The following is a 139,490-nucleotide window of genomic DNA, read 5'->3' on the forward strand; positions in this document are numbered from 1 at the left end:
CATAAGTCACCACTATGTTTTAGCACTCAACACATTGCAGTCGTTCGTCCAACGCAATAATACAGGCTAAAGGCTGAAAGCAATGTCGGTCACACGCCAACTGCTCCAAAAACACGTTAGCTCTCGTCACGAACGCCGTTCATTCAATATTCACGGAGCGTCTCGGGCTCTGTGTCGCAGCTGTAGTCCCCGACCACCCTACGCCGCCCACGCGCCAAGTCAAGATCCCACCTTTAGGCTTTGCGCTGCGGGCGAAACGCGGGACCCGCCCAGCGCCGGGACTACAGGTCCCAGAAGGCTGCGCGGCGGCGTCGCCGGGGGCCCGCACGCGCGCATGCGCAACGTCGTGACGCCGCGGCGGCGAGCGGGCGCTAGTGGCTGAGGCGGCGGGCCGCGGGCGGGGCGGGCCGCGGGCGGGGCGGGCCGGCGGGCGGCGGCCTTTAGGGCGGAGCCGGCGCCCGCTCCCCTCAGTCGGCCGCGGTTAGCGGACGGTCGACTTTGGGCGCCCGTTTCTCTTCGTTCGTCCGCTCGGCGCTCGCTCTCGTGCGGAGCCGCGGCCGCCTGCCCAGCGCTCCCTGCGGGTCCCGAGCGCGGCGCCATGTCGGAGCCGGGCGGCGGCGGCGGCGAGGACGGCTCGGCCGGCCTGGAGGTGTCGGCCGTCCAGAACGTGGCCGACGTGTCGGTCCTGCAGAAGCACCTGCGCAAGCTGGTGCCGCTGCTGCTGGAGGATGGCGGCGAGGCGCCGGCTGCGCTCGAGGCGGCGCTGGAGGAGAAGAGCGCGCTGGAGCAGATGCGCAAGTTCCTGTCGGACCCCCAGGTCCACACGGTCCTGGTGGAGCGCTCCACGCTCAAAGGTGCGGGGCCGGGGCCGGGGCCGGGGGAACGGGACGCCGGACGCCGGACGCCGGGACGCCGGGACGGGAGCGGCCTCCGCGCTGCGGGCGCCCTGCGGGGTGGGTCCCCGCGGCCGCCGGGCGAGGCCGGCGCCACACCCCCTGCCAGGCGGGAGTCCCGGGGGTGCCCCCTTCCGGGTCGCGGGGAACGGACAGCGGGTGCCCCCGTCTTGCCGTCACGCAACACAATGGGATCGCTTTGTCTGCTCGGGCCTCAAGATGGCCGAGTTGGGTGGAGACAGCGTCTCCCGGGCTGAGCGCGGGCGGAGGCCGCATCCCGGCCTCCAATGTCACATGAGCTTTTCGGTTTCGATTTGGGGCCGGGCCGGGCCGTCCTCGCGAGGGATGGGTCAGGGGCAGACCCGCGGAGCCGTGCGCGGCCTGGGTGTGGGGGTCGGAGCTGACGGGGGCCCTGGCCGGCTCCCGAGCGTCCTGGCACTGCCCTGTGCGGACCCGGATGGGAGGCCCGGGGAGGGACAGACAGGGCCGACCAGGGCCGCGAGCAGAGCATCCCCGTTCCGGGGGGATGTGCGCTCCCAGGTCGGCCTCTAGGTCCTCACGGCGTCCTTGCCGTCTGGGTGTATCTCTCTCCGTCGGTCGCAGACAGGCTCGGCGGAGAGGGCTCGCCCAAAGTCAGCAGCTCATTGCGCTCCCTGGACTGGAATCAGCGTGTCCGTGTCCAGTACACTGCGGGGTTTCGCTAACCATACCTTTGTGTTTGTGTAATGCCTAGATGATCCTAATAGTGACCCTGTGATGTTTGAATTTCGTTTATGGAGTTTTTATTGTTTTATCATTACTATTACTATTAAGATTTTATTTTTCTGTCAGAGCGGGCACAAGCAGGGGGAGCAGCCGGCAGGAGGAGAAGCAGATTCCCCGCTGAGGAGGGACCCCAATGCGGAGCTCGGTCCCAGGACCCTGGGATCATGACCTGAACAGAGGACAGACACTTAGCCGACTGAGCCACCCAGGCACCCCTAGCTGACAGATATTTTAAAGAGGGAGACTCTGGTTAGGCACCTACATGGGGAGAGGAGGCAAAAGATTTGCGCATTCCAGCAGTCTCCTCTAATAGTGACCTTCCCAAAGCAAGGCTACATCCCTCTTGAGAATTGAGCTTGTCTTCAGGGAGAGTTCCTGGACTCCGCAGTACCACTTGGTAGTTGATGATGAGTGTATTTGACAGCACAGAATGGGTGTGGCACTGGCCTGGGAACCCAGGGGGTGATGTTCAAGTAAATTTTACCCTTAGAACTAAGGGATTGGCCATGGTCCGAAGATGTTTGCCGTTGAGCTTCTGATAATCTCAAAACAAAACAGAACTGTAAAGTTCTGCCAATAAGGGGATTTATACTGTCTTACCCTCCTCACACACACACTTAATTTCTTTCTGATAGTTTGTTTCTTTCAAAGGCTATTTCAGAAGATGCTTCATTGTAGCCTCTTGTTTCTTTGAGAGGGTGAGAAGGTCAGAGTGTCTGAAAGATTCACATGGAATGTTAAAAGCAGATGAGCCATTCAGACATATTTACACTATTAATGTTGTTTATGGTTTTCTGTTATGCTTGGGGTCATGTTTTCCAGCACGGAAACCATTAGTGTTAAAAAATATATATATTTTTTAACCCACCTACTCTTTCAGAAAGAGTATGTATTTAGTCGTGACAGAAAATTTAAAAGTATGTAGATAAAGAAAAAATCACTTGGAATCCTTTGACCCAGATATAACCAGTGTCAGCATTTTGGAATCTTTCTGGTTATTTTTCAATGAATATGCATTGTTTTATTAAAATATATTTTAATTTGTATGAAGTTGCTGTATTTTTAGTAGTTTGACCTTGGCTAATTCTTGATCATGTTTTCATTGCATAGTTTATATGTTAAAATCAGTGATTTCTACCTTGGGACTCAGTTTCTTTTTATGGAAAAAAAATTGTAACTTTTGTTTTTGCTTCTTGACTGCTCATCAATGATGGGCTTTTCTCAAACATTAGAACTGAACTTTGCTAAAATTATTGGGTGGAAGCCCTGTTTCTGTAGTATGTAATTTAGCAAAGCAAATGTCCAGCCATCCATGTCTTGGCTCCGTAATGACTTGCACTTTTGAACATTGAATAAGGAATGAGAGTGTCTAAAATTGAAATCTTACCTCATTCCTGTATTTATAAAAATTTTTAAAAAAGTATTTTTAGTAACTCAACCTGTCTGTAATTTATTTTTCACCTGAAAACTTTAAGGAAAGACTATATGGTTGCATCAGTCTTATTAGCATCCGGACTAAACTAGCATGATTTAGACAGAAGTACAGACCCAGGTCACTTGACTGGAGGGCTTTCCTCCAGGTGGTTTTTGAGTTAGCATTGGCTTTTGAACATTTAATCAAATGTGAGCAGCCATTAGCTAGTTACAGTAAAAATGTTTGCTTTATAATGTGGAAAACAAATCTAAATTCTTTAAAGTGAGTAAAGACTGTCAAGAATGAAGTGGCTCAGTGGGTTAAAGCCTCTGCCTTCGACTCAGGTCATGATCCCAGGGTCCTGGGATGGAGCCCCGAGCCCTGCATCAGGCTCCCAGCTCAGCAGGGAGCCTGCTTCTCCCCCTCCCCTCTCTCTGCCTGCCTGTCTGCCTACTTGTGATCTCTGTCAAATAAATAAAAATAAAAATATTTTTTAAAAAAATGAATGAAGTCATAAGGAGCACCTAGGTGGCTCAGTCGTTAAGCATCTGCCTTCGGCTCAGGTCATGATCCTGGGGTCCTGGGATAGAGCCCCATGTCGGGCTCCCTACTCAGTGGGAAGCCTGCTTCTTCCTCCCCACTCCCCCTGCTTGTGTCTCCTTTCCCGTGCTCTGTCAAATAAACAAATAAAATATTTTTTTAAAAAGGATGAAGTTATAATTAGTGAACAGAGAAAATTACTTTTATTTTATCCTCCCTACACTTTTTTTTTTAAGATTTTATTTATTTATTTGACAGATAGAGACCACAAGTAGGCAGAGAGGCAGGCAGAAAGAGAAGGGGGGAAGCGGGCTCCCCACTGAGCAGAGAGCCCGATGTGGGGCTCGATCCCAGGACCCTGGGATCATGACCCGAGCCGAAGGCAGAGGCTTCAACCCACTGAGCCACCCAGGCGCCCCATCCCTACACTTTTTATGGAAAGAATTTTCCAAACACTTGTCATTGAACATAAAGCATTTTTACATGAAGCTATATATATATTTAACCACCCCAGCTAACTGTAAAGTTTTCTGTTGAAGTACAGTATTTCTTAAAATGTAGAATAAAGATTGCGAATTTAATTTTATTTTGATAATAAAGCATTGGAGAGTAGGTGGGAAGTGGAGTGTTAAATGATAGCTCCTCTGATTTGAAAAATTGAAATCTTTTTTCTGTAATTCCTGGCCTGTAGAAAGTTGTTTTTTCATGGTGTACTTCTAAAATTACAACCAAAGAGAAGCTTATTACTTAATACGCGCCTTACAATTTTAATGATGTTCTGGAGCAGTTTTTACCTGGCGTGCATTTCCGGTTGGGTGGTAAAGGTTGGGGGCCGGGAAGAGATGCTGCAGCTTGCGGCTGGTTCCAGGAGGCTCCAGCTTGTTGGGGGCTTTTGTTTTTGTTTACATTTGGGTGTCTTAGGCTTGGTACTTTGTCCTTAAAGACTGAAAATAATGGCTGCCTTTAGTCAGTATTTATCCTAAGCTTGGATTCTAGTTTTTCCCAACAGACATAATTCAGGGGGTTTTACCTCCTCTTCAATAGTGCAGAGATGGCTAGGGACTAGAACGTGAAAGAAAGGTAGAACTTCTTACAGTCCTCAACTTCATAGAGATCCAGCAGTGTGGAAGGTTTAATGGGGAATATTTTTGTGGATTTTAAAAATTATTTTTCTGAGGACTTGTTTTCTCTAAAGGATGAAGAAATGATGACTACAAAGTATGCATTTCTGGCCTTTGCTTTGTCCCCAAAATGGTTAGTGAAATGGTTAGCACATTCGCGGGAAGATTTTTCTGTGGCACCACACTGCCTTGAAGCCCAAGGCCAGGAGTCCCTGAGCCTGGGTTCCTACTGTCCTGTGCTGTCACACTGCGGGCAGGGGGCCCTGTACCCTTCATAGGACAAGTCAGTCTGCAGCTCACTAGGTTTGAATGTGTAGGGTAGCATAACAAATGGCGTTTATGGGCAGCAAAGGGAAAACCGTCATCACTTGTTTTAGAAAAGTAGAAAAGTAACATTGGAGGGGAACTGTTTGCCAGTGTTGTCGCGCATTATGTGGTCTTTAACCCTCCGTTCCCCTTGCTAATGGTGCTGTGAACGGAAGTCTTCAGGTTGAAGAGAAAACTCAGACTTTCTCACCATGCCCTGAGCCTCGTGCCAGAGCAGGGAGTGGTTGTGGCAAAGAAGTCACAGCCCCTCAGAGGGAGGACAAAGGGGTGATGGGTGTCCAGGTGACAGGAAAAAGCACCAGATGCAGGAAAGGGGGACGCTAAAGCAAACCTGTGAGAGAAAAGGGAGAGAGCATCTATGATGGCGATCAACCAAAATAATGTGGCCTTCGTAGGTTTTGGATTTTAAGAGGAAAAGAAGATGAAAGATAAGGAGAACCCGGAATGTGTAACGAGGTATTTGGTAGTTTGTGTGGGCCTAAGAGAGCGGCTGGCTGCCTTTGCTGGGTGGAGAAGACACTTGCCTCAAGGCTGGGAGGAAGGAGGGGGCAGTTGAGGGAATGACCAAGGACTGGGAGCTGCGCTCCTCTTCCCTTGTGTGCTCAGTACCTTTTGTGAAACCTGCCCTGCCTGGGGGAGGAAGTCCAGTCTTCAGGTAATTGAATGCACATCTTTTTATGTTTCACTAAGCAAGATGTAACGCTCGCCTAATTCACAGGGTAATGATGGAAATCACTCTTAGTTTGAAATACATTAAACTGACCATTCAGAAATTTACACAGATTCATGCTAACTGACATTGTGAACATCTCTAGAAATACAACTCTCAGAAGTTAACCAAAGAAATGTCCACAGGTCACTAAATGTATATTAGTGTGGCTCTTAGCAAAGGACCTGGTGAGGCAGCTCCGTGCTTTCTGTCCCAGTACTTTGACTGCCGGCATGTACTCATGGACAGGACGCCACTAGGCTGTTAAGTATCGACCAGTAACGTTAGCAGCGGTAGCGAACAGATTCAGACTTTACTGAAAGCAGGATTGCCTGATGAAATATGCAGATTGTGTTAGCTATAAGATTCTAAATATAGCAGGATTAGCAGCTTCTTTGTTACTAAGAATTAACTATCATGTGTCTTTCCCCTTCTGAACAGTTAAAAAAATGTTTCTGCAGAAGTAGAATGTTACACTATTATTATTTGGAAGATGTAATCATTTATAGGGAGGCAAAAGGTTAAATTATTTGATGGCAGTTTATAAAACAATGAGGTTTTTTTCTGCTAGGAATCAGACATATTCAGACTTCATTTGATCTCTTTTTATGGAAAATATGCATTAAAAAACTAATGCAGAATATATTCTGTGACTTTCATAAATTATTATCATCAAAAGAAATTAGGGTCTTAACCAAGCAGTAGAGGACCCCTGTTGGATATCCTTGTCTGAGGACTGTGTTTGGGTGTGCCCTCCCGAGCTCTGGCAGAGTGCTGCTGCATTGCGGTATTCCCAGCACGGAGCTGGGAGCTGGGCGTTCCCAGCCGGCAGAGATGGAGCAGAGCCGTGACTCATCTCCTGGCCTGCCGCCCAGTTCCTTTAACCCTGTTTGCATTAGGAAGTGCCGGCAGCAAGGTTAGATGCTGCATCCAGTTGGCACGTTTTCTGTGAGGTTTTATTGATTTAGATGGTGGATTTTTGTCTTGGAGGAAGAAATGGTTCAAAGTTACGTCGTTAATTTCCTTTAATGGTTACAAAATGTTACTTTGCTGGATACTGTTTGGATGCTATTTTGATGATGCATATTTTATATAAAATTCATAGGATAGGGTTTGGAAAATTGAGGGAGAAAATATTTCATAATCCTACCACCCTGACAACTGTTTTAGTTTGGGAGTGTTTCTTTATGCTCCTTCATGTGCTTGCATTTTAGAAATTGCAGCCATCATGTGTGGTTGGCTACAGGCAGTGTGATCGGTCTTATGGTATATCCATATTTTGGTAGTTAGAAAACCCGATTGGTTTTGTTTAATTGTTTTTTGTTTGTTTTTTTTTTTTTGTAGTTAGTCATTTTTTAAGAACAGCTAGGAAGTACCTGGCATACTAGAATAGTTGACCACCTCCTCTACTTCCTAAAATTATACTAAAAACAGTATTTTGGAGGAGTTATTGTCTTTTTCTTTTTTAAGATTTTATTTGACAGAGATCGCAAGTAGGCAGAGAGGCAGGCAGAGAGAGAGGAGGAAGCAGACTCCCTGCTGAGCAGAGAGCCTGACGCTATGCGATGTGATGTGGGGCTCAATCCCAGGACCCTGAGACTGTCATCTGAGCCAAAGGCCAGAGGCTTAACCCGCTGAACCACCCAGGTGCCCCGGAAGAGTTATTGTCTTAAAAGATATACTAATATTTTTTTGTCTTAAAAGATATACTAATATTTTTTTATCTTTCAGTGTAAACTTTGTATTTGTTTCATCTTAAAGCTAATGAAGTAAATAGCTTTTGCTCAGACTTTATATACCCAGATTTTCATATTTGTTTGTGCTTAAAGAAACATTTTTTTTTAATTTTTTTTTAAAGATTTTATTTATTTATTTGACAGAGAGAAATCACAAGTAGTTGGAGAGGCAGGCAGAGAGAGAGAGAGAGAGGGAAGCAGGCTCCCTGCTGAGCAGAGAGCCCCCGATGCGGGACTTGATCCCAGCACCCTGAGATCATGACCTGAGCCGAAGGCAGCGGCTTAACCCACTGAGCCACCCAGGCGCCCCTTAAAGAAACTTTTTATAGACCACCTAATTTAATATCCCACCCCCTCCTCTGCTGCCCATTGTATTCAGTTTTTACTTTTTTTATCTTAATCCTAGTATAGTTAACATACACCATTACGACTAGTGTCAGGTACAGTATAGTGAGGCGTCACTTCTGGGCGTCGCTCAGTGTTCACCGTGAGCGCACTCTTCACCTTTCGCCTGTTTCACCACCACCCCCCGCCCCACTCCGCTGCCCGTTTTCCAGAGGAAGAAAAATGACTAAGATCACGAAGTCTCTGCCTTGCTGACATCATGACGTAAAAGTGAAGGTGAAGCACACGTATCGCGTTACTCCTCGGGTAGAAATTTTTGCAGATGATTGCTTAGCAGTGCATGATTGCTGAGACGGTTCAGCTGGGGCATCAGTGCTAGAGCTGGAGGTTCGGATTACTTCCCGTTCTGACAGATTTTAATTTTTCAGTTACGGTTTTTAATTATTTAAAAATTTTGTTCAGGGGCATATAGGCGGCTCCATCAGTTAAGTGTCTGACTGTTGATCTCAGCTCAGGTCTTGATCTCAGGGTCATGATTTCAAGTCCTGCATTGGGTTCCATGCTTAGCCTGGAGCCTACTTTATTTTTATTTTTTTTATTTTTATTTTTTAAAGATTATTTATTTATTTATTTATTTGACAGAAATCACAAGTAGGCAGAGAGGCAGGCAGAGAGAGAGAGAGAGGAGGAAGCAGGCTCCCCGCTGAGCAGAGAGCCCAATGCGGGACTCGATCCCAGGACTCCGAGATCACGACCCGAGCCAAAGGCAGCGGCCCAACCACTGAGCCACCCAGGTGCCCCATGGAGCCTACTTTAAAAAAAGAAAGAGGGATGCCTGGGTGGCTCAGTTGGTTAAGCAGCTGCCTTCGGCTCAGGTCATGATCCCAGCGTCCTGGGATCGAGTCCCACATTGGGCTCCTTGCTCCGCAGGGAGCCTGCTTCTCCCTCTGACTCTGCCTGCCACTCTGCCTGTGCTCGCTCTTGCTCTCTCTCTCTCTCTCTCTGACAAATAAATAAAATCTTAAAAAAAAATAAAAAAAGAAAGAAAGAAATTTTGTTCACATGCATCTTGAGCTATCTTACTATTGAATTCCAGTAAGCCTTTTTTTTCTCCTAAGATTTTATTTGACACAGAGAGACACAGGGAGAGAGCAGACACAAGCAGGGGGAGTGGGAGAGGGAGAAGCAGGCTTCCTGCCAACCAGGGAGCCCGATCCCAGGATCCTGGGATCATGACCTGAGCTGAAGGCAGATGTTTAATGACCCAGCACCCAGGCGCCCCCTTAATTAAAAAGTTCGATTTTTAAAATGACTAGTGTGCATGCTGTTCACTGCATGGAACGCACCATGGTCCCTGCCCTGCAGGAGCTCACGTTCGGGGAGGAAGATGCATTCACAAATCGATCCCAGAGCGGGTCCTGAAGCTTGAAGAGTGGTGTGACAGCGGAGGGGAAGGCTCAGTGAATGCCTCTCCGTGACCCTGGAGATGTTCGTTGATAATGATTTTCTTGATGGTTGTGTGCACTTTGTGGGGTGCTTGACGAGGCGCTGTGCTGGGAAGGACCCTGGGTTTGGAATCACAGACTTCTGAATTCTCACTTTGTCCTTTTCCAGACACGTTTTTGGGGGCTGTTGACTTACATTTCTTACTTGGACATGGGTAGAAGGAATCATGCCAAGCCCCACAGTGCTGTCATGAATGTTACATGCGTGACAGACCTGCAGTCCTTGGGAAATAAAGTGTCTGTCCCTCGTGAGCGTTGAGCAAACACCTGACCAGAATACCCGGAGTGGGAAGTGGAGAGTGCCTTCTGTGCTGGGAGCCCGAGGGAGGAGACTGCCCCGAGCGGGCGGTGAGCAGTGGCACAAGGGCACCACCTCTCACTCCAGGGGGCCAGACCCTGCTCGGGTGCCTCCCACACCCCCGGGCAGGCCAGTGCCTCCCGACTTCCCGGAAAAGGAATGGAGGTGCAGAGAAGTTAACTCCCTTGCCCAGGATCACACAACAAAGTGCCTGGGCCAGGAGTCAGGGGAAAAAGTGGGAAAAATAGGTAGAGCCGAGTCATATGGGGGTTTAAATGTTGGGGGTTGGGTGAGGAGTTGATACTGACATGAATTTGATATCCTATTTATTACAATTTGTAGAGGATGTTGGTGATGAAGGAGAAGAGGAAAAAGAATTCATTTCCTATAATATCAACATAGATATTCATTACGGAGTTAAGTCCAATAGGTGAGTAGTGTGGATATACTGTTACCTTGGATTATAAGCTTGTAAGAATTGAATGTAGATCTTAATTGACTCAGACGAAGACATTAAGAAAACACTCAAGAATTTAGATTAATTCATGTATTGAATCACCTTTGATTTTCATATGCTGAAATTCAGAGGATTTCCAAGTCAATATAAATTCTGAAAGATTTTTATTTTAATTGCTATGTCATGGCATCCATTTTAGGTTTGAGCCAAAATGTACTTAACATGTGTAATAATAATTCTAAGATTATATATGAATTTTCTTTTTTGTAAGTAACTAGTAAAAACCTAATAAAGGTTGTTAGGTAGAGGTCTCATTCTTTTTGGTATCAATCCCTAAAGAAAGCATTACTGGTTCAGATGCGGTATGTCACTGAAGTCTTTAATGCATGACTAGAGTTCTCCACCTTCTAGAAAACTGGTGTCAATTTACATTCCAGTAGACAGATCCAAATTTAAATATGTAAATGTTTAATTGTACTGCTTCAGCTTTTTTTTTTTTTTTAAAGATTTTATTTATTTATTTGACAGAGAGAGATCACAAGCAGGCAGAGAGGCAGGCAGAGAGAGAGGAGGAAGCAGGCTCCCTGCTGAGCAGAGAGCCCGATGCAGGGCTCGATCCCAGGACCCTGGGATCATGACCTGAGCCGAAGGCAGCGGCTTAACCCACTGAGCCACCCAGGCGCCCCTGCTTCAGCTTTTTAAAACGTTTTATTTTGAATAATTTCAAGCCTACTAAAGAGTTGCATGAATTCTCTACAATTGATATCAGATGTCGGTTGTTAACAAAGTCACATTTGCATCATCACTCTTTTTCTTGAACCATTTGAGAGTTGGTTATAGGCAACCTGCCCCATTACCCCTAAATACTTCAGTGTATTTCCTAAGAACAAGAACACTTCTATTCATAGCCTTGATACAATTTTTAAGTTCAGGAAATACTGGTATAGTACTAGGCACCATGTGCACGCACATACTGTTTCAGTAACATCCCTGACAGTAATTCTCCCTTGACCCAGAATCTCATTCTATGACTTTCATGATACTGACATTTTTGAGAAGTACAGACCAGGGATGATTAGATTTGTTTGTGCATTTTTGGCAGGGGTACTGTTACGACTTTTTCCTTCTCAGTGTGTCATGTCGGGAGGTTTCAATGACTTTTTAGAATAAAAAAGTATTATGTGTAAAGTACTGGCCTGGAAATGGGAAATTTAAATAATTTTTTTTTAACTCTTCATTTAACCATGTTTGAGCGCCTAATGTTATGTGTAAGATGTGGCAGTAGGTATGCAGAGAAATAAAACCTGGTTCCCAAAAAGCTTGTGGTCTTTGGAGAGAATGCTCAGCACATACACAACTGACTGTACCACTTGGCGGAATCTTAGGGGCACAGAATGGCATGAAGCACAGAGATTGGAAAGAGGTTCTGTTCAGGGGAGGCCGCGTGGAAGAGCTTATGCCAGAATTGGGTTTTGAAGGTTATTTGGAATTTCAGCAGATGAATGTAGATTTCTTAAACAAAGACACAGTGGCATGTCACGGTTAGAGAATGGGACATCATTTTAAGCTTTGTCTTGGGTGGGGAAGAGGATGCATAGCAGGAGGTAAAACTGGAAGAGTTTATTTAGGCCAGGCTGTGTGGGGGGGGAGGGCTGCAGTGCCCTCTTGCCACTTTAACCTGTGGGTGACTATTGTTTACTAAAGCCTATATGTCACTTAGTGCCATAAAGAAATGGTACAAACTAGCATATGATCAGATTTAAGTATACCATGGCTTGTAACTTGCAGTTATTAGGGAGGGTCATTTGAGTGAGGCCGAGATCATGAACTCAACCTATATATTAGACGAATTAACTTTGCCTGGTTTCGTGGTCATACGCCAAAACCTTAAGCTTGATTCAGTTGCTCTCACCTGAGTAAAGAAAGATAAGCAGTGCGTTTCCCTATTAGCAAAGCAACTCTTAAACATGCTCTTGATGTGACTTTTAAAGTATGACACTCTAATGAATTTTTAATTCGTGTGCTACACACAGTTAATAAAACTGATTAGGAATGAGACTCTTTGTCCTAATTTCTTCTTTTGCTTTCTTCTAGCTTGGCATTCATTAAACGTACTCCAGTAATCGATGCAGACAAACCGGTGTCTTCTCAGCTCCGAGTCCTCACGCTCAGTGAAGACTCGCCGTACGAAACCTTGCATTCGTTCATCAGCAATGCGGTGGCTCCTTTCTTTAAGTCCTATATCAGAGAGTCTGGCAAGGCAGACAGGTAAACACCATTTTTCCTCTGTCGGTTTGAAGACACCATGAAAGATAATGTGAAATTTGGGAACTGGGAGGGCAAAGCTAGTGAACCCAGAGGATATAAGTCAGTTGCATTAATAAAATATATATTACTAATGTTTGACAGACGTAGAATAATAGGATCTTTTGGAGACCAGCAGCACACTGAAGTTTGAAGTGTTTATTAACCTTTTTAGGGATGGTGATAAAATGGCTCCTTCTGTTGAAAAAAAGATCGCAGAACTTGAAATGGGGCTCCTTCACTTGCAGCAGAATATTGAAATTCCAGAGATCAGCCTTCCAATTCATCCCATTATTACAAATGTTGCAAAACAGTGTTACGAACGTGGAGAAAAGCCAAAAGTTACAGACTTTGGAGATAAAGTTGAAGACCCAACTTTTCTCAATCAGTTACAATCGGGAGTTAACCGCTGGATCCGAGAAATTCAAAAAGTAAGAGCATTGTATTGAGTGTGTTGTATAAGGTGCTTTGCTTTTTACTGTCTCTGGAAAACTGGATTGAGTTTTTGTCAATGAGGTGAAGAGTCCGGTGACGTTAGCAGTGCTCTCCAGGGTCCGGACAGTGCGCGGGTGTTTAAATATTAACCCTGAGAGAGTGTTGATCCCAGCGGTCTCATACCTCTGCCCTCACTTACTCAACCACTTACAATTGACAGGGAAGGAAATCTACTTGAAATATAAAGATTACATTGTAATGCATTGTCTAGTTAATGATACTTCTCTACCTTTATATAGTGAATGCTCTTAAATATTATCTATCCTTAAAGGTGACCAAACTTGATCGAGACCCTGCCTCAGGAACAGCCTTGCAGGAAATTAGCTTTTGGTTAAACTTGGAACGTGCATTGTACCGCATACAGGAGAAACGAGAGAGCCCAGAAGTTCTCCTTACTCTGGATATCTTGAAACACGGCAAGCGTTTCCATGCCACTGTCAGTTTTGACACTGACACAGGTAAAAACTGGAAGTAGTAATGTGATTGGTAAATTACAGATCTGGCTTTCGTGAGATCTTATGGAGAATGTCAGTGAAAGTTAACATATGGACCACCAGATGACTTTCCCACATGCCTTTCTTCTTCTTCCGACTTTTGAGAACATAAGCCTATTTCTGGGTCCGAGTAGTGAGCCCCAGGAGTGTCCGTCCTGTTTCTCAGTTACTTGGCTCCTCGAGTAGATCGTACTTCTTAATACGAAGTCAAGTGTACTTTTGACAATCCAGACAGGAAGACGGTTGACATTAAGCAGAAGTTATTTGCCCACAGGACTGTAGAAGGAGAGCTGGACGTGCTTTCTCTTCCTCTTGCACCCGCCCGCTTCTCCCCATTCTCTGTCTTCCCCCCTGTGCTGAAAGTGGTCAAGATAGATTCAGTTTTCTGTATGCACAGCAGTGTGCAGTATTAGCACACACTGGGCGCTCCAAGGTTTGGATGACCAGGCATGGTTAGGCATTTCTCTACAGCTCTGCTGGAGCAAGGAACTGGGGCTGCAGTACTCGTCATGTTCTTTTCCTACCCCTCCAAAAAAGGCGTGCTGCCCACATTTTAAATGTCAGTGGAGGTGCCGGGTAGAAATCCTCTAGTTGTGTGGATCACATGATCTGTTACCTGGGCATTCACTAATGCCAGAAGGTAATGCCTTGAAATTTTGTTTCTAAATACCTCTGAAACTTCTATTTCTTTCCTAATACTCTTTTTTTTCTTTCTTTCTTTCTCTCTCTCTTTCTTTCTTTCTTTCTCTTTCTTTCTTTTAATCTTCTGCTGGAGGTGTCAGAAGGTAGACTAGACCCAGGTGCTTCTGGGATTCTCTGTCCATAACACACTCCGTTCACACGAGCCATGGGTGTACCACTTACATTTTAGTGTTCCTAAGGATGATAATGTTGTAGTTTTTCTAAACTTAATGTTACTTAAAGAACATTTAGATGATAGAGAAAGCAATGAAATCCTTGGGGCCATCACCCACAGCTTTGGAGTATGTGTGAGTTGACTGATACTCTTTAAAAAGGAACAAGACCGTCCATTAATTAATAGAGGATCATCCTGTTAATGACATGTTCCTTTTTGTCAAATATCGTAGATAGTTTCTGTGTCACTGACTCTTCTGCAACAACAGAATGTTCCGTGGTGAGGCTGTATTTCAGTTTACTTACCCAGGGTTAAGCTGTAAGCAGTATCCTCTTGGTTGTATTCCTTTTTCCTAATGAAGGTGTGGTAGACCTCTAGCATTATACCTGTGTTACCTCCTATGAAAACCATTAACCGTTTCTCTGTTAACCTAGGTCTAAAACAGGCTTTGGAAACAGTGAATGACTACAATCCTCTGATGAAAGATTTTCCTCTGAATGATTTGCTATCTGCCACTGAGCTGGACAAAATAAGGCAGGCCCTTGTTGCAATCTTCACCCATTTGAGAAAGATCCGAAACACAAAATATCCCATTCAGAGGGCTCTGCGTTTGGTGGAGGCAATTTCAAGAGACTTGAGTTCTCAGTTACTCAAAGTACTGGGCACCAGAAAATTGATGCATGTTGCTTATGAAGAATTTGAAAAAGTAAGTTTTAATATATCTGAAAACCCACCTCAGGGCACGGAGATGAAAACATGCTGTAATAATAAGCTTCCTTTTGTAAATTATATCCTAGGTTATGGTCGCATGCTTTGAAGTCTTTCAGACTTGGGATGATGAATATGAGAAGCTTCAGGTGTTACTGAGAGACATTGTCAAAAGAAAAAGGGAAGAAAATCTGAAGATGGTTTGGCGAATCAACCCAGCTCACAGGAAGCTCCAGGCCCGCCTTGACCAGATGAGAAAGTTTCGACGCCAGCACGAGCAGCTGAGGGCTGTCATTGTCAGGGTCCTGAGGCCACAGGTATGTATCACATTTGTAAAATACGTTCATGGGTTGTTTTTATAACCTGCTTTCTTTTTCTTAGAATGCACACTTCTGTTCTGCGGCAGATGCCTCTCGAGTTCCGTTTGCACCCTTTCACTGTCCCCTTGACAATATGGTGACTCTGTATTTTCACAGTAGATCTTCTCCATCCATTCATCCCTCCTCCAAAAATGCATGGACCCTAGAGCCAGACTTCCTGGGTTTTAATTTAAGATAAATTCCACTGTTTAATGAGCTGTGTGACTTGGACGTGTTTCTTAACCTTTTTCCCAGATGCCTCATTCATAATCGCATATGTCAGAGATTTATATAAAAGAATTAAATGACTCCTTTTCTTTGTACATGCTTTTGCTTTTTTTTGTTCTTAATTCACCTTTTGTCTTCATCAGTGATTTTCTTTAAAAAATCCAGTCCAGGGGCGCCTGGGTGGCTCAGTGGGTTAAAGCCTCTGCCTTCGGCTCAGGTCATGATCTCAGGGTCCTGGGATCGAACCCCACATCGGGCTCTCTGCTTGACAGGGAGCCTGCTTCCGCCTCCCTCTCTGCCTGCTGCTTTGCCTTCTTGTGATCTCTCTGTCAAATAAATAACATCTTTAAAATAAAATAAATATATATACTTTTATTTTTATTTTTATTTTTTTTTTTAAAGATTTTATTTATTTATTTGACAGAGAGAAATCACAAGTAGATGGAGAGGCAGGTAGAGAGAGAGGAAGGGAAGCAGGCTCCCTGCTGAGCAGAGAGCCCGATGCGGGACTCGATCCCAGGACCCTGAGATCATGACCTGAGCCGAAGGCAGCGGCTTAACCCACTGAGCCACCCAGGCGCCCAATATATATACTTTTAAACGTACAATTATAATGTGATGAGGAAGTATTTATTGGTGACAAGGCTGTGGAACCTCCAACTCTGGGTGACTGTTGTGTGTGTTGATAATTGTAGGAAATTCTAGATTTTAGTTAGGGGTTTAGTGAAAGTAATAATGATGATCTCTGCCAAACAAGTTCCCAAGACATCTGGGAACCCAGATCAAGGCCCCTGCCCAGCTTTGTAATCCTGCGGGAGTGTGGGCAGGAGACATGTGGGGAAGTCTGACACTTCCTGAGCCAATGCCCGTGCCCTGCGCTGCTCCCCAGTGCTTCAGGGAGCCGAAGGGGGGAGTTCTTCCCTGTTGCTGTAGCCTTTCTCTGTCCCTCCGCTGTGGGACTTACCCACGGATTATAATTCAAGTTTTAAACATCGAAAAGGAAGGCTATTTACATTGGATGCTGTTTATATGTGGCGCTCTCGTGACTTACTGAGCTTTCCAATGCATTTTAATTGTAGACAAAACTTTGAAGAGGCAAGTACCCAAAACCCAGGTTTTAACATGTTATTTTAGCTTAAGAACTGAAACTGCATTGTCAGAAGAGCTTTACACAGGAAGTTAGAACATACTGTGTCATACTCCTCACAGCTCTGTTGCACTCTGGTTATAAAACACTTGGCCAAAAGTTAGGAACACACAGCCAGGACCGGCTGTGTTGTGTGGTGTGTGCTCCTGGTGTACAGTCAACAACAGTCTTTGTGCGATCAACTTTGTCACAAATCCTCCTCTTTCAGGTCACAGCAGTTGCCCAGCAGAACCAGGGAGAAGTCCCCGAGCCTCAGGACATGAAAGTAGCAGAGGTCCTCTTCGACGCGGCCGATGCTAATGCGATTGAGGAGGTCAACCTTGCGTACGAGAACGTCAAGGAAGTGGACGGTCTGGATGTCTCCAAAGAAGGCACGGAAGCTTGGGAGGCTGCCATGAAGAGATACGATGAGCGAATCGACAGGGTAGAGACCCGGATCACTGCTCGCCTTAGGGATCAGCTCGGCACAGCCAAGAATGCAAACGAGATGTTCAGGATTTTCTCCAGGTTCAACGCGCTCTTCGTCAGGCCTCACATCCGTGGGGCCATCCGTGAGTACCAGACCCAGCTCATCCAGCGTGTGAAAGATGACATCGAGTCTCTCCATGACAAGTTCAAGGTCCAGTACCCACAGAGTCAGGCGTGTAAGATGAGCCACGTGCGCGACCTGCCCCCCGTGTCGGGCTCCATCATCTGGGCCAAGCAGATCGACCGCCAGCTGAGCGCCTACATGAAGCGTGTGGAAGACGTTCTGGGCAAGGGCTGGGAGAACCACGTGGAGGGCCAGAAGCTGAAGCAGGACGGGGACAGCTTCCGCATGAAGCTCAACACTCAGGAGATCTTCGACGACTGGGCCCGGAAGGTGCAGCAGCGCAACCTCGGCGTCTCGGGGCGCATCTTCACCATCGAGAGCACTCGCGTCCGAGGCCGAACCGGAAACGTCCTGAAGCTGAAAGTTAACTTCCTTCCAGAGATCATCACGCTTTCCAAAGAAGTTCGAAACCTCAAGTGGCTTGGTTTCCGAGTCCCACTGGCGATCGTGAACAAGGCTCACCAAGCAAACCAGCTGTACCCGTTTGCCATCTCGCTGATCGAGAGCGTGCGCACCTATGAGCGGACCTGTGAGAAGGTGGAGGAGCGGAACACCATTTCCCTTCTGGTGGCCGGCTTGAAAAAGGAGGTGCAGGCTCTGATCGCGGAGGGCATTGCACTGGTGTGGGAATCCTACAAACTCGACCCGTACGTGCAGCGCTTAGCGGAGACTGTCTTCAACTTCCAAGAAAAGGTGTGTTGTAATTTACTGCCCCCCCGCCCCGCAGGGTCCCGGGAATGAACTAAATGCAGTAACGTCACTCCCATGAACGCAGTAGTTCTCCCGTGGGAGCCTTCCTCATGGGGAGAGCACTGGGCCATGTGAGCTGAAGGGGAGAAGCAGCCCTTTTACTTGCTGGGCTGTGTGATGGTGGTGGGGCTCTGGGAAGACCATTAAGTAACAGCCTGAGTTTAGAAACCAGTGGGGAGGGGAAGGACGTGGGAGTCTGACCAAGTGACATGAGAGCTTTATTACTGATGCAGCTGCACGGACGACAGGGCTCTGCAGTCGTGGCCCTTGCTGTCGGTCCACTCCAGACCCACTCCTTTCCCAGACCCTAGTGCGCCTGGGCAGTTGTAAGCCTCCTGGCTCTGAGCCTGCTGCTGGGAGGCAGGTCCGAGCCAGGGTGTGCATCTAGTGCTCATGCCAGTGCTTAGCGAGAGAAGGCACGGAGCAGGCCCGTCAGATTCCTGTACCCAGACTGCTCAGAGGTCCCCCTTCCCTCCTGAGAATATAGGAGTGAGGACCCCTGGGTAAATGGGATTGGCTATTCCTGGAAGAACTCCTTTGCCTTAAATATATATCAATTGAGAAATACACATAAAAGTAAAGGGATATGTGAATGGAATTTTAAATATTCGATGCGCCTTCCCTTAGGTGGATGACCTGCTGATCATTGAAGAAAAAATAGACCTGGAGGTCCGCTCGCTGGAGACTTGCCTGTACGACCACAAGACCTTCTCCGAGATCTTGAACAGAGTCCAGAAGGCCGTGGATGACTTGAATCTGCACTCCTACTCCAACTTGCCCATCTGGGTCAACAAGCTTGACATGGAGGTGCGGGATGGCTGGTTACGGCACTTTTTGGTCGTTTACTTTCAGCCCGATTTTATATGCTTACTAGTTTTTCCCTGAAAAGCATTTTCCCATAGAAGTTGCCAGCAGTAGTCCCGTTCCTTCTCAGGAAATCCCGTTTAGCTAAGGGTGGTGCTGAGCTGTGGAACTAGCAACGCTCCTGTCCGATCCAGGTTGGAGGTGGTCAGGTGGGGGGGTCTCTTCATCTTCTGAATACATGACAGCCTCCGGCCTGCCTTCCCTGCACACCCAGTAACGTAGGGGTTCTCCCCGGGCCCTCGTCTCCAGGCATCCTTCTCTGACACGCTGCCCCTTCTCCACCACCCAGTTTAAAAAGAAATGCCTAGGGGTGCCTGGCTGGCTCAGTTGGTAGTCCACGAGACTTTAGACCTCTGGGTCATGAGTTCAGGGCCCATGTTGGGCCAAGAGCTTAATTAAAAAAGAAAAGAAATGCCTTCCTTAATTAAAAAAAAGAAATGCCTAGCAACCAGATATGTCTTACTCCTGGTGTAGAGGAGCGGGGCTCCCCCTTACAGAAGTATGTGGAGAGAGGGAAGTACTTGTGTGCAGCTGTGCATGTGTTTAAAACATATTTACCATCCACGTGGCTTTCTCGTTGGCGGGTGTCAGCATCTGCGGAGAGCTACTCAGTGGGCAGCTCTGAAGTACCTTAGTTATCCATTTAGGGAGAAAGGAAGAGAAAACCTGTGACCCACAAAGGTACAGCGTATCCACACACAGAGCACTCCCAGGGAAATTTCACAAAGCCCACTCTCCGAATCTACTGGAAGTCCCGTGCTTTGCCACTGCAGCCTTGACAGCATTCCCAGGAGGGACAGACTGCACAAAGACACACAGATGTCCCCTTCATGGAACGTTCACTTGTATCATTCCATATCAGAAGACTTTCTTCTTTACTTGTTAAAAGAGAATGGGCGCCTGTGTCTGCTGACAGATGTTACTTGGTCTTACCTGGTCATGGTTCTGCAGTACGTACAAACACAGAACCACCATGTCGCATACCTCAAGCTAATGTTATACATCAGGCTTATTCTTCAGACTGTAGATTATTAATTTTATCTCTGAGACTACCAGGACAACACTTTTTTTTTTTTTTTTTTTTTAAAGATTTTATTTATTTATTTGACAGAGAGAGATAACAAGTAGGCAGAGAGGCAGGCAGAGAGACAGAGAGGAGGAAGCAGGCTCCCTGCTGAGCAGAGAGCCCGATGCGGGACTCGATCCCAGGACCCTGAGATCATGACCTGAGCCGAAGGCAGAGGCTTAACCCACTGAGCCACCCAGGCGCCCCAGGACAACACTTTTGTTTTGTAAATTTTCTAGTGAGTTGAGCAAACAGCAAGACCTTGACTGCATCTAGGTTCATCTCCTTGTCCCTTACAAGTCAGAGGGTTGGTGATTGGGTTAGCACCCAGATGGAGGTCGTGTTCTCTGAGGCTGGGAGAGAGACCTAGTGAGGTGGGGATCCAGAGTAAGATGAAGGGTGGGGTTGTTGTGCTTGGCCTGAAGCATTAGCTTCCTACCTGACGTGCTCGTTAAGCTACCTTTTGGAAGAACACTGGTCTTTCATCCTGCTTTCTCTGTAGATTGAAAGAATATTGGGCGTGCGCCTACAAGCTGGCCTGAGAGCTTGGACCCAGGTGCTGCTCGGACAAGCTGAAGATAAGGCAGAAGTTGACATGGACACAGACGCGCCTCAAGTTAGTCACAAGCCTGGCGGAGAGCCGAAGATTAAAGTGAGTATTTCCCGTAGCATCCAGTTTGCTGGTCAATCAAACAAAGGGTGCTTCCCTGGAAAAGTACCAATGAGAAAGTCACTTAACAGTGAAGAAACCTAACAGACACCCCTCAGCCAGGGGACCAAAGTTGGCGTCACCAGAGCTGTCTCGTGCTCATTGTTTTACCCCAGCAGTGTGTGCGACGTGGTGACATGGCCGCTTTCCCCTTGGTCTTTGTCCTCACAGCTCCCAGACTTATTCTGACCGTGAGAAAAGAGTGTCAGGGTCCTGACAGACCAGGAGAAACTGAGAACATGTCAGAGGTTGGAAGGGATTAAGGAACTGTGACTACTGTGCATGCTGTGGGGGACCTGGGAAATCTGATTGAAGTCAGTATTTTAGTTAGTAGTGTTGTGTCAGTGTCGACTTGTTTGGTAGTTGTACTATGGTAGATGGCAACATTAACAGGAGCTGGTAAAGGGTATATAAAATCTCTTCGTATTTTCTTTGCAACTTTTCTGTAAGTCTAAAATAATTAGAAAATTGGAAGTTTTTTAAAAGTGGGAAATCGTATTTTTATTTATTTTTTTATTTTTAGATTTTATTTTATTTATTTGAGAGAGAGAGAAAGAGAGAGCACAAGAGGAGCACAGAGGGAGAAGCAAACTCCACGGAACTGGGAGCCCATGCTGGACTTGATCCCGGGACTCTGGGATCATGACCTGAGCCAAAGGCAGTCACTTAACTGACTGAGCCACCCAGGTGCCCCATGAGAGTGGGAAATTTTAGAAAAAATCTACACGGGATAAAACAGTCTCTGCTTTCTAAGCATACGTGCAAGAAATCATTTCAAGAACCCAGTATAATCTGTACAAGGAGAAGTTTAGACCGATACTAAAATGTCACTTTTCACAAAATCTCAGCATCTCGTGGAAGAATGACTAGCACAGTGGTCACCACTCTGGACAGCAGTCCTTGTCTCCAAGCCACCAATTTCCCATTTGAGTGAAGAGACCAGCTGAGGCCAGCAGGCCTTCTAGAAAATTGTGTTAGTTCAGGCTGTGCAAATAGATCGTGTCTGCTAGTGTGGGCGTTGGTTACAAACGTGTCTGCCGCATAGTAGTTCAGTAAGCCATGCATTTGCCTTACATAGTTCGTGTTAAATTTACCCCCAAAAGTCTCAGAAAACAGAAGCCTAAAAGAACAGAAGGTAGAAACTTTGATGTAGGAGAAACAATTGGCTGTTTTTTGTTTCCCCAGATGTTACCTTCTCGTTTTTTTCTCTTAATGCTTGAAAAGTGTTTTCACTGTGAAATAATACATATATTTATCCTGAGAGCCTACTTTTTAAAATACAGAGATGCAAAAAAGCAAATGAGTATGTCTAAGCTAGAGCAGTTATCTCATGGAAATGGGGTCGGAATTCCTGCTTAGCTTAAAGCAGACACTGGCAGGCGGCATGGCCTCACCTTGGCCTATAAACCTGCCTCCGGGCAGTGCGTGTCTGACAGCTCGTGCCAGCCTCGGTCCCGGCATCGGTGGCACAGGGTTCTCGGATCCCGGGGTCGCTGTGTCGGAGATCAGCCAGCACATTCAGTCAGACGGTGCTCCATTCCGCGGTGTTACATATTCACCGAGGTACAGGGGACCCAGGAGGAGCCTTAGCAGTGCCTGCCCCCTGACTCTTTATGGTCCTCTAGAGAGGTGCGAAATACACAAGGCCACGTTCTCTAATCAGGTAACACATTCATGGTTCAGACTGGAGTAGGTTAATAAAATTTAGAGTGTGAAAGTGTTGTGTGTCAAAACTATTTTTTTCTACTTAAAAAGCATTTATATCAAGAACATTTCTCTGAAATGATTCTAATGCCTTGTACAATCAGAAAAAAAAAGCTATAATTTGTATACTTTATACCCACTTTCAAATTTCAGGATTCGTAGCACCTGATTTTCCTTGAGGTGATTACTGAGCGACAGCGACACACACATGTGTTCAGTACCATTTAATTGAAAATGGCTCCTGGAGACATTCACCAGTTTATTAGTATGTTAGAATCACACCTGCGTAATAGGTTTTTAACCACAAAACGATCACATACCTCACTAATACTGACTCTGACATCACAAATGCATAAAAGCCAGTTTATTGAAACCGATTGCTGAGTGAGAAATGAAATCTTTGTCTTACAGAATGTTGTTCACGAGCTAAGAATAACCAATCAGGTCATCTACTTGAATCCGCCGATCGAAGAGTGCAGGTACAAGCTGTATCAGGAAATGTTTGCCTGGAAGATGGTTGTGCTGTCTCTTCCCCGGATCCAGAGTCAGAGGTACCAGGTGAGCCTTCCCGGCACCCTCACCATGACCCCTCGGACCGGGCCCCCCCAGGGCTCTGTGGCACCACCGCTCTGTCATGCCTCTTTAAATTCTGCTGCTGTCTGTCTTCTCAGTCTGCACACTTGGGGTCCAGCACTCCAAGGGAAAGCAGAGGAGGCTTGTGTGAGCTGACAGTTTTCCTGGGCTGCCTTTCCGAATAGTTGCCTCTGCAATTCCGATCTCGGTAGTCTCGTAGAAGTTCCCTCCATGAACTTCTCTGGGAATTTTAATTCTGGTTCCTCCCCACCCCCACTTACTATAGAGGTTTTCAGATACACGTGAAACTAGGAGTCTCGTGAACTCACACCAGCCTGCTTTGTCTATTATCATGTGGTCAATTTAAATTTTGATCCCTCTCCGTCCATCAGATTATTTCAAAACAGATCCTAGATACACTCTTAATAATGTGCTTCTGGAGCAAAAGGAAAACCCAAAAGACTAGGTAGTCCTTGGTCTCTAAGTAGTATTACTTCACATAAGCAGATCTCCACAGCCTGTGACTCCAGCTCTTCTAGAAACTGTTAGCTTTGGACCAGACACAACATGGGCTGAGTCCTTAGAATTTTTTGCTGTAGCAACCACCTATAGACTCACAGTCCTGACAGTGATGAGCCCAAACTTGGCAGTGACCAGCTAATCGGGACCCAACTGTGAATACTGGTTCCTTCTGCTCTGGGCAGTCTGTACAGACTGCAGGATATTTCTTGTCACGTCCTGTTTTTAGCCAGCCATGCTGTTCGTCTCCACATGTGACGGAAGTGAAACCCCCCCCTCTTCCGCTGGGTCCCATGCCCTTGTCTGTGGCTCAGTCTCCTGAATAAGCCTGACCCCTGTCACCCTCTAGCCATCTTACTTCTTGGTTCTCTTGGTAAAAACATAGAGGACTTGTCTACACACCTGCTCCAGGTCCCTCCTGCTCAGACATGAGGGTCCCCGGTCTTTCCCTGTCACTGTGGCCGGCTTCTCAGCCCGGAGAAGTGGCAGTGGCAGGCCGTGACGGGTGCACACCCCCTCCTGCCGGGTATGCTTGTTCCTCTGTCCTGCTTTTCCTCCCACTCACGGGCCAGTCTCCTCTGCTGGCTCCTCTTTGGCTCTCCTCCTTCCAGCCTCTACCTCTCTCTGTGTGCTGCCCACCCCAGAACTCTGTCCCACACAGTCCACTCACTGAGTGCTGGCCATGCGTAACAACTCCGTTCTCACATCTCTAGCCCAGCCTTTGTCTTGACCTCCAAACCCATCTCTCCTGCTGGCTCCCGGGCGTTCCCACCAGACTGATGGGTGCCACACACTGAGCGCACCTCCGACCCCTCCCTCAGACTTGCCCCCACGCCCAGTCTTTCCTTTCCCCGCCTTCAGCCCACTCAGGCCCAAGTCAGGGTGTCACCCTGGCCGCTCACTGTTTCTGTCTTCAAAATCAATCTTGATCGTTTTTGCCCACATCCACTGATACCACCAGTCCAAGGTACTGTCCCCCCTCCCTGGGGTTCTTCAGGTTCCCCCTGACAGATCTTTGTGTTTGCTTTTGCCGCCCTAAAACCTATTTTCAACACAGCAGCAGTGTAAGACTTAGATTTCATGTCAGTCCTGACACTGGTCTTCCCAGTGCCCCCGATGGCTTCCCGTGCCACCCCACATGAAAGCCACGTCCCATGGCAGAGCTCTGGGCCCCACCTAATAGGCTGCTTGCGGCCTCTCTGACTTGAGCGCCTGCATCCCACTCACTGACACTGCCCCGGCCACATTGGCCTCTCACTCTCCTCAGACAGGCTCTTGCCCCTAGACCTTTGCACTTGCTGACCTCTGCTTGGAACCAATGGTAGCGACGTGCGGACATAGCACACTCCCTCCCCCAGTCCTGTTCTGTGGGGCCTTCCCTGACCTCCCCCACCCCATACTCCAAGCCTTCCTCTCTCCTGCTTTGTCTCCAGAGCGCTGCTCACCCGCTAATGTTCTGTATAGTTTGCTTTTCCCTGTCTCTCCTCCACGGAGTACAAGTCTGTGTGAGCAGAGATTTTTGTCTGGCTCTTTCTCGTGCCTGGAACAGTGCCTGGCACATAGCCAGGGCTCTGTTCATTGAAGCGATGGCTGGTCATCACTTCCATCATCCAGGCTGCTGTAACTGTGCAGTCATGGTCATCTTAGTCCTTAGACCTCACCTTTGGTGTTCCACTGCCACGGAGAGGCTCTGCTCCCAGGGCTCGGAGAGCTCTGGAACTGCTTTTACGTAGTGACGCCGCATACTCTAGCTTGTGGTTGGTCTGATGTTCCCTTTATTGGCTGATGAGTGAAGTACAAGTAGGCCTCTGATTTCTTGTGGCTGGGGTAAAGGGACATTAAATGCCAGTTTTGTAGCAGGCTATTCCCTGCAGTTCATTTGAATTCAGTGAAAGGGGCTCTGAGACGAGCATTTTGTATATGCTGTTTGTGCTCCTTCCGCCTCTGCTTCCTTAGGTGGGCGTACATTATGAGCTGACTGAAGAAGAGAAATTCTACCGGAATGCTCTAACACGGATGCCTGATGGCCCTGTTGCCTTAGAGGAGTCCTACTCTGCGGTCATGGGTATCGTGACTGAGGTCGAGCAGTACGTCAAGGTGAGAAGCTCCCAGTGTCGTTCATATCTTGCTGTAGAGTCTTTCTTAATGTAGTGCGTATGCTGTCTAATAAAGGTGGGAGCTAAAATCTGTGCACTGTGTATACCATGTGATACACTAGATAACACTCACTTTAAGCAGTCAGCAGTAGAGCAAATCTTACAGTCTATTAACTTGCATTTCAGAGAACAGTGAATTTTATTCTCTTTTAATATGAAAATTCTGAGAGCTTGAAGTGAATTTTTCTAGCAGTGTTGAAAGTGAGTCTTTTTAGTGAAATATGAACATCCTATGCACGAGTGGCCTACACAGTGAGAGGCCGGCTGTGGGCTTGACCGTGCCCTTCGTCTGCAGGTCTGGCTTCAGTATCAGTGCCTGTGGGACATGCAGGCTGAGAACATCTACAACAGACTTGGGGAAGATCTCAACAAATGGCAGGCTCTCCTGGTTCAGATAAGGAAGGCCAGAGGCACTTTCGACAACGCAGAAACCAAGAAAGAGTTTGGACCAGTGGTTATAGATTATGGCAAGGTGAGCTCTGCTGTCTTGTCACAAGGGGTGGAGGTGGCTGGCTCTCAAGGCAGCGTCTGGTGTGGGATGGGGATGCAGCGGAAGCCTGAAGGAGCTGATGGCCTGTTGTTGGGGGCTCATTCACCTGCAGGTTCAATCTAAGGTGAACTTGAAGTACGACTCTTGGCATAAGGAGGTTCTCAGCAAATTTGGGCAGATGCTTGGATCAAACATGACGGAATTCCACTCCCAGATCTCCAAGGTGAGGAAGCAAGATTCTGGCAGCAGGACGAGTCTGCTGGTGACCTGGGCCCCGCATTAACCTTCTGTGTTCTCTCCAAACAGTCACGCCAGGAGCTGGAGCAGCACTCGGTGGACACGGCCAGCACCTCCGACGCAGTGACCTTCATCACCTACGTGCAGTCTTTGAAACGGAAGATCAAACAGTTTGAGAAACAAGTTGAGGTGAGCTCTGGAAACAGTTCAGAGTCTCAGCATCGGCCCGGGAGGTGCTTGGCGTTAGGTCCGCACAGTCCGCAAGCCACCAGCTTGACCCTCCTGCTGAGCTGGTTTAAACGCGGATCCTGGCGTCCCAGGGTCTGCATTTTAAACAGCTCTGCAGGTGACTTCGAAGCACGTGGAGGTTTGCGAACCACTCTGTCTTGCCTTTTAAATCTTGGACGTTAGTTGTTGATCTTTGAGTCACACACGCATTGGTTTTTCTACCTCGGAAGGAGGGGGGGATGCGCCTCAGCAGCACGCCTTCTGTCCTCTCAGGGCCACTTGGGCGCAGCAGGCGTGGGGTGTCCCAGCTGCCACGGGCCTGGGCCGTGCTGCTTCCTGGGTGCCGCACTCCCCGGGCAGGTTTCTGGACAAGAGCGAACATACTGATGTTCTGTATTCTAGAGCGGCAGGGTGTCTTCCTTTTACATGGGAATCTGATGACGGTTTCTATTGTGAAAGAAAAAAAAACCTGTGTTTTTCACCTCAAAGCTCTACCGCAATGGCCAACGCTTGCTGGAAAAGCAAAGGTTCCAGTTCCCACCCTCCTGGCTCTACATCGACAACATTGAGGGCGAGTGGGGGGCCTTTAACGACATCATGCGGCGGAAGGACTCTGCCATCCAGCAGCAGGTGGCGAACCTGCAGATGAAGATTGTGCAGGAGGACCGGGCGGTGGAGAGCCGCACCACAGACCTGCTGGCTGACTGGGAGAAAACCAAGCCCGTCACGGTGAGCCCCGCCTGCCATGCCCTAGCCCCAAGGCGACCCCCACTGCGAATCCCTGTCCTTTCTCCCACGCCGAAGGCTTTGCTCTGACTTAGCAGTCCCGGGATGAGGACTTAACCTTTTTAATATATATATTTTTTAATCTTACTTATTTATTTGGTAGACAGAGATCACAAGTAGGCAGAGAGAGGAAGGGAAGCAGGCTCCCTGCTGAGCAGAGAGCCCGATGCGGGGCTTGATCCCAGGACCCTGAGATCATGACCTGTGCCGAAGGCAGAGGCTTAACCCACTGAGCCCCCCAAGGCGCCCCAAGGACTTACCTTTTTGTAACTTAAACAGCACTTACCAACTTAGAGCTCTTTTTACGTAGAAGCCCTTGTGACGATCATTTAAGTCAGCAGGTGGTTTTAAAAATTTAAGGTTTTCTGTTCTAAGTTATTCTCTTACTTAGGCACACTCAGAAATTAGAATTGAATTTCTCGCAGGCACAGGCCGAGCCTCACGTTGGCATGTGCTGTGGGAGGCAGGTCCTGCCATCCTTGTTGTCATCGTTGCTTCTGTACCGGGACCTGCCCCTTCAGTCCTCTTGGTTCATTCAGATATTTACTGAGCACCAAGTGTGTTCAGGTGCTGGGGATAGAGCAGTGACCAGGAGGGGCACAGCAGTGGGAGAGGCAGGTGAAAACGAGCACGGAAGACGTGTATTTGAGTCAGATGGGGATTGGTGCCATGGGGAGGGGCCCAGGCGGACGAGGAGTGTCGGTGGTATGCTGCCTTACAGGGATGGTGGTGTTTGCGGGGAGACCTGCGGGAGGAAGGGGGGCTGGCAAGTCGTGCAGTGGCGGGGGCGGTCCTTAGAGGCGACGGTGTGTGCAGGGCTCAAGCAAGTACAGAACCGCGTACCTGGTTTCCTGGGGGAGTTCAGTCTGATTTGTTTGGACATGAAAGCAGGAGCATGGACGGGAGGAGAGGGGGTGGACAGGTAGGACACTCCAAGTGTTAACCTGGTGCTCTGGTTTGGGGTGTAGCAGTTCCGCAGCAGGCCTGGCAACAGATCTGGCCTCCCACCTACTCAGCAGAGCTCCGTCCTGCCTCAGCCCTGCCTGTGCTCTTGGACCCGGAGGTCCTACTTTGTGCTTAATTCTGGTTCGAGGGCTGCTGTTCTAAGAAGCCCTTTGCTTTCACAAATGCCAGAACTGTAACTTTGCAGAATGCTGGCTCTAGCGGGGGAGTGAGTATTTCTCAGTAGGCAAGATTCTGATCACCAGAATTTGAATATTGTTTATTGCTATTTTTTGCTAGTAATGTGTTACAGTTTAATTTTTTTATGTTTTATCTAGTCATTTTCAAGTTATTGAGGAGTCAGCAAATCATAGTTTAAATTCTCAACTAGAGGCCATTTCACTGAGGACCACTTGATTTCTTGTCCTTCTCTTGGTAACTGATGCAGTGGCTGTGTGCCCCGGGGAGAGCATGGCTGGCAGCCTTCCCCGCCTCCCCGAGAGCCCCGTACCCTCAGATCAGGAGAGGCCTGCTCCTGGCCCCAGTCTGTTTTGACTCTTCTCTTCCTGCCTTCCCAGGCGCTTAGTGAGATGGTGGCTAAATGGAGTGGTACTCCACCTTCTTGTTTCTTGTTTCTTTTATTTTTTCTTTTTGTAAGACTTTTTTTTTTCTTATTTGACTGAGAGATCATAAGTAGGCAGAGAGGCAGGCAGAGGGGTGGTGGGGAAGCAGGGTCCCTGCTGAGCAGAGAGCCTGACTCGGGGCTCAATCCCAGGATCCTGAGACCATGACCCAAGCCGAAGGCAGTGGCTTAACCCACTGAGTCACTCAGGTGCCCCCTTTTTTCTTTTTTTTTAAATGCATGTTGATTCAAGTCATCTCTGGACCCATCACAGGGCTCGAACTCACGACCCGGAAATCAAGCATCACATGCTCTTCCAACTGAGCCAGTGAGGCACATCAGTGCTCTACCTTTCTTATTCATGCTTTGTTTATGTCAAATAGGAGTAAAAGTTACATTCGTTAACATAGACGGATCATAAGCATATATCTTGCTGAAGAGGTACATACACAGAGACATGTTTAAGGAACCACAAGTTTCCAGACTCACCGCAGGCTCTCCCCACCGTTTCAGAGCCCAAGTAGGCATCTGTCTTGAGACTTAGCTCTGCAATTCTGCACTTTGCTTGCAGGGCAATCTTCGCCCGGAGGAGGCGCTTCAGGCTCTTACCATATATGAAGGAAAGTTCGGCAGGCTGAAGGATGACCGGGAGAAGTGCGCCAAGGCCAAGGAGGCGCTAGAACTGACAGATACGGGACTTCTCAGCGGCAGTGAAGAGCGCGTCCAGGTACGGACCGCAGGCGGTAGGGGTGGGGCTCCTCATCCTCGCTCTGCCCTTGACCGGGACCTTCTCAAGGGCCCTGCCAGATCTGCAGTGGTTCCTACATCCAGAGGCTCACTGCTGCGCTGTCGCCATCACAGGTGGCCTTAGAGGAACTACAGGATCTCAAAGGCGTTTGGTCAGAACTTTCCAAGGTCTGGGAGCAGATTGATCAGATGAAGGAGCAGCCGTGGGTCTCCGTCCAGCCTCGAAAGGTATACCTAGTCCTAGCCGCTGTGGTGTGCCCTTGTGTGTGGTGAGTTGTAGGCTTGGCTTAGAAGCTTTGCCCACCTGTCGTGAGTTTACAAAGTGTCACAGGGTGGTCGTTTACAGATTTCGTCTGGATCGATGGAAAATGTGCTTCGAAACCAGGAGGTTTTTTTTTTAATTACTTAATTTATTTGAGATGGAGCAGGGGAGGGGCAGAGGGAAAGGGAGAAGGAGAGAAGCAGACTCCCTGCTCAGTGCAGAGCCTGGCGCGGGGCTCTATCTCCTAACCCTGACACACTGACCTGAGCCAAAGTCAAGAGTTAGACGCTTAACCAACTACTGCACCCAGCACCCCTTAAAAGCATTTTATAAGATACTCGCCGTTTAAAGAACGTGCTGGCAAACTAAATACCACCTTTTCTCTCCACAGCTTCGACAAAATTTAGACGGCCTCCTGAACCAGCTGAAAAACTTCCCCGCACGATTACGGCAGTACGCATCCTATGAGTTTGTCCAGAGGCTTCTGAAGGGTTACTTGAAGGTAGTGAGTCAGGGCTGGGGTCCCGGGCGTCCACTAGGAGCACGGCCGCACAGGTGATCCACTGACTCTCTCCGCAGATAAACATGCTGGTGATTGAGCTGAAATCCGAGGCACTCAAAGATCGCCATTGGAAGCAGCTGATGAAAAGGCTTCATGTTAATTGGGTTGTTTCTGAGCTAACCCTTGGCCAGATCTGGGATGTTGACTTGCAGAAAAATGAAGCTATTGTCAAGGACGTGCTGCTTGTGGCACAAGGGGAGATGGCTTTGGAAGAATTTTTGAAGCAGGTAAATAACAGACCGGTAGCCATTTTTATGTCACGTTTCTAGCTGTGATGTAGGTTTGGGCTGTGTAAGAACAGCTGCCTCTGTGGTCTGTTTGTCCCCCTGACACCTGCTTGCTTGTGCGGCTGGTGAATGCCCACTTATCAATAACATCCCTTCTTTTGGTTTTAATTCAGATAAGAGAGGTATGGAACACTTACGAGCTAGACTTGGTTAACTATCAGAACAAGTGTCGCTTGATCCGAGGCTGGGATGACCTCTTCAACAAGGTCAAAGAGCACATCAACAGCGTCTCGGCCATGAAGCTGTCTCCGTATTACAAGGTACCGTTGCTGGGGAAGCCTTCCCTCTCTCACTGAGCGTTCTCCTGCACTTTCTCTGTAATATCTTTTGACTGGTTTTTGAAGTGTAAGTCAAATAAGTTGACTTCATTGGCATTTTTTTAGTAAGCTTTGGCATATCTATGAAAGGTTTAGCAGCTGGGATCTGCTTTCCATCTATCCACTAGGTTTTTGAGGAAGATGCCCTGAGCTGGGAAGACAAGCTGAACCGGATCATGGCTCTCTTTGACGTGTGGATCGACGTGCAGAGACGGTGGGTCTATCTGGAAGGCATCTTCACGGGCAGTGCGGATATCAAGCACCTGCTGCCAGTGGAAACACAGCGGTTCCAGAGGTACGACCTCCAGCCAGGGAGCAAGAGAGCCGAGTCGTAGATGTGTCTGCTAACCGCTCTTCATGTAAAAGCTAACAACGGTTTCAATTTGATTTGTAGTATCAGCACGGAGTTTTTGGCTCTGATGAAAAAAGTATCCAAGTCCCCCCTTGTTATGGATGTCCTGAACATCCAGGGGGTACAGAGGTCTCTGGAGAGATTGGCAGACCTGTTAGGAAAGATCCAGAAAGCATTGGGAGAATACCTAGAAAGGGAGCGATCGTCTTTTCCCAGGTAAGATGCTTGCTTTGACTTGCGCAGAAGTGAAGTTCAGTTTCAAGAGCCGTCTGCTCTCCCTTCTGGGGCTGTGTGTTGATTGTTTTCGCATCAGGAGTTGTGTTACCAATAATCCATTCAATGAATATTACTCTGGTTTTGTGCATGTATTCCTAATATAATAAATAATCCCTTATTTTTTCCCTTGCATTTGTTTATGAAGCTTCACTGAAACTGTTATCCACCCTTCCAGGCACCTCATAACTCTTAAAAATTCAGCTCTGGTTATTTTCCAAGTGGTATTTCTTCCTTTCTGCATAGTTTGCTTTCTATAAATTGAATAGGCTTTTAACAAATAAGACCACGTAAAAGGTAAAATAAGTAAATAAAAAGTAAGTCCATGACGTAAGGCAAATGACATGAAATCTGTGGAGTTCCTTTTTAGTAACTTCTTAGATAAATATGTGTCTCCTGGGGGGCTCAGTGGGTTCAGCCTCTGCCTTCTGCTCAGGTCGTGATCTCAGGAGTCCTGGGATCAAGTCCCACCTCATGCTCTCTGCTCAGCAGGGAGCCTGCTTCCCCCTCTCCCTCTGCCTGCCTCTCTGCCTACTTGTGATCTCTCTCTTTCTGTCAGATAAATAAATAAATAATAAAATCTTTTTTAAAAAAATGGGGGCCTTTGGGTGGCTCAGTGGGCTAAGCCTCCGCCTTCCGCCTAGGTCGTGATTTCAGTGTCCTGGGATCGAGCCCCACATCAGGCTCTCTGCTCAGCAGGGAGCCTGCTACCCCCACCCCCACCCCCGCCTGCCTCTCTGCCTACTTGTGATCTCTCTTTCTCTCTCTCTGTCAAATAAATAAAATCTTTTAAAAATGTATATTCTGCTGAGGGCTGGAAGAAGTTTAATGTGATCTCTGTTCAGACTTGAAGATTGACCACCACCATCCAAATCCAGTTTCCCTTCCCATAGTTTGATGTTACATTTTTGGGGGGTGCCTGGGTGGCTTAGTGAGTTAAAGCCTCTGCCTTTGGCTTGGGTCATGATCTCAGGGTCCTGGGATCGAGCCCCACATCAGACTCTCTGCTCAATGGGGGCCTGCTTCCCCTCCACCTCTGCCTGCCTCTCTGCCTACTTGTGATCTCTCTCTGTCAAATAAATAAAATCTTCGAATAAATAAATAAAATCTTTGGAAAACATTTTTTTAAGATTTTATTTATTTATTTGACAGAGATCACAAGTAGACAGAGAGGCAGGCAGAGAGAGAGAGAGGAGGAAGTAGGCTCTGCGCTGAGCAGAGAACCCAACGCGGGACTCAATCCCAGGACCCTGAGATCATGACTTGAGCCAAAGGGAGAGACTTAACCCACTGAACCACCCAGGCGTCCCTTGAAGTTACATTTTGATCAACTACTTATGTAACATTTTAGCAACTTGAATGCTATTTTAATTTTAGGTTCTATTTCGTGGGTGATGAAGATTTGCTTGAAATTATTGGAAACAGTAAGAATGTAGCTAAGTTACAGAAACATTTCAAGAAGATGTTTGCTGGAGTTTCGAGCATCATCCTGAACGAGGATAACTCTGTCGTCTTGGGCATTTCATCCCGTGAAGGAGAGGAGGTAGTTGAATGTGTGATTGTAACTAAGAATGCTTCTCTCCTGTCTTTGCACAATCTTCATTCTTAAATTGAATTTATTTCAGGTTATGTTTAAAACTCCTGTGTCGATTACCGAGCATCCCAAAATCAACGAGTGGCTCACGCTGGTAGAAAAGGAGATGAGAGTCACACTGGCTAAACTTCTTGCTGAGTCTGTTACAGAAGTTGAGATTTTTGGTAAAGCAACTTCAATTGACCCGAATACATACATCACTTGGATTGATAAGTATCAGGTAAATGCAGCAGAAGTGGGTCAGCATAAAGGTGGGTGCACGGGCTGGTGTCCGAAATGGTCCTTTGGTTCTTGTGTCTTGTGTCATTCAGGCCCAGCTCGTGGTTCTGTCAGCCCAGATCGCCTGGTCTGAAAATGTGGAGACCGCGCTGAGCAGCATCGGGGGCAGTGGGGACGCGGCACCCCTGCACTCCGTGCTGAGCAACGTGGAGGTCACTCTCAACGTGTTGGCCGACTCCGTCCTCATGGAGCAGCCGCCACTCCGGAGACGGAAGCTGGAGCACTTGGTGAGTCCCGTGTCTGACTCGTTCCTCACTGGTCAGGCGCTTGTGCCTGCAAAGTCCTCTGATGGGTGTTAGGGAGAAAAGGAGGTGGCAAGTTTATGAGTCTGGGGTGGGTATTTGCTGTCTGGTCCTGTCGGCAGGTGACCATGTCGGAGCGGGGAGTTTCGTGTACACATCCTGGTAAACAGCAGGTGATAAGCTTGGATCAGGGCTTTCCGCTCTTGCTCCGCATCCCTTCCCAGAGCAGCGCAGGGGCCAGACTGAGGTTGGAGATGGGTGTTCTGTCCGTTGCAGAGTTTGCACTTAAAATAGTTTTGTTGGTTGTTTGGTTTTGCTGCAGCTCTTGATTCTGCCCAATTCCAGTGTGTAAATAACAGTTCTGTTGGGTTTTGTTTTTTTTTAAGATATTCTTTCTTTATTTGACAGAGATCACAAATAGGCAGAGAGGCAGGCAGAGTGGGGGTGGGAAGCAGGCTCCCCGCTGAGCAGAAGCCCCATGCGGGGCTCGATCCCAGGACCCTGGGACCATGACCTGAGCCGAAGGCAGAGGCTTAACCCACTGAGCCACCCAGGCACCCAGCTCTGTTTGTTTTAAGAATGAATTCACATTTTGGAATATTTACTAAAAGCCACTGTAACTGAGTCTTACATCTCAAGTTGAAGGTGTTCAAGGATCGCATCCCCAGGAAAGGCACTGGACTTCTCCAGTCCCTGATGAATTCTCAGACAGACTCTCTGCTCAGATTACAGAGCTGGTTCACCAGAGGGATGTGACGCGGTCCTTGATCAAAAGCAAGATTGACAACGCCAAATCATTCGAATGGCTCAGCCAGATGCGCTTTTACTTCGACCCTAAGCAAACTGATGTGCTCCAGCAGCTGTCGATCCAAATGGCAAATGCCAAATTTAACTATGGCTTTGAGTACCTCGGTGTCCAGGACAAGCTGGTGCAGACCCCACTCACTGACCGCTGCTATTTGACCATGACTCAAGCCTTAGAGGCGAGGCTGGGAGGGTCCCCGTTCGGTAAGTTACTCCACAGACCTAGACGGACGGAGTATGAAGAGTAAGCATACTTTGTAAAGAGTAAACCAGTGACTTTAAACCTAGTTCTTAATTCTGTAGGTGGAACATTCTAGAATTTTAGATTTGTTTGTAGTTATTAAATCTTTGGTTTTGTAAATTGTGTAAAGTCAAGATCCCTCCCCATGGACTCAAGTGCTTCATCCTGCTCTTTAAATGACAGGGCCGGCTGGGACCGGGAAGACAGAGTCGGTCAAAGCTCTTGGCCATCAGCTTGGACGCTTTGTTTTAGTCTTCAACTGCGATGAAACCTTTGATTTCCAGGTGAGAAGCTTTCTGAATCCACCTAAAGTCTAGTGGTTGAGAGGCCAGCTGGGGAGTGCCACCCTGGGCTCCTCTCCAGGCTGCTGGCCTTACAGCTCGGCGTGCCTCATCCGCCCTGCTGGGGACTGGGGGTGCTGTGACTCTGAGTGGGGCTCCAGTGTAGGTGCTCGGGGACTGACTTGAGCTGCATGTTCTTGGAAGAAATCATTAGTGCCTGTGTCTGGGAATACATTTTTTTTTCTTTTTTTTTTTTTTTTAAGATTTTATTTATTTATTTGAGAGAGACACAATGAGAGAGAACATGAGCGAGGAGAAGGTCAGAGAGAAGCAGACTCCCTGTGGAGCTGGGAGCCGGATGCGGGACTCGATCCCGGGACTCCGGGATCATGACCTGAGCCGAAGGCAGTCGTCCAACCAACTGAGCCACCCAGGCGTCCCTTTTTTTTCTTTTAAGATTTTATTTTTTTGACAGAGGCACAGCGAGAAGGGGAACACATGCAGGGGGAGTGAGAGAGGGAGGAGCAGGCTTCCTGCTGAGCAGGGAGCCTGACCCGGGGCTCGATCCCAGGAGCCGGGATCGTGAATCCTGAGCTGAAGGCAGATGCTTAATGACTGAGCCACCCAGGTGCCCCGAGAATAAGTTTTCTTAACCAACTCAAGGTGATAGAATGAGAAGAGCTTTCTCATTAGGATTTTACTGGCACCGGAGGAGGAGAGGTGCAGTGCACTGAAGTGTACGCTGACAGTCGCTGCTGTCAGCAACGGGCCTGCTCCGTGCGGGCCCCGGGACCACGCACATCCCTTGTTGGCCTCGTGTCCCTCCACAGCCAGCTGGGAGGGCGGCAGATGGAGGGCCCGGTCTAGCACCGGGACCACCGATCCAGCACCGAGACCCTCTCTCCGCTCCGGTTTCAGGCGATGGGACGAATCTTCGTGGGGCTGTGCCAGGTGGGCGCGTGGGGCTGCTTTGACGAATTCAACCGCCTGGAGGAGCGGATGCTGTCGGCCGTGTCACAGCAGGTGCAGTGCATTCAGGAGGCACTGCGGGAGCACTCCAACCCCAACTGTGATAAGAGTGAGACTTCTTTTTCTTTACAAGTTACTTAGCGACTGTGGAGGGAAAGCCCATGCGGGCTGGGTTCCGTGTGGCCACCTTAACGTGGCATTGCACTTCGCCTCCAGGACTCAGTGCTGCAGGTGGGGTGGCAAGACCTGAGATGAGGCTGCATGGGCAGTCTACACTGCTCAGACCAGAGCAGCCCACACCGTGGCTGCCCTGCCCCGGTGGACGAGAATCTCTGTGCTCCCTCCCAGAGTACCTGCCCACAGCACGTGTTGGGCCCGTGTGGGCCCTCCCTCCTCCCTGCGCGCCCCTGGAGCCAGCCTTCCTGGCCGCCTGCTGGCAGTGTTCTTCCAGGGGCCTCAGGGACATGCCCTCTGTCACTGTAGGAGAACCCGTGCTGAGAGGCTCTGGTCCCCTGCCTCGTTCCCACAGAGCCAGGCACACCGGTGGGGGCAGGGTGGGTGCCGGAGGGGTGACGGCAGCAGCGGCCGCCGTGCGCCCTGCAGCAGTAGGAACTTGGCTTAGCGAAGGACTGGCGGAGCTCTCGCTGAAACAAAGGGGTGTTAGAGAAAGCAGTGCTCGGGGTTCAGGTATGGGTTCAGGTGTGGGTGGTGGCAGTCGATCCCAGGAAAAGGCGGTCCTTGGCATCTGAGCCAGTCAGTTGTGTCACATGGATTGATTTTTATTTTTGCAACTGCTGTTGGGTTGCGTTTCTATCCTTCCATTGACCTTGTGACACCCAGCAGTGCGCAGCGTGTGCGTTTTCCGCCCTTGGTGACTTTGCTCCACGTGCGGGTGGCTCTCACATAGGTGGTGTGTGCATAGCTATGTCTGCCCAGGTAGGGTGACATGCGTGGAGGAGCGCCAGAGAGCAGCTCCCCCGCAGCCCTGGGCTTTGAGCTTTAGAGGCTGGCTGATGGGGAGATGAGTGCTTTTAGGGAGAATTTTAGCCTGGTTTTGAACATTTCAAGTCTTAACACCATTCTCTGATTTTCAGCCTCTGCCCCCATTACTTGTGAGCTGCTCAACAAGCAAGTGAAGGTGAGCCCAGACATGGCCATCTTCATCACCATGAACCCCGGCTATGCAGGCCGGTCCAACCTTCCCGACAACCTCAAGAAGCTGTTCCGGAGCTTGGCCATGACCAAGCCTGACCGGCAGCTCATCGCCCAGGTCATGCTGTACTCACAGGGCTTCCGCACTGCTGAGGTCCTCGCCAACAAAATCGTCCCGTTCTTCAAGTGAGTGCCCAGAGTTACCCTGACCATGTGCTAGCGTGTGTGAGATGTGCCGCTGCGGTTCATCTCTGACCCTGGCACAGCTTTCCAAGTGTCCGTGTCTGGTTTCTTGACTCTGTGGCTGCTTAGAGTGTGTTCTTCTAAGGTAAACGTTTTCTCTTTCAGACTGTGTGATGAGCAGCTCTCTTCCCAAAGCCATTATGACTTTGGTCTTCGAGCTTTGAAGAGTGTGCTGGTAAGTGCAGGAAATGTGAAGAGAGAGAGAATCCAGAAGATAAAGAGGGAGAAAGAAGAACGCGGGGAAGCAGTTGATGAAGGAGAAATTGCAGAAAATCTACCTGAACAAGAGGTTCGTACGTATGTTCTTCTAATCACTCACACCTTAAACACTAACTTTTTAAAAAAAGATTTATTTATTTGAGAGAGAGTGTGTACGAGCAGGGGGAGGGGTGGAGGGAAGGGCACAGAAGCAGACTCTCCCCTGAGTGCCGAGCCTGACTTGGGGCTCCAATCCCAGGGTCCCAAGATCATGACCTGAGCGAAAACCAAGAGTCAGAGGCTTTAACTGACTGAGCCACCCAGGCGCCCCAGACACTAATATTTAAATTTGTCTTTTCAACATCTAAGCCGCAGCTTGAGAGTCCCCGTGGTGATCCCCCGGCCTGGGAAGGATGTATTTGCATAGTGAACTGAGTCGCTAACGGCCACATCTTTCTGACGTACCTTCTGGGGACACAGCAGTGGCTGTTCAAGCCGGGCTACCCCTGGGCCCCAACACCCCTGCTCAGAGCTCGTCTGTCTTCTCGCCATTAGATTCTGATCCAGAGCGTCTGTGAGACCATGGTACCCAAGCTGGTGGCAGAAGATATCCCGCTGCTCTTCAGCCTCCTGTCGGACGTGTTCCCCGGGGTGCAGTACCACCGGGGCGAGATGACTGCACTGCGAGAGGAGCTGAAGAAGGTGTGCCAGGAGATGTACCTGACGTACGGAGACGGAGAAGAAGTCGGCGGGATGTGGGTTGAGAAGGTAACGGGTTGACCCCGCTGGCTGCGCCGTGCGGTCACGGCCCCGGGCCCCAGGAAAGAGCCACGTTTGAGAGAACTAGACCGTGAGGGCCAGGGGGCAGCTGCTTTATCAAGATGGAACCCAAGGCTTTTTTCTTAAATACAGACCTAATGGTTTCCGTGAAAATTTCACGTACATGGTGGAGTTCATTCTCTAGAAACACTGACACTTATGGAAATACTTACAGAAAGTATTTACTCCAGTGTAAGTTCTACCACCAGACTCGCCAGCATCGTAGGGTTAACGATGCTAACCCGTCGGGGTGGATGGTCTGCGTGGGCTTCTTTTCTCTCCTTGCTCTGGCAGACTGAGCAGCATCCGGTCACACGGCTGCATGCTGACCAGACCGGCGCCGGATGGGGTCACGCAGGTGGCTCAGCCATGGAGCCTCCACCCTCTCTAAAGGGGCTCTTTTGAGGCAGCTGGTTGGCGTCCCCTGTTCCTCTGGCTCCCAGCCAAAGAGTGCCCCTAGTTTAGTGAAAAGCCCTATTGAAATATTTTTTGCAGATGTGGCCCATGAACCGTTAACTTTAAAAGTTCCGCTGTAGTGCTTGCCTTTAGGGATTCAGAGCACGTGTCTCATGTCTGCTGCCATGAGGGGGGGCTGGTTCTTCTCTGGAGTGGTTATGATGTGGTCTCTTTGGCCCGGCAGGTCCTCCAGCTCTATCAGATCACACAGATCAACCATGGCCTGATGATGGTGGGGCCTTCAGGAAGTGGGAAGAGCATGGCTTGGCGTGTGCTCCTCAAGGCTCTGGAGAGGCTCGAGGGTGTGGAGGGCGTGGCTCACATCATTGACCCCAAGGCCATCAGCAAAGACCACCTTTACGGAACCCTGGACCCCAACACCAGGGAGTGGACGGATGGGCTGTTCACACATGTCCTGAGAAAGTGAGTTCACCATGATTCCCGCAAGTGGGACCTGGGTACTCCGTCCTTACGTTAGCGGCAGGTGTTACTTTTCTAACCAAAACTGAATGGGCTAAATCGTCACTGCAGAAACCATGTAGGTGAGCATCTCTGATCTCCGAATCTCAAGTTGGTCAACAGCTGTTTCAAAACCTTTCCAAACCAGGATCATAGACAACGTGAGGGGTGAGCTGCAGAAGCGCCAGTGGATCGTCTTCGACGGCGACGTGGACCCTGAGTGGGTGGAGAACTTGAACTCGGTGCTGGACGACAACAAGCTCCTGACTCTGCCGAATGGCGAGCGCCTCAGCCTTCCGCCCAACGTAAGTGGCCTTCTTCGGGGTGTCAAGCCAGGCGACCCGTGTGCTAGCAGAGTGCCACTCTGGAGTTGAGGCTCCAGGGTCTGTAGCAGTGGCCAGCCAGGTGAGTAGTTTTCAGGGTTGACGGAGTCTCCTGGTGCTAGATTTTTCCAGTCCTTTGACTGGCGAGAAATAGTTCCATTGGACTAATACCTTTCTGCCATCTGCTAAATGTTAAGCGTACTCCGTAATTCCCGATTCACACTCCTAACCAAACATTAGGATTTCTGATGTTACCTTATATCTGGGAAGTGGCAAAGAGGAGTAATTTAGATATGGAAGCTGTCAAAGCTGTCCCTTGGAAATGAGCTTTTGGTCCAGGCCCTGGACGCACCACCAGATAGATAAGGAAACGTTCGTGGGCCTGCAGAGGATTTGCTTCCTACTGAAGGTCCAGGAGGAGAAAAGCAGACCAAACCCCTGTCGTCCTCGGACACACAGTCTGATGTGATGACAGGAAACCAAGGGAAACAGTGTTAGGTGGTAAGGGGATAACAAGCCGGAAGAGAGTGGTGGGTGTTGGCGAGATTTGGAGGGTGCCCTGTCGGGAAGGGTGACCTGGAAGCATCCCCGGGAAGCGTCTGTTGAGATCGAGGCAGGTGGAAGAGCCAGTCTGTGGGCCTCTGGGTGTGCCGGTTCCAGCTGAAGGGGCCGATAGCAGGGGCCTTGGTCAGAGATGCGAGGAGCAAGGGGAGAGAGGGTGGATGAGACCGGGGAAGGGGGCCGCTGGATCAGGTTCGGCGGAGGTCGCTGTGAGGACTGGCACGTGCCCGCTGGGGGCGTCAGGAGCCTCGGGAGAGTCTGGGTCGGATTCCTCTGGCTGCCGGCTGCAGCGCATCTGCAGGGAGCAGGGTGGGAGCAAGGGGACTGTCCGGGATGTGGGCCAGAGGAGTTGGCAGTGCGGGAGCTGCTGAGTTCTGCTGTAATTTAAAATTCCTGCTGGTGGGACTGGCTAAGGGGCCAGAGGTGGGCGTGAGACAAAGGGGGAACCGTTTTGGAAGAGCAGCTGGTGCATGTGAACCTTTGGACCAGCAGTGGTGGCTGTCGTCACGTCAGAAACTGAGCCAGGGATGCCTGGTGCCGCTCAGGAAATGTGCACTTGGACTTTTGTCTTGATTGACACGTCAGGTCTTTCTGACTTGTTATCCAGTAGATCCTAACCATTGCTCTCCTGTGGGGCGGGGTAGCCCCGAGGTTAAGGTTCGAAAATCAGACCATCTGGTTTGACTCTCAACCCCATTTACAGCACTGGTACCCAGGTGGGGTACCCGTCCCCATCTGCAAAACAGAGACACTGACTGACTTGCCTGCCTCATGGATCAGGGTGAAGGTTGCTGGCTTCGGGCAGGGAATACGGCAGCCATACTGGCCTGGGCTAAGGCTGGTGCACCTCTGCCACTGACACCCCCTCCAAGGGAGCTGTTCTCTCCTCCAAGAGTGCGTCTCCAGGGCTCACCTGCTCTTCTCCCAGCACACACATTTCTGACCCACATTCTTCTATTTTTTTCTTTAAAATTGATGTATGTAGGGGTGCCTGCGTAGCTCAGTCGTTATGCATCTGCCTTCATCTCAGGTCATGATCTCAGGGTCCTAGGTTCAAGTCCCTGCATTGGGCTCCCTGCTCAGCAGGGAGTCTGCTCCTCCCTGTCCTACTCCCCCTGCTGGTGTTCCCTCTCTAGTTGTATCTGTCAAATAAAATCTTAGGAAGGAAAAAGATTTATGTATTTATTTTAGAGAGTGCACAAGTGCTCGTGTGTGCAAGCAGAGAGGAGGGGCAGGGACGGGGGGACAGAATCCTCGAGCAGACTCTGCTGAGTGTGGAGTCCAGCAGGGCACTGGATCCCACAACCCCGAGATCATGACCTGCACAGAGGCCAGGAGTCGAACACTTGGCTGACCGAGACCCCCAGGCGCCCGCCCTTCCCAGATTATCGCGGAGAGCAGCTCGTGGTTGGTGCAGTGGTGGCATAGACGTTTTCACTTTCAAACAAAGTGAACTAAGTGCAAAAAGATTCTAATTGTTCTTTCAGTGTGTGCGTAGGTAAAAGAATTTTAATGTCTGAGTTTCTGCTGGACCCACATCGTTAATAATGCTGTTTTCTCTCCAGGTGCGCATCATGTTTGAAGTGCAGGACCTGAAGTACGCCACGCTGGCCACGGTGTCGCGCTGCGGCATGGTCTGGTTCAGTGAGGACGTGCTTAGCACGGACATGATCTTCAACAACTTCCTGGCCCGGCTGCGTAGCATCCCCCTGGATGAAGGGGAGGACGAGGCCCAGCGCCGGCGCAAGGGCAAAGAGGACGAGGGGGAGGAGGCCGCGTCCCCAATGCTGCAGGTGCGAGGCCGTCAGCGCTCTGCCCGGCGCAGCCACAGCTCTGCCCGGAGAGGGCAGGGACGTTCTGGGCGGCGAGCTGGCTGTTCTGCCCCCGGAGGGCCGGGGAGCCGGGGAACCGTGGTACTCTTCGCGGGTAGTCTCTGCTCGTCTGTTGAACCAGGGCTCTTGAGGGAGGTTCGCGTAGTCAGTGCTGTCTCGTACCCAAGGAAGGAGTCTCCTCTGCCAGAGGGAAGACGTGTTTCGGAAAATTTAAAGAATTCTTTCGGTTATCTGACTTTTTTTTGCAAATTGATGAAATACTGCATTTTCCCATTTCAGTGGTGAAAGCCCGTGTTTCTAGGAAATGTGGCCGAGGACCACCAAGATAAAGGAGTAAGGGTTGGTCCTTGAAGGTTATCCAAAACAAATTGTTTGCAGGTCACATGATCCTCCCCTGGGCTTAAGTGAGAATATATATGAAAGTCTCTGGGCTTTCTAAACTATTAGTTCCATATCATTTACTGCCTCTTGCAGATCCAGAGGGACGCAGCCACAATCATGCAGCCGTATTTTACCTCTAATGGCCTGGTCACCAAGGCCCTCGAGCATGCCTTCAAGCTGGAGCATATCATGGACCTGACGCGCCTCCGCTGCCTGGGCTCGCTCTTCTCCATGCTGCACCAGGCCTGCCGGAACGTGGCCCAGTACAACGCCAACCACCCCGACTTCCCCATGCAGATTGAGCAGCTGGAGCGCTACATTCAGGTTGGGGGGCACGTGCCTCGAGGGGGAGCAGGGCTTCACCAGAGCCGGGCATGCATGAGCTCTGTGCGCCTCCCTAAACTAGGGGCCCATTGGGAGGTGTTCTCTCTCCTGGGCACAGGGTCAGTGTTTCCTGGGGGCCAAGAAAGGTGCCCCGTGTGTCCATGAGCCAAGGACGCTGGGAACCACTTTCTTCAAGGTTATTGTTGCTGAAAGTGTCTTTATTGTTGTAACTGTATTTAAAAATGGGTTTTATTTTCTCTTTCAATAGCGGTATCTGGTTTATGCCATACTCTGGTCCTTGTCTGGAGACAGTCGGCTGAAAATGAGAGCAGAGCTGGGTGAATACATCCGAAGAATCACAACGGTGCCGCTGCCTGCCGCACCCAACATACCAATCATCGATTACGAGGTGCGGGCTCGGAGGGCGTGGCCTTCTTCCCCTTGATCTTGCCACGTTGGCTTGATTCCTCCCAGAGCCACCTCACCCTGGGCTTGGCTTACTCTTTCCATTTCATAAAAAGGTTCCGACCTTTGTTTTATGTGGTACAAAAGGAAAGCAGATGAATATGCAAGTTGTGTTTTTGTGGGAAAACAAGCGAGTCTGTAAGTGAGGTAGTGTGGGTCCCAGAGTGACCTGCTCCCATTCTCTGAGTGTAGGTGTCCATCAGCGGAGAGTGGTCGCCGTGGCAGGCCAAGGTGCCTCAGATTGAAGTGGAGACGCACAAGGTGGCGGCCCCCGACGTCGTCGTGCCGACTCTGGACACTGTCCGCCACGAAGCCCTCTTGTACACCTGGCTGGCTGAGCACAAGCCACTGGTCCTTTGTGGTCCTCCGGGCTCTGGAAAAACCATGACGCTCTTTAGCGCCCTCCGGGCCTTGCCTGACATGGAGGTAAAGAGGCCGGGACGTGGGCAGCAAGCCTTCTGGTGCTCAAATGCGGGATGGGGCTTACGGGCCTTCATTTGGTTCTTCCCGTCCAAAGGTTGTGGGTCTTAACTTCTCGAGTGCGACCACCCCCGAGCTGCTGCTGAAGACATTCGACCACTACTGCGAGTACAGACGCACACCGAACGGGGTCGTCCTGGCTCCTGTTCAACTTGGGAAGTGGCTGGTTCTATTCTGTGATGAGATCAACTTGCCGGACATGGATAAATACGGGACCCAGAGGGTCATATCCTTCATCAGACAGGTGTGCGCGCCCCCGAGGCCCCGCTGCCCTTGCTCGTGTTTGCTTCTGCCGAGCTAACGCTCCTGCTTGCCCTCAGATGGTGGAGCACGGAGGCTTCTACCGAACCTCAGACCAAACGTGGGTGAAGCTGGAGAGAATCCAGTTTGTCGGGGCTTGTAATCCACCCACCGATCCTGGAAGAAAGCCCCTGTCTCACAGGTAACACCGCTCTGTAGTCCACACTCGCCTCACAACGTACCTATTCCACGATTGCTTTAGATGTAGCACAGTGAAAATCTGGTTTTAATTATTAAAAGGAAACAAAATACTGCTTATCATAGGTTGGCCCCTGGGCTCCTTTCTCTGTGCTGCGATCCCAGGAAAACACACTTGAAAACAAAAGTTCCAACTCTCTGGGGGTAATGGGCTAACTGCCACAGACCCGTGGGGCCAAGATGGGGCAGAAGCCAGAATCACTTTCCCACCTTTGCTTGGCTCTTTTTCAAGTGTTTTGTATCTGCGTGTCAGGCACGGGCATGAGTGTGTCGCTCACGTGTCGCTGTGTGAACTGTGACATGAAGCCTGTGTGGCTCGATTAGGAAGGCACTTGGGGCTGGGCGACTCAGGCGCACTGCTCCGTCACTGGAGTGGCTGAGCCGGCTGTCCTCACACAGATTCTTGCGGCATGTGCCTGTTGTGTATGTGGATTACCCAGGACCCGCCTCCCTGACACAGATCTACGGCACCTTCAACCGGGCCATGCTGAGGCTCATTCCGTCTCTGCGCACGTACGCTGAACCGCTCACGGCCGCCATGGTGGAGTTCTATACCATGTCTCAGGTACTCAGGGCTCCTCTGCTCCTCTGGGGGCTAAAGAACGCTGTTACAAGTTTGGGCTTTAGTGAGGGGCACCTGGGTGGCATCTGCCTTTGGCTCGGGTCACGATCCCCAGAGTCCTGGGATTGAGCCCCCACATCAGGCTCTCTGCACGGCAGGAAGCCTGCTTCTCTCTCTCCCACTCCCCTGCTTGTGTTCCCTCTCTCACTGTGTGTCTCTTTGTGTCAAATAAATAAATAAAATCTTTAAAAAAAAAAAAAGGTGGGCTTTAGTGAAAAAAAGATGGGGTTCTTGTGACTTGCCTGTTTCGGGGAAGACTTCCAAGAGCACTTCGAGTGCTGCCCATCGGCCCATGGGGACAGTGTTGCGCTCCTAATGCTTTATGAGCGCTTCCTGTTCCGTGTTGCAAATGTTTCCTGGTATTTAGTTTGCTTTTAATTTTGTAGAACTGCAACTTTTCTCTGCAGAAATTTTAATATAATTTTTTGTCTTTATTTCTGCTTTTCAAATCATGCTTTTCCTGAACTTAAGGATTACGTTTTTATTTTTTTTTTTTAGATTTTATTTATTTGACAGAGAGAGATCATAAGTAAGCAGAGAGGCAGGTAGAAAGAGAGGAGAAGCAGGCTCCCTGCAGAGCAGAGAGCCTGACGTAGGACTCGATCCCAGGACCCTGAGATCAGGACCTGAGGCAAAGGCAGAGGCTTAACCCACTGAGCCACCCAGGTGTCCCAAGGAATTACCTTTTTTAAAGTATTTTTGGAAGAATTTTTTGTAGTTTCTTTCAAAATATAATTAATTTCAATATCAAAGTGAGCAGCTTGCATCAAGCTTTGTTCTGGATAGTTGTCCAGTTGTTCCAACACTACTAATTCGTCCTACAATATTCCAGGGCTTAGGAGGTTCATTTTCAATATAAAAATGTCATACAGCATTTGCTCTTTTATTCATTTTTCATGCTTTAAGATATTTACATGCACCTCCACTTTTCTGAACTGCAGGAGAGATTCACTCAGGACACACAGCCCCACTACATCTACTCCCCCCGTGAGATGACGAGGTGGGTGCGAGGGATCTTCGAGGCCCTGAGACCTCTGGAGACTCTGCCCGTGGAAGGCCTTATCCGGATTTGGGCACATGAAGCCCTGCGTCTCTTCCAAGACAGGTAAAGCCGAGGATGCAGTTAGCTCCATGCTTCCCTGCTCCCTCTCTTACCCACCCTCCAAGGTAGGGTCTCTGCAAGGCTGGGCTGGCCAGATTTGAGCCAGGCTCTGCTGATGGTGGAAGGGAGCGGACAAGGTCAGCCATGTGTCTCGGCACTGAGCACAGCCACCCCCGGCGTTGATGCATCTCTGGGAGCGGGGACTGCCCTGGGCTGCTTACCGAGGGGCATGGGGCGAGGCACTTCCATTAGCCTCTGCAACCGTCAAGTGGGCATCGCCTAATCGGTCAAAGCCAGAGGTCTCAAGAATTCGAATGCCTTCCAGGGGCATCTGGCTGGCATGTGACTCTTGACCTGGAGTCATGAGTGCGACTCCCACATTGGATATAGAGATCACTTAAACACAAAACCAGAAACCCACGATTGAATGCCTTCTAACGACTACCTCACAGGGTTTCCAGGACCACCAACTCCTTACCCTCCATCCTTTTATCAGAGGGTTTGCGGCTCTGTCCCTGGGACTTCAGTTTTCTCTTCCTGTCAGCTGCTTGTCTCAGGAGTTACTTTGCAGCTTCTGAGTTTTTCTAGGGATGTCCCCAGTACTTAGTGGATCACGGAAACTTGTGGTTTGAGTCGCAGGAAATGCCAAAGTGAAAAGTTGAGTTTTTACCTCTTGAGGAATCTCGTCAATTATTTTTCTTTAGCCAGAAGCAAATTTTTACATTCTTTATACTTGAGTAAGATCTTTATTTGACAATAAATTCTTAATTTTCCTAGTCCTGTCTTGTAATTTTTTTTCTTGTATTTTTAATTTTTTATTTTATGTATGTTAGTGTACATGGACTTGTAGGCTCAGTTTAGACTGGTGAGGAAAAGTTAAACTTATTGCTAAGCAGTAAATCTTAATTGATTTACTATTTAATGTGGTACCACAGTTTCCTGCCCAAATTATTTGGGGAAATGTTCTGCCTGTGAACTGGGTTACTCAGAACAGTGTAGGAGGGCAGGCCTCTGATGGCAGGCCAGGTCCCCTTACTCCCAGCCTGAGGGTGAGACAGCCCGTCCCTCTGACCACTGACCATCCCAGGTGTACATGGTTGGTAGCAATTAGTGGTTCTTCCCCGGGAGAACCCAAGGTAAATGGCTCCCTCCAGACTGAGAAGTACCTGTCCATTTGGCAACTGCACCACTAGACCGATGAGCCCTGCCTCCAGCTGGCTTTTCTCATCTGTACTTTCAAGGAGTCCCAGAATGTTGCTTTATTATAGATTTCCGGCTTTCACATCAGGCTCCTTGGAGTCCTTGAGTTCCACACAGCTGCCCTGACCAAGAGCCCAGTGTCCCCGATGGGTGGAGTAAGGGGGAGCAAGGAACATGCTAGCTTTTTTTTTTTTTTTTAAGATTTTATTTATTTATTTGACAGAGATCATAAGTAGGCAGAGGCAGGAAGAGAAAGAGGAGGAGCAAGCAGGCTCCCTGCTGAGCAGAGAGCCCAATGCGGGACTTGATCCCAAGACCCTGAAATCATGACCTGAGCCCAAGGCAGAGGCTTAACCCACTGAGCCACCCAGGTGCCCTAAGCTTTTTTTTTTTTTAATTAAAAAACAAAACACTCTAACACTCTCTTTTTTAATAATGAAAAAATTTGAGCTATAATACAGTTTTACTAGATTTCCCAAAATACCAGAGACAAAATTTTGTTTTTATTAAAATGTAGCACTGGCAGTGGTGCTTGTAAATTCCGATTGGCTGCAGTAACCACAGGCCCTGCCTCCACTAGACCGGCCCGTCGTGGCCCACTAAGCGGATCACAGAGTCAGCTTCTCAGAAAGGGTTTGCCCTCATCCCCCTCCACAAGGATAGGTCCGGTCTCACCTGCTTGCTCTGTGGTTCTCATCATAAGCCCTGTGTCTCCAGCAGTGTGCGGGGTCAGTCCCCTGTTCCTGTTCTCTTATTGCCCCCATGATATTGGGAACTTTATATTAGGCAAGCTTAGAAGTTAGAATCATATTGTCATTTTATCTTTTTTTTTTCTTTTTTAAGATTTTATTTATTTATTTGTCAGAGAGAGAGAGAGCGAGCGAGCACAGGCAGACAGAATGGCAGGCAGAGGCAGAGGGAGAAACAGGCTCCCCGCCGAGCAAGGAGCCCGATGTGCTCGATCCCAGGACGCCGGGATCATGACCTGAGCTGAAGGCAGCTGCTTAACTAACTGAGCCACCCAGGCGTCCCTATTTTATTTTATTTTTTTAAGGTTTTACTTATTTGAGAGAGAGGGCGGGAAACAGAGCACGAGCTGGGGCAGAGGCAGAGGGAAATGCAGACTCCCTACTGAGCATGGAGCCTGAAGTGGGGCTCGATCCCAGGACTCTGGGATCATGACCTGAGCCAAAGGCAGACAGACGGTTGACCGACCAGCCACCCAGTCACCCCACCTGTTGCTGTTTTAAAAATCAGTGTGATTAGACATTATTAAAGGAGGTTTTTTTACTTTACTTTTGCTTTTTGTTTTTTAAATAATCTCTACACCTGAGGCACCTGGGTGGCTCAGTGGGTTAAGCCTCTGCCTTCTCTGCTCTGCAGGGAGCCTGCTTCCCCCCCTCCTCCCCGCCTGCCTCTCTGCCTGCTTGTGATCTCTGTCTGTCAAATAAATAAATAATATCTACACCCAACATGGGCCTTACACTCATGACCCCAAGATCAAGAGCGTCACGCTCTGCCGACTAAGCCAGCCTGGTGCCCCAAGGGAATTTTTTTAGATGTAGTGATTCCATAGCTTTGAGGGGTTTTACATTGTCATTACATTACAATGTCAGAATTTTGGATAGTTTAAGCTGTCTGGAATTCAGATTCATAGGTTTTTCCATTTGTGGAAAATGAAAATTTCTGCAAAGGCTAATTCTGGTTCTTGCAGTCGCTCTCAGCACCGACAAAACCTGGTGTTTTCTCAGCACGGCTTCTGTTTGGACTGAAAGGCATCCTCTCTGCTTCCCACAGGCTCGTGGAAGACGAGGAAAGGCGCTGGACAGATGAGAACATTGACATGGTTGCTCTGAAGCACTTCCCCAACATAGACAAAGAGAAGGCGATGAGCCGGCCCATCCTGTACAGCAACTGGTTGTCAAAGGTAACAAATAGGTCATTTCAGAAACACTTCTTCTGTCTTCTTAGTCAGAGTCATTTTCTAACCAAAAATACCTTTTTCCTGAAGCACCTGTAAGTGAGTGGGTGTAGGCTCGGTACACTGCGTATTTGCCGGTACCGTGGGACTGATGATCCAGGAGTGTGGCTGGGGCCAGCTGGCCTGCTGGGTGTGTCCTCTTCCCATGAGGTGGTCACTACGAGAGCCACACCACTCCAGCCAGCAGGGGTCACGACTTCCACGTGTTTGCAGCGAAAGGGGCTTTCCCTTTGCTTTCTCTTTCCTCACACTATAAAAATGAGCTAATTGTGAATAAGTTGGGTAAAAATATTTCATATAGTTTGTACTAAACAAAGTTGACGTTCCCAGAATAGCTATGAGCTGTCCTTTTTCCAGAAGAGTAGGATGTTCTAGTAAGTTGTAGTAAGTTGTACGCATTTCATTCAGTAGGAAAGGCAGACAGACGCAGGGCTTCCTGTAGGGAGCTCCCAGTCCAACATGGTAGAAATAGCTCCGTCTGGGGAGAGCTCTCAGGAGAGCAGACCCTGGCTCTGGGTCTTAAAGAGGGCCACACAGAAGCAAGAGATAGCAAGAGAGGTTTGTTTGGTGTTGCTAGAATTTTCTGCTTATTTCTGGACTCTAGATCCTAACCCTGCTCATTTATAGGCACTGTCTTCTCCCAGTGGTTCATCCGTCGCCGTTTCTATGGTGTCTTTTAAAGAGCAAATGTTAAAGCTCCGTCATTTAACACATAACCCGTCTATAATTGTGTGTGTGTGTGTGTGTGTGTGTGTGTGTAGCTCCAGGTCTGTTTTGTTTTTCCTGAGGGGTGTCTGTTGTCCGGACACCTGACCCAGCGCTGTTGGTAGGATAATCCCTCACTTGGCAGCATCTCTCTGCTGCGGGCTCCCCGAGTGCAGGGGTCTATTTCGGAGGTTCAGGCCTGCTCTACTGCTTAGTTGTTGCTTCCTGCACTCAGGAGGGTGGTATAGTCCAGTGGCAGAGGCCTTCACACTTGGTTCATCTTTAGGGACCTCTTGACCATTCCTCTTCCAAATGAAATTTAGAACTGACTTGTCAGTTTGTGCTAAAACCACCAGTGCTGCCCACCCTTGGAATTGAGGCCAGGACTACATTGACTTTCTCTGTCAGTTTGGATGGAAATGACGTTCTTAACCATAGTGTGCTTTTCCCTGTGTGGTCGTGGTCTCTGTCTTCATTTATTTAGGTCCTTCTGTGAGGTCTTTTTTAGTGAAGATCCATTTACTCTACAAAAATTCTCGATTAGATCCAGTCCTAGTTAACTTACACTTTTGTTTTTATGCTGTAAATGATACCTTTTTGCCATTTTTTAAAAGATTTTATTTATTTATTATTTATTTATTGAAGATTTTATTTATTTATTTGACAGAGAGAGATCACAGTAGACAGAGAGGCAGGCAGAGAGAGAGAGAGGGAAGCAGGCTCCCTGCTGAGCAGAGAGCCCGTTGTGGGACTCGATCCCAGGACCCTGAGATCAAGACCTGAGCCGAAGGCAGCAGCTTAATCCACTGAGCCACCCAGGTGCCCCTAAAGATTTTATTTTTAAATAATGTGTACACCCAATGTGGGGCTTGAACCCAAAACTCTAAGGTCAAGAGTCTCATGCTGGGGGTGCCTAGGTGGCTCAGTGGGTTAAGCCTCTGCCTTCGGCTCAGGTCATGATCCCAGGGTCCTGGGATGGAGCTCTACATCAGGCTCTCTGTTTAGCAGGAAGCCTGCTTCCCTCTCTCTCTGCCTGCCTCTCTGCCTGCTTGTGATCTCTGTCTGTCAAATAAATAAACAAAATCTTAAAAAAAAAAAAAAAAAGAGTCTCATGCTGTACCAAATGAGCCAGCCAGGTGCCCCAAGTATATGAAAATACAATTGGCTAATAACGAAGATGATTTCTTAGTAATTTGGGTCTTACCTGTTTTCCTACAGGATTACATCCCAGTTGACCAGGAAGAATTGAGAGACTACGTCAAAGCTCGGCTGAAAGTCTTCTATGAAGAAGAACTTGATGTCCCTCTGGTCCTGTTTAATGAAGTGTTAGACCATGTGCTCAGGATCGACCGGTGGGCTTTCTGTTGTGACAGGTCACCCCTGGCCTTAGCTGCTCTTAACGTAGTGTTGGGAGATCCTGCCAGGCCTCCCGACCGACCGACCTTCCCCCACCTCGCCTCCACCCTTGTCTTGTCCCCCCTTCCCCTGCCCTTCTCAGTCCAGCTTCTCTGTCACATACGTGCCTGCTGCTTGGCACTTACTGTGCTCCTGCCAGCGGTCTGTGCTAACCGAGACCGAAAGCTCCGCTAGAATCGGGTCTGTCCGCCTCCTGCCATCTGAGTATCTGAGGACAGGACCATGTCCTGTGGGTCTTTGCGGCCCCCAGTCCTGGCAGATAGCGATTGCTTAACAACTGTTCAACATACAGATTTAAGTGGAAACACATTAAAACTGTTGTATATTAATTCCTGAGAAAGTTTAGGACCTAAGTGTTAAAAGGGGACCAGATCATAAAAGCCTCGAATTTTATCTTTTTCTGATAATGTTTCAGAATATTCCGCCAGCCTCAAGGCCACTTGCTTCTAATTGGTGTCAGCGGAGCGGGAAAAACCACCCTGTCCCGTTTTGTGGCCTGGATGAATGGTTTGAGCGTGTACCAGATTAAGGTAGGTGTGCTCGGCATTTGTGCGCCCCAACAACGGATTCCTGCTGCACGCACAAGGCTCCTCGAACGAAAACAGACCTGACCCGGCGACTGCTTCCGCAGGTGCATAGGAAGTACACGGGGGAAGACTTCGATGAGGATCTTCGGACCGTGTTGAGGCGTTCCGGCTGTAAGAATGAAAAGATCGCGTTCATCATGGATGAGTCCAACGTGTTAGATTCCGGGTTCCTGGAGCGCATGAACACGCTGCTGGCCAACGGGGAGGTGAGCGCCCCGTGTGTGGTGCTGCCTGCGCGCCGTTCCGGGACACCAGGACCAGTCGGTAGTCGTGCTCTCTTGCTTGCCAGGTTCCCGGCCTCTTCGAAGGGGACGAGTATGCCACCCTGATGACCCAGTGCAAAGAGGGGGCCCAGAAGGAGGGCTTGATGCTGGACTCGCATGAGGAGCTGTACAAGTGGTTCACCAGCCAGGTCATCCGCAACCTCCACGTTGTCTTCACCATGAACCCATCCTCAGAGGGGCTCAAGGACCGCGCGGCCACCTCCCCGGCGCTTTTCAACAGGTGATGCTGGTGTCCGCCCGGCTCTGGGTCACGGGCAGCCCCGCTCTGGGGAGCTGTGGGAGACGTGGCCGTCTCTTTCAGGTGTGTGTTGAACTGGTTTGGGGACTGGTCCACGGAAGCCCTGTATCAAGTGGGCAAGGAATTCACAAGCAAAATGGACCTGGAGAAGCCAAATTACATCGTGCCCGATTACATGCCGGTCGTGTACGACAAACTGCCACAACCGCCGTCACACCGCGAAGCTATCGTGAACAGCTGTGTGTTTGTTCACCAGACTCTGCACCAGGTGAGCTCCGTGTCCGGACAGAGGGGAGCGCGGAGGCTCCCCAGTAGTAGACACAACACCATGGCCTCTTGGTGCCTCTCTGGAGCACTTCCTCCCCATGTTACCAGGCTGCACCCCCGGGGCTCACTGACCTTCGTTGCCCTCTGGCCGTGGCCTCTGTGAAGCGCTCTTCTCTGCTTTGCTTGTCTCACTGCCGGGGGGGTGTGTGTGTGTCCTAGCTGTCCATTCCCAACCAGGGGTCAGCATGCTTTCCCTGTAAAAGGCCAGATAGTGAATGTCTTGCACTTTGTGGACTAGGAGGATTTTTTAGCTACTCGGCCCTGCCCCAGTACGCAGCCTCCACAGCCCACGTGTGAGCAGGTGGGTAGGGCTGTGCCCTCCAGCGCTGTGTTGGCAGAAACAGGCAGTGGTGGGATTTGGCCCACTGGCTGGGGTTTGCTCACTCCTTATCATGGAAGGGTCCCGTTCGCTCCCCCCTGTAAGGCTTTGTAAAACCCACTCTAAGCCTGCAGGTGCCCTGAGGACCGCTTCTCTGCCGCACCTACAGGCCAGCCCCACTGCCTCTGGGATGTGGCCTGGCCCTGGCTTCCCTTGCTGGTCTCATGTTCTGTTGCCCTGCACTAGCCTGAGGGGCCAGAGCAGCTGGTCACACAGAGCTGTGCCCTCTTGCCCTCCTCCTGCTGCCATCTCTTACTTTGGTGTCCGTGGAAGATCGGCAGGAATCGGGGCAGAACGTGCGGGACTCCAGTCATAGAACCTGTTCTTACGGAGTACACGTCTGGGTCACCAAGGTCACCTCTGGGTTGTAGAGACGTTTGAAGAGAAAATGTAGGGGTCTGAGGGGCTCCCTGGGATCTCCCAGGAGGCTGAGCTGAGACCCCAGCTCAAGCGTGACTCCTGAGGGCCGAGTCCGTGCCGCCACGTCACCTGGCAGAACAGTTAGCTTTCTGAGGTGAAATCACAGAGGATGTCCTGAAGAGCGATAAGATCGAACTGTTTTCTAAAAGGCTAACGCTCGGCTGGCAAAGCGCGGCGGCAGAACGATGGCCATCACGCCTCGCCACTACCTGGACTTCATCAACCACTACGCCAACCTGTTCCACGAGAAGCGGAGCGAGCTGGAGGAGCAGCAGATGCACTTGAACGTCGGGCTCAGGAAAATCAAAGAGACGGTTGACCAGGTACATCCTAGGGGTTCGCCTCCCTTACGGGCAGGGGGCTAGCATAGGCCCCTTTCCCGGTCATTTCCGCATCGTTCCGTTTTCCTCACGTGGTGTCTGTCCCTCAGGTGGAGGAGCTGCGGCGCGACTTGAGGATAAAGAGCCAAGAGCTGGAGGTCAAGAACGCGGCCGCCAACGACAAGCTGAAGAAGATGGTGAAGGACCAGCAGGAGGCGGAGAAGAAGAAGGTGAGTGAGTGCCTCAGGAGCCCCAGCCGGCCGGGTCCGCGCCGGCCGTCTCCGGGAACATAGCAAGTCTGGTCTGAGTGGGCTTCGGGGTCTAACGGGTTGGGGTTGTGGGTGTCTGGGCAGGGCAAGGAGTGTTCAGGAACCGCTCAGCAAAGTAGCCAAGACCCATCACCGAGCCTTCCTTGCTGTCTAGGTGATGAGCCAGGAAATCCAGGAGCAGCTGCACAAGCAGCAGGAAGTGATTGCCGACAAACAGATGAGCGTCAAGGAGGACCTGGACAAGGTGGAGCCCGCGGTCATCGAGGCCCAGAATGGTACGTCCGCGCCGTCGGGTCTGGCTCTGTCCGCGCTGCTATGCAGTGTGGGGACTGAGCCTGATCCATAGCTCACGGCTTCCCGAAACGCTGGAGACTGCCTGCATCTCGGGAAGCAACGGTTTTTTGTTTGGGTGGTTGGTTGGTTGTTTTTTTTTTAAGATTTTATTTATTTGACAGACAGAGATCACAAGTAGGCAGAGAGGCAGGCAGAGAGAGGAGGAAGCAGGCTCCCTGCTGAGCAGAGAACCTGATGCGGGATTTGATCCCAGGACCCTGAGATCATGACCTCAACAAAAGGCAGAGGCTTAACTCACTGAGCCACCCAGGAGCCCCAGAAAGTGAAGCTCTTGTAACACTGCTTCCACCAGAGTGGAGCCCTGCTCATGAGAGATGGTTGACAAAACAAGGTTTATGTGAATACGTGGGTTTTTTTTTTTTTTTCAAAATCTGGTGATAATTACATGAATGTGCGTTTACAAATCCCTGACTTGAACATCAGCAGAAATGCCGTGAAGCGCACGGTGTCGCCACCTCGTGGTTTTCCGAGCGCGCTCCGGCCGGGCCAGCAACTGCAGACCTAGGTGCCCTAGCGGCCGCTCTCTGTCCCCGCCTCCAGCGGTACCCACCTGTGGACGCTGTGCCCACCCCTGCGGCCTCCCCTGCCCCAAGGTCCCTTCTGGCCCCATGGTGTTTGCTCCAAAAGCAAGGGCTTTCTCTTCTACCTCAGGAGGAATTTACAGCGTCCAAACCTTAGATTTTCCTTGAGAGTTGGATTAAATGAGAACTTAATGTGGTTTTCACTGCCGAGAAACCACTGAGAAAGCGTTTTCATCAAAGTTCAGGCTGGACGACTGTTTTAGCTTGTGGAAGGCACCGACCGTCCTTTTAGAACTGGATTCACCCAGCCAGGCCAGTGGTTTGTGAATTCTGGCAGATTGAAAACATCTTTGCTTAAGTTGTGGAAGACACACGTGATGAAAATGTCTTTCTGGAGCTGGAGCTAGTGGGGCTGGGAGACCTCGCTGAAGGCAGCGGCCTGCTATTTATGGACCGTTCGCTGTGGGTTTGCTAGTACAGTGAGAACCTCCTATTTCAAAGGTCGGTCCCTCCTACCATTTTGTTTAAGTTTAAAGACGCAAAGTCTTGCTTGCTCAGACCTTCTGGGCGGAGGGCCCCTCCTCGCTGGGAGCCATGGCTCTGCTGTGCGGCCGCCCCTCACACCACCCTCCCTCTGTCGCCCCCCCGCCCCGCCTCTCCTGCTGCTGCTGTGCTCAGCCGTGAAGTCGATCAAGAAGCAGCACCTGGTGGAGGTGCGGTCCATGGCCAACCCCCCCGCGGCCGTGAAGCTGGCGCTCGAGTCCATCTGCCTGCTGCTGGGGGAGAGCACCACGGACTGGAAGCAGATCCGCTCCATCATCATGAGGGAGAACTTCATCCCCACCATCGTCAACTTCTCTGCAGAGGAGATCAGGTGAGCACTGCCTCGGAGCAGAAGACAGTGCCCCGATGCTGGGAGGTTTCCCTGCTGTGACATTCTGTCGCCGTGCAGGGTTATATTCCAGAAGGCAGCGTCCATTATGTTAGCACGCATGCCTCCCAGGCTGGTTCCTTCAGAGTGGTTGCCCGGTTTCTCCCTCCCGTTCCTGGCACTAGCTCTCCGGTTCCTTGACCTGTGAGCCGAACGCCCGTCAGCACAAGTAGTTGTGAGGGCCTTGCCCCAGAGCCCGTGGCAGACACTGCCTCCCGTCGGGGGGGCGGGGCAGGGCTCCGAGGCCTTCCCCGCGGCAGGGCCACTGTCACGCAGAACACGGGGGCAGCCGATGGGAGCCGGCCTTTCCACTGCGGTTTCCTAGAAACTCTGCATTCAGCCGACACCTGCTTGGAACTCCGTGTCCTCTCTTGCAGCGACGCCATCCGGGAGAAGATGAAGAAAAACTACATGTCCAACCCCAGCTACAACTACGAGATCGTAAACCGGGCGTCCCTGGCCTGCGGGCCTATGGTGAAGTGGGCGATCGCGCAGGTAGGCGGCGCGGCCCGGAGCTCCTGGTGGGAAGAGCCGCGCCCCGTCCCCGGCTGGTGGCTCCTGCGAAAGAACCGCTGTGTGTGTGTCTGTCTCCTCAGCTTAACTACGCCGACATGCTGAAGCGGGTGGAGCCCCTGCGCAACGAGCTGCAGAAGCTGGAGGACGATGCCAAGGACAACCAGCAGAAGGCCAACGAGGTGGAGCAGATGATCCGGGACCTGGAGGCCAGCATCGCCCGCTACAAGGAGGAGTACGCCGTCCTCATCTCGGAGGCCCAGGCCATCAAAGCAGACCTGGCCGCCGTGGAAGCGAAAGTGAGACCCTCCGCAGGCTGCGCCGTCTTCCCGCCCGCTCCCCTTCGCTGGCTTCGGGACGTGGAACGGCTGTGTGCCTGCCCCCCCTCGTCTGGCCGGCTCTCTTGTCGGAGACATCCTGCCGGCTTCCCCGAGGAGTCACTGAGTGGCGTTAATCATGCCAGGGGGTGGTCTGAAGCTGGGAGCCCCTTCCCCACGCCAGCCCCCAACCTGTGCGTTCGCCCACCTCCGTTTCAGTGGGGTCACCCGCGGCTGGGTGTCTGTCCGGGTCTCATGTCCATTGCCGTGTACTTCGCCGTACCGGTCCTCCCCCTGAGCTCCCCGATACTCTCCTCCCCCGCCAGCAGCGCTGCCTTCCTCCCCCGGCCCTCCCCAGCCCTCTGCCCCTGCGCTCTTCCGGCCCAGGCCCTGCTCCTACCACCCACGCCTCAAGGCTGACCCCTGCTTCTCCGCGCCCCCTCGCGCCCCCTCACGCCCCTCGTATTGTTGTCCTCCGGTGTTGTCCTCCGCCGTGGGGGAGCTGGATCGCTCCGGAGACTGAGCAGCTGGAGCACGTTTCCGCCTCTGGCCCGCCCAGAGCCCTGCAGGGGGACAGGTTTTCCCTTTTCAGCATAAATCCTGCTCCTCTTCCCGGTAGGTGAACCGGAGCACTGCCCTTCTGAAGAGTCTGTCCGCCGAACGCGAGCGGTGGGAAAAAACAAGTGAGACTTTCAAAAACCAGATGTCCACCATCGCCGGGGACTGCCTCTTGTCAGCCGCGTTTATCGCCTACGCGGGTTACTTTGACCAGCAGATGCGCCAGAACCTGTTCACCACCTGGTCCCACCACTTGCAGCAGGCCAACATCCAGGTACCGGGCGGGGGGCTGCGCCGGCCGGAAGCGCGGGAGCCACCCTGCTGTCCGTTCGGCGGGTCCCGGGAGGAGGAGTGACCGCTGTCCCCTTTTAGTTCCGCACGGACATCGCACGCACGGAGTATCTCTCCAACGCCGACGAGCGCCTCCGCTGGCAAGCCAGCTCCCTGCCTGCGGACGACCTGTGCACGGAGAACGCCATCATGCTGAAGCGGTTCAACAGGTACGAGCCGGCGCAGAGCAACTCGCGGGTCCTTGTGTGCGGCGCGCCCAGGTCTGAGGAGCTGAGTAGAAACTTGGCAGCGGGCGAGCAGCGCCGGCAGGCATAGTGCCCATCTCTGCCGGGGGGTACGTGCGGGCCTCATCCTCGCTTCCTGCCCGTCTGACTCGTCCTGCCGTGAGCCTCTCTCATGTGGGCGTTCGGGGCGGATTGGCAGGGCTGTGCTGAGGCAGACGATGGAACAGACCCTCTCAGCATATCGTGACGACTGCAGATACTTAGCTGAGAAGAGGGGCATCTGGTGTACCTGGTTCCTAGCCTAAGAAGCTCGAATAAGTTCCCTTGACCGCAGGCAGGGCGGCTGGACACTGGCTCCAGGGTCCGCAGCACGCCCACCCCATACAGGGCCCCTGGCCCTCTCTGTGGCAGCTCCCTATCCAGACACCCTGGGTGTTTCTGGCTTCATCTCAGTATCTTGAAATCCTGGAGCCCGTGAAGTGTGTCACTGTCCCACAGACACAAAGGATGAAGACTTCTAGCCCCTCAGGCCCCGCCTGCGGCTCCGCGTCTTGCCCCGTGGTGCTGGTGGGAGTGTCGATCCGTCCTTGCGGTCTGCGCTGGGCGGGCTCCTCTGAGCGAGCGTACAGGCACTCCTCCGTGCTGCTCCGGCACTAGCCTGGCCCACAGGACAAATGATAAACCTAAGGACGGTGTGTGACAGACAGCAGACTGACAGCACCTCAGGGGACCTCATCGGGAGCCAGTTAGCAGCTCATTGTGCAGCTCCAGGGCAGGCGGCTGGGGTCGTTACAGACCCGGCCGCGTATGCGCTGTGTCCACAGAGGCTGTCCGGCAGGCGGCGAGCGAGGAGGACACGTGTCACATGAGAGGGCAGGTGTGCTCCCCATGGATACACGTACCCACGTGCACACGTGTGTCTGTAAACGCCTGGAGCTTCTCCGAGCAGAAAACCAGAAACCCGTGACCAAAATTAGGGGAAGGGGGATCTTCCCACCGTATGCCCTTTCATGGCTTCTGAATTTTGTGCACACACATGTAAGTGCAGTACATTTTTAAAAAAGTGTTTTAGTTGGCCCCATGACCCTGGACCCATCACTCTTAGTGCCCCGTCTTGCTCATTCATAAAAGAGACGAGCTGATGGTACCTTCTCCCAGGTTTCTTGTGAGGACTAAGCTGTGTCTGCCATTCGTCAGAGTCCCTGGGGGTCTAAAGCCGCCCTGCCCTGCTCCAGGGAATCTGTGACTTGGTTAGCTCCCTACAGAAGCGCTTCAGAAAGACGGCTTTAGCGGCAAGCCTTTGTGACGCTTGTCTTCATGGGACTCTGGAGACCACGCTGGAGTGGTGGGGACAGCTTCCCGTCATCTTTGTCGAGGCTCCCTGAACCTGCTCTAATGTCGCCTCCCCCTCAGGTACCCGCTGATCATCGACCCCTCTGGCCAGGCCACAGAGTTCATCATGAACGAGTACAAGGACCGCAAGATCACGCGCACCAGCTTCCTGGACGACGCCTTCCGGAAGAACCTGGAGAGTGCGCTGAGGTTTGGGAACCCCCTTCTGGTGCAGGTGTGTGCAGCAAACACTTGATGGGGTACAAAACTGGAGTCTGTGCCTGTGACAGTAACGGCACTTGTTTGATGTCAAAGGATAAAGGTTTGCGATTGTTCTGTGAAAAGTTGGGCCAACAGAACAGTGTTTATTTAGTCTCAGTCATCACAGTCCACTGGAACTTTCTGCACTGATGGTAATGTTCTCTGATCCGTGCTGCCTGCTGTGGTGGACGTGTGTGTGGCTGGGGTGACTGAGGAGCTGAATGTTTTAATGACGTGGCCGCCAATGGCTCATGGCCACCGTACCAGACGGGGAAGGTCTCCGTGGCTCGGTGGCTCCTGAGTTGTGTTTGGAACAGGAGCTCAGGGTCAATGCCATGTTATTTGGGTGAAAATAAATACTGTGGAGCCCTGACCATTTGTTTGTGTGCGCGTCCGTAGGATGTGGAGAGCTACGATCCAGTGTTGAATCCAGTACTGAACCGGGAAGTGCGGCGAACAGGGGGCAGAGTGCTGATCACCCTCGGTGACCAGGACATAGACTTGTCACCATCGTTTGTCATCTTCCTGTCCACCCGAGACCCAACTGTAAGGAACTAGGCACCTCAGATACGCAGCAGTGACAGCACTTGGTGTCACAGCTTGGGTGACGAAGCAGGCGGTTCTGTTACTCGTTTTGGCAGGTGGAGTTCCCACCAGACTTGTGTTCCCGGGTCACATTCGTCAACTTCACGGTCACCCGTAGCAGTCTACAGAGCCAGTGTCTGAATGAAGTCCTGAAAGCAGAAAGGCCGGACGTGGACGAAAAGCGCTCTGACCTCCTTAAACTTCAAGGTGTGTTTCTGGGTCTGGAGCTTCGGGAGTCTTGAGCAGGTTGGGGTGAACTTGGAAGGGACTAGAACACGTCAGGTTTATTCAGACCTTCGGGAGAGCTTTCCTTCTGGAGGAGCAGGGGTGCCGGCAAACTCGGGGTGTTCCGACCGTTTCAGGGGAGTTCCAGCTCCGGCTGCGCCAGCTGGAGAAGTCCCTGCTGCAGGCCCTGAACGAGGTGAAGGGGCGCATCCTGGACGACGACACCATCATAACGACCCTGGAGAACCTCAAGAGGGAGGCTGCCGAGGTGACGAGGAAGGTGGAGGAGACGGACATCGTCATGCAGGAAGTGGAGACAGTGTCCCAGCAGTACCTGCCTCTGTCCACCGCCTGCAGCAGTATCTACTTCACCATGGAGTCCCTGAAACAGGTGACCATGGGGGCCGCCCACCGTGGGACAGCACGCCGCGCGCCACACGCTCCCGCCTAATGGCCATCACCTCCCCTTCCAGATCCACTTCCTGTACCAGTACTCCCTCCAGTTCTTCCTGGACATTTATCACAATGTTCTGTACGAGAACCCCAACCTCAAGGGCATTACCGACCACACGCAGCGCCTCTCCATCATAACGAAGGATCTCTTCCAGGTAGAGCACCTGGCGCTTGGCTCTGTCAGGGCGGGATGGTGGGAGGTCATGGCTCAGGGACCGCAGCGTGGGCCACTCTCGTCCCCAGGTGGCGTTCAACCGGGTGGCCAGGGGCATGCTGCACCAAGACCACATCACCTTCGCCATGCTGCTGGCCCGGATCAAGCTGAAGGGCGCTGTCGGGTAAGGTCGGCCGCCCCGCTTTGGGGGTCGCCTGTGAGCACGGGACGAGGCCTTAAAGGGAATAGATTCCTTCCTATGACCGCTCCTTTAGGAGCGGCAGAAGTGAATCGGAGATCCTGCTAACCTGCTGCCCCCTCCAGGGAGCCCACCTACGATGCCGAATTCCAGCACTTCTTGAGAGGAAAGGAGATCGTCCTGAGCGCTGGCTCGATGCCCAAGATCCAGGGCCTGACCGTGGAGCAGGCCGAGGCGGTCGTGAGGCTGAGCTGTCTCCCTGCGTTCAAAGACCTCATTGCAAAGGTTCAAGCCGACGAGGTAAATGTTCTGATGCTTCCTGGCCTCTTCGAGGAAACTGGCCTTGAGGGATTGCATGTGTCGCACTCACGTGTGCCGTCTGATACGTTCGTCTCGACTTCTCTACCCACAAAACGAGCTCTGCTCCATGGCCTCTCTCTCTCTCTCTCTCTCTCTCTCTCATCTCCACAGCAATTTGGCATCTGGTTGGACAGCAGCTCCCCGGAGCAGACGGTCCCGTACCTCTGGAGTGAGGAAGCCCCGTCCAGTAAGCCCATGTCAGGCTCCCTGTGTTTTCATTCTGGACCCAAATGGAAAATTGGGCTTTGCTGCTCAAGTGAAGGAACACTTCCAAAAAAACAAAAAGTCACCAGTTCCTGAAATAAGTTATCTCAGCATTAAAACTTGAGGTCCTAAGTCCTGCTCCACTCACGCTTGAAGATGGGGAGAGACCTAGATAAGCAGGCCCTCGTCCAGCGTCAGGGGAGAGGTGGGCTTGTTCTGGAGTAGTCTCCCGCTGCCCTGTGCTGGCTGCGGCAGGGAGGGGACAAGCTCCAGCACTGCCACCCAGCCGGGGTGGGGCTGGTGGTCGCTGGCAACACATGGGTGTCCGTGGAGTCCTTTAAACCGGTAACTGCCACAGTAGCCACAGAGGGGCCCACACAGCAGACACTGTCACACGTATGTCCTGAGGGTTCACTTAAGACAGGAGGTGGTGGCAGTGCTCCTTGGAGCGGAGAGGACCAGGAGTGGCAGCACGGTGTCTCGGGTCACTTGAGCTGAATCTTGTACACTGAGTGTCACCAGGCCGGAGCTTGTTGCAGGACTGGTCCAGCGGGGGCGGCTTGGAGTCTGTGCCACGCCCGCCCCCCAGCCCTATACTTGCCTCCTGCAGCACCCATCGGGCAGGCCATCCACCGCCTGCTCTTGATTCAGGCCTTCCGCCCCGACCGCCTGCTGGCCATGGCCCACATGTTTGTGTCCACAAACCTGGGGGAGTCCTTCATGTCCATTATGGAGCAGCCGCTCGACCTGACCCACATCGTGGACACTGAGGTATGGCTCTGGCTCCCCGCAGGCCCGGGTGCGCCTCACCTCCTCCGGCAGCCGGTCACCCTCTCCTCGTCAGGCCACACGCCTGCTCCAGACCAACCCCCAACCTGGGCCGTCCCACGGCGCCCACACCTCAGGGCTGGGAAGCCTTCGCGAGTCCTGTCTGTGGGGCTCTCCCCTCGACAGATCCACCGTCTGGTGGAAGCCCTCTGCCTTAGTTCTGATTTCTTGACCTCTAGGTCAAGCCCAATACTCCCGTCCTGATGTGCTCCGTGCCTGGGTACGACGCCAGCGGGCACGTGGAAGACCTTGCGGCCGAACAGAACACGCAGATCACTTCGATTGCGATCGGTAAGGGCGCCCGATGAATCATCCGGGCTGAAGCCCCTTGGAATTCGTGGTGGGCCCTGAGGCCCAGGCCTGCCTTGCTGACACTGAGTTTTCTGGCACCAGGCTCTGCAGAAGGCTTCAACCAAGCAGACAAAGCGATCAATACGGCCGTGAAGTCGGGCAGGTAGGCTGGCTTTGTTTCAGAAAGCCTTAGTCCCCGAGAATTGCGCCCGGAAGCCTGAAGTGTGGCTGCGGCTGTCCCGGCAGGTGGGTGATGCTGAAGAACGTGCACCTGGCCCCCGGCTGGCTGATGCAGCTGGAGAAGAAGCTGCACTCCCTGCAGCCGCACGCCTGCTTCCGGCTCTTCCTCACCATGGAGATCAACCCAAAGGTGCGAGCGGAGTGCGCGCGACCGCTTTCTGTCCCAGCGCCGCGGGCGTGCGTGTGTGCATTCGTGCGTGCGCCGTTGAGCCGAAGCGCACCGCGAACTGGACAGTGACGGGCGCTGTGTCCCCCTCAGGTGCCCGTGAATCTGCTGCGAGCCGGCCGCATCTTCGTGTTTGAGCCGCCCCCGGGGGTGAAGGCCAATATGCTGCGGACATTCAGCAGCATCCCCGTCTCGCGGATCTGCAAGGTACACGTGGCTCTCTCCCGGCACGCTGTATCTGCAATAGTACGGGACACGCGTCCCATTACCAGCCTCGGGAGCAGGTCTCCACCTTCCCAGAAGCGCCATAATGGCTGATTGCACTGGAAGTGTCCTGAGCTGTAGCCAGAAGTCCCTTCCTGAGGATAGGCTGAAAGATACCCGTGCACGGTGCTGGGTCGCGGGCGGTAGAGGGCAGGCTCCCAGGTGAGCAGACATCGCTGTGGAGCCCCAGGCCAAGCTCAGATAGTATCCGCCGTAGGTGTCTGGCAGGCCTGTGCTCCCAAGCCTGGTCCCTTGAGGGCTCCTTACGTGCAGTTTTATTTTGTGCCGTAATCCAGTTTTGCTGACAGTTTCAGAAAACCTGTTAGCGTTTTTTGTGGCTGAACAGTTGATCTACATGGTGTTATCGGAATGTGTCCTTATAGGAGAGTTAGCATAACTGCCGGCAGTACTGGTACTAATGTGCCTCATCGGAAGTCCTAGTGCTTGAGTCAGGTTTAAGGTGGAAAGCTTTTTTTTTTTTTTAAGATTTTATTAGAGCATACGCATGCGAGCAAGGGCTGGGGGGCCGGGGGCGGGGAAGCAGGCTCCCCGCTGAGCAGAGAGCCCGATGCGGGGCTCGATCCCAGGACCCTGAGATCATGACCTGAGCCGCGAAGGCAGGTACTTGACTAAGCCACCCAGGCGCCCCTGGAAGGTTCTTTCTGAAACTTTGACAGAGGAGCCACGCTGTTGTCTTAGCTAGAAAGGGTGCTGCTCTGTGGGGGCTCCGTCATTGCTAACCTTCCTCATCCAGTCCCCCAACGAGCGCGCTCGCCTGTACTTCTTGCTGGCCTGGTTCCATGCGATCATCCAAGAACGCTTGCGCTATGCACCCCTGGGGTGGTCGAAGAAGTATGAATTTGGGGAGTCTGACCTGCGTTCGGCCTGCGACACGGTGGACACGTGGCTGGATGACACGGCAAAGGCAAGTGCAGGCTGCTGGGAGGGGGGCGCTTAGAATTGCTTGTGGGTGTGGCAGACGGTGGGGAGTCCCGTCTGTCATGGGGTGAGGAAGAAACCTGCCCCCCGAGACACCAGGCTGTGCTGGTGCTCCTCCGACCTGCCCCCACAAACCCCAGCCTTCCTCACGCAGGGGAGGCAGAACATCTCGCCAGATAAGATCCCCTGGTCCGCACTGAAGACCCTGATGGCCCAGTCCATCTACGGGGGACGAGTGGACAACGAGTTTGATCAGCGACTGCTCAACACTTTCCTGGAGCGTCTGTTCACAACAAAAAGCTTTGACAGTGAATTTAAGCTGGCCTGCAAGGTCGACGGGCACAAAGACATTCAGATGCCGGACGGCATCAGGTACGAGCCTGCCTCCCGTGACCTTGACCTTTGCCACACCAGCCACTTGACCGCTCCGGGCAAAAGGGCATTTCCAAATGTGCTGGTTTTCCAGGCGAGAGGAGTTTGTCCAGTGGGTGGAGCTGCTCCCCGACACCCAGACGCCCTCCTGGCTGGGCCTTCCCAACAACGCCGAGAGAGTCCTGCTCACCACCCAGGGTGGGTACCCCGCGCGCCCGGCCCCCCGCTGGCGCTTCTGCTCCTGCCTCCACCCTGAGGAGAGGGGGGAAAGGTAGTCCGTTCCGGGAGGCGTCTCTTCCCGGTTTAGGCTCAGGTCCTTGAGGTCTGGAAATTACGCGTTGGTTTCAGCAGACCTCATTTCTTTTTCCTTAAGGAATTGAAAGGTGCCTGGTACTACATGAGGGTTTTTTGTTCTAGTTTTTTGTTTTGTTTTGTTTTGTTTTTAAAATTTATTTATTTATCTGACAGAGAAATCACAAGTAGGCAGAGTGTGGGGTGGGAGGAAGCAGGCTCCCTGCTGAGCAGAGAGCCCAATGCGGGGCTCAATCCCAGGACCCTGAGCTCATGACCTGAGCCGAAGGCAGATGCTTATTAACCCACTGAGCCACCCAGGCATCCCTTACATGAGGTTTGAAAATCAGTTTTTATTAGAGTAGTCCTTAAATTTTTTCCTCCCCCCTCCCCCCCCGTTATTTTTTAAGACTATTCAAGAAGTATTTAATGCGGTGGTTTTCAGAGTGTGGTCCCCAGCTCAGCTCAGCAGCCTCCTCACAACTTCTATAAACACAGATTCTCAGGGCCTGCTTCAGGCGTCCTGCGTCTGAAGCTTGGCCCCCCGCCCCCCGCCTGTGTGCTCCAGCAGGCACTCGCGGTGGCAGCTCTGTCCACGAGCTTGTACCCACTGATCTAACCCAGACTTGTCTTTGTGGGAACCAGGCCCAGAAAAGACTTTGAGATTCACCCAAACTCATGCAGCTGCTTGATAGTTCCCTTTAGGCCAGCCCTTCAGCTCTGCACGAGAAACCCTAGTTACCGCGCTTCCTCTCTGCGGACCACCTTGACCCCGTGCCAATCCACGCCCCACTCTGTGAGGCGCCATGGTCCCCTAGGCCACCAAGACAAGAAGCTGGGCTACCGGCCACTGTGAATTTGAGGCCTAGGTGCAGGGCAGGCTCTGGCAGGTCCAGGGCTGGGTGGGAAGTACACCCTTGTCCAAAACCTATACTGAGGTCATAACAGTGTTTTAACACTGGTGGCACCTGCTTTGGCCCCATGACACGGGAATGGTGTGTAGGATTTCTCCCTCCCCCTGTCCTAACACCAGCTGGATGCCTGGATAGGGCCGCTCAGTATTAACGAGCCCCCGGACATCACACTGCGTCCCCCGTTAGAGCATCCCTGAAGGCCTGGGCTGATGGCTGTCCCCCTTGGGAGGCCCTGACAGTCGAGCCAGACAGGCCTGTCCTCTCTGCTCCAGCCTCCGGTGTGGTTCTGGGACGCGGCTTCCAGCTGTCCCGGGCCAGGTGAGGGACAGGATGACACAAGGCAGAGCAGTGGGCATGGGCAGCCCAAGACCACAGTGCGGCGGCCTCCCCTGCTGGAGCCTCGCCTACCCCAGAGCCCAGCCCTCTAAGAGCGCCCAGGCGTGTGAATCCGGAGTCTTCAAGCAGCCTAGTCTTGTCTCGCGCTCAGGCTGCTGGCTCGGTCCAGCCGACTCGATCTGGCCATCGTCTTCCTCTGTATGGGCCGCTTCACTCTCTGGCCTGGCGTCCGCACGTGGAACCGTGCTGGGATGCATGCCGCGGCCCGTACGCTCACGTCCTTTCTCTGCTCCTTGCCCTCCCCCACCCCGTGCCGCCTCCGGGTCCAGGCGTGGACATGATCAGCAAGATGCTGAAGATGCAGATGCTGGAGGACGAGGACGACCTGGCCTACGCTGAGACCGAGAAGAAGGCCAGGACCGACTCCACGTCCGACGGGCGTCCGGCCTGGATGCGGACCCTGCACACCACCGCCTCCAACTGGCTGCATCTCATCCCGCAGACGCTGAGCCACCTCAAGCGGACCGTGGAGAACATCAAGGTGGCCGGGCGTGGGCGGGGCCACCTCGGGGGTCCACGCTCCGGGCAGGTTCGGGCTCGGGCTCCTCTCGGAGCTTGTGGGCGGCTGCGCCCAAACTCAGGCGTGAAGGCTGATCTCTTGCCGGGGCTCCATGTGCACGAGCGTGGTGAGGAGGGTCCCAGAGGAAGCGTCCCTCCTCTTTGGGGCGCACGACCCGGTTCCCACCCACTTGGTGCAAAATCCAGTCTGAAGTCTCGTCTGGGAGCGAGCTCGGGAGGAACCTCGAGCCTCGGGCCCGTGAGGTCCTGCGGGAGGACGAGCTCTTCCCAGACTCTCCCCTTCACCCAGGCCTTCTCGTCTCTTTGACGATCTTAGGATCCCCTGTTCAGGTTCTTTGAGAGGGAAGTGAAGATGGGGGCCAAGCTGCTGCAGGACGTCCGCCAGGACCTCGCGGACGTCGTCCAGGTGTGCGAAGGGAAGAAGAAACAGACCAACTACCTGCGCACCCTCATCAACGAGCTGGTGAAAGGTGCGCCCTCCCTGCGCGGGGGCCGCGGGCAGCGGGGCCCGGGCCTGGCCTGGTGCATCTCCTTCTGTGCCCATGTCCCTGGGGGCTGGGCTCACAAGGGCCTGAGGTTTTTTCTTATTTGCTGGCTCCCTGGACGTTTATTAAATCTGTACAGTTTTTAGGGGGTTGGCCAGCACATTGAAAAGTGGGGAGCTTGAGTCTAGAAGTACAGGGAGCCCCTCGCAGCTTGTGTGAGGGGAGTTAGCCGCTAAGGCAGTTGAAGCCCCGCAGCTTGTGTGAGGGGAGTTAGCCGCTAAGGCAGTCTTTGGGGGGTTTGTGGCCCCCCCCAGACACCCCTCCTCAGGCTGGATGAGCAGATGCAGGGGTGTGGGCAGGGGACGGAGGCAGGCAGAGTAGAGAAGCTGCTGACCGCTAGCAGAGTGACCCCTGTGTGCCCTGGGGATGGTCCGAATGACGCTGCCGGGGGTCCCCTTGCATGCAGGGATCCTGCCTCGGAGCTGGTCGCATTACACCGTGCCCGCGGGCATGACCGTCATCCAGTGGGTGTCCGACTTCAGCGAGAGGATCAAACAGCTACAGAACATCTCCCAGGCGGCTGCGTCCGGGGGCGCGAAGGAGCTAAAGGTGGTGAAGGCTGCCCCGCGGGGGGTGGGCGATGCGGGCGCTGTCCGGGGTGGGGGGGCAGCACTCGGGAGCCCAGGGGGCGGGCACAGACCCCAGCACGACCTGAGGGAAGGGGTGGCAGGCGCTCGCTGCTCACCGGGGGGCTCTTGCTTCCTACAGAACATCCACGTGTGTCTGGGTGGCCTGTTTGTGCCCGAGGCGTACATCACCGCCACCAGGCAGTACGTGGCCCAGGCCAACAGCTGGTCCCTGGAAGAGCTCTGCCTGGAAGTCAACGTCACCACCTCCCAGAGTGCCACCCTGGATGCCTGCAGCTTTGGGGTCACGGGTGAGTTGGGGTCCTCAGCCACTCTGGGCTTCTCCCTGTGGCAGCCTGTCCCTGCACCCAGGCCTCTTCACAGGTGGTCCTGGTGGCTGGCGGCCTTCCAGGGCTGCTCCCAGTCCGACGTGTCTGAGATGCGGTCGGCGGCACGCCAGAGCCGTGCACTGCGTCACCGGGAGTCACACAGCCGTTACCACTGGTGACGGGGCCTGACTGCCTCCCGCAGGTCTGAAGCTTCAGGGGGCCACGTGCAGTAACAACAAGCTGTCGCTGTCCCACGCCATCTCCACGGTCCTCCCTCTGACGCAGCTGCGCTGGGTCAAGCAGACCAATGCTGAGAGAAAGGCTAACGTGGTGAGTGGCCCATTCCAGCCATCTGGGGTCAGCAGGTACCCCGTGTCCCCACCCCCTCCCCGCATGCAGCCAGTCGCCGGGGCTGCCGCGGGCTGTCTGCCTGAGCCAGCACTGAGCCTGTCCTCTCCTCTAGGTGACCTTGCCTGTCTACCTGAACTTCACTCGGGCAGACCTCATCTTCACGGTCGACTTCGAGATCGCCACCAAAGAGGACCCACGCAGCTTCTATGAGCGCGGCGTGGCCGTCCTCTGCACGGAGTGAAGCTCGGCTCCCTCGCCCCCTTTCTGTGTCCTAACTATTTATGTCTCTTCATCGTTCAACTGCTGGGAGGAAGTGGACGTATCGGAGGAAAGTCCTTGGTGCGCCGTCGCCGTCAGAGGAAGCGGAGCGCGGGCTGCTGGCCGGGATGGCGGAAGCTGGCCGGACTCCGTGAGGTGCCTGGGGAGGCGCTGTAGCTTGGCTTGTTCGGGGAATAAAACACTAAGCACGACCCGGCCTCCCACCTCTTCTGTCTCTGTCTCCTCGCAGCACCGAAGCTCCGGTCCTGGGGGCCCTTCCCCCACAGAAACGAACCCCAGGGCCTGGCCAGCTGACCGGTCCCCCATCCTGTGGTCCCCCCCCCCCAGGGTGCCTGCCTTCCCCCAGATCCTGGGGTGGCTGCTGGACCTTGGCATAGACCCAGAGGCGAAAACCTGTCCTGCTGCTGCTGCCCCGGTGCCCCACGCTCGTCCACCAACCAAGGGATGATCCGGGGCTGGGGGGTGCCTCAGCTGCTGCCTCTCACCCCCACCGCTTCTCTGGAGCTGCCAGGCTCCGGCTGTCCCCAGGCCCTGGGGACAGAGTCCGCTGCCTCCCCACTCAGTTTGAACATTCTGTCAGGAATCTAAGCGTTTTCTCTGAACCCTTAACAGTTCTTAGCTTTTCTACAGCGAGATTCCTAAATGGGGCTGTAGGCTGTGAGAGCTGAGACCAGGCCTGAGGAAGTAGAACCCACAGAAGGGCCACCATGGGCATCTGTCCCCCTACCTCCCGTGCCCACCACGCCCAGGTAAGGGTCCCGGGCGCAGGAGCACCACCACCATCCTGGAGGGGAATGCGTAGCAGGTTCCTGAACGGGGGTGAGCAGAAGCCGCTGCGGCGACCAGACCCCCCCAACACCTTGCCGGGGGACGCGGGGGGAGGGGCTGGCCACCCCAGGTCTGGGCTAGAAGCTCCTGTCAAAGGCTTCTACATACCTCAGGTGTGCCCGAGGCACCCACTTGATGCCTCCCAAAGCTCCACGTCACTCAGCGCCCACCTCCAGGGCCTCTTGGAGCCCCACCCCCACGCGAAGCTCAGCCCATGGGGCCTGAGGGACCCTCCCAACGGGGCCACCCTGTGGCCATCCTATCGGAAGGGCCACAGTCTCTCTCTCAGTGGGCAGAGCCTGCGCCCACCCCCGCCGGCCCGCCAGGAGGAAGGAGCAGCTCTTGGCCTCACGTGCATTTCCCTTTTATTGGCACTTGGGGACGGTGGTCCTAGGCGTGTGGGCCGCGGCCCCCCGGCGCTGGCACCAGACTTGTACTCAATTCATGCCTGCTGGGGAGCAAAAGGCCCAGTGAGCAAACCCGCAGCAACTGGGAAAAGGGTCAAAGAGCCGCCGCCACCCCTTTATTTTTAACAAGCGGCACGTCAAGTCCATGATCATGTCAACAGCCAGAACCCACAGCTCAGAGCGTCCTCTGTGCGCACAGTGAGGAGGAATGGAAACAGACATGGAGCGGGGTGGCTCCCCGAGGGGCCGGTGGGGGACAGGCCAGCTCCCGCGAGTCCAGCACGCCCCTCCTGCCCACCGCCCCCTGCCACCCCCACCCAGAGCAAACATTCAGGGAGGGGACAACAATGGGCACCAGGAGTCCAGGTTTAAAAAAAATCACTAGTTCTACAGAAACATGAATCGTAACAGTAAAGAAACTTGAATTTAGGGGGGGAGGGGCATCCTGTGACCCAGGACCCTTCCTCGGCTGGAAAAACCCATTTCCAGCACAGTTGGTGGGCACTCAGGTGTGCCTTACTTCAGATCTACGCAGGGCAAGTGTTTCGTGGAAACAAGTCCATCGGCGGCAGCTGTGACCCAGGGGACCCCTCGGGGCTGTAGGACCCGGTCCTGAGCTGGCTCTGCTCACCTTGGCCTAGGCCGCGTACTGCTTCTTTCTCTTCGTTTTCTCAGGCTCTGCAAGTAAAAGTTCCAGTTTCCTCTTGGAGAGGCTCAGCTTGGGTCCCTTGTCCTTCTCACCCCCGAGTCTGGGTGGCGGCCGGGTGGCTCTGGTTCTGCTCTGTGCCGGGCGGCCTGGCTCCAGGGGACCCGTGGCGGGGAGGAGGGGGCCAGCTGCCCTGGGCCACGGGTCCTCGGTCATCCTCCAGTCTTCCGGCGACCCCGAGCGCCGGGTAGCCCGGCCTCGAGTCTCGGGGCTGTTGGCCTCCACGGGCTGCATATCCACGTCGTTGGCCTCAAGAGACGTGGGGCCCCGGCTGGCCGCTCTCAGCGGGAGGTCTGCGGTTTTGGACGAGCGAGGGTCTTCTAAGCTGACTTCTCCCGCACGCCCGCACCTGAGCGCGTGGGAAGGCCCAGTACCATTCGCGTCACCTGGAGAACAGTCACTGTGGCTGGAGGCCAGGTGACCGGGGGGATCTTCTGAATCGCCATCGAAAGGATCTAAAAACTGAGCACAAAACGATTTCTGAGCCAGACGGCAACCTCCACCAGGAGAAAGTGCAACACGCCCCTCCCACACACAGATTATTTCTCCCAGCACTGATGCTGGCAGACTCTGCCAACGCGTCTGCTTCGCGAACGATAAAAAATGCCTTAGACGGGGACCACTGCTGATTTCGGCTCCAGCCCTGATCTCAGGGTCATGGGATCAAGCCCCACAAAGGGCTCCATGCTCACAGCAGAGTCTGCTTGCCTCACTCCCTTCCCTACCCTCCCTAACCCTAACGTCCCTGCTTCAAAAATAAATGTTTTTCAAAAATGCATTAGGGCCGCCTGGGTGACTCAGTGGGCTAAGCCTCTGCCTTCGGCTCAGGTCATGATCTCAGGGTCCTGGGATGGAGCCCCGCATCGGGCTCTCTGCACAGCTTCCTCCTCTCTCTCTGTCTGGCTCTCTGCCTGTTTGTGATCTGTCTGTTAAATAAATAAATAAAATCTTTAAAAAAAAAAAATGCATTAGACAAATATCTCCTCACATCCCAAAAGCTTGAGGGTCCGCTACCACTGGGCGCCCATCACTTAAAGCCCTTGTCCCAGGACTGCGCACCAGCCTCGCCAGCCGGGTCCACACGGCCCAGCCCACCCCGGGGTCTGAGCTCACTTCCTCCCAACATCCGGTTCCTGGCTCACCCCACCCTGTTCCTGACCGCCTGCCACCCCCATGCACAGGGCTGGCCAGAGGCAGAAGGGAGCGTTCGGGGGCAGAGTTCATGGTTCTCAAAGTGCCCCGTTTCTGAGCAGCAGCCGTGGGTGACACAGCCCATCTTCCTCGGCAGCCTCCTACCTCTGTGACCACCTGAGGGGGCCCCTGGAGCTTTTTGGACCTCGAGTCCCACGGCTCCTCGCTGCTGACCTTGACCGGATTTCCCAGCTCTTACTCCAGCTTTTCCCCTCTCTGCATCTGTGCTCTTGACTGAGCAGCTCTGGCATTAAAGGTCTCTCTCCAGGGACATCTGAGTCCCCGCAACCGACCGCTGTCCCTTCCTGCGTTAACTGCGGGGAGCTGCACCCCGTGAATCTCCAGGCCAGGCTGAGACCTCCTCCCAGATACACCCACGGACCCCTGAGGTCCCTGCTGGTCAGCCAGTTGGAAGGGTTTCACTCCCCGTGGAGCCGCGGGCAGAAACGGCCCGGGAGTCAACTCTCATGTGGGGAGTAAAAACCTGCCGAGGGGCTCATTTCTCCCGTGGACAGGTGACATGGTCACATATGCACCACCCCCCAAAACGGTAAAAATAAAAATAGTTTCACACCATAATCTGTGGACAACTCTAATCATTTCAGATTCAGAAATGGGCAGAATTGGGCTTCACAGAGCCAGCATCATGGGGCCCCATGGCAGAGCAGTCCCCAGCCCCACGAGGCCTCGAGGCCCAGACTAGAGGGAGCATGTGGGGGACAGTGAGGGGCTCACCCCTCACATAAACTAACAGAGTCCGGCCTCGCAGACAGAGAGGCCCAGCGGGGCAGGCGATCCCTGGCCACATGGCTAGGGTTAGACCCCGGGATCTTTAAACTCCACGAGACCACATGTCAACTACACCTGGATTACTGATTTTAATTATTTTTTTAAGATTTTATTTATTTATTTATTTATTTATTTGACAGAAATCACAAGTAGGCAGAGAGGCCGGCAGAGAGAGAGGGAGAAGTAGGCTCCCCACTGAGCAGGGAGCCTGATTCGGGACTCGATCCCAGGACCCTGAGACCATGACCTGAGCCAAAGGCAGAGGCTTTAACCCACTGAGCCACCCAGGTGCCCCCTGATTTTGATTTTGATTGCAACAGATGCTGAGGGGTGACTGGCTGGCTCAGTGGGGGAGCCTGTGGCTCTTGATCTCGGGGTTGGGAGTTCAAGGCCCACACTGGGCATAGAGATGACTTAAAAATAACATCTTTGGGGCGCCTGGGAGGCTCAGGTAGTTGAGCATCTGACTCTTGTTCTCAGCTCAATCATGACCTCAAGGTCCTGAGATCAAGCCTTGTGCCAGCTCTGTGCTCCGTGGGGGGTCTACTTGAGGTTCTCCCTCCCTCTCCCTCTCCCCCACACCCGCTTGTGGGCACGCACATGCTCTCACTCTAAAAATTAATAAATCTTTTAAAAAAATAAATAAAATCTTTTTTAAAAAATCTATTTTAACAGAAAGAGACAGTGAAAGAGGAAACACAAGCAGGGGGAGTGGGAGAGAGAGAAGCAGGTTCCCCGCGGAGCAGAGAGCCCGATGCGGGGCTCGATCCCAAGACCCTGAGATCTTGATCTGAGCCGAAGGCAGAGGCTTAACAACTGAGTCACCCAGGCACCCCAATAAAATAGATTCTTTAAAAAATAATAATAGGGGCGCCTGGGTGGCTCAGTGGGTTAAGCCTCTGCTTTCGGCTCAGGTCAAGATCTCAGGGTCCTGGGATCGAGCCCCGCATCGGGCTCTCTGCTCCGCGGGGAGCCTGTTTTCCTTCCTCTCTCTCTGCCTGCCTCTCTGCCTGCTTGTGATCTCTGTCTGTCAAATAAATAAATAAAATCTTTAAAAAAATAATAGTAATAATAATATGGGGCGCCTGGGTGGCTCAGTGGGTTAAGCCGCTGCCTTCGGCTCAGGTCATGATCTCAGAGTCCTGGGATCGAGTCCCGCATTGGGCTCTCTGCTCAGCGGAGAGCCTGCTTCCCTCTCTCTCTCTCTCTGGCTGCCTCTCCGTCTACTTGTGATTTCTCTCTGTCAAATTAATAAATAAAATCTTTAAAAAAAAATTAGTAATAATAATAATAATAATAAACTGAGGCACTCGGGCGGCTCTTGTAAAACACAGTACCTCAGACTTCCCCATCACAAAAGAGCACACACAAGCAGGCCCCAAACCACTCTCCTTGGAAAGGCCTGCTTGCAAGTTCGACCTGTGGCTGGTTCTGGGGACTTGACATCGGGGACAGCTCCACCAGCCCCTCAAGGGGTAGAGGGGCTCTTGGCTCATTCTGTCACGTACCTCCCTCCAGATACCTTCAATTAAGTCCATGTGATTCTTTTTGTGATTGGCCTGGAGAAATTAAAAAAAAAAAAAAAAAATGCTGAATAATCCTTTCTAGGATGGCAGGCAGACCGATAGCAGGTAGTGTCCTAGGGCCAGGGACCGAGGGACGGCAGCTGTTCCCGCCACACCGGACCCTCAGAGGAAGGCAGCCCTTGGAGGGTGGGCAAGAGGCACCTCCTGGTTTAAGGGACTAAAATGAGAACCTGGGCCGCCGGGAATAGGAGAAGGAGAACCAGGAATGCGGCGAGAAGGCGGCCGGATGCGGTCCCCGTCTCACTGGGAACAGAAAACCCTGCACTCGTTCTAAACCCAAACTAGAAGATCATGGTAGATTCTAGATTATCTGTCTTAACTCCTTCCTTCCTTTATAGGAGCTGAGGCCAGACAGCGGCCAGGCCTTGCTCAGGGCCCTCTGAAGAACCCCGGGGCTTGTATCAGATGTTCTAAAACCCTCCCCAAGGACCCCAGGCTTCTGGGGAAAAAGGCTTTTGTTTTTTCTTGATCAAAACGAAGGAGTTTGAACCCACTGACATTTCAGCAGGGAAGAAAGACCCATAATGATTTCACCAGGAACCACCGAGAAGAGCCGCCAGGACGCCTGGTCCGGGGATCACAGGTCGCCCGGTGCCCCCCACCCCCGCCCCCGGCACCCCCAGGAGGGCCAGGGCGGTGAGAGTACCTTGAAGCGATGGAGTGTGTTTCTCTGCCTCTTGCGGAAGCCAGCCCTGGTGCTGGCGGAGCTGAAGGCCACCCTGATGCAGGTGGGGCGGCCGGACCTCAGACCGGCCATGGCTTGGGAGCCAGCTATGATGGACTTTTCACTGCACTGGAAAACATCTCACTTGACATTACTTGTCCTCACGAGGACAAAGCCCAGGTCACTGGTGGCTGGGGTGGGGGAGGGGCAGCCTCCCCAAGGGCAGGCACCCAGCAGGAGGGCGTCCCCCGGGAGCTATCTGGCAGTTTGTCCAAGTCAGATCTACCTGCCCCAGAGGTGAACTGTACTGGGTTCCACCTTGCCAAGACAAATCTAGGGGTGTCTTCAAAAAATTTTGTGGTTAACCCTCTGGGGCCAGCTGGTGGTGGGGATGTCTAGCCCGTGAGCGTTCCGTCCGTGTGGGGAAAGCCCTGGGCCCCCAGAAGCTCCATCCACCCGAGCTTAGTGGAAAGGTCAGATTCATTGACCCTGAAAATTCCAGAATGGAACCCACCACCCAGTTCAAATGTCTTCTCCCTTTATTTTAACAGATGAAGCATGTGAACCCAGGTTGGGGACTGACTGACTCACTCACCCAAGTGAACAGAAACCATTTCCCCACCAACCCAGAAGTGTGAGGTTGTTAAAAACAATTAAAAAGGAAAAAAACAACAACAACACAGGGGCTCCTGGGTGGCTCAGTGAGTTAAGCCTCTGCCTTCGGCTCAAGTCATGATCCCAGGGTCCAAGGATGAGCCCCGCATGGGGCTCTCTGCTCAGCGGGGAGCCTGCTTCCGCCCCCCCTCCGCTCCCCACCGCCTGCCTCTCTGTCTACGTGTGATCTTTCTCTCTGTCAAATAAATAAAACCTTTAAAAATATATATATATGCACCCAAAGGAAAGAGAGAGAGAGAGAGACACCAACCACTCTAAAAAAACAAAAGAAAAATGTACCCAGAGCACGAGACTGTGAAGCGACGTCGGTGGATTTTCATGTCACTTGCTTCCCTCAGGAATCCTCGTGGGAAGGCACGTGCCAGGCCCTGGGGGAAGCGTCGGTCACAGCGTCGGTCACAGCGTCGGTCACAGCGTCGGTCACAGCGTCGGTCACAGCGTCGGTCACAGCGTCGGTCACAGCGTCGGTCACAGCGCTGCCCACCTCCCCACCCTGCACCGCTCCGCTTTCCCAAACTAGGCTCCACAGAACACCAGCTCCGGGCAAAGGCAGAGAAACAGGAAAGGCTATAAACCATAGCCCAAAGCACAATACACATTAGCATTTTAAAGGCTGGGAAGGCTCCCTGGGGGGGGGGGGGGATAAAATAAATTAGTCCAGTCAGCCCCTCACCCCCAGGCTTTCCCAACTTTCGATGACCTCGACAGTCTCGAGGCCCACGGGGGATTGGTCTGCCGGTTTTCTTAGGAGCACAGGAGGGTGGTGGATTTGGGGAGCGCGTCCACACAGATGCCCTTCCCATCTCGAGGGGATCACCGTGCAAGATCACAGGTGACCTTCTCCCCGCCAGGCTACCCCGCTCATCCTCGGGAAGTCGTCTCGCAAGGCAGCCCACGGTCAAGGACGGGGGTTTGCTCTGCGGCCGGACTGGGGCGCTTGGAAACCCTCAGCGTGGGGGCATGGTCTCCCTGCTCGCTGATGTAGCCAGTCCTTCGGTCGTGACAGGTGGGCTCAGTCGTGTCATACTTGAGTTATAATAAATACTACGGGACTGGGGGGGCTCCTGGCTGACGTGAGACTCTCCATCTCGGGGCTGTGAGTTCAAGCCCCACGCTGGGTGTACAGAGTAGTTTAAAAAATAAGATATTAATAAATAAACCCATTACTTTGTTCCACTTTTGCCTGGAACTTGTTCGGCCAACTCCTTTGTCCCCGTGACATGTCCAAACCAACTTAGTTTTGATCTCCCAAGGAATACATCCCGCGAGTTTGTTAGGCCAAGTTCAGATAAAAGTTCCCCCAAAGTGAAATTACAACAAGGAGAGGAATATGAACCTCATATTCTCCTCACTTCCCTGCTGGACGTAGGGGCCAGGGTCATGGCCGGGGGGAGGGCCAACCTCAGATTTTCTAGAGCAGCTGGTTGGCACCAGGTTAAAAGATTATTTTAAGTTAGTTATTTGACAGAGAGAGAGAGAGAGCATGACGCTCAAGCACACAAGCAGGGGAAGGGGCAGAGGGAGACAGAGAAGCAGGCTCCCCGCTGAGCAAGGAGCCAGAGGCGGGGCTCAATCCCAGGACCCCGGGATCATGAGCTGAGCTGAAGGCAGACGCTTAATGACTGAGCCACCCAGACACCCCCATACTGCCCTTTCTCACGCAGGTGCACAGTGCCTCACCCGCTGCATCTCCCCCTACTCCCGCCCCTGGGTCCTCCTGCTCTATCTCTGGGTTCCACAGCCCCTTTTGACAGACTTACTCCATCGCCTGCGTTTTTGGCTTCTCTGTCCACAGCTGTGTCCCTGTGTCCCCAAAGCCCGGCCCAGCACCGAGCACGAAGCTGATGCTCAGCAGATATTTCCGGGGTGCACGCGTCCGTGCATATCCCACAGACCCCGCACCCCCAGATGCGCCCCTGCCTTCACAGCCTCCAGCACACCATGCATTCTGCCAAAAGCCAGATTCCTTGCACACCCTGCCAGGGGGCGAAGGGTCCATGCAGCAATCTGACGTTTGTTACAAGCTGAACTTCTGACCAACTTCCCTAACAAAGGGCTAACATTTTCCCTTTGTAAACAGAATGTTTGGGCACCTTCAGGAAATGCTGAATAAATAGAAAAAAAAAATTTGTCATGAAGTGAAATGCGTGCCAGCAAGGGAGGAAGAGGAAACGATGACGGGCCGGTTCCTTCCCCAGCAACCCAGAGCCCCAGAGCCCCAGAGCCCGGGTGACCTCCTCTCCTCTCGGGGAGGCGGGACAAGGAGCCGCCCAAGCCCTCACCTTAGTTTCCAGCTCCCTGGGACCCGCCCCAGTCCCCGGTCCTTCCAGCCCTGGAACCGCGCCCAGGAGGAGTGGCCCTGGGAGGGGCTGGGGGACAAGTCAGCTCCCCAGCTGAAGGCTCCTACCTGGAATCCGGGGGCATCCAGGAGTGGGGAGCGGCAAACGGAAGGTGGCGGTGAAGTCCAGAAAGCTTCCAAGACGGGGGCCGTGGGGGGAGACGCTATTCTGCAGGGAGGAAGGAACAGAGCACAAGCAAAATGATTTTGGTTTTTTTAAGATTTTATTTATTTATTTGACAGAGCTCACAAGTAGGCAGGGAGGCAGGCAGAGAGAGGGGGAGAAGCAGGCTCCCCGCTGAGCAGAGAGCCCAATGCGGGGCTCCATCCCAGGACCCTGGATCATGACCTGAGCCAAAGGCAGAGGCTTAACCCACTGAGCCACCCAGACGCCCCAGCACAGTGATCTTTTAACAGAGGATCTTAGCAAGTCTGTGTTCAAGATCTAGAAAAAAATAAAAAATATGGTGACCTGCTTCTCCGGCCCCCACCCCCATCCTCAACCCGAAGGTCAGAATTCAGAACAGGTTTGCCCTAAGTTAACCACTAACTGACCTTGGTACTTAAGTCAATTTTGCATTTCTGCTTTAAAGGAAACATGTGTTTTAAAAGTTCTCTCTTGGGGCACCTGGGTGGCTCAGTGGGTTAAACCTCTCTGCCTTTGGCTCAGGTCATGATCCCAGGGTCCTGGGATCGAGCCCCGCATCGGACTCACTGCTCAGCGGGGAGCCTGCTTCCTCCTCTCTCTCTGCCTGCCTCTCTGCCTACTTGTGATCTCTGTCTGTCAAATAAATAAATAAAATCTTAAAAAAAAAAAAAGTTCTCTCTTGGGGTGCCTGGGTGGCCCAGTCGTTAAGCATCTGCCTTCAGCCCAGGTCATGATCCAAGGGTCCTGGGATGGAGCCCCGTGTCAGGCTCCCTGCTCAGCGGGGTGTCTGCTTCTCTCTCTCCCTCTGCTCTTCTGTGTGTCCTCTCTCAAATAAAATCCTTTAAAAAAGTTCCCCCAAAAAGATATTTTAAAAGTTCTTTAACATTCATCAACCTCAACTGTTCTAGTTCAAGAATAGACCCCCTCTCCTTGCAATAAGATTTGCTCTGAAAGAGTTCTCAAACTTCTCTTCCCCAAAAGCGGATTTTAAGAGGATTGGCTTTATTGAGGGCAGGTCAACCAAAGCAATGTGGGCTGGCATCTCACAGGGTGCTTCTTTTTTTAATTTTTTTTTTTTAATTTATTTGACAGAGAGAGAGAGACACAGCAAGAGTGGGGGGAACACAAGCAGCCGGAATGGGAGAGGGAGAAGCAGGATTCCCGCTGAGCAGGAAGCCTGATGCAGAGCTTGATCCCAGGACCCTGAGATCATGACCTGAGCTGAAGGCAGACACAGACACATAGTGACTGACCCCCCAGGCGCCCCTCACAGGATGCTCTTACCTTTATTTTTCTACCCGCTTGAAAGAAACTAAGATCTGGTCCAGACTCCACATCTCTGAGCTCCTTTCCTGGCCCAGGAGCCTGGGAGAGCAGGAAACCCTGGAGGGTCAGGGTCGAACCACCCACGGCCCCAAGGCGCACACACTCTGGGTCCTTCAGACGCATTCCTTTTCGGGACAACTTCAAGTCATTCCCGAATCCCTGGGCCAGGGTCGGTGCCCAGGAAATATCCCTAAACGTGTAATAGTGTAAAGTGAAGTCAGAGACTGAACATGATCCCCGTTCCTACCCACACACAGAACAGCGCACGGCTCCAAGCACACCGGCCCCACCTTCACCTGATGAGGCTCTTGGCAGGCTCTGGGGGGTAAGAGGGTCTGTACGTCAATGTACAAACCAGAGGTGTTTCTCTTTCTTTTTTTTTTTTAACCGATTTTTTTCATTTTAGAGAAAGAGTGTGTGAGCAAGGGAAGCAGAGGGAGAGGGGAAGGAGGAAGAATCGTGAGCGGGCTCCCCGCTGAGTGTGAAGCCCAACGGAGGACAGGGTCGGAGGACAGGGTCCATCCAACAGCAGGACCCACGCCGAAACCAAGAGTCAGACGCTCAACCCGCTGAGCCACCCAGGCGCCCCCACCAGTGTTGACTATTAAGGTGGACACCTTCATTCCATACTTGATATTATTTTGACTACTTTTTTAGTGTAATTATGCTGAGATACAATAAAAAGGAAAGATAGTGGCTTTTTTCATTTTGCAATCTCTTGTCCCTTATGCCACCTGGAAAGAAGTCATAACTTACAAATCCAGGGACACCCGGCTGGCCCAGTCAGTAAAGAATGCGACTCTTGATGTCCGGGGTCGTGAGTCTGAACCCCACGTTGGGCAAAGAGATTACTTAAAACAAAACTCAAGGACTCTTGAAGACAATGTTGACCAAGCTCTAAAGGGAAAACAATTTAGATGAAGCCAGTTCTCATCTTACCTTGGATCCGTGAGTCAGCCTTTCCAAAGCCCCTGTGCTTGCATCAGAATCCATCAGATCACAAAGTTCTACAACCAAAATAAGAACAGCCATTCACACAGAAGGAATTCACAGAGAAGCCAGAGCACAGGACCTCTGGGATTTCTTATTTCTTATTTTTTTTTTTTTATTTTTATTTTTTTTTTTAAAGATTTTATTTATTTTATTTGACAGACAGAGATTACAAGTGGGCAGAGAGGCAGACAGAGAGAGAGGGGAGGAAGCAGGCTCCCTGCTGAGCAAAGAGCCCGATGCGGGGCTCGATCCCAGGACCCTGGGATCATGACCTGAGCTGAAGGCAGAGGCTTTAACCCACTGAGCCACCCAGGTGCCCCTCTTATTTCTTATTTTAAATCAGTTTGCTCTAGAGGAAATGACAGGTTAAAATAATATTTTGGAGAAATACTGTGTAGCTTTGCAGACAGGACCCCAGGGTAATTCCCAGGTGTCCTACAATTTTCCCGTGGGTTTGCCGGGAGGGAGGGGAAGGTATCCACACTTCTCAAGCACAAGATGTTTACTGTCTGAGGGCAAAGCAACGGGTCAACCCAGGGCCAGGCTCCCACCCAGACCCTGGACTGGACCCTGGGCAGAGCTGGCGCAGCCCCACGTCCCCACGACCCCATCCAGGTCACGGGAGGGAGGCCGGGGCGCCCCTTCTTAGGCGCTGGCACTTCCCGCCTGGGGGAAACGGAGGAGCCCTCTCCCCCCCAGTCCTCCCCTCACATCAGGGACTCAGTGCCCTGCAGGTCTGACTCCCGAAGATGGGACCTTCCTCCATAACGGGAAGCAAAGGGCGGTCTCCAAGGTAAGGGGTCCAGACCCAGGGGGCGGGACACCACCCCCGCCCGACGAGGAAGACCCGCCTCACTTCCACGGGGCAAGGGCCCCCCCACGCAGGATCTAGCCCCGGTGCCGGCCCCTTCCCGCGCGAGGAAGCCCAGCCGCGCCCCGCCCCTGCCCTGCGGCTTCGGCGGCGCCGGACCCGGCCAGGTGCTGCGGGGAGAGGGGCCGCGGGTGGCGGCGGCTTGGATGGCCGCGCGCACCTGCCCGACGCACCTGCGCCCACCTGCCCGCGACCCGGACTGGGGCTGGGGCTGGGCCGGGATAGCAGCCCCCGAAGTGGGAAGGAACTGGCTCCTCGGGGCGACTCCGGTAGGGCGTGCTGTCACTCGCGTCGGGGACACCGGGAAGGGGCTCGGGCGGGTGGGCCCGGATGACGCTTCTCGGGCGCAGCCGAGGCCGGGCGCGCAGGGCACCGCCGGCCGCTGCAGACTCACCTTCTGAATAGCATGTCCATTTTGTCCCCGGAGTGATCGTCGCCGAGCCCCGAAGGGGGTCTGCGGGCCGGACCTGTGTGACGTCACGGCCATCTCCGCGGCGACCCGCGAGCCGCCCCTCCCGCCTGACCCAGCCCCGCAGGCGCCCGCGCCCCTGCGCCCCGCGGCTCGGATCCGCCCTCCCGCGCTGGCTCGCGGCCGGGGACGCCCGTCTAAGCACATGATTTTGTCACAAAACCTTGAGTGACTCTCCCGTGCCCCGGGATGACGTCCGAACCTTTTAACGCGCCCACCCGGCCACCCGCTCCGGCTGTACCTGAGACCACTCCCACCTCTCCTTCCAGATTCCGGATGAAGCCCAGCCCCTCGCTTCCCAACCACCCACAGCTGGGACCTCTCTGGGGAAATTCTCTCTTCACCCTGCCCCACCCCTGGCTTAAGCTTTGGAGCTGAGTTTGGCACCTTCTCCAGGAAGCCTTCCTGGATGTCCTCTGCATTCCCATAGCAGGCCAGATCAGCCTGTGCCGAAGTTTCCTGTGGATTTCTACGGACTCACAAGACTCGTGGATGAGCATACCGGTTCGGAACCCAAGGCCCTTCCCCCCTCCAACTCACCCCCCACCATGCCCAGCACAGTAGCTGCTCAAAAATGTATTTTGAGGGACACCTGGGTGGCTCAGTCCCTTAAGCATCTGCCTTCAGCTCAGGTCATGATCCCAGGGTCCTGACATTGAGTTGAGTCCCACATGGGGCTCCATGCTCAGTGGGGAATCTGCTTCTTCCTCTACCCTCTCCCAGTGCCTGCTCTCTCTCAAATAAAATCTTTAAAAAATAAAGATGTATGGTGTACCTGGGGGGCTCAGTGGGTTAAAGCCTCTGCCTTTGGCTCAGGTCATAATCCCAGGGCCCTGGGATCGAGCCCCACATCAGGCTCCCTGCCGAGCAGAGAGCCTGATTTCTCCTTTCTCTCTGCCTGCCTCTCAGCCTACTTGTGATCTCTCTCTGTCAAATAAATAAATAAATCTTAAAAAAAAAAAGATGCGGAAAAAAATAATAAGGATGTATGTGTGTGTATATATATCTATACATATGTGTATGTGTATAGATATATATACACACACACACACATACACAATAATTATTACTTTGCCATAAAAATGAATGAGATCTGGCCATTTATGACAATATGGATGGACCCTGATGGCAGTATGTTAAGTGAAATAAGTCAGTCAGAAAAACACAACTACCATATGACTTCACTTATATGTGGAATCTAAAAACAAAACAAAACAAATGAAAACAAAAAAATAGATCCATAAAGGGGCGCTTGGGTGGCTCAGTGGGTTAATCCTCTGCCTTCAGGTCAGGTCATGATCTCAGGGTCCTGGGATCAAGCCCTGCATTGGGCTCTCTGCTCATCGGGGAGCCTGCTTCCTCCTCTCTCTCTGCCTGGCTCTCTGCCTACTTGTGATCTCTCTTTGTCAAATAAATAAATAAAGTATTTTTAGAAAGAAAAAAAAAAACAGGGGCGCCTGGGTGGCTCAGTGGGTTGAAGCCTCTGCCTTCAGCTCAGGTCATGATCCCAGGGTTCTGGGATCAAGGCCTGCATCGGGCTCTCTGCTCAACAGGGAGCCTGCTTCCTCCTCTCTCTCTGCCTGCTTCTCTGCCTACTTGTGATCTCTGTCTGTCAAATAAATAAATAAAATCTTAAAAAAAAAAAGAAGAAAGAAAAAAGAAAAAAAAATAGATCCATAAATACAGAAAACAAACCGGTGTTTGCCAGAGAGAAGAGGTGGGGGGATGGGCAAAACAGGTGGAGGAGGGTGGGAGACATAGGCTCCCTATTATGGGATGAATAGGTCAAGGGGACGAAAAGTACCACATAGGGAACATAGTGGTATTGTAATAGCGTTGCAGGGTGACAGATGGGAGCTACACTTGTGGTGCGCACAGTGTGAAATGTAGAATCATCAAATCACTATGTGGTACAGCTGAAACTAATGTAACATTGTGCATCCACTACACTTCAATAAAACGCATACACACAATACTGAGTCTTCCAATCCATGAACATAGGATGTCTTTTCATTTATTAGGTCTTTAATTTCTTTCAACAGTTTTAAGTTCTCAATGTGCAAGTCTTGTGTCTCTTAAATTTATTGCTAAGTATTTTCTTGTTTTTGAAGCTATTGTAAGTAGAGCTGTGTCTTAAATTTATTTTTGGATTGTTCATTGTTAGTGTGTAGAAATACAATAGAATTTTGGGGTGACTGGGTGGCTCAGTGAGTTAAGCACCTGCCTTCAGCTGAGGTTATAGTTCCACGGTCCTGGGGTTAAGCCACACGTCAGGCTCCCTGCTCAGCGAGGAGCCTGCTTCTTTCTCTCCCTGCCACCCCTCACCCTACTCTTTCTATCTCTCTCTCAAATAAATAAATAAAATCTCTTTAAAAGTACAATAGATTTTTGTAGATTGATGTATACTAAAACCTTGCTGAACTGGTTCTTCTAATAAGGGTGTGTGTGTGCATCTATTCTCGTTAGTGTTTTCTATATACAAGATTATGCCATCTGCAAATAGAGATAATTTGTACTCCTTCCTGTCCAATCAGGATGCCTTTTATTTATTTACCTTGACCAAGTACTCTGGCTCAAATCTCCAGTACAGTGTTGAACAGAAGTGGTGGGAGTGAGCATCTGGTCTTGTTTTTAATTTTTGCATTTAACTGTAGTACCAAGTACCTTGATTATGTGTGAGTTACAAAGGTAAGTTAAAGATTAAAGACACCTGAGTGGCTCAGTTAGTTAAGCATCCAACTCTTGATTTCAGCTCAGATCATGATCTCAGAGTCATGACTGACCCACCCAAGCCCTTCATAAATAAATAAATTTAAAAAAAAAAAAAGATTCCCAGGAGCCCAGATTCTTTCTCTCCCTCTGCCCCACCCTCCCTGCTTGCACACACTTTCTCTTTAAAAAAAAAGAAAAAGAAAGAAAGAGAAAATATGAATTACAGATTAAATGGTGGGGGGCGGGGCTTGTGGCCATGACCAGTTGACAGGACAATGAGAGGCACAATGAGGTTCCATATTCTTCTATCTACTTTGTACCTTTGAAAGTCATGTAATAGAAAATGAGAAAAAGTAAAATAAGGAATACATGGAGCCAGAAAGAAAGAACTAAGGAAATAAAGACAGTAGTAAGGGAAATAGAAGGCCCCCTGAGGAACTGGAGCCCCAGTGGGAATGCTGGAACATTTCTGCTGCTACCATCCAGTTCAAAATACTTTCCTCACCTGGGTCCTACCCCTGCCTGGTCACTCTGCCCCATGGTGCCAGCAGGCCAATAGGCTAAGACTTATCCCTTAGGTCTCTTTTAACCTAGAGCTGTTTTGTTTTAATGGCACTGATTTGTGGAAGAGGCCAGGCCAAATATCCTGCAGAATGTTCTGGATTTGTTGGGCCTCTTCCTCCAAGTGTTGTTAGGCTTGTCCCTCTATCCCCCACCCCTGTATTTCCTATTAACTAGATTTACCAGGACAGTCCCCTGTTATTGGCCACTTAGACTATATTCAAATTTTCCATACTACAGTCTTGCAAAGAACATTCTTGTACGTTTCTCCCATTTTTTTTCTTTCGACAGAGTGCGTGCGCAAGAGAGCGTGTGCGTCCCCCAGACTGGGGGGGTGGGGTGGAGGAGGGACTCTCAGAATCTTAATAAGATTTTGTTTTTAAGATTTTATTTATTTATTTGACAGAGAGATCACAAATAGGCAGAGAGGCAGGCAGAGAGAGAGAGGAGGAAGCCGACTTCCTATGGAGCAGAGAGCCTGATGTGGGGCTCGATCCCAGGACCCTGGGATCGTGACCCGAGTCGAAGACAGTGGCTTTAACCCACTGAGCCACCCAGGCGCCCCAGACTCTCAGAATCTCAAACAGGCTCCATGCCCCAGCGTGGAGCCCTTATGCGGGGCTCAATCCCACAACCCTGAGATCATGACCTGAGCCCAAACCGAGTTGGACACTTAACCGACTGAGGTCCTCCAGGGGCCGAAGGGGACATTCTTCATCAGACGCATCAGACTGCTCTCTGCAGGGACTGTACAGGTTCACACTCCCACCCGGGGTGCTCGAGAGTCAAGTACCCAGTTGTCAGACTCTGGCCAAAATGTGGTCATGTCAGACTTAAATTTCTGCCATCCTGATGGATATAAAATGTCCCTCCTTGTGCTTGGTTCTCTTCTTTGTGATCACCAGGCATCGTCTCACCGTCTGCTGAACTTTCTGGCTAAGGGAGGACACTGAGCCAGAAGAATCCACAGGACCCACAGGACTTGCCCAACAGTGTGATTTTCTATACCCACAGCAAAGGCAACTCATATACTATGTATTTTATTGGTTTCATCGATTCAACTATTTTTACTAAATTTTTTGAAAGATTTTATTTATTTGACACAGAGAGAGAGAGAGAAAGAACACAAGGAGGGGGAGCAGCAGGCAGAGAGAGAGGGAGAAGCAGGCTTCCTGCCGAGCAGGGAGCCCGACACGGGGCTTGATTCCAGGACCGTGGGATCATGACCTGAGCCGAAGGCAGACCCTTAACTGACTGAGCCACCCAGGACCCCCTCAACTATTTTTAAAAGCAGACAGCTGAGATGCATGTACAGTTTGCTTCCCATCATGAATGACCCCCGGAGCCATACCACAGGCCCCTGGACAGGACCCTCTGTGTCGCCGCATTCCCTAGCGCCCCATTACTACTCCAGGGGAAGGAGGAGGAAGGGACAGGTGGGGCTAGGTAGGTAGGGAGAGACACGGGACCATGAGATGAGGCCCCCAGAAATCCCAAAAATGTAGAGGTGTGGGGAAACCAGAGATACAGGACAAAGTGGACCACCCTACCCTAGGCGTGGGGGGCTGGGTCATGGGGGGTGTGTCTTTATGTGACCACAAAGAATAACCAGACCCCAAGAAGGCAGTAAGCCTTGGAAGGTGTTACCAGTAGAGGCGTCAAAGGATTTAAGTTCCCTGCTTAGCTTTTTATGAAAGACTGACCCTAAAGGCCCTCGTTGACAACTCGGTCAAGACCCCTCTCGCTCCTGAGAGCTTTTTCTGTATCCCTGTTTAATAAACTTCTATCGCTTTACTCAAAAAGAAAAAAAGCAGACAGCCAAGAGGCACCTGGCTGGCTCAGTCCGTGGCGCGTACAACTCTTGACCTTGGGGTTGGAAGTTCGAGCCCACACTGCGTGCAGAGATTACTTTAAAAAAAGTGAAACGGGGGGCGCCTGGGTGGCTCAGTGGGTTAAGCCTCTGCATTAGGCTGAGGCCATGATCTTAGGGTCCTGGGATCGAGTCCCCCATCGAGCTCTGCTCAGCGGGGAGCCTGCTTCCCACCTCCCCTCTGCCTGCCTCTCTGCCTACTTGTGACCTCTCTCTGTCAAATAAGTAAATATATAAATCTTAAAAATAAATAAATAAATAAAAAGGGGCACCTGAGGGGCCCAGTCAGTTAAGCACCTGACTCATGATCTCAGTGTTGTGAGTTCAAGCCCCACACTAAATTACTTAAGTCTACCGAAAAAAAAAAAGAAAAAAACTTTAAAAAAAAGATGGATAGATGATTCATCCTTTTTTTTTTTTTAAATTCTGGTTTTGGGGTGTCTGGGTAGCTCAGCTGAGTAACTGCCTTCAGCTCGGGTCATGATCCTGGGGTCCTGGGATCGAGTCTCAAGTCTTGCATCGGGCTCCGTGCTCAGCTCAGGGCGGGGGAGGGGGGGGCGCCGTCAGCTCCTCCTGCCGTCCCCCTGCTCCTTCCCCGGCTCACTCTTTCTCTCTCAAATAAATAAATAAAATCTTTTTTAAAAATAAGAATAGGGGCGCCTGGGTGGCTCAGTGGGTTAAGGCCTTGGCCTTCAGCTCAGGTGTGATCTCCGGGTCCTGGGGTGGAGCCCCGCATCAGGCTCTGTGTTCAGCAGGGGGCCTGCTTCTCCACCCCCTCTGCCTGCCTCTCTGCCTATTTGTGATCTCTCTGTCAAATAAACAAAATCTTAAGAAAAAATAAGAATAAATAAAAAATAAATTCTGATTTTTTAAAAAGATTTTGTTTATTTGACACAGAGAGAGAGATCACAAGTAGGCGGAGAGAGAGAGAGGAAGGGAAGCAGGCTCCCCGCTGAGCAGAGAGCCCGATGTGGGGCTCGATCCCAGGACCCTGAGATCATCATGACCTGAGCCGAAGGCAGAGGCTTTAACCCACTGAGCCACCCAAGTACCCCTTGCTAATTTTTTTAAATCTGGAATTTAAAAAAAGGAAGAGTGTTGCTTTGGGGACTACGTGTGAAGTGCTAGGACGCCCCTGGTCAAGCAGAGAGAGGCCTTGAAGACCCTCCCTCAAAAGCTAACTCGAGGCGAGCAGACAGATGCGCTTGGCCGACCATATGCTCAGCTGCTGCGGCTCTGCCACGACGGCCTGGAATCTTCGCTGGGAGTCGGATGTGCTATTAATACATGGTGACTCACTAAAAGCTCGGCTTCCTGGAACGTTCTCCCCAGGGAGGAGGAGCCCTGTTCCTGCCTATAGAAGAATCCTCTGAAATCCCACTTTCAAAGGTTCCAGTAGATCATGAAGGCTAAGCAAAGAGAAGGAGAGCTTCCGAAATTATACAAAATTATGTAAACGCTGGTGCATCTGCCAGTAATTCAATCCCCAAACAGCGGCAGGTGCGTGGGGCCGGCGGCGGGCGCGCGGGCACGTGCCTCCTTTCGGGGCGCACCTGCCGGGAGCTAACGGTTGGGGCAATGGGGCCCGAGGCCGGGGAGAGCGGGGGAGGGGCCGGGACGGTGCCCCCGGGCGCCTGTGGAGGCTGGACAGTGGGATTGGCCTGGTGCAGTGGGGCATGAAGACCATTTGGGGGCAAGTTATTGCTTCATAGAGACGGGGTCCCTGCTGGGGACATGGAAAAGTTTTCCCCGTAGGTGCTGGGGATGGTCGGGTAAGATTTTGATGTAGGTAACGCCACTGAGCTCGGCACTTAAAATGGTCAGTTGTTTGTGACATACATTTTACCACAATTGAAAAACCAGACGAGGGGCACCTGGGTGGCTGTGTGCGGTGGGTGTGTGCCTGCAGCTCGGGTCATGATCCCAGGGTCCTCACGGGAAGCTGCTTCTCCCTCTGCCGCTCCCCCTGCTTGTGTTCTCTCTCCCTCCCTCTCTCTGACAGATAAATAAATAAAATCTTTTTTTTTTTTTTAAGATTATTTATTTATTTATTTATTTGGCAGAAAGAGACACAGTGAGAGAGGGAACACAAGCAGGGGGAGTGGGAAAGCTCGAAGCAAGCTTCCCACCGAGCGGGGAGCCTGATACTCGGATTGATCCCAGAACCCTGGGATCATGACTGAGCCCCCCAGGTGCCCAATAAATAAAATCTGTTTTTTAAAAGATTTTATTTATTTATTTGACAGACAGAGATCACAAGTAGGCAGAGAGGCAGGCAGAGAGAGGGGGAAGCAGGCTCCCCGCTGAGCAGAGAGCCCGATGTGGGGCTCGATCCCAGGACCCTGAGATCATGACCTGAGCCAAGGCAGAGACTTTAACCCACTGAGCCATCCAGGCGCCCCCCAATAAATAAAATCTTAAAATAAATACATGGCACCTTGGTGGCTCAGTGGGTTAAAGCCTCTCTGCCTTTGGCTCAGGTCATGATCTCAGGGTCCTGGGATCAAGCCTTGCATCAGGCTCTCCGCTCAGCGGGGAGCCTGCTTCCCCCTCTCTCCGCCTGCCTCTCTGTCTGCTTGCGATCTTTCTCTCTGTCAAATAAATAAATAATCTTTTAAATAAGTAAATAAATACATAAAAATAAAAAATAAGCTTTATGGGGGTGCCTGAGTGGCTCAGTCGTTACGCCTCTGACTTTTGGTTTTGGCTCAGGTCCTGATCTCAGGGTCTTGGGATCAAGCCCCGCGTTGGGCTCTGTGTTCAGTGGGGAGCCTGCTTCTCTGCCTCTCTCTCCCTCTGACACTCCAACCACATGCACTCATACTCTTTCTCTAAAATAAATAAAATCTTGGGCGCCTGGGTGGCTCAGTGGGTTAAGCCGCTGCCTTCGGCTCAGGTCATGATCTCAGGGTCCTGGGATCGAGTCCCGCATCGGGCTCTCTGCTCAGCAGGGAGCCTGCTTCCTTCTCTCTCTCTCTGCCTGCCTCTCAGTGTACTTGTAATTTCTGTCAAATAAATAAATGAAATCTTTAAAAAAAAATAAATAAAATAAAATAAATAAAATCTTAAAAACAAAAATAACAGCTTTATTGAAATATGGTTCATATACTATACAAATCATCCATTTAAAGTGTACAGATCAATGATTTTTTAAATTGTTCTTGGTTTTCTAAATTTTTTTAAAGATTTATTTGAGAGAGAGCAGTGCAATACCATCACCACAATCAATTCTAGAACACTCTGACTACCTCGAAAAGAAACTCTGCACTCATTAGCAGTCACTCCTTAATGCCGCCCTGCAGCCCCTGGGAACCAGGCCTCTTCCTTCTGTCTCCATGAATTTGCCTGCTCTGGGAACTTCATATAAATGGGATCATACTGGGGCATCTGGGTGTCTCATTCGGTTAAGCATCTGCCTTCAGCTCAGGTCATGATCTCAGGGTCCTGGGATCGAGTCGTGCATCAGGTTCCTTGCTCCATGGGGAGCCTGCTTCTCCCTTTCTGTCTGCCTGCTGCTCCTGCTGCTTGTGCTCTCTCTCTGTCAAATAAATAAATAAAATCTTTTAAAAAAAATGGAATCATACAGTCCACTGGTGGCGTTTCGTGACCGGGTTCTTTCACTTGCGTGCTGCCGCGTTCATCCCCATGAACAAGTGTGGCACGAGTCAGTACTTCTTACGCACCTCTCAGTGACAAGAGGATAGTATTTGGAAGAAGAGCCCATTGTATGCACCGCTACATTTGGTTTATCTGCACCTCTGTCGATGGACATGTGGTTTGCTCCCACCTTTTGGCTTTTGTGAATAATGCTATGAAAATGTGTGTGTGCATTTTTTAAAAGATCTTATTTATCTGATAGAGAGAGATCACAAGTAAAGAGGAGAGGAAGCAGGCTCCCCGCTGAGCAGAGAGCCCAATTCGGGGCTCAATCCCAAAACCCCAAGATCATGACCCTAGCCTAAGGCAGAGGCTTAACCCACTGAGCCACCCAGGCGCCCCTGTGTGTGTATTTTTGCAAGCGTTTTCATCGGTCCTAGACAGACGCCTAGCAGTGGAGTTGCTGGACCCAATGGAAAGTCTCTGTTTCATTTTTGGAGGAACTGCCAGACTCTTTTCTAGAACAGTTCCACTCCACACTCCCAGCGGCCGGGTAGGAAGTCCCAATTCCTCCACGTCCTCACCAATACTTCTTAGTCTCTCTCCCTCTACTTCTGTTTGTGTTTAGAATATTCCAGAATAACACTTAGGAAAAAAAAAAAGAGAGAGAGAGAGAGAAGAAATTAGAAATGCAGAGTTTATAAACCAAAATGTTTTGGCCAGTCTTGGTTTACCTGTCACATGCCAGACGCTGTCCTATGTATTTGGGATAGACAAAACAGAGAAACGTCTGATATTTGAACTCAGGACTGGCCGGATCAACTCTTCCTCACCCGCCATCTTGGGAGGTAGAGCCCAGCCTGGAATTTCCACCCCTGCCCTTGGTCCCCAGCCTGGGAGGGACAGGGGGGATGACTGAGGGGAAGGTGTCGTGCTCTCACCCTCCATCAGGCCTCCCTCAGCCCTGGAGGCCCCGGGTGCCTCCCTCTACAGGCGGGACAGGGTGGGCGAGCGTGGAGGAAGGGGCCACCTGGCACCAAGATGAGATAAAACCAAGATGGTGGAACCGCCTTAGCAGTTCCTGGTGGGACAGACACGCCTCAGGAAGTGGGCACAGGCCCCGCTATCTTGATGAGGCTGCCTATGGGCTGCCACCTCCAGAGTCTCCGTCTGATCCGGGTCTGCGTCCAGGTCACACGGTCACCCACGGTCACCCCCCAGCTCTCTCGTCACTCAGCCTGTGTGCAGGTCCCTTCCTCAGGCCATGTCCAGGCTTTCAAGCCTGGTGAGCCACCTGGTCCCTCGTCCCCTTTCCTCTTTGTTGCGATCAGGCCAGCTTTCTGTCAGCAGTCAGCCCCTTCCAGAAGCTTCCCCAGACTCTGCCTGTCCTTGCTGCGCTTGTACCTCAGCCGGAGCCCTTGTGGCCTCCACATGAGCTGCCGTGGCTCGGTCGGCCTTCTGCAAGGCCGTTTCATCCGCGGGGCCCGCGGGCCCGGCCTGGCCTAGCGCTCGGTGGCTGTTGGCGGATGTATATGCCTGAGAGGAATCACTAGAGACCGAGAAGGCTGACGGACGGGGAGGCAGGAGTGGGGGACCTTCCCGGAGGACGGGAGGCTCAGGCTGGGCCTCGGTGGCAGCTCAGAACGGTGTGTGGTAAAAGCGAGCCTGCGTGAGGGAGGCTCGGAGGACAGGTGGGGAAGGTCCCCAGAAGCGGCATGTCCTTGCAAGGGAAAGCTGTGTCACAGCACCTGCTCGACGCCGGGCATGGGGAAGCCCGCTACCTAGCGAGGCCACGAAGCTCTTCCTGGCGTCACCATTTCTCATTTACAATCGAGGTCAGAGGTGTGGAGTCCAGTGACTTGCTTCAGGTCACTTTGAACGCCGAGAGACTGCTTTCCCTAGTTTTTCTTTTTTTATTTGACAGGCAGAGTCACAAGTAGGCAGAGAGAGAGGGGGAAGCAGGTTCCCCGCGGAGCAGAGAGCCCGATGCGCGGCTCGATCCCAGGACCCTGGGATCATGACCTGAGCCAAAGGCAGGGGCCTTAGCCCACTGAGCCACCCAGGTGCCCCTTCCCTCATTTTTTAAAGCTTATTTTCTTTAGTAATTTCTCTATCCAACATGAGGTTTCAACTCCTGATTCTGAGAGCCAGTCACTTGCTCTTCCTACGGAGCCAGCCAAGCGCCCCTCATGCTTGTTTTCATTTGCTATTTAAGTAAAACCATTAAAACCCACCCATTCTGGCGCGCCTGGGTGCTCAGGTCATGGTCCCCGACCATGGGAGCCTGCTTCTCCCACCACCTCTGCCCCTCCCCCACTTGTGTGTGCTCCCTAATATTTAAGAAACTTTCCAAGATTTTTTATTTGTAGGAGAGAGCACAAGCAGGGGGAGCAGCAAGCAGAGGGAGAAGCAGGCCCCCTGCTGAGCAAATGTGGGGCTCCGAGGACCCTGAGATTTGAGAGGGAGCGAGCTTGGGTGGCAGGCAGAAAAGGGGACAATCTCAGGCAGACTTCCCTGATCCCAACGCGGGGAGACGAGGGCAGTCACAACCCTGCCCCAAGATCATGACCTAAACCCAATCAAGATTCGGCCCTTCAACAACAGAACCACCCAGGTGCCCCTGAACTGATTTTTGAAGACTTAACAACCATTTTTTGTTTTTAAAATTTTATTTGACCACCAGAGATCACAAGTAGGCAGAGAGGGGGAAGCAGGCTCCCCGCCAAGCAGAGAGCCCGATGTGGGGCTCCATCCCAGCAGCCCATGATCATGATCGAAGCCGAAAGCAAAGGCCCCAACCGACTAAGCCACCCAGGCGCCCTGAAGATTTAACAACCGTTTGATGTTAAGCTAAATTCAGTTGGTTTTTGCATGTTGATCTTAGGACCTCCTTCATGTCTTGCCTCCAACTCAAACCTGTGACCTGCCCTCCTCCACAGGATGGGACTATTCTGGAAGGTGTTAAGCAACCCTGGGTTTTGAGGCCCCCCATGTACTTTTGGAGCTCCTCACCCAGCGCGCTGAGCATCCATCTTCTTGGTGGTCCCGGGTCCAAAAGGGGTCAGTGGGGGATGCTTCCAGATACACAGCTTGCCTCAAGCGCTCAGCAACTCTCGGGGAAATCACTGAGGTCCTCTGTAGATCCCCTCGCGTGTCTAACAACCTCCAGTATTCACCGGACCCAGGAAACTCAGAAGGAACACCCCCACCCCCGACATTCCTTTCAGTGCAAAAACCTCACACTTCCTCCCAGCTGGTCCCCTCTTTCCCGGAGCAGCAGAACACCAGAGAGCCGGTTTGGGAGGTAAATTTGGAACCAGCACAAGACAGCCATTGCGGAGAGGATCAGATGGGCTTACCACTCAACCAGGGACTCAGTGGTTCTAGGGAGCCAGGAGCCCACCCTGCCCCAGGACACACAACTTGGGGGTTCTCTCCTGGCCCAGCGACCTAGGCTGGTCATGATCATGGTTTGTATGTGACCTTAGCCTCCAAATCCTGCATGGACCTGCTACCACCCGTTTTCAAACCCAATTTTAGGATTGGCCATTGCTGCCCCAGCTCCCAGAGGGGAAGCCTCTGGCTCGGCTGGTTGGTGGAGACAGGAGCTCCCCTTCTCCCCGTGGCGCTCACAGGGGTCAGCAACCGCTCGCCGAGTGTCTTGCCTGAGGCTCAATAAAGAGCCGGACTAAGAGGCTTTCGGGTGGGGTGGCCTAAGCAGATTTGAAGAACTCATACCTGGAAGGCTGAGGTATTAAGGAGCTATATTTAGGACAGAAAGATTTTACAAATACAGAAAAGCAGTTTGGACATGAAAATCCTGCGCAAGGAACGGTCTGTGAGGGAATGGGACCCAGCACAGGGGAGACGCCGTGTTGCGTCACGCTACCATTCTCTGCCATGCACTCTAGAATGTGCCCCCCCACCCCCAGGGCCCCCACATCAGTGTGCACGGGCAGGGCGGTTGAGGACCTCAGGCCCCCACGGGAACCACGTCCCTCTTAGTCTCCTCATAAGCAACACGTGTTTTATCTCGGGTTCTTCCATCTGGGGTGCCTGATCCCCTACAACTCCCATGATGGTCCCCCCCAAGACACACACTTTCACAGAACTTTAACTTGTATTTGTTACAACCTTTTATTGTAGAATGTGACTTGAGCACTACATTTCCACTCACGGAACTTGTGGAGTTACTCCTCCAACAGCTTTACAACACGCCTAAGTAGGCTGAGAATGTCGCTACTCTAAACAACGCTCCTCTTTGGAAAACAAGCCCTATACACGGTTACTCCCTTCAGCTTGGTTTAACTACTAGTTTCTAGAGGCCTGGTACATGCATCTGGTAACTACAGGGGACAGAAGATTCAAAAAGTAGATCCTAGAGGGTGAGAGCTGTTTTAACCAACACTTCTCTTTAAAACATCAAGGTATAACTCGGAACACTTCAGTGACAGACAAATTTGGTCTTACTAAGGAATCCGCTTGTAGCTAAACACTTTAGACCACAGTTAACGTTAGGTTACGCACACCTCACAACAAAGGTCACCTTGTCCAGTTACAACGAGCCGGCGTGGCACTAGGGAAGAAAAACTAGCTGGGCTTTAGCTCCTACACGTCACAGTATCACACTCGAACAGAAAGAAATCTTCCCCTTAAGTAGTTATTATCATGCCATACAGATTCTTAAAATGTTAACAAAAATAAAGAAAAACATCCTTGAAAATATATTATCAGAGGGAATGAAGATAAAGTATCGAATACATGTACAAGTAAGTCATTCTCGCGGCACCTAGTCAACCTCCTCCATGCGCGACGTGTCGTCGTCACCTTCCAGGGGGGGCATCTCCTCACTCACGGCCGCACTGCTGTCGTCAGCGGTGGGGTCATCTTCATCAATACCTGTTGGGAAAGAAGCCCCTCCTGCTGTTAGAGTTCTCGAAGCCAGCTGATCACCAGCCCACTACGCTGGTCTGTACCCACTGTAAAGGCTGAACTGTTAGTTGGTGCTGAAAGCGCTTTCATTTTTCAGACCTTCTGATCAGAAGGTCTGTTCTCTGGGTTGTTTTTTAAAATGTTTATTTATTTATTTGACAGAGATCACAAGTAGGCAGAGAGGCAGGGAGGGGGAAGCAGGCTCTCTGCTCAGGAGAGAGCCCAATGCAGGGCTTGATCCCAGGACCCTGGGATCATGACCTGAGCTGAAGGCAGAGGCTTTAACCCACTGAGTCACCCAGGCGCCCCTCTGTTCTTTGAAAGAGGAGCCATTACGGTCACCCAAGTGGGAGGGGGCCACCCCGAACATTGATGAGGCTGAAGGTCCCGCCCGGCCCACGGCTTGGCGGGGAGCTTACCGAGACCGAGCTTGATCATCCTGTAGATCCTGTTGGCATGCGTCTGCGGATCTTCCAGACTGAAGCCGGAGGACAGGAGCGCCGTCTCGTAGAGCAGGATGACCAGGTCTTTCACAGACTTGTCGTTCTTGTCGGCCTCGGCCTTCTGCCGTAAGGTCTCAATGATGGAGTGGTCGGGGTTGATCTCCAGGTGCTTCTTCGCGGCCATGTAGCCCATGGTGGAGTTATCTCTCAAGGCCTGGGCCTTCATGATCCTCTCCATGTTTGCCGTCCAGCCGTACGTGCTTGTCACGATGCAGCACGGGGAGGTCACCAGTCGGTTTGACACGACCACCTACAAGCAGAGCATGAAGAAATTAGTGAATGCACGTACAAGACGCCACTACGGCTAATTTTTCGGTAGCACCACCAGCTGCATGGGTACATGGAACCCAAGGACTCCAAGGACTGAGTCAGAAACACCGCCGGCCAATTCAACTATTCAGAGCTTTCTTCCAGCACACCCTAACTCTCCCCGGGTCTTCAGCCACCTTAAGAGTTTTCTCTATGTAGGAAATGCTAATTTTCTATTCGGGAAGTTCAGAAAACACAGGGGGAGAAAGGGCCTGCGGAGGACAAACCTGGCCAACCCCTCTGGGCCCTCTAGAAAGCAGCCCATGACCAGGAGACCGCGGCAGCCCGGGGCACTGCTCTCACAAACCTTTTCTACTTTTTTCTCTAAGATGTCCTTCATGATCTTGCACAGGTTTTCAAACTTTGTCTTTTTCTCTTCCTGTTTCTTTTTCTCTTCTTCATCTTCTGGAAGTTCCAAGCCCTCTTTGGTCACAGACACCAACGTCTTCCCCTCAAACTCCTTGAGCTGCTGGACGCAGTACTCGTCAATGGGCTCGATCATGTAGATCACTTCCAGGCCGTGCTTCCGAAGACGCTCCACGAAGGCCGAGTTCGCTACCTGGTCCTTGGTCTCACCTGAAGGGTGGGAGAAGTTATAGACCTTTAACAGGCAAGGACTTATCTTGCTTTTACCTTTTGCTAAATCTAGTCAGATCTAACCACAGAGACCGCCCAGCCCACGTGGCCTTGCCTGGCTTCGTCCCTGGGCACAGACCTGCAGAGCCTGGTGCCCGCGCACCCTCCGACCTTACCTGTGATGTAATAGATGTGTTTCTGGTTCTCCTTCATTCTGGTGCAATAGTCCTTCAGAGACACCATCTCGTCACCGGAGGCGGACGTGTAATAGCGCAACAGCTCCGAGAGCTTCTTCCGATTCTGAGAGTCCTCGTGGATGCCAAGCTGAAAGAGAACGTAGACTCTGAACTTTCTCTGCATTTAAAGAAAGTAAAAAAATTTGACAAACTATGACCCCTACTACTGAGGATCCAATGTGTTCACCCCAACCTTGATGTTTTTGGAGAACTGTTCGTAAAACTTCTTGTAGTTCTCTTTATCTTCGGCCAGTTCGGTGAAGAGTTCTAAGCACTTTTTGACCAAGTTCTTTCTGATAACCTTTAAAATTTTGCTTTGTTGCAGCATCTCACGGGAAATATTTAGAGGAAGATCCTCCGAGTCCACCACACCTCTGATGAAATCTGAAAAAATACAAACAAATGCACTCAAAGTCATCCCCAAAGACACAGATAATCACAATCCACAAACAGGTAAACCCAAGGAACCAAAGATCATCTCCTGCCCCACATGGGTTCTTTTTTAAAAAAATATTTTATTTGACAGAGAGAGAGAGAGAGAGAGAGATCACAAGTATGCAGAGAGGCAGGCAGAGAGAAAGAGAGGAGCCTGAACCAGGGCTTGATCCGAGGACTCTGGGATCATGACCTGAGCCGATGGCAGAAGCTCAACCCACTGAGCCACCCAGCCCCCCCCCCCAACATGCATTCTTGAATCCACTGTGCAGAGCCGCCGAGGCACTGGCTGGGCTAGAGCCTCACACTGCCCACACTTACTCAGATACTCTGGGATGAGCTCCTCACAGTTATCCATGATGAAAACTCTGCGAACATACAACTTGATGTTGTTCTTTTTCTTTCTGTTCTCGAATAGGTCAAAGGGAGCACGTCTTGGCACAAAGAGAAGAGCTCGGAACTCCAACTGTCCTTCCACTGAAAAATGCTGTTTAAGCAAGCACACAGCGAACCATCATCAAGGGACAACACAGGTAGGAGCCACTGAAGACGCGCTCCGCTTAGTCACAGAACCAAAAGCGCTCCTGGGGGGCGAGTAGGAGGGCTGGGACAGAGGCCTGCGCTGCAACCCACACCCCGACCACAAGACAAGCTGCAGGGACTCGGGGCACTCACCTTCACTGCCAGGTGATCTTCCCAGTCATTGGTCAAACTCTTGTAGAATTCTCCATACTCTTCGTTGGTGATATCGTCGGGGTTTCGGGTCCAAATGGGCTTGGTCTTGTTCAGTTCTTCCTGGTCGATGTACTTCTCCTTGATCTTCTTCTTCTTCTTCTTGTCCCCATCCTTCTTCTCCTCCTCCTCCTCGTCCGAGCCGACGTCTTCGATCTCGGGTTTGTCATCCGACTCCTTCTCTTCCTTTTCTTTTTCCTCCTCTTTCTCTTCCTTTTCTTCAGCCTCATCATCGCTCACCTCTTTATCACGTTCCTTCTCCACCTTCAAAATGAGATGCAAAACCACGTCACCTCTGCATTCTGGAACTAAAGAACACCCTGGACTGGACACAGTTAACACCCGAGTGTAAAACTCAAAGAAAGAAACGTTTATCAGCCACAACACTCTGGTTGGCATCTCACGTGATCTACCTAAGTAACCAGCCCGGGTACGTGGACAGGGAGACGGAACTTCACAAAGTCCCGCCAGTGCAAGTTTGGCTCATTCCCTCATCAACAGCCCCAAACACTAGGAACTTCCGGTCACCAGCTCCGCGCTCGACCCCGGGCGCGACACTCACGAACAGCGTGATGGGGTAGCCGATGAACTGGGAGTGCTTCTTCACGATCTCCTTTATCCTCCTCTCCTCCAGGTACTCCGTCTGGTCTTCCTTCAGGTGCAGGATAACCTTCGTTCCCCGACCCATAGGTTCGCCTGCGCAGAGAGAAAACTCGATTTCAATCTGAATGTGCAAATTCAGCAATTGGAAAAACAGAAAACCCCCAATTGTTCTCCACGCCACCCCCAACGGTTTTGAGCAACTTAACCGCGTGAGGTTTACTCCTACTATGCAAGGAGAACCCCGGGCAGTTAACCGCCTGCCCAGGATCAGAACTCAAGGACCCCACTCCTCTATCACGTGCTTCCCGGGCCTCCACAGCATCTTCCGGGCCCCCAGCCTAACAGCACCAGGCCCTCCCCAACGACGCAAGGGCCAGGACAGCAGCCCACCGGATGCCCACCTGTGTCGGTGCGGACCGTGAACGAGCCCCCCGCGGAGGACTCCCAGGCGTACTGCTCGTCGTCGTTGTGCTTGGTGATCACCGTCACCTTCTCGGCCACCAAGTAGGCCGAATAGAACCCCACCCCGAACTGGCCAATCATAGAAATATCTGCGCCCGCCTGCAGCGCTTCCATGAACGCTTTGGTCCCCGACTTGGCGATGGTGCCCAGGTTGTTGATCAGGTCGGCCTTGGTCATGCCGATGCCGGTATCCACGATGGTGAGGGTCCGGTCCTGCTTGTTCGGGATGAGGTTAATGTGCAGCTCCTTCCCCGAGTCGAGCTTGCTGGGGTCGGTCAGGCTCTCGTACCGGATTTTGTCCAGAGCCTGTGGACAGAGCCGGGGCCGGTGAGGGCCGAGCGCCCGGGGAGGGGGCGCCCGCCCGCCCAGCCGGCCCGGCGCGCCGCGCACTCACGTCGGACGAGTTGGAGATCAGCTCCCGCAAGAAGATCTCCTTGTTCGAGTAGAAGGTGTTGATGATCAGCGACATCAACTGCGCGATCTCCGCCTGGAAGGCGAACGTCTCCACCTCCTCCTCCTCCATCGGCTGGTCTTGGGTCTGGGTTTCCTCAGGCATCTGCAGGGCCGCGGAGCCGGTTACGGGCCGCCCCCGCGCCCCGCGCCCCCCGCCCCCCGCCCGCTCCTCCGGGAGGCCCGCGCCCGCCGGCCGAGCCGGGGCCGCCGACAAAGGATGACCTCATTTCCAGCTGCGACAGCGAGGGCCGTGCGCACGCCGCCGCCGCCGCCACCGGGCGCCACACGCCCTCGGGGACCCCGCCCGGAGCCGGAGCCGGAGCCCCCTCCCCCCTTCTCCCGTCCGCCCGAGACCCCGGAGCCGAAGCCCGGCGGCCGGGGAACCCCCACCGACCCGGGCGCACCCCCTTTCCCGCGAGTGGGGGGTCGGGGGCGCAGCAGGCCCGAGGCCTCTGCCTGCGAGAGCACAGCCGCGCCGCCCCACAGGCCCGGGGCCTCCGGGGGGCCCGCCCCGAGCCCGCCGCCCTGGACCCCCGCCGCCCCCCCAGGCCCCCCCAAGCGCCCCCTCACCTTGGCTAAAGGACCGCACGGGCTCCGAGAGGACGCAGCACCAGGACGCAGGAGCAACTGGCGCGCCGCCCCCGCGCTTCCCTTATATAGACGCGGGCCCGCCCGGCGCGCGGCGCCTTTTCCAGAAGCCTCCCGAACCTTCCGGAAGAACCCTCCCCAACCGCCGCCGCGGCCACGCGCTTGCGCCTGCGCCGTGGCCGCGGCCCCGCCCCTCTCCCGGGCGCGCGCGGGCCCGCCCCGAGCGCCCCACCCCCAACGGCCGCCGCGCGCGTCCCCGCACCGGACTCAGTGCGCCCGCGCGGCCCGGAACTCTCGCGAAGGTCTCGCGCCTTCCGGAGCCACCACCCCCAGCGCGGCGGGCGCCGGCGCCCCACCCCCACCCGGTGCCTGCACCGCGCGCAGGGTCCCCTCCGGCCCGGCGCGAGCGCGTGCGCTCCTGCTCGGCCCAGTCCGCCGCGGTAGCGTCGTAGCTCCTACGGCCTCCGGGCTGTGTGGGCTTCGGCCCGCGGCCGTGGGGTGCCGCCGCAGCGTTGGGGCCGGCACCCGGTACTGGCCTGGACTCGGTGTCGGCAGGGATCAGGGGTTCCAGGAAGGGAGAGGGCGCGTCTCTACGCCCGGGCCAGTGATCAGAGGCTCTGGGCTGCGACTGGGGGTTCAGGGCCCTGCAGTTCGGGCAACAGGTGCGGTGAGGGGCGACCAGCGCATGCGCAGGCAGACCCGAGCCCTGGTTTGTCTTGACCAGAGAGAGCCCCTAGCCACGTGGGGGTTTTGGTAATGGGGTCTTGGAATATGGCTGAGGTTTGGTGGGGTGAGGGTTCCATCCCACTCTCAAGAAAGACTCCTCAGACATCTTTGATGCAAAATGGTGGTTTGTTAAAAAGAGCTTTGGTGTTGGGGGAGGTTTTCAGAGCACGTTGACATGCTAAAGACGGCCAAAGAGCACCAGAGGCTTTGCTGCCGTCAAGTGGTTTTTCCTTCTAGCAAGGCATTAACCTGAAGATAATTGGGAGCTTCCTGGAGGGACATTACACTCTGCCCGCTTCAAGGGTCTGTCAGTGGGCTGCGTTGTACCTACACATCTTTCTGGAAGCTAGGTTATTAACAGAAATGCTTTGTTCTGGAGCGCCTGGGTGGCTCAGGGGGTTGAGTCTCTGCCTTCAGCTCGAGTCATGATCTCGGGGTCTGGGATCGAGCCCTGCATCTGCTTGGCTATCTGCTTGGCCGGGAGTCGGCTTCCCCTACTGGGCCTGCCTCTCTGCCTACCTGTGATCTCTCTGTCAAATAAAATCTTTAAAAAAAAGAAAAAAGAAAAATGCTTTGTTCTTAGAGCTTGCTGAGACATCTGTAAGCTGAGGGAGACTCAGGTCTTGCAGGATTATGATCTCTGGAAGTTGACTATTCTTTCTGTCTTTAGCTTTAGGGCAGCCACAGCGTGCCTGAGGAATGTGACGGATATCCCATGGGTGGGGGCAGCTGGGGGGTATCAGCTTTTGCTTTGTCCTCAGCTTGCCTTCTTTTCCGTCATCATTGGATAAGGGAGCCTCAGGGGCCTGGTTGCACTCCAGGGGTTCAGTTCTGAGGGTAGGACTAGGAGCGCCAGGACTGAGGGTCATCCATGCCTCTCCGCATTGCCGGCCAATTTCCAAACGTTCATGCCCTGCTCAGGGGCTGGTTCTTTCCTTAGGCTGCGCTTGCACAAGGGGAGGTGTTGAGACGGACCCTTACAGAGGCCTGAATCCTCCAAACCCGTGCTTCATCCTTTGGGGGATTTCTACCTGCTGTGCATGTGCATATGGTTTAGGGGAATTCATGCTTTGTTACACATAACACCCAGGGCTCATCCCAAGTGCCCTCCTTAATGCCCATCACCTCTACCTGCCCTTGGTTTGCCTTAAACCATGTCCTTCACAGTAGCCTGCGATTCCAGGATTAACTAATGTGTGCTCGCCCAGGACACCCACCAGGATTTTGTAAAGCCCATCTTCTTTATTGCCTAGTTTACCTCATTTGAGGTCTCCATGGGAAGTATCTAGTTCACCCTTTGAGGGGTTAACTCGCTCCAAAAACCAATTTCTAGGTGGGAACTCCCAAAAGTATTTTGAACAATGGCCGATGAGAGTCCGGAGAAGCTTGGAGGGGAGGGGCCCTTAGCCACCGCCCAGGTCAGCCTCGAGGTCTGAGGACCCCCCCAGCTGGACCCCCTCAGGTCACTGTGAACCTAGCCCTGCCCCAGGCTCCTTTGTCATTAGCTCCTCCCAACACACCAGCCTCCCTCCCCCCCCAACAATCTGGAAGCTCCTTACGGTGTAAACAAACCTGTCTGAACCCCTCCTCCACCCTCCTCTCTGGGGAAGCCCCCCTTTTCCAGGAAGAGGGTTTTCACACTGGGGCTTGGGTCCCATTTAGGCCTGTGTGAAATTAACACGGGGCTTCTTAACTGGCTTGAAAAATAGGAAAAATAGAGTGGAAACTTCCAGCCACGCGGTCAGGGGAAGTGGGCGTTGTGCCTTTGCCCGGCGCCTCCTAAAATGTAATTTTGACCCCAGCTGTACCTGGGAATTCTCCCCGGGTTTTCCCTGCAGCCTGGGCTGGGGGAGGGGCTTGGGGCTCCCCGTCCCACGGTGCGCCGTGAGATCTGGTCCACGTGCGCCCCATGGCGGCCCTCCTGCTCCCCTGACCTGGAGGCCTGACCACTTCTTCCTTTCTACCCAACTCCTGTCAGGACCCTGGAAGTTTAGGATGTCTTGCAGGTGGGCCGTTCAAAGCCCCAGCTGAGATCTGCTCTGCAGAACTTGCCCCACCGCCCCTCCTGGAATCCCCGCTTCCCAGCTGGTCTGGACATTAACAACCCTCCCTCCCGTCATAGTCTCCTGGCCTTCAGGTCTCTCCTACCTGCCTTAGTTACTAAATACCAGAACTTTCTCGTCCTGCTCCCCTCTGACCTCTGGATAACGTTTCCCGCCAACCACCACGGACTGTGTCCCGTCACCAGCATGCCGGGTCTCTCCCACCTGCCGGCGGCTCCTCTGTCTCAGCAGACTTGCCCCTCTCAGGCCTTCCTGTGGAGCTCCTGGAGAGATACCTCCGTGTATCTGTGTGTATCTTGTGCTTTGTGCCCAGAAAAGCCAGGGCCAGGACTCTCCTAGCGCCACACCTGGACACTGAACTCACGGCCCCACCTACCTGGTCTCCTCCCAGGACTCAGTGCCGCAGTGGACTAGAGCACCACCTTCTAGAAACCCCAAGCATCCCCACAGGGGATCTGGCGTGACCTTGCCATTTCTGCCTCCTAAATGCCTCTTGAAGCCATCTGCTTCTTGCCACCTCATGCTCCTCTTCCTGCCCAGGTCCCTCATCCCTGTCACCAGCCCCAGTGGCTCACCTAGACCTCTGTAGCCCCAACTGCACCTGTCTTCACCCTGTGGCCAGGGTGGGCTCTGTTAACACGGATCAGACCCTGGCAGTGCCCTCTTCACACATGCCCCAAACACTCTGGACACCCCAGCATTCCGAGAACAAAAACGACTGCCTTAACCAGGCTTACGGGCCCTGCAGGATACCCCACCTTCCTACTTGTCTCTGCTCCCACCAGCTGTCACCTTTATAAACCTCCCTCTGTGAACGGCCCCCACACCGTTTGGCCCGGACACGAATCCCGGTTTTTTTCTTGTAATTCATGTCCCCGGGGGGACCTTCAGCTCCCGCTTTTCCCTAGGGAACCTTCCCACCTCAACCTGCCTTCCTCCAGGCCCCGTCCCCTGGTATAAATCAGTTCTCAGAATGTGGGACCCCCAGCACGGCGTGTGCTCACCCACTCCAGCAAGCCCCCAACCCTGGCTCTTCCGCGCCCCCCCCCTTCCTCACCCCACCTCCTCCTCCCTGCACTGTGTCTCTGTTACATACCCAAGTCCTGCAGATTAGCTCCCTAATATTTGTTGGGCTGGTCCCAAAGTGATCCCCTTTGGTGTCCCTCCATCCAGCTGGAGGGCCAGGCCAGACTCTGTATCCGGGTGCCCAGGTTCAAATCTCAGATCTGCTCCTGCCTACCCTTGTGGCCTGGGCAAGTCACTTACTCTGTGCCCGTGGTTGTCACAGGCGCATGGAAAGTCTACTTCTCTTGCAGAGTTACGAGGCTGAAACGAGCCAAGTCTGCTTCTGGAGATGGTCAGGACAGGCCTGGCATGCAGTGACTGCACCTGTGTATGAAAGGAAACAAAGAAGTCTTGATTTCTTCTTTGACCTGTGATAAATGGGTAACCTTCCAAATACCTGGAGGTTTTCCAGAAATCTTTTCATGACTGATTTCGTTATTTTTTTTTTAAGATTTTTATTTATTTATTTGACAGAGAGAGATCACAAGTAGGCAGAGAGGCAGGCAGAGAGAGAGAGAGAGAAGCAGGCTCCCTGCTGAGCAGAGAGCCCGATGCGGGACTTGATCCCAGGACTCAGACCATGACCTGAGCCGAAGGCAGCGGCTTAACCCACTGAGCCACCCAGGCACCCCTGATTTCGTTATTTTTATTGTGAGAGAGAGAGCGCAAGCCGGGGGGGGGGGCAGCAGAGGGAGAGGGAGAAGCAGGCTCCCTGCTGACAACAAGGGGCTCGACCTCAGGCCCCTGGGATTATGACCTGAGCTGACTGAAGTCAGATGATTAACTGAGCCCCCCAGCCGCCCCTTGCTACTGATTTCTACTGTTTCATTCCATTGTGGTCCAAGAACATATTCTGCATGATCTGACTCCTCCCATGTTTAATCAAGACTCCTTATGGCCCAGATTACGGTGTATATGGACAAGTACTGTGTATACAGAATCATGATGCTGAAGGAAAGGTACCAGTCATTGATATAATTTTAGAAAACACAAGCTAACCTTGAGTGAGGGAAAGTGGATCTGTGAAGGCCTGGGGGGCCTGGCCGGTAGGCGCTGGGGAGGGGGACACAGGGGCGACAAGGAAGCTGTGGGCAAGGCGCCTGCTCACTGCCGTGTTTGTCGTCACAGCTTTGCAGGTGTACGTGTGTGTCAAAACATGTCACCTGTACTTTAAACACGTGCGGTTTGTTGCATGTCAATTACACGTCATAAAGCTGTTTTTTAAGAAGATGTTTGGCAAAGAGCTAGGAGAAATGGTCAGAATCGAGGTGTAACGATATAGGGAAATTCAGTACTTCGTATTTTGGAAAGAGACACCTGGAAGAGGCTGGTCTGGACCGTGAGCCCCGTCCCTGCTGCATAGGGGCTGTGTGACTCCAAGCAGGCAGCTCAACCTCTCTGTGCTTCGGTCTCATCTCTGCGATAGTAAGGTTGCGGGTGCAGGCTGTGAGCTAACTCCAGGGAAGCCGGGGGCACCTGGCGTGCGGACGAATGTGCAGTCCTCTTAACGGAGAGTGGGGAGAAGGGTGACCTGCGCTGGCAGTCACCAGGTCACCGTGATGCTGTCCTGCACTTGTACTCACGGTTTGGGCTCACTGCTGGAGCAGGAAGGGGAGGGCTGGGAGGACCGTCCCAGAGAAAGGAAGGGCCAGACTCTGAGAGTGAGGGGAGGTGGAGAGACGGGACCAGCATTTTGGTGGAGTGGTCCAGTGCCTTGGGCACTTGTTGTTGGCCCTGAAGTGGACTTCCACACAGCAAACCAGTTTCTCACCGACCAACTATAAAACTGGGGGCACTTTGGTACCAAAACGATTCTTCTCCTGGCCAGTTTTAACCCATTCTTTGAGGCCCAGCTGGGCAGCCATTGCTGGAAGGCCCAAATGGGGTTGATAACTTCCTTGTTAACTTGTGCACGCTGTCACCAGAAGGAGGCACCACAGACATTCCCCTGCCAAGCTCTGCCATTGTTGCCAGCAGAGCGTGGCCACTTTGACAGGGAAATGGTGTCCAGTCGTTGGCTGAGCCCCACTCCTTTCCTGCCTGCTTACCGAACCCCGTGTCCAGGCCCTGGGACGCAGTGGGAGCCAAGTTAGGCCACCGCACGCATGGTGGAGACACGAGGCCAACCCCTGCAGATACGTGGCTTTGTAAACTGATGGGTGCTGGGAGGGTCCTGTGAATGGAGGAGAGTGAGTGGTGTTGGCGGCTGGTAGGGGGAGGGGAAGGCATCTGCAAATGTGAGATCCGGAAGGAACACGAGGACTTGTACGGAATGGGGAGGAAATGGAGGCCAGAAGAGCCCTCCCGTGGGGTGGGTGGGATGGGGGACACAGCCCGCGGAGGGCAGGTGGCCGCTGAAGCCAAAGCAAGAGGTCGGTGCCAGGTCGTGCAGGGCACTCTGCCAGGGGACTCGAAATGGGGCCCGAGTAGCATAGGAGGCATGGGAGGCTGTCCCCGGGCGCATCCCCGTCCCACTGTTCAGACGCTGCTCCGCTCGGACCACCCCGTGCACAGAGCTCAGCCCCAGGGGGAGCGGAGTCGGCCTGCACCCGCAGAGCTGGTGGCCGGAGAAGGGTCAGGCTTGCCTTGCAGGCGACCAGGGTGAGCTCACCGTCAGGTGAGGCGAAGGAGCCTGCGGGGTCCTGCATGGGAGATCCTGCGTGGGGGACACTGTGGTCACCTTGGGGAATGTAGGGCCCAGGCCAGAGCAGCAGGTGACCTGTTCAGTGTCACCATGTGGCGCTGAACTGTCTGTGGGGCATCCAGGTGGAGGGGCCCCCAGTAACAGACCCCCGCAGTGTGATTGAGGATGTGGTGGGGGGTTGTGGGGGAAGGAAGGAGCCAGATCCTCTCGGCAGGCACAGGGCTGCCCCCGGAAGCAGTCCCAGTCCGGCGAAGAGCTGGGAACCTGGAGGGACAGGAGGCTGCGCCGAGGCGGGGGTGCAGGGAGACCCCCTCCCTGTCCCACCTGGGCTCCCAGTCTCCCTCGCGCAGAGGCCCCCGGCTGCCTCTCCTGGCCTGCTCCGAGTCTGGCGGGGACAGGTGCGCACCGAGCACCCCTCCAGGCCAGGTGCACAGAGCAGGACAGTCTCAGGTAACACCTTCGGGGCTTACGTTCTGTGGGGGAGGGGCAAATGACAGGGGCAAAATAAGCGTGCAGGTGACACATGGGCCGGTCCGGACGGGCTCTTCAGGCCCCGAAGAACAGCAGCCCTGGGCGTGGGCTTGAGCTTCTTCCTGGAAGCACCGTCACTTTCCCCTGATTCACCTTCAAACCTTATGAGTCATCTTTGACGCATCCCTCGGCCCCCACATTGTGAGTGCTGCCAAGTCGGGTGGATTTTTTCCTTTTAAATGTCCTTTCTCTCCATCCTCCGGGTTCCACTCGGCCCGGCCCCTCAGCTCCCCGTGCCGGGCCCCCTTCAGCTGGTTCTTGCTGGATTTACCTGTCCTGCGTTCATTCCTGTTGCTCTGTGCCCACCTCCCGGGGCAGGAACGCCGGCGCCCCCCGGGGGCACCAAGCCAGCGGCACCCGCTCAGGCATTCAAGACCTGGGGCTCGGCTGCCCAGCTCGCGCCGCCCGCGGCCCCCCGTCCGCCGCCACATCCTCCCCATCTCCCTACCTGCCCCCGGTGCTCTGGGCCTGGAACGCTAGCGGCAGAGCACCCCCCGCCGTCCACCCCAGGCGCCCCAGCCTGTCTGGAGGGGGCGGCACCGCTGTCAGCCCTGACCCGGGGCCTGGCGTGGAAGCTATAGCAGAGAAGCAGGTGCAGAGGGAGGGAGAGCGGGGAGGGGTGACAGCGGGAGGCAGGGGGGTGGTGGTGGTGGTGGCGAGAAGACACTGCTGGGATGTGTTCTGGATCTGCTCCAGCCTCCCTCCTCCATTCCTTCAGCTTCCACAGGCAGCGGGAAACATCGCCCTCCGTGAGACAACCTCACGCCGCGCTGGCATTCCTTCACTGAACGGAGATGATTGTGGCGGCGCGAGGGCTTTATGGGCTGGGCCTGGTCTCCCTTCCCAGATCCTTCCCTGTCCACTCTCCGCTGTTCCCCAGAGGTGCCTGGAGCTTCAGAGAAGTTCCTCCAGCAGGACCCTCCTCCAGGCGACAGGTGTGTCTGCAAAGCTCAGCTGAGAAGTCCCCCCAGCCCCCGCAGGCCAAATTCGCCGTACAAGCCTCCTCCCCTTCCCTTGGGGTTGAATTAAAATTACACTTTGTCTTTCCCTCCTCCTCTCTGCTCACCCCTCCAGCCCTGCTTCTTCCCAGGATCCCCGCCTCTTGGCTCCAGTCCGGGCAGGCAGCTCTCCGGGAAGGGACTGGCTGCCAGCACCTGCGTGACGGCACCAGGTTAGAGCCCTTGGCCCGAAGGCAGTGACTAACCTTTGGCGCCATCTACTGGCGAGCGGATGGGTTGTTTGGGGTCTCTACTAGGAAATGGTTTTGATGTTCCGGAATTTCGTGTTTATTTTTCATGCACGGGAGAATTAGGAGAGAATGATGTGAGATCCAGACTAGGTCACCTTCATTAACGTCTCACCCTGAACGGTTCATGGCAAAGCTTCTAGCCTTTTGGTGAGTAGGGAGGAAACGGTCTAGAAGAAAACGGGAGGCAATTTTTTTTTTAAAGATTTTATTTATTTGACAGAGAGAAATCACAAGTAGGCAGAGAGGCAGGCAGAGAGAGAGAGGGGAGGAAGCAGGCTCCCCGCAGAGCAGAGAGCCCGACGCGGGGCTCGATCCCAGGACCCTGAGATCATGACCTGAGCCGAAGGCAGAGGCTTTAACCCACTGAGCCACCCAGGCGCCCCCCGAGGCAATTTTTTGAAATCAAAAAAAATTGTGTGCTTGTCACTGCTAAAACCTCACACATGAAGAAAGGCAGGAAGGTTAAAAAAGCCACTAACATGCCAACATGTTAAAAATGTGCTAACATGGAGAGTTAGTGTGCCCAGCCTCCCCGCTTCTCTCCTCAACCTCCTTCGGTCTCTCCTGGGCCATCAGGGTGGTGAAGCCGGCCCCGCCCTCCCTGCTCCCTTCTGAGTCCAGCTGTCACAGGGGCTGTCACAAGGACAAAGCCCTTTAGTCTGACCCCCACCCAGAGGCAGCCTCTTGTTCAGCCAGAACAAGCAGAGGCCCCGCTGAGCCGGAGGGGCTACTGATTCGGATACCCCAGCTACCGTGGGGTTGGGCCCCCAACTGAAAATGGAAGTGGGGAAACGAGCAGGCGTGTGTCCCAGGCCGACAGTTCCTCTCTGTCTGCACAGAGGCGGGGGCAGCCGCCGGTTGGTTAGGATTCTGCCCATGTGGCCAGTTACCCAGGCGGTGAGCACTTTGGTCCGGCCGCCTTGCCACGAAAGGGTTGTCATTTTCAGGTCCTGAGCTGCGTTTGCCAGGCTTTCTGAAAGCTGGTCCTGCTGCTTCTCCCCTCACCTCCAAACCTCCTGGCCCCCCAGCATCCTGCTCTTTCACACCTTGGCCCATGTCCTTCCCTTGTACCTGCCTAGAAAAGCCCACTCCTCATTTAAGGGCCCCCAGAGAGAGGACGTGTCTGCTTCTTTGTCCCTCTTCTCTGCTGATTTGGGGCAAGGATCTTCCTCTTGAAGCCTGTTTCCCCATCGGGAAAAATGGGGGTAGGAAAGGGGCAGCTGGATCACGTTCCACTTGTCTTAGGACGGTTCTAAGGTCTTTCACAGGAGGACCAATCAACTAGGGTCCAAATGCATCATTTTTTTAAAAAGATTTGTTTATTTATTTGACAGAGATCACAGGTAGGCAGAGAGGCAGGCAGAGAGAGAGGGGGAAGCAGGCTCCCTGCTGAGCAGAGAGCCCAATGCTGGGCTCAATCCCAGGACCCTGAGATCACGACCTGAGCCAAAGGCGGAGGTTTTAACCCACTGAGCCACCCAGGCACCCCTGGGTGGGTTTGAATTTAAATAAATGGCTATCACATGTATTCTGTAATGTCTTTTCTTCTCAACACCATGTTTGTGGAAACAGACTCCTCCTGACTTGTACAACTGTACCTCATTCTTTTTCCTGCTGCATAATATTCCACTACACGGCTGTACTGGGCTGTCTGTTCTGTGGGTGAGCATCTGGATTGTCTCCTGACCTTGCTACCAGAACTGGTGCTGCTATGGACATTCTGGTCGTGTTTCCTGGTTAGACTGAGCATGAAACTCACCTGTTGCAGATACAGCCAAATTGCCTTCAAACTGTTCTCAACACTCCTGGCAGGAAATGAGTCTCCCTCAGTCCACACTGCCAGAGCACCTAGTCCACCGTGTTAGCGTTTGTGCCAGTCTGGCGGGTGTAAGATGGCATCTCACTGTTATTTTAATGAGCATTTCCTCGATTATCTGACTCCCGAGACCCCAGGATCATGACCTGAGCCTAAGGTAGTCATTTCACTGACTGAGCGCCCCCCCCGACACCCCTGGATTTCATTTTTTTGATGGCCAAGTAGTATCCCAAAAGGGGGATTCTTAAATAGTTATTTCATTTATAGATGTTTAAATATAAAAATTAGAAGCGTTATTTTTTCATGTCTTTGCAGGCACAGGTCTGAAACCTGCTCCTTTTTCAGGCTACGTGTGGGGCCTTGGGTAGAATAACTTCGGGGTGCCTCAATTTCCTCACCTGTGAACTTCCTCTCTAGAGGCACTGACCTCTTTCAAAGACCTGTAGACGCTGACACCGCTGGGCCCTCACCCACAAATCACAAAATCTTTCTAGTTGGTAGTTTAGTACTTCCCTCTCTCATTCTAATCCCGAGGGTGCTGTGGCTACATGGGCTACTAAGGGAGGGTCAGCTACCACGGGTCCGTCTGCGTCCTGCAACCCAACGCTTGGTTCACTCTCTGTCCTGCTGCTTTCCTGTCTTGTTCCTTCGTTCTGTGTGACACACACGTACCGTCTTTACTGCCATCTGTGAGGGGCTCCGGGAGAAGCAGAGATCCAGGTGACGAATGTCTCACCCACTATGTCTAACCAGAGGCAGAAAGGATGACCCCAGGCACCATAGGTGACAGTCCCTCCATGACTCCACTCCTTCCGTGGGTCATTTTTTTTTTTTTTAAGATTTTGTTTACTTATTTGGCAGGCAGAGATCACAAGTAGGCAGAGAGACAGATGGAGAGAGAGAGGGAAGCAGGCTCCCCGCTGAGCAGAGAGCCCAAGGCGGGGCTTGATCCTAGGACCCTGAGACCATGACCTGAGCCCAAGGCAGAGGCTCAACCCACTGAGCCCCCCAGGAACCCCTGTGGTTCATTTCTGACCTCAGGATCAAGTCCAGATCTTCAGCACAGCCTTTCTGGGGCCTTTCCTCTATTTCCCTGCTCAGCCCCCGACACCCCCACTCTCCCGAGACACCCCTGCACCGCCTCCTCCCACCCGGGTTCTTTCTCAGTGAGCAGGTGCTGAAGGTGTGTCTCTGGAACCACGGCCGCGGGGAGCCACGGGACTGGTACTGTCTTTCTTTTTCCTCCCATGGCGCTTTTTCATGCAGGCATGGTAGCCCTGCATTGTGGTTATTTGTCATGTGCACACCAGTCAGGGACCTGGGACCCTCCTGGGCATTGCTCAGGGCCTGTCGTGGGCTCCAGGAGGTGCGAGGAGAGAAAATCAGACGGCGGATGAATGAGAAAGATAAAGACATTGTTTTCCCTTTCTGTGGCCCTGCCAGGTGGGCTGGGTGACGGGTTGACTTCGGTAGAAATGTTCGGAATCGCCATGTCGAGCCGTGGTCCATCATCCATTAGCAGCAGACGACACCAATGGTCGCTGATGTCGTAGAACTCTCTCGTCCTCGAGCGGAAGCCCCAGGATGCAGTGGCGCGGAGCACAGGGACCCAGAGGAGCTGGTGGTAGCGAGATGAGCACTGGTCAGGACACCGGCATCTGATGCCCGGGACCGTCAGGGCTTTCTTTGGGTGCCAGAGAAGGAGAGCCCCGATGACAAGACACGAGGGAGCCGTGGGATCACCTGCTGGTAAAGGTGAGGCAGGTCTCCGTGAGGGGTGCCAGGGTCCCCCGGTGTAAGACATGTATGTGACCCAAACCAACCGGAAGCCTGCCTTGGGATCGTGGCCACCAAGTCACCTGGGGGGTAAGCTGGCAACAGAGCAAGTGACAGTGGCTGGAGGGAGGACGCCGTCAGCATCCGGCAGAAAAATGTCTGACACGCGTCCCGGGCACCTGCTGTGTGCCAGGCCCCGTTGGGGGCGCAGGATGAGCGCAGACCTGACCGAGCAGGGCACACCCTGGCTTCCTTCGACTTTCCCGGGAACCATCTAGCAGGTTCAAATACATTATGTTCTCTTCCCACTTGGGAATCTGAACACCGGTCGGAAAGGAGCCGGGTGACTTCGAGGAGGCTGTTGGGCTCATCGGCATCCCCGGGGTTACCCTGGCACTTCGGCCGGGGATCGGGCACTCTCTCTCGATCTGGGCTAGGAGGCCCTCAGCCGGAAGCGGGGCTCATTGCGTGTGTCCCAAGCCCCCATCCCACCTCCGTGCTGACGACAGAGGCTAGCTGCCCTGAAGGGTGTAAGGTTCTGGTTAGCTCTGGGCAATCCCCCTTGAAGTCCCTTAGGAAGGCACCTCATTGGGCCAGCGAGGCTGCCTCTTTGCGGCCACATGCGAGATTTTCCTCCAGCCTGGGATGGGTGTTGGAGCCTCTCTGAGCACCAGGTTGGTGGGGGGGCAGCTTGATTTTAGGGGCCAAAGGCTGTTTGCTCTGGGAATCCCACAAGGCCACAGCTGATGGTGCCCAGGGCGTATGCACACACGGTAGGTGCAATTCCTGAACTAAACAGCTGTGTGGGGGCACCTGAGTGGCTCTGTCCTTAAGCATCCGCTTTAGGCTCAGGTCATGGTCCCAGGGCCCTGGGATCAAGCCCTTCATCGGGTTCCCTGCTCAGCTGGAAGTCTGCTTTCCTTCTCCCACTCCCCGTGCTCGTGTTCCTGCTCTCACTGTCTCTGTCAAATAAATAAAATATTTAAAGCAAAACGAAACAAAACAGCTGTGTGCATGTGTCGACTTCAGTGAGCCAAGTGCTTCCGTGACTTCATCCTTTGAGATCACAGCCTTTCAGTGTTTTTGTTTGTTTGTTTGTTTTTGTTTTTTTAGGATTTTATTTACACATTTGACAGAGAGAGAGCACTCGAGCAGGGGCAGCAGCAGAGAGAGGGAGAAGCAGACTCCCTGCTGAGAAGGGAGCCTGATGCAGGGCCTGATCCCTCCAGAGCTGAGCTGAAGGCAGATGTTTCACCGACTGAGCCACCCAAGCACCCCAAGCACCCCGTGGCAGGGGACTTTGAGTTGTTCAAGGGCGACCCCGCTTTGGTTTCAGGAGTGGCACCACTACAAAGAACCTCTTTGATGCCTCTCATTAAGATGGAAGTTGTTCTTGTGACCAAACCAATATAATAAGGTGGGGCTTTCCCAAAAGGAATGAAAACCCCTCTGGATCAGGAAATGGAGGTTGAGCTTGGGACCAGGAGGCAGGGAGGGCCTGTGCCCTGGGGAGAGGGTGAGGGCTGGCTCCTGGATGCGCCCGGGAAAGGGATGGAAGCGCCCCGGGACACGGAACTGTTTGTTGGGGCCCCGTACAGTGTGTGGGGTGTGAACCGTGGCCGGGTGCAGGGGTGCCTCGGCCACAGCCTGAGGAATCGCTGCTCACAGGGGCCTGTGAGGACAGAGTGGCGCTTCGGCAGCCTTGACCTGTCCTCGTCTGCAGGACGCAGTGTCGCTTCTGCGGTAGCTTCAGGGAGCCCGGACTGTCGAGTCTCTGCGGGCGGAGGTAGCGGACCGGGGCGCCGGCCGCATCGGGGCTCACTCCCATAACCAAGGTTATGCTGAAGCCACCAGGGAGAGTCGGAGATGAGAGCCGGTCCACGAGAAGCTTTCAAGATGCAGGCAGGGAAGCAGGGAAGCCACGCTCCTGCCCGCGTCTCCCTTGGCTCGGCGCCGTGAGGCCACAAGCCCATTGCGTTGATGCTGCTGGGGGCTGGGGTCCTGGTTTGGGCAAGCAGAGGAGCTTCCAACGGCCGCCCGTGTTCCCAGGAGTTTGCTGTTGGGTGGGCCTGGGGAGGGTCTCAAAAACATAGTGAATTTCCTTTCTCTGGAAGAGCTCAGAGAGCCTTACAGATTGAAGAGATGTAACCTTATCTGGGGGCGAGGCAGGACTCCTGGGTTGCAGGAGAAAGGAATCTGATTCCTGCTATTTACATCCGGGGGCAGACACTCCTGGTTGTCTGGTTGTTTCCAACAGCCTCTCCCCGAACTTGCTTCCCCAACCTCTCAGTGGTCAGGGGGCCACATGACCTGGTCCTGGCAACAGGACAGAGGGAGCCTCTGCTGGGGAGGGGGTGGGGTACATGGTCTGGTACTTTTTCTTCTATTAACTTGCCTCAAACCATTTTTTTTTTTTAAGATTTTATGTATTTATTTGACAGAGAGAAATCACAAGTAGATGGAGAGGCAGGCAGAGAGAGAGAGAGAGAGGGAAGCAGGCTCCCTGCTGAGCAGAGAGCCCGATGCGGGATTCGATCCCAGGACCCTGAGATCACGACCTGAGCCGAAGGCAGCGGCCCAACCCACTGAGCCACCCAGGCGCCCCAAACAATTTTTAGAACTTAGTGGACAAATACAGATAATGAAAAGTTTAAACAATAGATTTTTTTAAATTATAAATATTCCTAGTTTCTTTTAGTCTGGATAAAAATAAGAATTTCAAACATTCCAAGATAATTTACGGGGTAAATGAAAGAATGGAGAATGGGGGACGCCTGGGTGGCTCCGTCGGTTAAGCATTCGATTCTTGATTTCGGCTCAGGTCCTGATCTCATGCTGTGAGATGGAGCCCCTGCTGTTCCTTCTAGCAGGCAGGAGATTTCGTGCATCCTTCATCTGACTCAAAGATCTACAAGATGCACCTCCTGTCCTGGGGAGACAGACACGAGAACAGGTCACTGCACGCTCTGATGTAAGTGCCATGACAAAAATAGGCTCAGGGTGTTATGGGAGCTCAGGGAGGGCCAGAAGGCTTCCTGATGACCGTGACGCTGGGGCTGAGTGGTCAGGGCAGACACGGGCACGCCAGAGCAGGGGACTGCCTGTGCGGAGGTATAAAGGTCAGAAGCAGTGGGGCAGGAGCACGCTGTGCGGGGAGGCAGGGCCCGTCTAGAAGGCCTGGGACTGCACGTGCAGAGCTCGGTCTCCAGCCTACAGGAGGCAGCGGGGAGCAGGGAAAGGCCACGAGGAAATCTGTGTTCTAGGTGGTCGTGGAAGCTGGTGGAACTGGGATTTGAGGATCACAAACCTGGGCACGGGCTGACAAGGAGAAAGCTGCTGTGAGGGTGGGGGGAGGGGCACTCCTGTGAACCCGGAGCCCCCAGGAGGCATTGAGACCAGCCGATCTGGCTTTTCCAGTCATTGTCCAGAAACGGACCTCCCAATGGGTGGTTCCTGACCTCGGAAAGCCTCCGTCCACACAGCCACTGATTGCTTCTTTTCGGCTATTTTCATTGATCAAAGTCCTTCATTAGCTTTTGACTTCCAGTGAGCAGAAAAGAGTCATCATTTAATCAAGAACCCTTTGTTCTGTGGGCTAATATCAAGAAGGAGCTTCTTTAAAAAGAAATCCTGATTATACAATCATGAATAATCATGACGGAGATAAAAGAGGGAACAGTGGAGTCCAGTGTGCCAGCATGAGCTCCCTGTGGAGCTAATTTTTTGAGGATGGACAAAATGTCGAGGGAGGAAAGCATCACCAGAGATGAATTCAATTCTGGAACATGACATAATCCTGAAAAATACTGTCAGGAAGACAGTGCTGCAGTTGGCCGGAAATCCTAAGGAAACCCAAACGTGCCTTTACAGGGCCTTTCTGAGCGAGAACGAGGGGGTGGACCACGGTAGTGAGTATGGCCCTGAGAAGTCACCTACACCCCGTCACAGACGGAAGAGCTGCCACCGCTCACTGATGTCGGCTCCTGATCAGCTGGGCCCCCGTAAGGGCCTGGGCATGGGGAGCGGGAGACGAGGAGGGCGTCTGGGGGGCTCCGTTGCATATGCCTCTGCCTTTGGCTCAGGTCACGATCCCAGGGTCAGAGGATCCAGTCCTGTGTTGGGCGCCCTGCTCAGCAGGGAGTCTGCTTCTCCCTCGGATCCTTTCCCCTCTCCTGCTCTCTCTCAAATAAATAAATAAAATCTTTTTTTTTTTTTAAGATTTTTATTTATTTATTTGACAGACAGAGATCACAAGCAGGCAGAGAGGCAGGCAGAGAGAGAGGAGGAAGCAGGCTCCCTGCTGAGCAGAGAGCCCGATGTGGGACTCGATCCCAGGACCCTGGGATCATGACCTGAGCCAAAGGCAGAGGCTTTAACCCACTAAGCCACCCAGGCGTCCCATAAATAAAATCTTAAAAAAAAAAATACAACTAGAAGGGATTTTTTTTTTAAAGATTTTATTTATTTATTTGTCAGAGAGAGAGCGAGCGAGAGCGAGCACAGGCAGACAGAATGGCAGGCAGAGACAGAGGGAGAAGCAGGCTCCCTGCGGAGCAAGGAGCCCGATGTGGGACTTGATCCCAGGACGCTGGGATCATGACCTGAGCCAAAGGCAGCTGCTTAACCAACTGAGCCACCCAAGTGTCCCACTAGAAGGGATTTTTAACCTTTTGGAGGTATTCATGTCCTGCAGCTGCAGAAACGAATGACCACAGCCTGGGGGCTGGTCTTCTCTTACCGTTTCTTCTCTTATGGTCCTGGAGGCCAGAGTGAGGCATCGAGGTGTGGCGGGACAGCGATCCTCGCACAGGCTGTGCGGGAGGATCCTTTCTGGCCTGTCCCGCTTCGGCTCGCTCCAAGTGTCCTTGGGACCGCCCACTCCCACTCCAGTCTCTGTCTCCTTCCTCACACGGCCATCCCAGCTGTGTGTGTCTCTTTAAGGACACTTGTCATTGGATTGAGGGCCCACCTGGCTAATCCAGGATGATCTCATCTCAAGAGCCTTCATCACCTCTGCAAAGAGACCCTTTTCCCCAATCAGGTGACACTCAAGGGTCTCAGGGCTTCGGATGTGGACGTATCTCTCATCTCTCGTGGCTACGATTCCGCCCACTACGGGATCATAAACCACTCTCAGAATCTGAAGAGAGCCAAGGAACCGTGAATCCCATCACTGCGGGAAGCTGAGGACAAGTGTCCTGTATAAGCTCTGTATGGCGGGAGCGCTCCAAGGAGAAGGGCAGTGAGGAAAGCAAGCCAGGGCGGGGGCGGGGCAAAGATGGAGCGAGAGGCGGCCTCAGCTGGGGTCCAGCTTCTGCCTGATCTCTGGGAGCTGCCTTGGACTCTGAATTGCACTAGAGCTTTCCCACCTGGAGGCAAGGAGTGCCCTTGGTACCCCAAGTCAGTCGATTTCCCCTGGTGGAAGGCAGGTACGGTCTCTCTGGCCAGGAGCTCTGCCTAGGCCAAGGAGGATTCATCAAAGCAGTTGGTAGGAGCGCTCGCCGCAGCCCCTGAGGGCGGGTTAAAGGGATCTGGCCCAGGACCCACATCCACTGTGCTCTCTAGAAAAATCAGACAGACAGACCCACATCTACTGTGCTCTCTAGAAAAATCAGACAGACAGAGAAACACACACACACACTCAATCTCAAGGACTCCACAGACCCTCTAGAGCCCAGGACTCCAGGTTAAGGACCTGGGACCACTGCTGACCTAACACTTCCGGCCTCTCATCCCCCGGGCGCCTTTCCTCCTCTCCCAGAGGAAACCTGGGTGATGTCTGGGAGGCGGACGGAGCACCCTCAAGTCAATCCCCTTCGGGCCGCCTCAGGGGGAGTGAGATGAATTCAAAGGAAAGTCCCTTGGGCCAGAGCTGCACAGCCCTCCTTTCTAATCAGCTTTTCAGTAATAAAGCTAATAGCTCCATCTCCACCTGTCCAACTCCTACCTCTCTCAAAGCAGTTCTGAGTCCAGGCAGGGAAATGAGAGGATATTTACAAACCCCTTACAACCCCAAGTCTTGTCACCAAAGGCAGGGGCGCTCGAAATGCGATCTGTGGGCTGGCTGCCAGTTCTCAAACTGCTACCGCACAAATGCCCCAGGACGTGATCAACGCTCTGCCTCTTCCCTGGAAAAGCTTGCTACCAGAACAGTCTGCTGACCTTGACGGCATGCGCCATGCTGTATAGGACTTCTGTTCTGGTGCAAACTCGCCTCCTGGCAGACCAGTCCCTTGAGCAGCACTGACAGAGGCCATGGTCGACGAACCCGGCCTGTGGAGTCCAGAGAGGCTGGGACAGGTGGGCCTGACCTGAAGGGCTCTCATCTGAAACACGGAGGGTGGGCTAATGGGCAGAAGTAAAAAAGAGGCAACATCCGACTCAAAATAATGCAGTGGTGACACAAACGATTATGGGTGACTGCTCAGAGCCGTGGGTCTTGGAGGTCTCATCAGGGCAACAGGCAGGCGCCAGGGCTGTACGGAAGGACCCAAAAGTACTTGTGGGGAAGAACAACAGAGTGAAGATCAGGGGAGATGGTCAAAGGGGAAGTCCAGGGGGCTAGATGGGAGTGGAGTTGGGTTGGTGTGTTTAGGAGGACAGCTACCATCATGGGGGGATCCAAGTGGAGCTGGAACCACCATGGAGGGTCCCTCACTAGCCTGGGCCCCTTGGCAGGTCCTAGCAATGTGCTCATGTTTCTATAAATGTTGAAGAATTAAGCTATTTTGCCACAAATGGCTAAGACCACGGTCTCCTTCTGCCCCATTTCCGCTGTCCGACGGCTACGCTTCGTGTGGGTGTAGTGGGCGGTCGTGGATGTGGGTCGGGGCTTCTCTGTGCCGTCGAGGGTGTGGGGCCATGTGAATGGGCCCCAGGGCGCCTGGCGACAGAAGTGCATGAGAAGCTGGGGGGAGTCGAGGTCTGAAACCCACGAAGCCAGAGGCCGCCGGTGGGAAATGCTCCCGGTTACCAGGGGTGTGAGATCGAGGGGAGGATTCGATTCTAACTGATGCCTGGTCAGGACAGAAGAGCCCTTCTGTGAGGAGTATGCTCCGTAACGCAGGGAACACAACTATAAACACACCACACATTTTCTTTCTGCTGGGAATTACATGAAATAGATTTGATCAGAATTCCTGTGTCCTATGCAAGAGCCAGTAGCGACACTGCAAAGAGCCAAGTACATCTGCGGGCAAAGTCATGTGTTTTCTACATCCTACGTCTGCTGGAATGCACAGCTGTGTGTCCGATGCATCTTACCCCCATGTAGTCTGGCACACGAAACTGCCTCAGAAACAAATGTTCTGGGACGGAGCTCCCACATGTCTTCACTAGTAAGTCAACTTGTGTATCGGAAGAAGGATTTGATTACAGTAACACAGTGCACTGCAACACAGGGGCCGGGACACATGTGAATTTAGATGTCTTAATTTCAGATACATTTTGTATATTCTTTCTGAATGACTGATCACACCAAAATTCAAATACGACAGGAAGGTCACCTAGGGGAAGCAAAATACATAAAGTGAAAAAAAAGATGAATAGGGGCGCCTGGGTGGCTCAGTCAGTAGAGCGGCTGCCTTTGGCTCCGGTCGTGATCCTAGGGTCCTGGGATCGAGTCCCGCATCAGGCTCCCTGCTCAGTGGGGAGCCTGCTTCCCCTGCTCTCTCTCTGCCTGACTCTCTAATTGTGGTCTCTTTCAAATAAATAAAATCTTTAAAAAAAAATCTAACAATCATACTTTTGAATTTCTTTTTTAAGATTTTATTTGTTTGACCGAGAGAGATCACAAGTAGGCAGAGAGGCAGGCAGAGAGAGAGAGAAAGAGAGAGGAGGAAGCAGGCTCCCTGCTAAGCAGAGAGCCCAATGCAGGACTTGATCCCAGGACACTGGGATCATGACCTGAGCCAAAGGCAGAGGCTTAACCCACTGTACCACCCAGGCGCCCATACTTCTGAATTTCCAAAAGTTTCTCTTTACACCTGGGTTTTCCACCTGAGCAACCACGTGAGTGCTGGTGTTGTCATTTATAGAGATACAAAGGATTGGACAGGCAGCTGCTTGGAGTAAAACCAGGAGTCCTGTACTGTTTCCCACCTGAAGGAACTGGTAGCATGATTGAGTTTGGGTCATTTATATACTTCTAAGTTGTCAACTAGCATACTAGCTTCCTATGCCTTTCCTTATCTTTTATACATGTACTCTCTCAAAGCACTATGTGGGCGACATGGAGATATCCTGCTCAGATCCCCTTCTAGAAAGGACCAGCTGCCCAGATGCCAAGGAGTGGGTTTAGCTGACAGGCTCCATCTCAGCTTTCAAACCAACGTCATGCTCTTTTGGGGGCACCTCCCAGCCACTGACTGGCAAGCCATGGTAGCTAAGGGCCCTATCTTTGCTGGGCAGTTCCTAGTCAATGACGGAGCCAGATAGCAGTGCAAGGATCCAGCCACTTTCCTCTGACCCAGGACCTCTCCATCAAGGAATCCACTCTCGCGCTCCCTCCTGGGCTGGATGAGACTCTGCCAGGTCTGCACTGCTGGCTGAAGGCGCCCTCTTTCCTTCACAAGTATTACTCTTCTGGAAGCCTTTTGTACTCCTAACTCCATCTCAGCCGCTGCTGCTTCTTGGAGAACCCAACCTGTGGCACTATTACAGACCAAAATACAATCTCATTTTACAGCTCCATGCCATCTATTAGTAAGATCACAGGAAAGATTAACTTGGAACATGTAGCTGTCAGATACAGACCCAGTACTGCTGGGTAACAAACCACCAAGGAAGCTTAGAAGTATACAACAAGCGTTTCTTTCTTTTTTTTTTTTTAAAGATTTTATTTATTATTTGACAGAGAGAAATCACAAGTAGATGGAGAGGAAGGCAGAGAGAGAGGGGAAGCAGGCTCCCTGCTGAGCAGAGAGCCCGATGCGGGGCTCGATCCCAGGACCCTGAGATCATGACCTGAGCCGAAGGCAGCAGTTTAACCCACTGAACCACCCAGGCACCCCACAAGCGTTTATTTCTTGCACATGCATGGGAGAGTTAGCTGAGGCCGCTCTGCTTCAGGCCGCAGGGCTCTGGGACAGCTCTGTGGCACTGTCGCATTCTGGGACCTGGGCTGAAGTTATCAGAGGGAAGCTCTTATCGTGGCAGATTGCTGGAGCGTGAGAGCGCACACACCCAAATGCCCTTCCACAAGCGTGTTTCAAGCCTCGGCTCATATGCTGTTCACTAGCAGTGACTAAAGCAAGTTGCATGGCCAAATGTGACATGAAGGAGTAAAGAATGACGTGACCCCCTGAGGCCATGGCAAGGGGTTTGCACGTATACTGCTATTATGGGGACTGATAGTTCGCCTACTGCCAATAAGGGTTCATCGAGCTGGTGTAAGACTCGACATAACCATGCTTAGTCAGCTCATACTTCTGGTTCTGGAATACTGTTAATGCTTCTTTACAGGGCTTTCTCTGGGGTTAGGCACACGTAGATGTAGAGATAACTGGATAACTTTAAGATTCCTGGGGGCCTCCTGCAGATTATTCAGACTAAAAGGTTTTCTGGATATGCAAAGGCAAACTCTAATGCTCCTCTCTTAGCAATGTCATATGCTGAACGTGCTTCCTGGTCCGGTGGATCTGATGAACACTGTAGGTGGGAGGGAGACTGAATCTGCTTTGCCGTTAAATACCTGTTTTAGGATATATACATTCAAACCACTTTATTGAGGTCTGTTTGACATACAGACTGCTGTACTTAATTCTGGCGGGGAGGGGAAGAGAGAAGAGAATCCCGAGCAGGCTCTTGGCGTGGAGCCCCACACAGTGCTCGATCCCACAGCCCCGACATCATGACCTGAGCTGAAATCAAGAGTCGGACGCTTAACCGACTGAACCACCCAAGTGCCCTCAAGAAATATATAGTTAAAACTGAAATTGTTCTCAACAGCGTATAATGGAAAATAGCAGGCTCTGCCCCACGGCTGCCCTTTCCTCTACCCCGCGACACACAGGCAGCAGTTTCCGTGTCATAGGCCTCCACAGCTATTTTTTTAAATGACCAATAGATACCACTGACTCCCTGTTATGGCAGATGAAGATTTAGCTCTTTGACCACCAACACTCCGGAGTCTGCTTCCCCATTCTCTCACCGTTATGATAAACTTCAGCTAAATCAATAACCAGTGTTTACATCATCAAGGGGATGTAACAGTTGCTCAATGACGACTCAGGAAGTGTACCATCACGGGCCCCCCCATTTTTAAAAAATAACTTCCAGTTATTCTGTTATTCTTGATTCTGCTTTGTGTTTACATTTGCACTGCTTTTGTTTCATAAAAATTCTCCTTAAAGTCTCCAACAGATCCTTCAATTACCTGTCAATGAAATATTTTTCAGAACTCTTACATGCAGTGGCTCGCCTGCTAAGTTTCTGGAATCCTTCCCACAGCCTTGCTCCCTTCCACTCCAACTTAGGCCTGTTGTGTATCCTGGTGATTCCTTTCACTGCTTTCCTCGATTAGAATCCTAAGTCCTGTGTCTTCCTCTTTCTGGGCTTAGCCCCGGTTTTGCAGAAGCACATTCTCTGGGGTACGTGGCAAATGCCAGCAAGGATGCTGGCAGATGTGTCTGCTCGTGCAGCTGATCCGGAGGGTCATCCGGCAGTTTCAATCAACTGAGTACATGTAAGTGCTCTGACCTAGCAGTCTTGCTCCAGGGCACATATCAAAGGCAAATGCTCACATGAGCCCATAAGAGGACACGTGTGAGGACAGTCACCTTAATGTTGTTTCTGAGTGTATGTGCATAAAGACTTCTGATTTCTGTAGATTGCTGTATGCCTTATCACTTCATTGAGTTCTCTTTCTCTCTGTTTTTTTTTTTTAAGATTTTATTTATTTATTTGACAGAGAGCGATCATAGTAGGCAGAGAGGCAGGCAGAGAGAGAGAGGGAAGCAGGCTCGCCGCTGAGCAGAGAGCCCTATGTGGGGCTCGATCCCAGGACCCTGAGATCATGACCTGAGCTGAAGGCAGAGCCTTAACCCACTGAGCTACCCAGGTGCCCTCTCATAAATAAATCTTAAAAAATGAAAGATAGTGATTTAGAAAACGAAGTGTTTTTTTTTTTTTTTTTTTACATCTAGACTGATGTGAACGGTCTAGGCTGGTGAGGCAGCTCCTGCTCTAAGCGGTCCGGGGAAACTGATTCCTTACATCTTTGTTTTCTGTTGCTAGGATGTTTTACTGTCTGTGTGGTTGAAACTGTGTTACCGGCACTTCTAGGTGCCAGCTAGCAGCAAAGGAGAAGGAAATGATGGGAAAGGCACCCTCAGGTTTTAGACCCAGACTCAGAAGAAGCACCACTTCTACTCAGGCTCCAATGGTAAGACTTTTGTCACACGGCCATCCACATGCTGCTCGATTACAACTTTGTTACCGGGGGAGATGGGGAGAATGGGTTTTGGTAGACAAAATCCATCATTCAATTCCATTGATTCCCTCTGTGGTTTTAGCCCCTTCATGTGTCCCTCAACAGTATCTTTAAGTCAATGCAACAAGAACAAAATGGCAGGCACATATCTACTTGTGTAGGGAAAAGGCAACATAACCACTACTGGACTGAAGGCTTCCAGGAAAATATAACTAAATAGAGGTTCTCCACCATAGTCTGGCTTCCACTTCCCTGACTGCTTACAGGACCCCTTCTGGGTAAGAGTAGGGGACAACGGTGCAGGAGGGTTCACAGAGCAGTCCCAAGTGCTCTTCGTACTTAGAAAGGTCTGCTTGCTTCCAAGGTTGGTCCTTGGCTGATTATCTGGGAACCTGGATTTCAGGAGGGTTCCCACCATTCCCTAAAAGGTAAGTGTGGCCCTTTGTGCACAGACTGTGCAGCAAACACTATAGTTTATGCGGAACCCTTGTCTTCCTTCTGGGACTGTGTCAGTCTGGCATGTGTCTGTATGACCAGCCTCCAATAAAAACCCTGGGAGCTGCGTCTGTAGTGGATTAGCCCAAATTCGTTGCTGGTGGAAGTGAGCATGTCCTCCATTGTGACTGCAGCCGACGGACCCCTGGCTCACACCTCATTTCCTCTGGACTTTGCCCATGGCCATTTTCCTTTGCTGATTCTGTGTCCATTCACTGTAATAAAGCAAAACCTTGACCATGTGCTGAGTTCCGAGTCCTCCTAGTGAATCACCGAACCTGGGAGCAGTCTGGGGGAACCCTCACAGCAAGGTTATGAAACATGGTTAATACAGGGGTCACCACAGGTGGAACATTTGGCTGGACTAGAGCATGGGTCAGGTTCGGCGGTCTCTCAGGAACAGTGCCAAGATGAGGGGCATTTGCTGTACTCTCTGCTTCCTGGTTCGCCTTACCCTACCTCCTGCACTCGGGACAGGTCAGAGCAGAGTATCTCTATGGTGTAAAATGAAGATTCCCAGTTAATGCTGGTGGCAGGGAACTCATTAGTACGAGGTCTAGGCAAACCAAGTACAGATGAGAACCTGGGCCAGGACAACCAGGGCGCTCTGTCCCCAGACAAAATGGCATGACAATGGAAGTGGGCGTTGGCACCTGCTGCAGTCTGACCTAGGCACCTTTTACATCTGATGCACAACTGTTATCACCACCTCCCCGGTGGCTTCCTAGGTCTTTCCCTCTTATTTCTTGTACTGCTTGCTTTCCAGTGGTTACTCTCTTGTTTTGGTGGAGCAGATCCTCTCTTTATGGGCAGTAAATTGTTTGAGACCTTACACGTCCAAAAATGTCTTCATTCTAACTCCACACTTGATTGCTGGGTTTAGTTACAGGCAGTGAATTTTTTTTTTTTAAGATTTTATTTATTTATTTGGCACAAATAAATATCACATAAAAAATCCATTTTTAAAAGATTTTATTTATTTGGCACATAAATAAAGATCACAAGTAGGCAGAGAAGCAGGCAGAGAGAAGGGGAAGCAGGCTCCCTGCCAAGCAGAAAGCCCGATGTGGGGCTCAATCCCAGGACCCCGGGACCACGACCTGAGCCGAAGGCAGAGGCTTTAACCCACTGAGCCACCCAGGCACCCCACATTCCGTGAATTTTTATGAAGAATCCAATACAAGCCAGGCAGTGCTCTAAGCACGTGGGACACATCAGTGAACAACACAGACGAGGCACAGAGGCAGAGTCCAAGAGTTTACATTTCAGATTGCGTTCTGGCTTTTGGTGGTTACTAAGAAGTCTAAAGCCAGTCTGATTTCTGATCCTTTTTGTGTGACATTTTCTCTGCCAGCTTCTTCTCTTTATTCCAAGTGTTCAAAAAGTTCATAGTGTTGTGCCTCATATGCATGTTTTCATCCATTTTGCTTGGATGGGCTCATTCGCTCTGCAGACGTATGTGCTTCAGTTCTGTACATTTTTCCTGAACATTCTGTAGACGATTTCCTCCTCCGGTGTTTCGGTGCTGGACCTCTCTCTCAGGGTGGCACTTTCTTATCTCTAGTTCCCCTAAGATTCATCTTGTTGCTCTTCCTGGAGATTTTCTCAATTTTTGTTTCCAAGCCTTCTAGTGTTTTTATTCCTGCTATCCACATTTTTATATCCAAGAGATCTTTTCTTACAAAAATGACATTCTGTTTGTTTCACAGAGGCAATATGAACTTACCTGAGAATACCTGCATATTTAAAAATTTTCATCCCCCTGCATAGCCTGTTTTCTCCAACAGTTTTCCCCCCGTTCATTAGTTTTCATCTCTAAAACTCATGATTAGAGGTTTTTTGCAGATGTATGGATAATCCTTGGTGCCTGGTTATGATGAAGAGCCAGGAACTAGGGGCACCTGGGTGGCTCAGTTGGTTAGCAGCATCTGCCCAAAGCTCAGGTCATAGTCCTGGGTCCTGGGATGGAGCCCCACATCAGGCTCCTGGCTCGGTGGGGGTCTGCTTCCCCTGCTCTCTGCCTCTGCTCATGTGTGCTCTCACTCCCTCTTTCTCAAATAAATATATAAAATTTTGATTAAAAAAAAAAGAGCCAGGGACTAAAAAGCACTTTGGAAGATCTGAGCACATGGTTTTAGGATTTTAGACTTTGGGATTCACTTCAGATAATCTGTACGGGACATTTGTTAGGGAAACTCTTATGCTTCTATCTTGGGAATTGCCAGATTCTCCAGAAAACAATCTTTTAAAATCTCTGCATGGAGAATAAAGGTTTGGTTTTGCCAGCTTAGCAGGGAGAGAAGGACGAGGAGCCCAGCATTCAGTAATCACAAGCTCTCTTAATCCCATCTTCAAATATACTGCGTGGGACCTTGATTGGGCTTAGTATCCCCTATACTGAAAGTCTTTTTTGCCCTTTTCACTTAGATTTCCGCTAGGATGAGGAATCGGGATTAGTGAGGATATACGAGGATAAACATCAAGAAGTAGGATTGCTGGACTGAAGTTATTTTTATTTTATTTTATTCTTTTTTTTTTTTTTTAAAGATTTTATTTATTTATTTGACAGAGAGAGATCACAGTAGACAGAGAGGCAGGCAGAGAGAGAGGGAGGGAAGCAGGCTCCCTGCCGAGCAGAGAGCCCGATGCGGGCCTCGATCCCAGGACCCTGAGATCATGACCTGAGCCGAAGGCAGCGGCTTAATCCACTGAGCCACCCAGGCGCCCAATTCTTTTTTTTTTTTTAAGATTTCATTTATTTACTTGACAGAGAGAGGCACAGGGAGAGGGGGAACACAAGCAGGGGGAGTGGGAGAGGGAGAAGCAGGCTCCCCACTGAGCAGGGAGCCTGACGCAGGGCTCGATCCCAGGAAGCTGGGATCATGACCTGAGCCAAAGGCAGATGCTTAATGACTGAGCGACCCAGGCACCCCAGCGCTTTCATTTTCTATGCAAAAGCGATTCAGAGAATTTCCATACAGGTGTGAGATGGCCAGCCAAGCAGCGAGCCTCCAGTGTGGTTTGGACATGCTGCCATGGGAGCAGGGCCAGGGCCCCCCATCCCACAGGCTGTCCCCTAGGCTTTCTGCTTCTCCTGATAGGACGTGGTCAAAGGGACAGTAGACAGCGCGAAGGAGGCAACCTCGCCCCCACTGTGCCTGCCCTTCCCTAACTGCCCAGTTATCGAGGTTCTGGGTCTTGCCTGAGCTCCACCGTGTCTGAGATTGGGGCTGTGGGGAGAAGGAGAAGAAAACTGCCTTCTTGAAACTTACATTTCCTTTTTTATTTTTTTGTTATTTTTAAAAAATTTATTTATTTTGAGAGAGAGAGAAAGCAGGAGGGGCAGAAGGAGAGAATCTTTCTTTTACAGATTTTATTTATTTGACAGAGGCATCAAGGGAGAGAACACAGCACAGGGAGTGGGAGAGGAAGAAGCAGGCTTCCTGCTGAGCAGGGAGCCCAATGTGCAGGGCTCCATCCCAGGCCCCTGGATCATGACCTGAGCCGAAGGCAGACGCCCCAGGAAGAAGGAATCTTAAGCGGGCTCCACACTCAATGTGGAGTCCCATGCGGGGCTCCACCTCACGACCCCGAGATCATGACCTGAGCCAAAATCAAGAGTCAGATGCTTAACTGACTGGGCCACCCAGGTGCCCCTTGTTATTGTTTTGTCTTAAGAGGGAAAGGTCCCCGCAAGGCCCTTTGGCGGAGGCAGGGGGGAGAGACTGACCGAAACGCTAGCACAGTAGTAGGGGCTTCAGGAGCTACAAGTATTGAAAGGGGGAAACACCCTTCAGGGCAGCCAAATTTCTTCTATGGCTTCTCCATCTTTTGTCTTGTTGAGAAAGACCCACATTCGGAGATTATTAAAGATTCCTCTTGGGACATCTGGGTGGCTCAGTTGGTTGGGCGTCTGTCTTCAGCTCAGGTCATGATCCTGGGGTCCTGGGATCAACTCCCTGCTGAGCAGGGAGCCTACTTCTCTCTCTGCCTGCTGCTCCCCTTGCTTGGGTGTTCCGACAAATAAATAAATAAAATCTTAAAAAAAAAAAAAAGCCAAAAGCACTTGACAAGGATGATAGGGCACAAACACCATTAAGAAAAAAAAAAGTCTACTCTTAGTGCCTTTTTTTTTTTTTGCATTTTAATTTTTCCTTCATTTGGATTTTCCCCCCAGATGGCTACCCAGCTGTCTTAATCTTATTTATTGAACATTCATCTTTTACTTATTTTAAATAACATTTAAAAAATTACATATGAAATTCTTGTGTATATGGAGTTTTTGAATTCTTGTTCTGTTGACCTGTTTATTCGTGTGCCTATGCTCCACTATTTTTTTTTTTTTTTAAAGATTTTATTTATTTATTTGACAGACAGAGATCACAAGTAGGCAGAGAAGCAGGCAGAGAGAGAGGAGGAAGCAGGCTACCCGCTGAGCAGAGAGCCCGATGCGGGGCTCGATCCCATGACCCTGGGATCATGACCCGAGCCGAAGGCAGAGGCTTTAACCCACTGAGCCACCCAGGCGCCCCGCCTATGCTCCACTATTGCAATTATTATAGGTTTATACGTTTTTTGTGGTTTTTTTTTTACAATTACTATAGTTTTGTTTTATCTTTTAATATATGATAGAGCTGATTCCCCATTTATTCTCTTTACAGTTTCCAGGGCTCTTTTTGTTTTTCACTTTTTCCACTTGAACTTTGAAATCTTGTCTAATTTCCAAACATGGGCTGGAATTTAATGGAATCACATTAAAATTACGGGTTAATTTAGGAGGAATACATTTATAATGTTGAGTCTTTCAAGAACATAGTGTGCCTTGCCACGGGTGTAGCTGTCATTCTGAGTCCTTGTGCAGCATGGTGAAGTTTTTACCTTAAAGATCTTACAGTTCTGGGGTGTGTGGCTGGCTCAGTTGGTAGACCATGAGACTCTCAATCTCAGGGTCATGAGTTTGAGCCCCAGGATGGGTGGGTGTAGAAATTACTTAAAAAAATAAAATCTTAAAAAAAAAAAAAAAGAGGGGCACTTGGGTGGCTCAGTGGGTTAAGCATGTGTGTTGGTTTCAGCTGAGGTCATAATCTCAGGGTTCTGAGATGGAGCCCTGTGCCAGGCTCTTCTGGAGATTCTCTCCCTCTTCTCCCTCTCCCCTGCCTCACCCAACTCGTGCAGTCTCTCTCTCTCATATATATATATATATATATATTTAAATCCAAAAAACCTTAAAAAAAATCTTACATTTCTTACTAAGTATATTCCTTGGTGTTTTATCTTCTAAGTGGAGCCTTCCATATACCTCCTACCTAGCTGAGGCTTGTCCATATAAAATATATGGATTTCTGGGGATGCCTGGGTGGCTCAGTGGGTTAAGCCTCTGCCTTCAGCTCAGGTCATGATCTCAGGGTCGTGGGATCGAGTCCCATATCAGGCTCTCTGCTTGGTCAGGAGCCTGTTTCCCCTCTCTCTCTGCCTGCTTGTGATCTCTCTTTCTCTATGTCAAATAAATAAAATCTTAAAAAATATATATATATATATGGATTTCTGTACAGTAAGCTTATACCTAAGTACCTTGCTGAATTGTCTTATCGTTGTAAGTTTCTTCATTTTGCTGCATATTTCCAAGCAAACGTATCATTTGCAAATAATTTTGCCCTTCCCCCCCACATTCACTTGTTTTTAGAGATCCTCTGTACCGACAGCATTTGTATTAGATTTTTAGGTCTGTTGTATCTAAGTGCCACGAACTCAGTGCCTGTAAACAATGGACATTTATTGTCTCACAGTTCTGAGAGCTAGAAGTCTCAGATGGAGTTACCAGGGCCATGCTCTTGTCGGGGAGACCCCTTCGGTCTCTTCCAAGCTTCTGGTGGCGTCTGGCAAGCCTGGGGCCCCTTGGCTTGCAGCTGCAGCACCTCAGACACTGCCTCTGGGTCACAGGGTGCTCCTTGTTCATGAGTCTTGTGTGTCTGTTTCCTTTTTTCTTTTTTTTTAAAGATTTTGTTTATTTATTTGACAGACAGAGATCACAAGTAGGCAGAGAGGCAGGCAGAGAGGGGGAAGCAGGCCCCACGGTGAGCAGAGATCCCGATAAGGGGCTCCATCCCAGGACCCTGAGGCCATGACCCGAGCTGAAGACAGAGGCCAAACCCACTGAGCCACCCAGGCGCCCCTGTTTCCTCCTTGTTAGGACATCAGTCGTATTAGGTCAGGGCCTGCCTCAATGACATCATCTTAATTGAAGTACATTTGCAAAACCATATTTCCAAGCAAGATGGTATTTACAGGAACTGGGGATTAGAATATTAACATATCCGTAGGGGGACACAGTCCATCCGTAACAGCACTGAACAGTTCTCTTCTTTATTCACTGTGAAGATGAATTTATAGTAGGAGTCCATGGAATTATTTTTTGGGTTTGAACAAGTATCTATCAAACCCTAACAGTCTGTATGTAAAATTTGGTAGGTGTACGCATTTGGATTGAAGAACAGGGTTCAAAGCTTTCATGGGGCTTCTCAAGGGGTCTGTTAACCCCTAAAACTTAAAGAATTATTTATGCAGACCAAAAATATATGATTACATTAAAAGTCCATTCAAAAAATTTATAGGCCTATTAGCTTTGTTACAATATGGATAATTATGGATGTCCTCTACATTTAGTAACTTGATTACATGTATTTTATGTGGTGTATTACTGCTGAAAAAGAGCTTTTATGTACATTTTGTCTTTTGAGCTCTTTCATAGTATATATATATATATAGTATTCTAATTTTAGGCACAAGAAAATAGATTCAGAGAGGTTACACTCTAAAATTAAAAAGTGAGGGGTGGGGGCACCTGGGTGGCTCAGTGGGTTAAGCTGCTGCCTTCGGCTCAGGTCATGATCTCAGGGTCCTCGGATCGAGTCCCGCATCGCTCTCTGCTCAGCAGGGAGCCTGCTTCCTTCTCTCTCTCTCTGCCTGCCTTTCCATCTACTTGTGATTTCTCTCTGTCAAATAAATAAATAAAATCTTTAAAAAAAAAGATTTTTATTTATTTATTCGACAGACAGAAATCACAAGTAGGCAGAGAGGCAGGCAGAGAGAGAGGAGGAAGCAGGCTGAGCAGAGAGCCTGATGCGAGGCTCAATCCCAGGACTCTGGGATCATGACCTGAGCCAAAGGCAGAGGTCCAACCCACTGAGCCACCCAGGCGCTCTGAGATACATTCTTTTTCTTTTTTAATATTTTATTTCTCTGAGAGAGAGAGTGAGCGAGCGAGCGAGAGAACAAGCAGAGGAGGGAGAGGGACAAGCAAACTCCACACTGAGTGCGGAGCCCACCATGGGACTTGATCCTGGGACCCTGAGATCATGACCTGAGCTGAAATCAAGAGCCACCCAGGTGCCCTGGTGGGAGATATACTCTAACACCCCTTAAGATACATATCTAAGACACATTCTAACTGGATGCTTGAAACTGTGGAGAGTACTCAATCCTGTGTGTATGCTTCTTCCTGTACATACATCTGTGTGATAAGGCTTAATTATTACCAATCAGGCACAATAAGAGATTAACAACAATATATCACAACAGAGCAATGATAATGAAATACTGTAATAAAGTCTAAGTGAGTGTGGCCTCTTTTCTCAGAAGTTCTTGTACCCAAACCTTCCTCTTTTTGGGTGAGAAGTGAGATGATAAAATTCCCTTATGACGAGATGAAGTGCGGTGAATAAGGGGGGCATCGTGGTGGGGCCCGAGTCTACTGCTGACCTGACAAGAGCCAGGAGGAGGACATTTGCTTCTGGACCACGTTAACTACGTGTAACTGAAGCCGCGGAAAGCAGAACCATGGGTAAGGGGGTACTACTGTCTGTATACGTTTTAACCTTTCAGAAGTGAAATCATATTAAACTCACTCATCCACAAATTGTTTTTTTACCGAATGTATTTTGGACAGCTTACAACGTCAGTCCATGTGGGTTTATGCATTTATTTTTAACAACTGCAAATGTATGGGACTTCTATAATTTATCTCTTTATCAATGGGCCTTTAGGTGATTTCCAATTTTTCACTATTATGAACAATGCTTCAGTGAAAATTCTTGAATACATTTGTGAGGTTAAAATGCTAAGAACTGGGAGTTGTTGACTCAAATCATGTCAACTACATTTTTAAAAAAAAGATTTTATTTTTATTTATTTGAAAGAGAGAGAGAGAGAGAGAGAGAAATCACAAGTATGCAGAGAGGTAGGCATAGAGAAAGAGAGGAGAAAGCAGGCTCCCCGCTGAGCAGAGAGCCCGATGCGGGCTCCATTCCAGGACCCTGAGATCATGACCTGAGCCGAAGGCAGAGGCTTAACCCACTGAGCCACTCAGGCGCCCTACAGTATGTATTTTGACAGTCATTCACAAACTGCCCTCCAAATACTAGCAATTTTCATTCCTACCAATGCCTCCTAATTTTTGTACAAACACAAAACTCTGTGGCAATACTATTATCACAATTATAGATTGGTAATTGATATTTTTCAATGTGATAGTAAAAATTTGTTTTAGTTTGCATAGCTTTCATAAGAACAGCTGAGCATCTTGGAGTGGGGAAGTTCTTCTAGGCATGATAGGAAACTTAAAAGTCTGATAAACATAACTTTTGTGAATTGCTTGCTTATGTCCTTTGTCTATCTTTTCCTACTGGGTAATGTTTCCCTTCTAATGACTTAAAGAAGCATTTTTAAGTTTAGGGATTCTATGCACTTGCCATATGTGTTATAAATATTTTTTCCAAGTTTGCTGTCTTTTTGAGTGGGGAGAGTTTGAGATACAGAATAAAAATATCCTATGGCTTATTTGTTTAGAGCTATGTTTAGAAGTCTTCCCTTCCGATCACTAATATATTTATTCAAGTAGTTTTTCAATTCTCATGGTTAACTTTTCTATTTAAATCTTTGATCCATCTGGAGTTTATTTTGGAATGAGAGTAGGAACCCGTATTTATTTTATTATAGTGCACTGATGTTTTAGTTAATGAGGTTTATTTTATTTTATTTATTTATTTGACAGAGGTCACAAGTAGGCAGAGAGGCAGGCAGAGAGAGTGGAGGAAGCAGGCTCCCCGCTGAGCAGAGAGCCCAATGTGGTGCTCGATCCCAGGACTCTGGAATCAGGACCTAAGCCGAAGGCAGAGGCTTTAACCCACTGAGCCATCCAGGCGCCCCAGTTAATGAGGTTTTATAATACATACTAATATTTGGGAGGCAAACATTTCTTCATTTCAGAATTCTCTATGATTCTCAAATATTTTATTCTGCCAAATGAAATTTAGGATAATTTTGACAAGTTCTAAAGAAAATTCTGTTTAGACTTGGATTACATTCAATTCATACATTAATTCAGAAAGAACTGGCATTATCTCACAACCAAATGGTCAAATCTTCAACAAAGCAAGAAGGAATATCCAGTGGGAAAAAGACAAGTCTCTTTAATAAATGGTGTTGGGAAAACTGGACAGCAATATGCAGAAGAATGAAACTAGACCAATTTCTCTCTCTCTTTTTTTTAAAGATTTTATTTATTTATTTGATAGACAGAGATGACAAGTAGGCAGAGAGGCAGGCAGAGAGTGAGGAAGGGAAGCAGGCTCCCCGCTGAGTAGAGAGCCCAATGTGGGGCTTGATCCCAGAACCCTGAGATCATGACCTGAGCCAAAGGCAGAGGCTTTAACCCACTGAGCCACCCAGGCACCCCTGGACCAATTTCTTACACCATCCACAAAAATAAATTCAAAATGAGTTAAAGATCTAAGTGTGACAGAGGAATCCACCAAAATCCTAGAGGACACAGGCAGCAACCTCTGTGACCTCAGCCGCAGCAACATCTTACTAGACACATCTCCAAAGGCAGGGAAAACAAGAGCAAAAATGAACTATTGGGACTTCATCAAAATAAAAAGCTTCTTTCTGCACAGTAAAGGAAACAATCAACCAAACAAAAAACCAGCCTACAGAATGGGAGAAGATATATGCAAATGATACATCTGATAAAGGGTTGTGATCCAACATCTATAAAGAACTTATCCAACTCATCACCCAAAAAACACATAATCTAGTTAAGAAATGGGTAGAAGACATGAATAGATACTTTTCCAAAGATGACATACAGAAGGCTAACAGACACATGAAAAGATGCTTAACATCATTCATCATCAGAGAAGTACAAATCAAACGCACAATGAGATACCATCTCACACCTGTCAGCATGGCTAAAATTAACAACACAGGAACAACAGGTGTTGATGAGCACGTGGACAAAGGGGAACCCTCCTATACTGCTGGTGGTTATGCAAGCTGGTGCAGCCACTCTGGAAAGCAGTATGGAGGTTCCTCAAAATGTTGAAAACAGGACTACCCTACAACCCAGGAATTGCACTGCTAGATATTTACCCAAAGGATACAAACATGCTGATTTGAAGAGATACATGTACCCTGATGTTTACAGCAGCCATGACCACAATAGTTAAAATATGGAAAGAGCCCAGATGTCCACTGACTTGATGAATGGATAAAAGAGACGTGGTCCATGTATCTACAATGGAAGATTATTCAGTCACAATAAGGAACGAAATCTTGCCATTTACAAAAACATGGTGGAGCTAGAGAGTACGATGCTGAGTGAAACAAGTCAGAGAAAAACAAATACCGTATGATTCCACTCACATGTGGAATTTAAGAAACAAAACAGATGAACATAGAGGAAAGAAAGAGAAAAAGAGAGAGGGAAGCAAACCATAAGTGACTCTTTTTTAAAAAAAAATTTTATTTTACTTATTTGACAGAGAGAGCGAGCAAGAAAGAGCGCACAAGCAGGCAAAGTGGCAGGCAGAGGGAGAGAGAGAAGCAGGCTCCCCACCAAGAAAGGAGCCCAATGTGGGACTCAATCCCACGACCTGAGCCCAAGGCAACTGCCCAACTGACTGAGCCACCCAGGTGTCTCCATAAGCAGCTCTTAATGGCAGAGAACAAATGGGGTCGCTAGGGGGAGGCTGGTGGGGGATGGGTGTTAGGGAGGGCACTTACTGTGATGAGCACCCGGTGTTTTATGTAGCTGATGAATCACCAAATTCTATTCCTGAAACCAATATTATACTATGTTAACTAACTAGAATTTATATAAAAGCTTGAAACAAAGACTGGCATTTTCATAGTGTTGTGTCTTCTTACCCTAAAACAAGGTATTTCATTTAATTATTTGTTGTTTGGGGGAGGGGGGCGCCTGGGTGGCTCAGTGGGTTGAGGCCTCTGCCTTCGGCTCAGGTCGTGATGGGATCGAGCCCCGCATCAGGCTCACTGCTCACAGGGAGCCTGCTTTCTCTTCCTCTCTCTCTCCTGCCTCTGCCTGCCTGTGATCTGTCAAATAAAATAAATAATAATCTTTAAAAAAAATAATTTTTAAAAATGGGTTTATTTATTATTTATTTGACAGACAGAGATCATAAGTAGGCAGAGAGGCAGGCACAGAGAGAGGAGGAAGCAGGCTCCCTGCTGAGCAGAGAGCCCAATGTAGGGCTCAATCCTGGGATCGAGCCCCATGACCCTGGGATCATGACCTGAGTTGAAGGCTGAGGCTTTAACCCACTGAGCCACCCAGGCGCCCTATTTTAGTTTTTTTTTTTTTTTTAAAGATTTTATTTATTTGACAGAGATCACAAGTAGGCAGAGAGAGAGAGGAGGAAGCAGGCTCCCTGCTAAGCAGAGAGCCCGATGCAGGGGCTCCATCCCAGGACCCTGGGATCATGACCTGAGCCGAAGGCAGAGGCTTTAACCCACTGAGCCATCCAGATACCCCTATTTTGGTTTCTTTATAGAGTTTTATAGTATTCTTCAAGTAATTTTTGAAAACTTTCTAAGTATATTCAGAGACATTGTACAGTTCAGTGCCAGGGGTACCACCTACACTGCGGTCAATGACATTAAAGGCCCCCACTTTCCTGTGTGACTGGTATAAGCAACTATGAGCTTATTCCTCTTTTTGTTATTGTGAGTGACAGGAGTGGTATTTCCTTTTGTTTTATTTAAACTAATTACTATTTTCACATGAAAAAGTTGGAGTACTGATTTTATAACCTGCTGCCTTATTACAGTGTCTTGTTAAGACTTTTTCAGCTGATCCCCTTAGGTTGCCCAACATACAGTCCTACATAAATTATGGTAACTTCATTTTAAACGTTTTCCTACTGTACTGGCTAGTACTTCTAGCACAGTATTAAATAATGGAATCTTGAGTAGAATTCATGATATGTCTTTCGACCTTAAGTCCAATGCTCTTTTTTGGGTACATATTCAATCCACAAAACTGAGCACCATTTACCTTTTATAATCTTTTCTTATCCCAACAGGCAGATTGAGAGCTGCAATAAATATCCAGCTAATAAATCTTATGTGAGGTTCTCCAGCAAATTCAATATTTTATCTTACTAAACATTGAAAGGGGACCCTAAAGAAAGAGTATTCTCCAAGGATATGTTTTGGGGTTTTTTTTGGGAGGGGAGGGCTGCGAGAGGAAAGTGGATGGAGCTGGGGCTAAGGCAGTGACTGAAAAACGGGCATGCCAAATAGGTACTTACTTGAAAGTCAAATGCATAAAATAAACAAGGGGCTGAACTACGCTCTACTACCAAAAAAGGCTAGAAGCAGAAGAACTGTTTGGAAACACAGTGATCTGACCCTAAAGCAGAGTTCAGCCTCGGGGTAAGGCTGCGAGCACCAACAAGCATGTCTGCAGGTAAGTGAGCTGTAGTCATGCGTCGCTGAGACTCTAGAGGGAGGAGACGGCCGCGTGACCAACGTCATAACGAAGCTGAGTATTCACACGAAGTACTCCAAGCTGGAGAACGTTTCTTAAAGGAGGTGGGTCGTTCACTTGGCAAATAGACAGAGTATCTACTAAATGCCAGCCCCCAACCTGGAAGTAAAAGGATGAACAAAGGGTGCCTGGGGGGCTCAGTGGGTTAAGCCGCTGCCTTCGGCTCAGGTCATGATCTCAGGGTCCTGGGATCGAGTCCCGCATCGGGCTCTCTGCTCAGCAGGGAGTCTGCTTCCTCCTCTCTCTCTCTGCCTACTTGTGATCTCTCTCTGTCAAATAAGTAAATAAAATTAAAAGAAAAAAAAAAAGGATGAACAAAAAAGAAGGGACCCCCGTTCTCAGCCTAGAGCCCACTGGCAGAGGTGACTGCTCCTCAGGTAAATCGACACATAAATGTGAAGATGATCCGTGCATGTTAGCAGAAGTCGTGACAAGGCCCACGGAGGAAATAACGATGCTGAGGGGACACTACGGTGACGTGACCTAGATGTGGGGTGTCAGGGAAAGCCGCTCTGAGAAAGCAGCCTTTCACCTGGAATCTGAGGGAAGACTAGCAGAGGGAGGTCTGAGGGAGGCGGCAGCAGTCTAGCCCCTGTGACCAACAAACGCGAGAGGGACTCCAGCCTGTGCAAAGGCGTCAAGGCCCAGGTGGGACGCGTCTGAGGAGCTACGGGGACTACAGCTCAGTAAGCGAGCATGCAGGAAGAGCAGCGCTGGGAAGAGAGAGGGAAAAAACCCACAAAGATACCAGCAGGAAGGAAAAGGAGAAAAACCTATTCAGTCCGTGTTGAACATTTACTACGCGCTTCACTATCTACGAGGGGATTCTTTTAATTCCAAAGAATAAAGAGACAGGCTTCTCCTCTCAAGTAAACTTCACCTAACTGGGTTCCTAATAGGAAAACATTCTCCTTTTAAGATCATCTTTCAGAAGGGCGCCTGGGTGGCTCAGTGGGTTAAGCTCTACCTTTGGCTCAGGTGGTAGTCTCAGGGTCCTGGGATCAAGCCCCACGTCGGGCTCTCTGCTCTGTGGGGAGCCTGCTTCCCTCTCTTTCTGCCTGCCTCTCCCCTTGTGATCTCTGTCAAATAAATAAATATTTTATTTAACAGACAGAGATCACAAGCAGGCAGAGAGAGAGGGGGAAGCAGGCTCCCCGCTGAGCAGAGAGCCCGATGCGGGGCTCGATCCCAAGACCCTGAGATCACGACCCGAGCCAAAGACAGAAGCTTTAACCCACTGAGCCACCCAGGCGCCCCTAAATAAAATATTTTTAAAAAAATGATCATCGTTCAGAGAATACTCCCTACCCCATCCTAGGCTAGATCTTTTTAATACCATAAATTGTGTTTTTACTTTCCCAAACAGTGACTCTTAAAATGGAATTTCAAGTTAGCAGACACATCTTCTTTTCTGTCACAGGCTCCCCACTGCTACTTCTCTGAAGCCTGTGGCTAAAAATCACTCAGTTTTCCTGGTCACTTCCCAAGAGTCCCAAAATGTCCACGAAAGCTCTCCAGGGAGTGACTGAGAAGTGTGTCTAACCATGTATAAGCAGCAGCATGTTAATTTTTTCTTTACACACAAGTCACAGCTCTTTTTGTTCAATCCCCTTTCCCCTCTTTCCTATTTAAAGGTTTTAGGATAGAAGAAGTCAGAAACTGTAATTGAGGTTATGAAGCTTGAATGCCCTTGCTCTAATCTCTAAAGAGATAAAATCCACAATCTTTATTGGGCTGCCTGGAAAGGCTGTCACTGAGCCTCTCACTGGAGGAGCAGAACAATGAAAAACAAAGCTCTACAAGTCGAGCCACAGGAAGTGATGTCCTAATTTGGGTGCAGTTCTAAGAATACTCTAAGTAATAATTCAACTGGTTCTGTGCCTGTGAGGGACAAAATATCACAGCCCTGTGACAAAGGATTCCTTCATTTTCTTCCTGTATCTGTTACTATGGTATGGAACTCACATTTCTGTCTGATCTCCAGAGTTGAAGACGAAAGAGCACACGCGCAGCTGTATCTGTACGACGCGACAGGAGACAGCTGTGGCTCTTTCAAGGCTGGCGCAATAGGTAGAGAAGTTTTGTTTTTACTTAGAGCAGCTCTGTTGACAACCACCAGCACCACTGCCACACCCTCAGACCGACCTCCCCTCCCCTGTCCCTCTGCCCCTACTGCTCCTGCTCAGGACAACAGCGGACGCTGCGTGGAAGGAGGTGGTGGTAGCACAAGAGCTTGGCTCGGGAGATCAGGTAAGACACGGCGGGAGCATATGTTATCCAAGAGGAACTTACTCTAAGAACATGGTGGAGAAATTAGTTTTGAAA

The 139,490-nt window shown here is 51.6% G+C and overlaps 3 protein-coding genes across 8 annotated transcripts; 1 reads left to right on the forward strand and 2 right to left on the reverse strand.

Moving 5' to 3' along the window:
* The first annotated feature begins 432 nt into the window (after positions 1-432).
* DYNC1H1 (dynein cytoplasmic 1 heavy chain 1) lies at positions 433-69,153 on the forward strand. The gene is made up of 78 exons (XM_045073851.1): positions 433-854; positions 9,996-10,083; positions 12,205-12,378; positions 12,590-12,845; positions 13,181-13,367; positions 14,694-14,965; positions 15,057-15,284; positions 16,910-17,986; positions 18,671-18,850; positions 20,476-20,625; positions 22,798-22,944; positions 25,435-25,575; positions 25,930-26,106; positions 26,237-26,347; positions 26,431-26,550; positions 27,079-27,318; positions 29,511-29,666; positions 29,801-29,914; positions 30,340-30,450; positions 30,528-30,737; positions 30,911-31,057; positions 31,243-31,409; positions 31,509-31,682; positions 33,117-33,282; positions 33,365-33,553; positions 33,645-33,839; positions 34,580-34,862; positions 35,083-35,183; positions 36,099-36,258; positions 37,244-37,487; positions 37,650-37,833; positions 38,298-38,510; positions 39,202-39,440; positions 39,625-39,781; positions 41,926-42,153; positions 42,667-42,897; positions 43,166-43,306; positions 43,555-43,788; positions 43,880-44,086; positions 44,163-44,284; positions 44,740-44,905; positions 45,904-46,067; positions 49,062-49,191; positions 51,169-51,302; positions 51,782-51,896; positions 51,998-52,159; positions 52,243-52,457; positions 52,539-52,743; positions 53,751-53,924; positions 54,032-54,151; positions 54,345-54,465; positions 55,744-55,939; positions 56,374-56,491; positions 56,593-56,808; positions 57,446-57,658; positions 57,757-57,884; positions 59,313-59,466; positions 59,892-60,038; positions 60,134-60,284; positions 60,440-60,693; positions 60,776-60,910; positions 60,999-61,093; positions 61,234-61,408; positions 61,580-61,655; positions 62,283-62,443; positions 62,680-62,791; positions 62,894-62,954; positions 63,038-63,161; positions 63,291-63,404; positions 64,216-64,386; positions 64,555-64,772; positions 64,867-64,970; positions 66,643-66,854; positions 67,209-67,362; positions 67,844-67,986; positions 68,146-68,314; positions 68,535-68,662; positions 68,796-69,153. The coding sequence occupies exons 1-78, from the start codon at positions 599-601 to the stop codon at positions 68,922-68,924; spliced, it is 13,941 nt and encodes a 4,646-aa protein (XP_044929786.1). The 5' UTR covers positions 433-598; the 3' UTR covers positions 68,925-69,153.
* A 103-nt stretch (positions 69,154-69,256) lies between these two features.
* LOC101677197 lies at positions 69,257-82,153 on the reverse strand. 6 transcript variants are annotated; one of them, XM_045073868.1, is made up of 9 exons: positions 81,879-82,149; positions 80,560-80,627; positions 79,579-79,810; positions 78,216-78,315; positions 76,088-76,176; positions 75,116-75,262; positions 74,392-74,442; positions 70,829-71,365; positions 69,257-70,238 (listed from the first exon to the last, which is right to left on the reverse strand). In XM_045073868.1, exons 6-8 carry the CDS (start codon positions 75,224-75,226, stop codon positions 70,835-70,837), a joined length of 693 nt encoding a protein of 230 aa, XP_044929803.1. In that variant the 5' UTR covers positions 75,227-75,262; positions 76,088-76,176; positions 78,216-78,315; positions 79,579-79,810; positions 80,560-80,627; positions 81,879-82,149; the 3' UTR covers positions 69,257-70,238; positions 70,829-70,834. The 6 variants fall into 6 exon arrangements, with proteins under 6 accessions (XP_044929803.1, XP_044929820.1, XP_044929797.1 ...); XM_045073885.1 differs by lacking the exon at positions 81,879-82,149 and adding an exon at positions 81,658-81,872; XM_045073862.1 differs by lacking the exon at positions 79,579-79,810 and having other exon boundaries at positions 69,257-70,241; positions 81,879-82,153.
* A 12,658-nt stretch (positions 82,154-94,811) lies between these two features.
* HSP90AA1 (heat shock protein 90 alpha family class A member 1) lies at positions 94,812-100,646 on the reverse strand. The gene is made up of 11 exons (XM_045073887.1): positions 100,505-100,646; positions 99,876-100,037; positions 99,421-99,787; positions 98,979-99,112; positions 98,360-98,680; positions 98,006-98,171; positions 97,443-97,633; positions 97,190-97,337; positions 96,745-97,013; positions 96,045-96,378; positions 94,812-95,592 (listed from the first exon to the last, which is right to left on the reverse strand). Exons 2-11 carry the CDS (start codon positions 100,035-100,037, stop codon positions 95,483-95,485), a joined length of 2,202 nt encoding a protein of 733 aa, XP_044929822.1. The 5' UTR covers positions 100,505-100,646; the 3' UTR covers positions 94,812-95,482.
* Positions 100,647-139,490: the final 38,844 nt, after the last annotated feature.

Source organism: Mustela putorius, unplaced genomic scaffold (genome assembly GCF_011764305.1).
Source record: "Mustela putorius furo isolate JIRA1106 unplaced genomic scaffold, ASM1176430v1.1 tig00000129_pilon_pilon_pilon, whole genome shotgun sequence".
Lineage (NCBI taxonomy): Eukaryota > Metazoa > Chordata > Mammalia > Carnivora > Mustelidae > Mustela > Mustela putorius.

Bases quoted from the DNA above. Each gene is read 5' to 3' on its own strand.
- DYNC1H1 (XM_045073851.1), top strand. From the start codon at position 599: ATGTCGGAGCCGGGCGGCGGCGGCGGCGAGGACGGCTCGGCCGGCCTG. The intron at 26,348-26,430 runs GTGAGGAAGCAA...CTCTCCAAACAG, and splicing joins TCCACTCCCAGATCTCCAAG to TCACGCCAGGAGCTGGAGCA. The intron at 33,840-34,579 runs GTGAGTCCCGTG...CTCTCTGCTCAG, and splicing joins GACGGAAGCTGGAGCACTTG to ATTACAGAGCTGGTTCACCA.
- LOC101677197 (XM_045073862.1), bottom strand. From the start codon at position 75,226: ATGGCCGGTCTGAGGTCCGGCCGCCCCACCTGCATCAGGGTGGCCTTC. The intron at 74,443-75,115 runs GTACTCTCACCG...TAATTTCTCCAG, and splicing joins ACACACTCCATCGCTTCAAG to GCCAATCACAAAAAGAATCA. The intron at 71,366-74,391 runs GTACGTGACAGA...TTTTGTGCTCAG, and splicing joins TTGAAGGTATCTGGAGGGAG to TTTTTAGATCCTTTCGATGG.
- HSP90AA1 (XM_045073887.1), bottom strand. From the start codon at position 100,037: ATGCCTGAGGAAACCCAGACCCAAGACCAGCCGATGGAGGAGGAGGAG. The intron at 99,788-99,875 runs GTGAGTGCGCGG...CTCTGTCCACAG, and splicing joins TGATCTCCAACTCGTCCGAC to GCTCTGGACAAAATCCGGTA. The intron at 96,379-96,744 runs GTTTGTGAGAGC...CTCTGCTTGTAG, and splicing joins TAGAGAAAAAAGTAGAAAAG to GTGGTCGTGTCAAACCGACT.